The 144,179-nt window shown below is 39.5% G+C and overlaps 1 long non-coding RNA gene across 1 annotated transcript; it reads right to left on the bottom strand.

Annotated features, from left to right (window-relative positions):
- Window positions 1-95,914: 95,914 nt before the first annotated feature.
- Window positions 95,915-97,000, bottom strand: LOC114552845 (uncharacterized). The gene is made up of 2 exons (XR_003692233.1): window positions 96,401-97,000; window positions 95,915-96,009 (listed from the first exon to the last, which is right to left on the bottom strand). It is a non-coding gene; the product is annotated as an uncharacterized LOC114552845 (long non-coding RNA).
- Window positions 97,001-144,179: the final 47,179 nt, after the last annotated feature.

Genomic DNA, 144,179 nt, shown 5'->3' with positions numbered 1-144,179 from the left:
AATTTTCACCAGTGCCGTCTCTGTGCTATGAGCTAACTTCAGTTGCTCAACAGTCCGGGGTCTCCGTTGTCATATTTTGTGCTTCATAATGCGCCACACATTTTCAAAGGGAGACAGGTCTGGACTGCAGGCAGGCCAGTCTAGTACCTGCATTCTTCTACTACGAAGCCACGCTGTTGTAACACGTGCAGAATGTGGCTCGGCATTGTCATGCTGAAATAAGCAGGGACGTCCCTGAAAAAGACGTTGCTTGGATGGCAGCATATGTTGCTCCAAAACCTGTATGTACCTTTCAGCATTAATGGTGCCTTCACAGATGTGCACGTTACCCATGCCATGGGCACTAACACACCCCCATACTATCACATATGCTGGCTTTTGAACTTTGCGCTGATAACAATCTGGATGGTCCTTTCCCTTTTTGACCCGGAGGACATGACATCCATGATTTTCAAAAAAATTTGAAATGTGGACTTGTCAGACCACACCTTCGCCTCAGTCCATCTTAGATGTGCTCGGGCCCAGAGAAGCCGGCAGCGTTTCTGGGTGATGGTAGAGTTTTAACTTGCACTTAGATGTAGCGACAAACTGTGTAAACTGACAATGGTTTTCCAAAGTGTTCTTGAGCCCACATGGTAATATCCTTTACATAATGATGTCGGTTTTTAATGCAGTGCCGCCTGAGAAATCGAAGGTCACGGGCATTCAATGTTGGTTTTCGGCCTTGCCGCTTACGTGCAGAGATTTCTCCAGATTCTCTGGATCTGGAGACGTTGCTCCTCAACTCTTGGATTATTTGCTCATGCAGTTGTTTACAAAGTGCTGAACATTGCCCCATCCTTGCTTGTGAACGACTGAGCCTTTGGGGGATGCTCCTTTTATACCCAATAATGACCAATTAACGTGTTCACCTGTGGAATGTTCCAAACAGGTGTTTTTGAGCATTCCTCAACTTTCCCACACTTTTGTTGCCCCGGTCCCAGCTTTTTTAGAATGTGTTACAGGGATTTAATTCAAAATGAGTGAATATTTGCAAAAAAAAACAATGCAGTTTATCAATTTGAACATTAAATATCTTGTCTTTGTAGTGTATTCATTTGAATATAGGTTAAAAAGGATTTGCAAATCATTGTATTCTGTTTTTATTTACGTTTTACACAAAGTCCCAACTTCATTGGAATTGGAGTTTGTAAAACACTCTCAACTTTAAGTAAATACATTGTTAGCTCCAGCAGTTTATGAAAAACTATGATAGTTGTTGACCTCACTATAAACCTAAAGGTTCTAAAGAAGTATATGATGCAATACTTGGTTAACCAGAACTGCTTATTGCATTGTGTAGATGTTCTTACCAGGTAAAAATGTCACCGGCAACAAGAAAATGATGTGTTTTAATATAATAAATTATAACAGTTGTGTTCAAAATAATAGCAGTGTGATTTAAAAAAAGTGAATAATGCTCAAAATCCTTAGAATAGTTTTTAATTCCATAATATCAATGCATTGGGAACACTGCACATTCAATTCTAAATCAAAACATGACCAAAATTTATCAAGTTTCGGGGTGGCTGTGGCTCAGTGGTAGAGCGGTTGCCTGCCAATCAGAAGGTTGGTGGTTCGTTCCTTTGCCCTGCAGTCCCATGTCAAAGTGTCCCTGGGCAAGACACTGAACCCCGAGTTTCCCCCGATGCTGTGCATCGGAGTGTAAATGTGTGTGAATGATTATCTGGTGAGCAGGTGGCACCTTGCACGGCAGCCTCAGCCACAGTGTATGAATGTGTGTGTGAATGGTTCCTGTACCATTTAAAAGCGCTTTGAGTAGTCGTTCAGACTAGAAAAAGTGCTATATAAGAACAGTCCATTTACATTTATACCTTTACAGAAAGTGAAGAAAAAGGAATATTAGGCTGTTCAAAAAAATAGCAGCATTTGGATTTTTCAAACATTTACTGTATAAACTGAACATTTCCCAAGGTTTGCTTTACTTTGAATCACTGCACTAATATTTAGTTGCATAACCATTATTTCTGAAAACTGCTTCACATCTTTGTTGCATGGAGTCGACCAACTTCTGGCACCTGTGAACAGGTATTCCAGCCCTGGACAATTGAACTATATTCCACAATTCCTCTGCATTACTGGGTTTTGCCTCAGAAACAAAATTCTTGCACCACCATGCTTTACTGTCTTCACAGTACTGTGGCTTGAATTTAGTGCATGTGGGTCGTCGGACAAACTGTCTGCAGCCCCTAGACCCAAAAAGAACAGTTTTGCTCTCATCAGTCCAAAGTATTCTCCTTTGACCAGTCAATGTGTCCTTTGGCAAATTTCAACCTATTCAGTACATGTCTTTTTTTCAGCAATGGGACTTTGCGGGGGCTTCTAGCTGATAGCTTTGCTTCACATAGCCTTCTTCTGATCATAACAGTACTCACAGGTAACTTTAAGTCTTCTTTGTTTTTCCTGGAGCTGATCATTGGTTGAGCCTTTGCCATTTTGGCTATTCTTCAATCCATTCCAATTTTTTCCACGTCGTTCAGGCTTTGGATGCTATTTCAAGGCATTTGAAATCATTTTGGCTGAGCAGCCTCTAATTTTCTGCACTTCTTTATATGCTTTCCCCTCTCCAATCAACTTTTTAATCAAAGTCCGCTGTTCCTCATAGAAATGTCTGGAATGACCCATTTTGCTGAGTATTTCAGTGTGAAATGCACTATAACCAGCATGCACAACATTAGCTTCCTTCCTTCCTTAAATATGGGCCATAATTGATGCCTGTGTCTTCACAGAATCAATCACCTCACTAAGTGAACACAACACTGCTGTTATTTTGAACATGCCCCTTTCAATTACAGATTCAATTACACAGAATGAGCAGCATGCATGTTATGACTGTTGAGTCTGTTGGTTTTCTATGACTCTAAAACACTTACTAGTAAATTATTTGTCATGTAGAAATATCACTTCTACCAAAGATTTGGATTTATGAGGTTAGTGATGTTGGACTGCTATTATTTTGAACACAACTGTACATAGAGACTTACATGTTTTTTGATTAGAAGCAGAGATTTGCGCCGTTTCAATGAGGCCGAAGCTTTTAATCCATCATGGAATTACAGTGTCTTTATAAAATAAATAAATAATCCTGAATAAAAAAATCTGTTCACATAATCTCCGCTTTGCTCCGGGACCTTTTACCCAGGCTCTCCCCGTATTTTCTTGATTTGTAGCTAACAGTTGGAGCTTTACAACAAGTGCTTATATGTCTTTGTAGCCCTTCCAGAAACTTTGTAATCCGACCTGAAGCCGGTGCCATTTTGGATTGTGAGGCCTTTAGTTTTTTCTTTTGTCTTCATAGTCATATAACAATTTATACATTCATGTGACATCCCTGCAGCATATCTTGATAGCACAGGTTCTCCTGAAATAAATGATGTCTATAACCTGATATAACAGGATAAAGGGTTGAGGTTATACAATCATTACTATACAAAGGGACCAGGTGAACCAAAGGTTAGAAAAAATCTAGATACGTATTGGATCATTTTATAAGGGAGAGCTGCACACCCATAATAAAAACACAATAATAATGAAAAATCCCAAATACCAACTCTGCAGAGAATCATTACTATATCCTCCTTAAATCAGTGCTCTGGGTTTATTTTGGTTTATACAGATACAATTACAGAATGCTACAGTATATAAACACATTACTTTCTAGACTCTACTTATTATTATAGACGGAGTATCGCTGTTTATTACCATACAACATAATGATTATTTGTTTGGTAGTCCAGATTTGTGCACGTCTAAATCAAATTACATAGAAACTATAATAGAGAAGTGACTCAGTTAGCTCTATAGTCAATTAATTAAGTACCCATTTGATGAAACCATGTCATCTTTAGCTCTAATGATATTAGCTTTACTTTCTGTGTTTATATTTCTCAACCAAAACGGGACTATAAAATTCTACAGATAGTGGTAGGGGGAAAAAAAGGCGGAGGGATGTATTTTTATTTTTGCTAAGTGAAAGGTAACATGAATATTTCAACATTATCATAGCGAGATAGAGCTGAAGTTGGCATTTGTCTGATCTTGCTGTCCTCACATTTCCATGAAGATATATTCAAGCACTTGCTATTTTTTTCATGTTCAGTATCTATTGTATTAAATGCATTACATTAAAGCAGGTATTGTATTAAAAATAAATGAAATGTTGTATTAAAAACGTTTTGAGTATCAACTTTTCTCATTATGTTAATAAAAAAGCTCTTGAAACATATTGGCTATCGCAAAGTAGTATGTAAAGACACAGGGTTGAACAATGAAAATGAGGTTAAATGCTGACCTTCAACTTTAATTTGAGGGTGTGGATCATCATTAACATTCAAACGTAAATCACCATTTGAACCACTATTTTTCAAAAGAAAGGGTTAAACAGTAAAACTGCTAAAAAAAGCTGTGTTCTCCTCATTTCCTTTAGTTTTTGTGGTGAGTTGAAATGATGCCTGAGCCACAGGTACCTCATATTCCATCCCTGCTTACAGACAAGCCAGGATAAGAGGATATTGACAAATAAAAGTAAAAAAGAAGTGCGGGGAGGAGAGGGTGGAGAAGGTGAGATATATGAGCGAGGTGTGCTAAACCACTTTTCTCGCCTCAAATCAAAAGCGGAGTGGTTTCCTATCTGGCTGTTAGAGGTAAGATATGAGCCAGGCTTCGCACTCTAACAGGGTAATGTACCTGGCTGCCAACAAAAACACATACAGCAGCACAGACATGCACAAGCACACAGGTGTGTATTTAGGGACACAGAAGAAACACACACAAAGACACTCACACACACATAAAACTATAAGTGGTAGTTTTAAGTTTTGACCGAATAATACACATAGGAAAGTCAGAGTCAAGATTAATAATGTCCACACCATTGTGTGTGTGTGTGTGTGTGTGTGTGTGTGTGTGTGTGTGTGTGTGTGTGTGTGTGTGTGTGTGTGTGCGTTTGCGTGTGCGTGTGTGCGTTTCAGGGAGTGTGAACATCAAAGTGACTCAGCAATTGTGTATGTGCAATGTGTTTGGGTTCGTGCGTTCGTGTGTGTGTGTGTGTGTGTGTGTGTGTGTGTGTGTGTGTCATGGGTGTAAATCTGACCTAACAGTAGGGGGGGACAATAAACATAAAAGTTCTGAAGAGCAATTTTTGAAGGGGACACAAATAATACAGCCACAATTATACTCGCAGAGGACATGTGTACACAGAGGAAAGCCTTAATACTATCATTAGTGTAGCATGGAGACTGTACCATTGACCTTCTTTTCAGTGTTTCTCTTGATTCAATGAAAAAAAAAGAGACTAAATTGACCAAAACATTCTTCTTTAAAACCATGTATTTATTTTTAAGTTGTTTACAATCAAGCCACATAAATACTTTGAAATATAATGATTTATTTTGAAAAAGTGTCCTCATACAAAAGAAATACAATACATTTGTACACTTGTTAAATTAGCTGATCATAATGTAAATTAGTGAGCCACTAGTAAAGCTCATCTGCTAACACTGACAGCCACACACCTCCAACACTATTAACTAAGCTCAACACACTTGCCAGAGACTCTCCACCTGAACGTCCCTGGTCTCCCTGTTCCTCAGTTCTTTCTGTCTCCTTTGCCTGTGACATAGTGACGTTAGTATTTCCATAAGCACCCATTCTTACAAAGATGTTATCAAGTTGTCTTAATATGAGGACTTATTGTACTTACTTGGCGTTTTGGTATAGGCCTACTGAAAAAGGATCTTTTTTTTTTTTCTTGTTGTTTTATCTGGGCAACAGCAACACAAATCTTTAACGTCAGATATCTAAATATGAGTTAGGTTCATAGGTTCACCACACGGTCATATTATAATTATAAAATGATCTTGCGTCCTCCACATAAATATTAGGTTTCGTCTGGGTCAGAGGATATATAATTAACTGATCATCCACTTAACTTCATATTGAGCAAAACACAACTGTAGATCTTCAATATTAACCCTAATATTAGTTCACACACATAACGTTAGGCTTATCGCCATGATAACGTTAGTTGTAGTGGGTGCATTTCTATCCAACAAGCTATTAAACAAGCTAGGTAACATTACATTATATTACACTAACATAGCAAACTTTTTTGTCATGACTAATTCATTAATTACTCAGCATCATTTCTACTTGAGAAAAGAAAAACTTCATCTGATGTTTAATTTGAATAAAATAGCCTTGAACTACTTACTTTATACATTCCTGTCACTACCCGATGTTACTCTTAGTCTAGTGCAGATCCTAATGTACAGCATGCAGTGGACCAAACCACTGTGAGGCAAGGGAGGGGGAACTCAAACTGTTGCTAAACTTAAAAAGCATTTTTGGGGGTTTGTATTGTTTTACTACTTACACAGATATTTTAAGTATACATCATTATGTTATTTACAATACACAGCATTATTTTAATGATATTTTTAGGGGGGGACAACCCTTAGATGGGCCCCCCGACCCCTCTAGGATTTACGCCCTTGGTGTGTGTGTGTGTATGTACGTATGTATGTATGTATGTATGTACGTATGTATGTGTGTATGTGTATGTGTGTGTGGGTGCGTGCGCGCGTGCGCGTGTGTGTATGACCCAGGCAGAAGGGCTGAGGCCCAGAAGTACTCGCTTATGTACCAGGTACAATATCTTGGGTAAGTTTTGATTCATCTCCCTTGAGTTGTAAAAGACAGGAAACTGCTGACTATGCGAGAAAAGATGAGAGGAGAGATGAAAAAAGAGGTGGAAGAGGTATGGTCATGTCATTCGCCTCTTACTTCATGCCTACTCCACATCTTTTAGATTTGGACCATATATCCCCACTCTCTCCTTCTGCACCACTTTTCCACTGAATCACACCCCAAACATTCAGTGTTATCTTATGGAAAATTGTGTGTGTGTTTTTTAAAGTTTATCTTATCATCTTAAAGGGTAACTTCTTTTTTTCAACTTGGACACTATTTTCCTGTGTGTTTGTGTCTAAGTGACTGATGGGAACAACAATCTTTGGTCCAGTATTAAGCAAGACTGCTGCAGTCGGCAGTGGCGAAACAAGCTACAATTAAAGTTATTGGGCAATTGGCACCTTCAATCTACTCTATACAAGCTAAAAGTATAGTTTATTTTAATAGGGTCTGGTGGGTTTGGCGATTTCTTTTATTTTTAAAGATTCTTTTTTGGGCATTTTAGGCCTGATTATATAGGACAGTTGAAGATGTGAAAGGGGAGAAAACAACATACAGCAAAGAATCAGAAGTTGAACCTGCGGCTGCTGCATTAAGGACTGAGCCTTTGTACATTGGGTGCACACTCTACCAGGTGAGCTATCCAGGCACCCCAGGTTTGACAATTTCTGAGCTGTTTCGGGTTAAACAAAAAGGATTTTAGTCTTTAACAATAAGGTCTATCTTTGTAGGGATCCTTTCCATAATGTTGTCAGTTAGAATTATAATCGTCAGTGGCAAAAACAGGTCTTTTAGAGGACAAAATTAACAATGCCCTATGATTACATTGCAGTCTACAGCTGCAGGTTACAGCAATTCTGTACCAATTTCAAAGATTTTTGTTAGTCACTTAGACACCAACGCATTGGAAAATAGGGTTACCCAGGTTGAAAAAGACAGAAATTACTGTAAAGCATTGCTAGCGTGTTGGGAAGTGCTAAATGCAATTGGCAATCCTTAAAGAACGATAGCATGGCATAGAAGCAGATTTGTGGCTTTATTGTTTATTATTAAACCTGTAAATGTCTGTGTCAAAGCAAAACTGCAGAGAAAAACTACAGCATTGGTCATTTGTTCAAGCAGCTAAAAATTATGTACACACATGGTGTGTGCAGTTCTTATGGCCCCAAAGATGTTGTAGAGAGGTGGTCAACAGTTTACAGTATTTACCTGCTATCTAACTGCGTCTGCAATCTTCTCTTAAAGGATAGGCTACATGCTTTTATTCTTTTTTTTAAAGAAGCACAATTTCTCTATAATCCATTTACACTCCTTCCGTATATAAATATTGTCAATGCTTGCACTTCAACTGCTTTTATGACTTTCACTTTAAAGTTACTATAATGTAACTTTTTAATGTTTCATTTTTCATCTGATGATCATAAATGACCTGTAACAGCAAACAAGACTGAAAAGAAGGCTATTTTTATATAGTTGTTATTAATGCCTTTTCCCGTTCCAGATTTTTCCAGTGAAGTCACAAAATGATTTACGGCAGGCATACCGGCTCTACAGTAACACATTCTGACCTGTCACAGATTTCGGTTTAACACCGAAAAAGACAGTGTTAGCGTATCGAGCCAGGTAAAAGGTAGCAGAAAATGTCTTTATATAGGCCTGATTGTATTTTTATTTTATTTTAGAAGTTATCTGCTGTAGTTATGGCTGATACTAGGGCAGAACCATCACAGAAAAGAAAGAAATTAAACGAAGAACAACTAAAATCTAAAAGGGAAAGTGACGATGGTCGGGCTTTCAATTGTAAATGATTCATTATTTTTTTGTACACACAATCAGATAGATTTGTGTTGGCATATGATGCAAGTGATTTTTCCAACAAAAACAATGCTTTTTCCAGCTACCTCACATCATTGTTGCCATGAAACACTGAACGGTAGTCAGTCAGTCTCCCCATGTCCCCTGACCCTCCCTATCGCACACTACATAACCACAAGGCCATGTGTCCTACAGTCGTACTCCCTCACTCCCTGCAGCTTTTTTAGAATTTACTGGGGGACAGGGTTCTAACAGAATTTGAGGTCCACCTTACATCATTATAAATTTGACTTTAAGGGGCTAATGGCATTATCACTTTTCAATAAATTATATCCACACACACACACACACACACACACACACACACACACACACACTACAAAAATGTGTTAGGGGTCTGTGCATATGACAGGCTATAAATGTCTGTATTTAATATTATCAGGGAAGCTCAGACACATTAGCCAGTTGATAAGAATAAATCTATAAACCCTTCACACTATGAGATACTACCAGCTATAGATCCTGACTGAGCCTTCAATTTAGATTTCCTGCCTGTCAAATTGGGTAAAAGTGGTGTATATCTGCCTTATTATCCTCTGTTAGGCTGTTCTCATGAGCCATACATACATATAGCACTGAAATTCGTAAGCATTCCACAATATTTTTCACAATGACTGATGCTGTATAAGAACGCTTTGGACTGCGTAGGGAGGCATTCGTGGTGGATGGGTGAGTGATAAAACACAGCTCGTTCAAGCCGGGGAGTGGAGTTTGCTTCCTTGGGAAAACAAGGGACTTTAACCCAGGAAATACGTGTTCCTTTGAAGTGTTTTAATCCAAACCATAATCTTTTTCCTAGACCTAACTAGTCGTTTGGTGCCTAAACTTGTCATTGCCGCATAACGGTCACTTTTTGTCGCCCAGAGTTAATCGTAATGTCCGCTGCAACGACCAGCAGCTCGCGGTGCCCTGTACCCGGCTTAAAGCCCCCTATTCTTGGGTAACTCAACTACCAACTACCTCTCAGCCTCGTTGCCTCTGTTGTGTTGCCAGCTCTTCTTCGTCAGTGCTCACTTAGCATCGAGTTGGGCATCCTGCCATGGTCAGCTTCATAAATAACATTGTGTGAAACAGTTTTTGTAACACCCTACTCGTGTGCAAAATTCTAAGTAATTTCATTTGTTTACCTATTTTCATTATCAGCCATCCTGGATGCAGACATGCAGTCATGAAGATATTATTGTAGACCTTTACATAGCCTATGACTTCTCTAATACATAAATGCGTGAACCATGTCACATGCAATGTCAGTGAAAATGTACAAGGTAGAACTTGCATGTGGTTCTCCTAGATTGTATTGTGAAATCGAGATGCTGCTTGTTTGTCTGTTTCTGTAGTGTTTGCCTGTGGCACATGTGACAGCCTGTGACTCTGTGTGTGCCTAAAACCTCTACTTGTCTACCCTCCACTCTATCGGCAGTATAAATATTCATCTAGTAGTGTACCTAAAAGATGTATGAGAGGTGCTGGCCACAGCTAGCCGTCTTCATTAGTGTTATCACGCCTGGCTTTAACCAGTCAACTCTCTCCTGTGCTCTCTTTCCCCATTCACTGTCCCTCACTTCCACCCCACCAGTGCAGACAAGGAGCTTGGTAACAAATTGCTGTAATAAAAGAGATTATTAAAGAGTGCTCCATGTTTTAGAATATAGCAGTGGGCTATTTTTCGAGGAAATAATATGTTTTTCTCCTCTCTCTTTTGGCTCATGCTCCCTCTTTCTTTCCCTCTTTTCTTTCCATTGGCCTGCCTCTCTCTATTTCTCTCTATTTCTCATTACCGTTGTAGGTTTTATGGGTCTGAATGTTGATGACAGTTGGGAATGTGGCGGAGGGCCAAGAGTAGGGAGGGATGAAGAGATGGATGAGAGGAGGAAGAGATCGAGGGAGGGGCGGTGGGTGGTGAGAGGGGCAGAGATTTGCAAACAAATTTAATAACTAGCCTGCAGAATGGAATCACTTTGCTAGCTTAGAATTGCTCACCTCCCTGAATGAGAGTGAGAGGAGTGAGCGGGATATTGAAAAGAGAGAGAGAGGTGGGGATGGGGATGGGGAGGGGAGATGCTGTATTAAAGGACTGGAGTAAATTTGAAAGTGTCACATCAATTTCAGCCACTGCAGTTATCAGGGTGTTTGGTTTACACCTGAATACTTGAGTGAAAGGGAGAGAAAAAAGCTGGAGAGGAGAGACAGAGATGAAAAGTGAGAATATGCCATGGAGGACACAGAATGCAGGAAGTTGAGGTAAAGACAGAGGGACAAGAATAGACAGATGGAAGCAGATTAAAATGTTCTCCTTTTTAGGAGAGTATGTAACTGAGGAAAAAGTCTAATGAAAATATGATGAGCTTAATTTCTACTATTGGATTCCGCTAATTTGGGAAGAACAACATTTTTGAACAAAATAAAAACCTAATCAGCCAACATCTTGTTCAAAGGGCTTCTAAATAAGCCTCATTATCAGTGATCAGTGAGTCCTCCAAATCATTATAATGGTAAGAGGACTGAGTTGAGATCAGATGAACACAATATGCTCGACGTTAGGCAAAAGCATGAGTCTTTGATACTACAAGCTTTTCTAATTTGCTTCTTTAAATTACACACCATTATTAACACACAACAGGTTTTTTTCTGCATCAATGCATGTGCTTGCATTTAACTTTCAGTCAGTCACTGTACATATAGTACATTGAACACTGACTGTTGCTCAAGGCAACCCTTCACCAAAGCTTTTACATGAGAGCGTTACTCATTTCCTCGGTTAATCCATATCACAACCTATAAACTTTTAAGCAAAAGCTCCCTCTTTTAAATCCTGTGCCTCAGGTTACCTTACACCATACAATGTATTTTTCCTCACTGGAGTTTAATCTTGGTTACAAAGGTATTATTGCTGTGTGACACATGTTCATGAAGGGCTGGACTGAATCTGAACTTTTATTAAAGGTCCTATGACATGCTGCTTTTTGGATGCTTTCATATAGGCCTTAGTGGTCCCCTAATACTGTATCTGAAGTCTTCAGCTTACAGCCACTAGAGCCAGTCACACAATGAGCTTTCCTTAGGACATGCCATTTCTGTGTCTGTAGCTTTAAATGCTATTGAGGAGAGAGGCTGGGCAAGGTGGAGGGTGGGGGTGTGGCCTTGACCAACTGCCATGCTTCGCTCGTTTGAAAGCCATGATGTCTCTCTCTCATGGGCGGGCCAAATTCTCTGCATGGGCAAAGCAGAGAAAGGGGAGGTAATCTTTCCCCTTATGACGTCATAAAGGGAAGATTCCAGATCTGCTTATCTGAGCTTTTATTTTCTCAAAGGCAGAGCAGGATACCCAGGGCTCGGTTTACACCTATTGCCATTTCTAGCCACTGTGGGACCATAGGCAGGCTGGGGGAACTCATATTAATGTTAAAGAAAACTCATAAAGTGAAATTTCCTTTAAAGAAAAAGAAAAGATTTTGTTTTTACATGCCTAATTTCAATTTTAAATGCACAACAAATGAGACATGGTGATGAATAATTCCATCTGTTTTTTAGTTGTTAATGTTGGACAAAAGGGGGTGTTAAAATGTTTTTTTCTTTAATTATAGTGTATGGGTAAAAGCTTTATAGTTGTGTGTTTTGATGACTTGATGCATACATTATGTTTGCTGAAAAGTGTTTTTCAAATAGTTGATTTACTACTGTAAATTGAGTTTGTGTCTATAATGATTTGGTCAATTCCTTGCTGTAGTGACATGCAAGTGTCAGTGTCAGGGTGTGTCAGTATTGTGTAGGCCTGGCAAACTCGATTCCTTTTAAGGATTCAGGTTATTCTGAGTCACTCACTAAACTGATCCGGGTTGTGCGAGTCACTTGAGTCAGTATAGCTAGCTTGCAATTTTCAGACTGTCTGCTCGACCTAATTGTATTTAAACATACTACATTTATACACCAAAACCTACAGTAGGCCTAGCTAGGCTACATGAAGATCATTGTATGTTATTTCAGAAGTGAAATAATGGCTTTTGTTGTGGATTTGCTTTACCCTGAGCTCGAGGAGAGACTTCACTCGCTCGTCTGCTACAGATCCACTCGTAGCCGGCTGATTTGCCAGTTTGACTGACTCACGCGAGAACTCATGAGTCATTGAGGACTAATGAGTTCTCGAGTTAGTCCCATGGTCTGTGAGCTTGCAATGTTTCCGGCTCTGAGTCTGCGGGTCGGGAAGTTCCTATAACCTGTCTTGGACTGTCTCTCTGCTCACTCAGTCATTGAGTTGACTTGTGGAGTTGTAGTTGCCTACGAAATTGTAAGTTATAAAGCTTTTGTCAGCTAAGATGGCTAGGACTAGTAGCTAATGTTGCAAGAGGTTTGTTTGTGGCGCTGTTATCATTTTAGATTGAATTGTAGTAGGACTCAACTGATCCGAGTTAATGATACTAGAGACTCGCGATTCATGAGTCAATTTAAAGACTCAGGTGAAAGATCCGAGTGAATCATGACTCAAACAAGTATTGTGGCATGACTGTCAGGTGTGGTTACAAGTGTAATAGAGCACACTTTTGACTAACTGAACAAGAGAATTAGTCAAAAATGAAACCTGCTGAGAAATTCAATTTTGTCAAGTACATTTTTATTTTAGAGCCAACATAATCACAAATTGTCTCCAAAGAATCTCCTTTTATACATTATTAAACTAGTTTTAAAGGTTACTATAGTCTTTTGCTAGGCTAAAGCTTTGTCCAATAATCTCACCAGAAGGGTTTTGCATAACCTTTGGCAAAGTTTACCCCACAGACAACTCAAGGTATTTCCTATTTCCTTTGCTGAATGTCAAAAGTGATTTACAAATAAATTAGATTTGATATGAGAGATGTGTAAATTGGGCAGGGGAGCTATCATGAACCATTCATTTACAGGCTGGTAAATGAGCATTTAACTGAGGGACATTTTCTCTTGTCTCTCAACAAATACATTAGGCAGAAATCACATTACTAGTAATAGTGTATTTGGTCTGAAAATATAATCAAAGTCAAGAATAACAAAACATTTATTCATTTCAGTTCTGCACAATGACTTCTCCGTGGCTGATGCATTTCATACATGTTTTATATTTTTCTTGTCTTCTTTTGACCTGAGTGTGTAAATACACTAATGCAGGGCTCTTCAACAGGGGATCCTCGTAGTCAATGCAGGGGGGCCTCCAAATCATTGTTCATTTTTGAAAGTTTTTTTCAAAAATCTGAAAAAGATGAATCCAACTTATTATTAGCAAATATATATCCCCACTGCTTACTGGCCTATAGTCAAGGTAGTCACTAAGGCCATTCACAGATGTGTGCCACATGTATGTTTAACATTAAAACATGATTTATAAAATCATGCCAACAATTATAAGGCTATTTGAATAGCTTAGTATTCTATGCAAAAAAGCTATGTATAAAAGGCTTCAGGCCACCCACACGTTTAATATGCAACTTCAAATCTCTTTCAGTTAAGGCGTTTCAGTTAGGCTTAAAAAACGTTGACGGTCATTTTTGCTATGTTGAAACTATTTGTGCAATAAATAATTTATGTAAATTGAAGGTGTGAATGTTACTGATTGGGCCTTTACAGTAAATTGACAGTTGATCTGGCAAGAACCCCAGAGGAGGAGCTTGTCCATTCTCCACTGCTCCTCTCTTTCAGTATGTTGGCATGTACCGTAAATAGACTTTTGGTAGGCTTGCTAACTCATGACTCTTGCATGTAATTATTGAGAATAATTAGAAATAGGGGACACTTTAATATCTCATTAATGGGGACTTGTCAATCTCTTTACTTTCCTCAGTTGGTGTGTGGAGAGTGAGTGAGAGAGAGAGAGAGAGAGAGAGAGAGAGAGAGAGAGAGAGAGAGTGAACCCAAGAGCATTTGTTATTATTAAAATTATTTCAGAGCAGCAATTAACTAGACTGGCGACACTATCACCATTCACAACCAATCAAACCACAATTCCGGGCCAATAAAAAGAGTCTTTATTTGTGGTTACACAAGGGGAAGGATTCTGGGTGATTATGGGCAGGATATGCTCCAAGTCTCTAGATTTATTAATGAACAGGTAATCTATGCATGATGTATACATTAAAGATTAGAATGGCACTTTCAGATACACACTTGTTTCTGTAAGTTATGGGCAATTGCAAGTTTGCAGGAGTGACTTTTTATAGTCCCATTGAGGTGGATATACATTATGTGTGAGTTCCATTCATGTTTGTCTCTTAGCATCTTGTACCAACAGCATGGTGGCACAGTGGTTAGCCCTTCTTCCTCACAGCAAGAAGGTTCTGGGTTTGAACCCAGGTCATCTCAGTTTTTTCTGTGTGGAGTTTGCATGTTTTGCATGGGTTTCCTCTGGGTGCTCCTGTTTCTTCCCACCATAAAGATATGCATGCTAGGCAACTAGGACTACAGTTCAAAATTAGCTGACTGGCTAACACTGGTGCCTTTATAGAAATGTGCATCAATCAAATAAATAAAGAAACATTAGCCAGAACCACTTGATAAATTAATAGGCTCTGTTACAGTGTAAGCATTTTGTATTTTTCTGTCCCCAGCAAGTTACCTCATTATTTTTGTTGAATAGGCCTACTTACTTCACTTATCACTTTAACTTTTTGTCTTGTCTTCTTGTCTTGACTTTTTATTTGGCCCTTCATACTGTGCTTTAATTCTTAGTGAAGTTTTATTTGAGTCAATAGAGTAGCAGTTCAGATTTGTTCTGCCCCATATCATCCCCTTTTCTTTCCTTTTTATTACAGTTCCCATCTGCGTGAAGCTCAATAGCACATGGACCTTCAGTGGCACCGCAACCATTGATAGTTTTGCCATGTAAGAAAGCAATAATTGCCTGCCTTCATTCGACAGACGGTGTTTGTGTGAGTTTGTGTGTCTTTGTCTGAACTCTCTGCTGCTGAGTTTATTGATGGTGTCTGATAACACTGCTGTCTCTCCTTTGTAGCAGGAGATGAGCAAAGACGAAGAGTGAATAGGAGAGAAGGAAATGCAAGTAATTGATAGATTGAGAGAGAGTGAGAAAGAAAGAAAGAAAGCTTTTAAGGTGCACTATGTGCTTTGCAAATCAAAATGATTTATTTGTATCCATTAATATTTTTGCATTTACCTTCAACTCTGACAACACAGGTTTTATTCCATTTACTTTCCAAGTTGTGCAATGGCCACATGATCTAATTTGTGGGTTGGGAATGCAAACTTCTATACAACTGCCTGACACCTGATTACAAAAAGTTTACTGCACATACAGTACAGTGTCTTACTAAGTTACTTATATGCAGCTGGACTCTGACCTTTTGGATGTACTACATGCTCTGAGCTGCATGCTGTACAGACTTGAGTATTCACTGAATTATTGACTGGATCTTTATTCTGCAAGCTTTACCTCACCAGTTACTGTAAGATGTTTCACCTCCCGCCACCATGTTAATAAAGCTGGACCAAACCAGACGTAACCCAAGTAACAACCTTTCCTTTCTATCAACATTTCTGGAAAGTGTTGCATGACAATTTAAACCTGAGCTAATTTCAAGTTCAAATCAATCTCAATTCCATTCACTTTATAAAGAAACAGCTTCTAAAAGACCTACAGTAATATCTCCACCACTGCTGCACTTTCACTCCTGCACCCAGCAAACAACTGACAGTAAAAAAATAAATAAAAAAATTCTGTGTCTGAGGGTAATGGTGGATTGTTATAAAACAAGGGTCCATGGCCAATCCACCATGCATATTTAGTCCATAACTTTATGCCGTCTTGAGATCTCGGTGAGATTACACTCAGGAGGACTGATTAGTCATGTTGCCTTGGTCTCAACAAGGCTTTGTTCAGTCAGTCAGTTCAGTTTATTTTCACAGGCACACCAAAATACACAAGCATATAAACACACACAAACACGCAGCTGACAATTTTGTATACATATTCAATGCAGATATTGGGTTATGTTTTATGTCACATTTGTGTCTTTTGCCTACACACCTGTGTGAAATACATTGAGGTGACAAAATGCGTTTGCAGTGTGCCTCAACAACAACCTTACTAGCTCATTCTAAAGATCATATTACACCCATGGGACAACAGAAAAACATGCCTTGTTTATTCCAGAAAACGGAAAGCTTTGTGTTTGTCATCATGAACATCCTGGCATTTCAGTGAGAATGAAAAATTGTCTCTTTTTCTTCTCTTAATTTTCCACCATGGTTAATCTTAATCAACACTATGCAAGGCTTAAATCATGAGGTGAATCTGGCTCTAAATAATGATCACATTGGTGAGCAGTATAATTAATGACACACATAAGTAGTCAAGTGATATATGCCTGGTGATCTCACTCAGTTTTGAGGGCCTTGTTTATTTATCACTACTAGATAATAAGCACTGTATGTAAATTATACCCAACCCAGTCTCACATCAGTTCGTGGTGGCATTACGAAATTAAATCTATTAGAACGTGATACCATTACGTTATTGTGAAGATTTACATGTTGGGGTCACGTTTTTTAAACTAATGTATTTCAATGAAAAAGCATCTTACGTAATCACATCACGAAACTTTCTGCCACTCGGCTGCAGCAGAGAAGCTGGATACATGTATAGCAGAGCGTTGCCATGGACGCAGTTCTGTTCCCTCCGGAGGAGAGCTATCAATAAATCCGCTAGAAGAAGATTGGCGTTGGGGTCCTGATCACCCCGTCGTTGTTGTATTCGCTATAACAACGCTCTACATTATCCCTTACGTACATTGAAGCGATACTGCCGTTATAGACCCGCTGATCGCCATCTGATTCTGTGAATGAATGCCCGCATTGCATCATGGGACATCGGCTTTGAATGCACCCAGCTCGGCTCATATCGTAGCTTACTGTTCTGTCTTATTTACTGTAATATTTCACCGGTAATAAGACCGAAATAATATTATTAAAATAAAGAAATGCATACCATGATAACAGCTAAATACATGTTGAAAGATGTAGCGTTATAGTTTAAAAAATATCAATAAACAACAAAGCAATCCAGCTTCCCTGGCCGAAATAGACCGAAATAATAACATTAAAAGAAATACATATAAACCGTGATAAGATCTGGTGAATAAATGTTGATTAAAACAGTGGTTATTGGGCTAAAAATGCCAATAATATCAAAGCTGTATCCAGCTTCTCTGCTGCAGCCGAGTGGCAGAAAGTTTCGTGATGTGATTACGTAAGATGCTTCTCATTGAAATACATTAGTTTAAAAAACGTGACCCCAACACGTAAATCTTCACAATAACGTAATTGTATCACGTTCTAATAGATTTAATTTCATAATGCCACCACGAATTAACGTGAGACTGGGTTGATTATACCATTCATCACATTGATGTTGATATTGTGTGTTTTCATGTATTCCTGCTCTACTGGAGTCTTGGGCTTATTGGATTTGTCTAAGTGATACTTTAAAAGACCGTGCCATAACAGCTTCCTGGTTCTACTGTAAGGGTCTGCCACTGGCTGTTACATTGTCAAAATTAACCATCCCATCCATAGCAAGCCTGAAGTGTATCACATGGCCTTCTTTTGTTGTTGTGTGTTTTAAAGGGAAACTTCACCAATTAGCATTAAGCTTTGTATCAGTAGAACCCCAGTAGTATTTTTGAATGACCATGCTTTCGCAAAATGACGAATTTTATGTCATCTCAGGCTTTTTTGGAAAAAACGAGTGTCAGCCATCTTGAATCCTCGCTTAGCTTCTCAGCAGGAGCAGAAACTGTTCATCCTGACAGAAATTTTGGGACGCAGGCTTTTATTTTGAAAAGTAGACGGGACGGCATGATATGTGACGCTCCAGGCTGCAGCCATACAGTCTTGGGAATTTTAGAACAACAATTATGTGCATTCAAACTACCACACACGTGTACCACCGGGATACATTGGAACACATCGGAGAATATGCAGGACACTTTATTACGGACGCAATACTCAACACACTACGCAAGCTTTGCCTGCACGGAGACCAGCGGTGGTGCTCGATTCCTGTGGCCGGTAAAGGGACCTCATCAGTGGGGAGCGTTGAACGAGTGTGCCGGTGGAAAGCTGACGCTAGCCAGCCATCTGTTCACCAATCGTGCTTGCAAGTGTCCGCTCATTAAACAAACTGGACTACATCCAACTTCAACGAAACTCCCAACGCAAGTTCAGAGACTGCTGTGTTTTTGTTGTTGTGGAAATATTGCTGTGGACAATCCAGCCTGCTGTCACCGGGTAAGACTACTAGTGGAGGTGGGCTGTGTTACCCCGGACTGCCTGTTGCAGAAATGGGGTGATTTGTATCCAACTAACTGCTAACTGCTGGTGGAGTTTGTGACTGTAAAATGCCGACAATTCTAGCTACATCCCACGCAAATGTACGGCTGTGTTTATACTCGATATTTATACCACAGCCCACCAAGAGCTAATGCTAGTAGCTATGAGTTAGCCTTCTTTTATTACATGGCTTGCTTGAATTCTAATGTAGAATGCGGTCTGTTATTTCTTGATAACAGACGGCTGCTAAGGATAACACACCGTTGCCATGCAAAAGCAGAGCGTTGCCATGGACGCAGTTCTGTTCACTCTGGAGGACAGCTATCAATCAATCCGCTGAAAGAAGTCCGGATAATTTAGCCTATCAGCTGTGGCAAAAAGTGGGGAAACGTGGAGCAACTTCTGTCCTCCAAGCAATGACAGCAGATCTGATGAGCGTCTATTGCTAGTATATCTCTATACCGTCTATGATCGCTAGCTACGCAGTAACAGCCGTAGGGACAACAACGCTAATTAGTTAGCTGCCATTGCAACTTGTTTAACGTTAACTTACAGGTGTGTCAACATGCAGCGGCTCTGCAAAAAGGAAACGAGATGAATGAGGACATAAACGTCCACATAAATATTCCCAAAGAAGCCATTCACCATGTCTCACTTCACCGTCAACAGAAATGTTCAGTTTAATGTAAATTAGAGCAGCCGATAGCCCGCTAGCTCACTACAACGCGTCAGCTAATGTTGTGTCAATTCCTGCAGTGATTAAAACAGCAGCTGGGTCATTTGTCCACCACGGCAGCACCCCATAAAATATACGGTTACTACCACAGCCCGTAAGGTGGTGTTGAGTAGCTAATAGACGGATTGCATTACAGAGTTTTTACGTTGCTATGGACGCAGGATTCCAACCGTAGAGACGGAACGGACTATTTTCTCTAGTGGAAGCAATACAATCGTATTTAAATCAATAAACTCCGATTTAAATCAATATTTTGTCAAGTTATTAGTCAAATTATTGATTTATTTAGTAAGTAGCCATGTAATAAGCGGGATAATGTAGAGCGAGGCGGCTGTTATAGCGAATACAACTCTGATCACCCTGTCGGGGTTGTATTCGCTATAACAACCGCCTCACAACATTATCCCTTACTTATTAAATGGCTTGGTTGAATTCTAATGTAGAATTTGGTCTGTTATTTCTTGATAACAGACCGCTACTAAGGATAACACACCGTTGCCATGCATAGCAGAGCGTTGCCATGGACACAGTTCTGTTTACTCTGGAGCTATCAATCAATCCGCTAAAAGAAGTGTGGATAATGTATCAGCTGTGGCAAAAAAAAGCATGTTTTAAATGTGTAACACCACTTGAGCCATGGTGAAACGTTTTTTCGTGTATATGGTTGAAATGACAATAAAACACACTTGTTGAGTTGATTGTCTCACTGTCTGTCTGTAAAGGGCAGGCGTGGCTTGGGAGTGGCCTCATACAGCAGCAAAGCAAGTGCATTCTGGGATTTGGTGTCTTTCATCCATATGAGCCAAAAACACATTTTCTGTCCTATCTTGGCCTAGAAGGCACCAATTTCAATTTTTTTTTTTCACATTTCTACTACATAAATGACCCAATTTAAAGATCTATTCAGCTTTCCAGCTGTGAAATTTCCCTTTAAGCATCCATTTGGGCCCAGGCTAGATGCTATGGATAAGCATTCCAGTTGAGTCTCTGCGGGAACCAGCCTCTGTCCCGTCACACTTCCCAGCTTTCTGGAAATTGATCGGTATCAGTCACCCACCTGACAGCTCCAGTATTAAATCTCATTTAGCAAACCTGACAATGTGAGACTGAATGAAAAACAAGTAAGACAGAGAGAAGGAAGGAGAAAGAGAGAAGCAGGAAAGATGGGGTGGTAGAGAATGAGGAAGACAAAAAGCTAAACAGAAAAGAGAAATAGTAGATTAGTCTTGAAAAATCAGCATGACCCTGCCGAGGACTTCAAGCTTTGCTTAAGGCATTTAAGAATGGTTTATGTAGATCCTGATTCCACTTTGTCTTAAAATGAATTAAAACAAGACAAATTGGACATAAGTATGTAATGACCACATGGATGTATTCACTGTCAGGTCAAAGTTACCATAATCAATATTTTTATAATAACAATGTATAAAATGACAATGGAAAACAATATGACAAGGGGTCATTCGGGATAAACCTACAGAGAATTATGACCTGAATCTGCAGCTCCTCTCAGCTATACAGAGCTTTGTTTTGGCTGCATCAAGCAGCTGTTTTCAGTGAAAAAGCTCTAAAAAAACGACTTTATACTTCTTGCTCAGCGCCAAACAGCAGAAAGAAGTTTGTGGCTAGCCAGTGAACATAGTTGAGCATTTAGCAGCTAAAGAGACAGATTTGTCCCTCTGGAGTTGGTAGAGACCAAATCAGAGCTAAAACTTTTATTCATCATGTAGCCAGAACTATGATTTGAATTGAATGACTATGTTGCTCCTTAACTCCTGAATGTGTAAATTACAACTGTTTGCCATATCACACTGTTCACTATATCAACCTAAAAGGTAATGATATGTCAATGTTGTGTTCATAGCATTAGCATCGCTAGCGTTAGCCTTAGCCAACTCCTTCACCACTAACAGAGCAAGCTGGAAAATCAAACTTTTCCCAAACCCTGTGGGGAGGAGGGCCACAACATCGTGGCCACCAACAAAACTCAGCAAAGATTGTTCTTGCTCGGGCTTTAACTTCTGGATATTCGGTGGCGTTGCCACAACGGACCGAATGGCTTGCTTGCATCTTTCCCCGCCGCAACTCTAGCGCACAGCCTCAACGTCGTCATTCTCAGCCACTCCCTCTGTTCGCTGATTGGACCGCCATTTTGAAGGAGAAAACCCAAGACTATACCGCGAACCCAGATGTAGTGCTGAAGGGAAATGAAAATTGAGCGTAAGTACGTAGAAGGGCTGAGCCAGGCTAAGACTGTTGTAGGTCAGGGTAATACTTTAAAATTTTCTCTGGCATGTATGGGCAACCAGTGTGGGAAGATGAGGATGAGGATTAATAAACTGTCTGTACACTTACAATGTTCTCAACGCTTCGGCCATTTTAGTGGTATACTGTAAATAGCGATTTGTTTTTACTTTCCCTGTGACCTGAATACTAGTGTTGTAAGCTAATCAGTGGTCCGCGCTAGCTTGTTTCAAGCTACAAACACATTCGATTAGCATGAAAACATGTTCCAGAGAGCGATCAAGTGGGTACACATCTGTTATTAACCCCTAGGTTAGTTTTGCGCCAGAATTGTCCTTTAAGACAACAACAGACAGCTGATAATTTTGAAGTTTGAAAAAATCATTTAGAATAGCTTGATACATAAAATAAACCAGACAAAAAATGTCTTGTTTTATTGGACCTTCTATCCAAGACCCCCCAAAAATCAATTAACTGTTAAAAATAGGAAAACCAGCAATTTTTTACATTTGATTGGGAATATTTGGCATCATTGGAAAAAAGAAATACTTTAAATTAATTGATTATCAAAGTAGCTGCTGATAATTTTTCTGTCAATCAATTGACTAATTAGGATTATTTTTGGTCACTCTATTTTTGCTTCTGTGAGGTTATGTTAAAATGTTGCCTAACATTCACTATTCAATCATACCAAAGACCTTGCCTCAATTCATTGGAACAACTGGTTAACATTAACATAATGGTATAGCTTTGGGCTATTTTTGAAAGTCCTGTATGCACTGCTGACTAAAAGGTTATTTGGGTCAGTTTGACCTTAAGCATAAAACATCAGGATGTGTTCTACACTCCTGGCTGAGTCTCTACCTGTTGCTCCTCTGTCTCATCTTTCCGGCCCCATAAACATAAACATGGCATCAATAGTTTGGTATTACTCTGTGTTCAGACAGGCCTCTAAAGTACTAGCCAATAGAACCTTAGTGGCTTTTTTCTGTGGAAACTGACTTTGCTGTTTAACTAATTCATGTATTGCTGCAAAACAACATCCTTGCAAAAAGACCCCTTTCTGAGAATTCATTTAACAACCCTTCCAAGCTAGTCCCAAGCTGGAGTCTGTGTGTGTGTGTTTATGTGTGTGTCTGAATATATGTGTGACATTTCCCTTCATCAGCGCAGGTCCCTTTAAATTCTTCATTGCTTTGTCTGTGTGCTTTAATTTTGTCCTGGCTCTCGTGACTCACCAAACACATAAACACTGTCACACAAGCACAAATAGTCAGACAGTTTGAGTTTAGTTTATTTATGAAAGGGGACAGCGCAAATTAATAAAACACATGATTTCCCATGGGTTAAAAAAGCCAGAATTAGCCAAAAGGCTATTTTTCATCTGTAGTCCCCTGCCTTCGATGTTAAAAAGGCTTTTTTTTTTAAATACAAAAAAAACAAAAACCCAACACAAGCAAAACAAGACTTAGCACAAAGCATCACAAAAACAGAAAACAACAAAACAAAGCACACAACACACAACGTAGCATAAGACAAGACATAACACAAAAGCAGAAAGATATACAACAAAGCAAAACAACAGGGTATAAAGTAAATAAATATATAAATTAGAACAGACATAACCATTAAGAACAATAAAAGCAGTATTAAATTAGGAGGAAACAATAAGTAAAATTCATGTATGTTGACTCAAACCAGGCACGGCGTTATGGGTGGGCCTGACGGGCCTAGGCCCACCCACTTTTCAACAAGCCCACCCAAAACATTTCCTCAAAAAACATTAATGAATTAATATATTATAATTTGGTGAAGAATTATAAAAAATCGGCAAATAATCTCATAATTTGTGCTAAAATTGTCTAAATGTTTAGTTTTCAAAAACAATTTAAAAAAACTGGTCATGTCTATTTTTATGTTTCTGCGCAAGTTCAGCAGACAGTGCGGTTCGGATCGGATGTAGCTTGTAGGTATGCTAGGCTAGCTCCCAGTGATCTGAGAGTGTGAAAATCATTTCCAGTAAAGGACAAGGTTGCAACAGCCGTTGTACCTTAAACGTGCACGAGCGGTCTCAGAGTCATCGCTGCAACCAGGAGATGAAGGAGAGCTGAGATCCACAACGCCTAGCACATCTTTGTCTCGGACACCGCAGGATGCTAACGCGGCTAGCGCGGCTAGCGCGGCTAGCGCGGCTAGTGCTAACGGCTTTGCATCTGCCTCGTGAGTGGATGATATAGCCCCTATGGATATAGCCCTGTAGATCTGTCTTCCGTGGATGAGGCCGCAAATCAACCAGTGCTAAAGTATGCGGTCACTTCTTCTGCTGAGTTTAATTGTGTAGGACCGCCAGAGGATAACAGTAAGGCATGTGGCTACTCTGCCTGTATTGTATTATGTTGTTATATGAGATATATGGATTAAAATAATCTATTCATAACCCGCTACAGAAGCTGCAGGCGCAGTTCTATTTCTATAACAGCTTGTTACTGTTGTCAAGTTGTTTTTTCCCTCATGGTTTTCTCTTGTTATGGCCAATAATGCTTTAGGGCTATTAATGCAATTTATTTATTTTTGTGAAACATGTTTATAACATGCATCATCACACTAATGTAAGGAAATAACGTGAGTCTTGTTTTACATTACAGATGACGTTGTCAATGAACACGTTCTGTGGTCGAGTATTGATTGAAACTGTCGGGCAGTGTTGTTGATCTGTGTTGTTGAAAACTTAAAACAGTTGAAAAGAATTGTGAAATATTTGGCCTCATGTTATAAGAGCAGAACTAAACTATGTTTTGGGGAAATATTAGATTCCTGACCACTTTTACAGTCGATAGGCCTTAGGTTAGGAGAGATGCGCTATAGCACAGCCAGTTATGGTGCGTAATGGAGATTCCAAAGCGCTCTTCTTTGGGGCAGAACCAAGGAGAGCGATCGCGGATAAGTCCGTCCTTTGCACCGAAACTTTTTACAATGCAACAACATATTTAAAGAGCATCAAGCTATTACAATCTTTATTATGTAAGCACATATAATATATATAACAGTATATTAGCCAGTCATTTGTATTAGGTTAAACAGGGATTTGATAACGTTTTTAATATAAGGCCCACCCACAATTGGTCTGGCCCATCCAAAACTGGAATCCTGGTGCCGTGCCTGACTCAAACTAACAGAATAATATGTATCATAAATAGTGTTAGTGCTGACATGTATATGTATTGACCATCCAGTGTTTTAGCTGCTCAGCAAAAGACATATATGTGTTTAACTGTCTGATGTGGCTTGGGATTGAGTTCCCCTCTCTTGACCCTCTGATGGACCAGGCTGACTGACTAAAAGAACTTTTCCGCATCGGAATAACACAGTCTCCTCTTGAGGATCCTCTTGTGACTCGAACAGTATCTGATCTTCTGTTGATATAGACAACAAGTGGCGGTGGAGCTAGGTTATGAGTGACTTTATATACCAAACATATGTTAACATATTTCATTAGGTCTTCCCAGCTTAAAAGCTGGTACTTCTTCAAAATTAAGCAGTGATGGAAACGCTTAGTTTTTTTTTTAAATCTAAAGTTCTTGTAAATTCTTGTAGTTTCAAAGTTGCTGGGCAACAGGCAGCTCGCTGGCCACCTCTCTCAGCAAAGTTGAGGACCCCCACTGGGCCACTAGAACATGCTAGGAGATGAAGATACAGTTTACACGTACATGGTTATTTTGAAAAATTTAGACATTTCCCTTCATTTGTGCCCTTTGTTTACACGCAAACAGAGAATTTGCCTCTGAAAACAATTCTTTCTAAAAACTCTGGCCAGAGTGGATATTTTGGAAAACTTTGCACGTTTGCATGTAAACTGAGATAAACCGAGGTTTAGGCAGCCGAGGAAGTGAGGAAGAGAAGAGTTAGGAAGTGATTTGTTGCTGTTGTAGCTATTTTCGGGATTCTGATTGGGTAACGTGGGCTTGAGCTTCTCGTTACACTGCCACCTACAGGTTTGGCATGCTCTTGACGGCATTGACGGCATATATACACGGTTATGTGTAAACAAACACTTTTCTGAAAACTGACAACTGTGCACGATGTTTAAGCAGGCTCTCCAGAGAAGTAAAAACTGGCCACCACCCACTCAATGCTATAAGAGGGGAACATTCACAAACAGCACTAACACCAACGATATGCTAGAATTAGTGAACCTAATCACATTACATTCTGATCAACACATTCTCACTCCCATTGCATCAAAAAGAGACGCTTGGTCTGGGGTCCGTTCCAGGTAGGAGGTTTAACTAACCCTGATGTCTGGGTTGATTTACCCCGAGATGGGAAACTCTGAGTTTTCGGTTCCAGAACAAAAAACGTAATGCGATACAAAGAATCTGCTGGGATGTTAAAGCCTGTCCACGATGGTTGATTTTAGTGATATGAGGACAGATAAGGTATGCATATCTAATGGACCTGTCCACGATGGCTGATGTTAGTGATATGAGGACGGATAAGATATCTACATATCTAATGGACTGTGATAAGAAAATACCTCCCAAATCGGTTATGTGGAAATGAAAATACATCTATAGTCGGGACTCAATACCGACGTAAACTCTCTGTGAATTAATACAGCTTTTTCATCAATGGGATCGTCGACAAAAGGACATGTCATGTTTGAGAAAAAAACGTTTTTATAATCTGCCTAATATAAACCAATACGTTTTTTTATTCATGCAGATAAAACCGCATTAAAATGCGCCTGATACAGACTGAATGAATGAATAAGGAAATGAGTTTCTCCTCCCTCTCAGAAGGAGGAGACTGAGAGAAACACAAGTTTTTTTCCCCCGTTTCTCTCAGTCTCCTCCCTCTCAGAGAGAAACTCGAGGTTTCTTGAAGAAAACCTGCTCCCAACCAGGTTAGGTTCACAGACTCAGTTACCAAAGTAACTGACTCCGAGGTTAAGTTACCTCTCTTTCTGGAACGGAAAACCCAGAGTTTCCCTCATCTCAGGGTTAACCAACTCAGAGTTTTCACTAAACCTGCTTTCTGGAACGGGCCTCAGGTGCCTTTGGCGTTTGTTATTGAGGCAAAAGTCTCCTTTAGCATTATATTTAGACGTGCTTGGTCGGGACTCTTGGCGTCACTTTTTAATGCTCTTGGTCTGGACCTTCGTTTAACTGACATGCGGCACAAGAATGGGACAGTTAGGTTTAGGAAAAGATCGTAGGTGGGGTTACAGAATGTACATTTCAGTGACACGCGGGACAAAAGTGGACACGAACCCTGGCCTCTTTGGTGAAAGTCTTGTGTTGTTTGACCCATCCACCACGCTCAAACTAACCTCCTTGCGCAGATGTTTGGTCTTTCATACTACTTGTTACCGTTGTCGCTCTTAATACTATGTCAGCTTACAGTGCTGCGGTCAAGCTGCTGCTATGCCCGGAGCGTTCCATACAGACACTAAAGGGGGATGTTTGTGTCGGTATCCGACGCTGAGAGCCACTGACCAAGCGTCAGTATTTTACAAGTTGGAAGTGAGAACGGGTTGTTCTGATGCACTGAGTCTGTTGAAAATATTTCAATTAAAGGCTTTGTTACAGTATGTGTTTGTGTGTATGCGTTGTTGAACTGCTTTCCTGTGGGGACTGCAATCATTAATGCAGTGAGGTCTTATGGTCTTTTTCACACAATTCCATTGAGTGTCTTACTTCTAAATTATAGTTTTGATTAAAGGAAGGCAAACAAACAAAAAACTAAAATGTGTTTATGTGTACATGCTTCACACATAAATAAGATACAGTCTTAATGACAACTGGCCATAATGCATTTGAACATTTAAGATTGTTATTTGGGCTTCTCCACCTTTAATTTGACAGGACAGCAAGGTGAGAAAGACATGCAGGAAATTGTCACAGTTAGGGTTTGAACCCTGGACCTCTGTGTCAAAGAATCAACCTCTCAGTATATGTGCATGTGCTCTACCACTGAGCCAACCCAGCCACACATTTGAACTTTTGAGTACAGGAAAAATATCAGTGAACAAAACCAGTTGTACAATGATTGTGTTAAAGTGTAAACTATAAAAAAAAAAAATGAAGTAAACCAGGTCAGTTTTACACCTTGACTGCTGGCTGCATAGCAAGATTCCCCCCAGAGATAATATATGTACTTTTTTACTGCATTTGATGGATGAGAAATTTGAGGGTGTTTTAGTTCTTTTAAATTAACAAAACCAAATTGGTGAAGTAAATAACAGCTGTTTCAATAACTCACAGTATGACAGGAACCTACAACAACATACAGTAGGCTCACAGTTTTTTCACACAAAAACATGTATCCTTGTGTTCCTGTCTCTATTCATGATGATAAATGGTCTGGTTGAGGCCTTGACTCGTCTGGAATGATTTACTTGCGTGAAGCAAAGGAGTTCATTGGTTCATTTTCCAGCCCACAAAGCAGGTGTGGCAGAGCAGCAAGCACATCTGCTCTCTTTACGGGTACAGTGTGTTACTATGTGACACTACATTTTATGGCCTCAATAACATAAAAGATTATGGGCATTACATTGGCCCAACATCTTATAAAGTCAACTGAGAAGGCCGGAATGCATGTTGCAGGAGGTTTTGTAAACACGAAAACATGACATGCACTTTTACCAGCATGGGGTCAAAAGCATAGGCTGGGTTTTGTGTAGCTCTTGTGTATTCAACCACTTCTTTTTTTTGTTTTTGCTCTAACAACTCAAACCTCAGTTTTACTTCCTATGGCTCACCTCTTTCCCCTACTCTAACCACCTCCCCTCCAACCCTTGCGGTATAGGGACTATAGCTAATGACAGATAGAGGTAATCAATGCACTGCACCACTCCTGCTAAGCCGCACCATCCTATTCTCATGCATTACTGGCCTGTCTCCTTCATTACCTATTCAACCTCTCCGGTTCGACGCATGGCTAATCCTTTCTTTAGCTTTCCATCCCTTCCTCCCTCTGTCCACCCATTACTTTATCTCACTATCCATTCCCCAACTACACTTCACTCTGCCTCTATTTTACTTTAATACCCCACTTTGGTTGCTGCTCTTTGCAATGCATCACCCACAGTGCCCTTTTCCTGTACAGCTGTACCTGTATTTTCTTTTTAAATGACTGAGATTACCAATAGGACACATTAAGGGTACTTTTAAAGAGGACCTATTATATACAATTTTCAGGTTCATACTTGTATTTTGTCTTTTCTACTAAAACATGTTTACATGCTTTAATGTTCAAAAAACACTTTATTTTTCTCATACTGCCCATGGCTGCTGTACCTGTATTCACCCCCTGTATGAGATGCTCTGTTGGAGCACCTGCCTCTTTACTCCCAAAAAAGCCCAGTCTGCTCTGTTTGGTCAGATTTCCATATCTGCGTTCCTGTTGTTGCTACCTGTCTGAACGACATTGGCAGCCAAGTTTCCCTGCCATTAGCATGCAGCTACTACAGTATAGTTATAAGTGGACGGTAATAGATTATAGCAGCACTTTCAGATAGCAGATAAAGGCTTTTAAACGAAATACTAAATAATCTGACCGAAAATTGGGGAAAATTAACGACATTGGTAGCAAAGATTACAGTTTCTCTGGTATTAGCATGCAGTTACTGTATTTGTGGCAAGAAACACTGCAGTAACAATAGCCTAAAATAAATGCTTCAGTAGCCTGCCTGGAGCAGATGAGCAATCATAGCAACCGAGCTCAGAGTGACATGACACGAAGCTGAGAGTAGAAAAAACATTTGGTAAACATTGGGAAATCTGAGATTTTTGCTCCCAGGGATTTCTCTGAAATATGTTTGAATTATTATTTTAAGCTTTGGCCACGTTTACCATGAAATCTGACATTGTAACATTATAGATATGCCAAATACGGAAAAGCATAATAGGTTCCCTTTAATCATTAAACAACCCGGTCTCACGGCAGTTCGTGTAAATGTCCACGTTATTCTTAATCTATCAATATGTGTTCACGGAGAAGTTTTTCTCGTTTTGTACGTGTAAATGTCACATTATTTTCTTGGGGAAAGGACGCCGGGAGACGCGCCACAGTAACACGCGGGACAAAACGCCACCCCATCTCTTTACTGTGTGTGCATACATGCATAGCAAAGCATGTCTAAATGTGTTAGGCGTTTTTATGAGGAAGTTATACAATCTATCCTCTCTAATGATAGTAATATGATATTATCACTAAAAAGGGTGTGCTACTGTTTTCTTATACATTAAAAATAATTACAACAATTGATATTGTTACTGGATTGCATTTATTTTTTAATTTGCAGTTTGTATTATTTATGATTTTATTACGTAGCAAACTTAAAGCCCAAAATAAAGGTTGGTCATCATCATCATCATCATCATCATCATCATCATCATCATCATCATCATCATCATCAGTTTCTGCAGGGGCAAATCAGCACTGTTGAGCCATTCATTGTTTAGCAGTGATCATGTGTTTATTTCTTATATCAAGGGCACCTTATGTTTATCATCTCTTAATTTCTCTGTCTTTCTTATTGACACACAAAGGTTAGCAGATACAGCAGATACAGAGTTAAGCCTAAAAAATTACAGTTTTCCCTTCTGCTGTACCACCATCTGGTACCTCTTGAGAGGGAACTATGACACCCACACACACTCACACACTAGTCTCTGCAGGTTCAAGGCAAGCATGCCGTTCACATGCATCAAACCACAATGTTGGCACAGCTGCTGGGCCTGATAACATCCCTGGCTGTGTACTAAGAGCATGTGCCAACCAGCTAGTTTATGTCATCATTGACATTTCTTTTAACATCTTCAGCTTCAAGACAGCCCTCCTCATACCTAAAAGTCTGCAGTGTCTAGTCTAAACAACTACTGTCCCATGGTACTCACCCCTATTCTGATTAAGTGCTTTTAGAAACTTGTTCTCCACCACATCAAAAACAAAATCCCATCCAGCCTGGACCCTGACCAGTTTGCAAACAGAGCCAACAGATCCACAGAGGATGCCATCTCTACTGCCCTCCACTCAGCCCTCACACATCTTGAAAATAACACCTAAGGCCTACATCAGAATGCTGTGATTTCAACTCAGAATCCAATACACTCTCCCCCATGAAACTGATGGCAAACATAGCACCCTTGTCTTGAGAACCACACTCTGCAACTTGGACTTCCTCACAAACAGACCCCAGGCAGTTCAGATTGGTGGTCACACCTCCTCCACTCTAGTGTTGAATATCGGAGCCCCCCAGGGCTGTGATCTCAGCCCCTTATTGTTCATGCTGTAAACCCACGACTGCAGTCCAGACATAGAGAGAACTCTGTTATGAAGTTTGTGGATGACACCACCATCACTGGCCTGATTACAAACAATGATGCGACTTCATATTTAGAGGAAATCAACAATCTTGCACACCTGTGTACATCAATGGAGCTGAGGTGGAGCAAGTGAACAGTTTAAAGTTCCTGGGAATCAGCATCACAAACAATCTGACATGGTCAACAAACATCTCAAACCTGGTAAAAAAAGCTAGAAACTGGCAGTATTTTTTAAGGAAACTTAACAAGGCAACGATTCCCAGCCAAGTTCTTGTTAACTTTTAAAGAGAAGCAATAGAAAGCATCCAGACTGGAAACATTACAAACTGGCATAGAATGTGCATGGCCCAGGACAGGAGGGCTCTGCAGTGGGTGATTAAAACTGCCCACCGATCCACATCATTGGAAACCATCTACCAAGCATCATTGAAATCAGTGAGACAAGGTGCCTGCTCAGAGCCCAGAATATACTAAAAGACAACACTCACCCCAGCAACAGCCTGTTCGATCTGCTGCTGTCTGGCAAGCATTACAGGAATATCCGCTGCCGTACCACCAGACAACAGAGCAGCTTTTTTCCTCAGGCTGTGAGACTCCTTAACTCCACCTCATCCTTCAAACTCCACCAAAAACAACAGTTTTCTTTTTGCTTTTTCTTATGAAGCATAAGGGGACTACAACTGCATTTTCTTGTGCAACCTTATGATTTGAGTCAAGCCGGCAGACTCACTAACCATTACATGATAAATAACACATTCTTAATGTTGGAATAAACAACTTAACAATGTATGTATATATATATATATATATATATATATATATATATATATATATATATATATATATATATATATATATATATATATATATGTACAATATTTAAAATCTCCCTCACCTTTTAGTAGTCACCACTCCACCTGCCGCTTATCTTGTATTAGCCCTACATCTTTCACACACACAGATGATGGATATACTGAAGCCTGAAAGTGGCACAATTTCTAAATGACAAATATGTATAGACACATTTGTTATCAGGTAACCTTTATACATTAAAAACAATCTCTTAAACTTGCTTAATGAAAATATATTGTCAGGTCTTCATTAAGCAGGCAGAACTGCTAAAAAAAAGACAAACCTGTCTTCCAGTCAAAACTCTGTATCTGCATCTTTCAGCTGCTAAGCCCACTACCTTCTGGACTGGGCTAATTGTGTAAGTCTGCATTCTAAAAAAAGATAGGGACAAATGCAGGGGATGAGGTGTAGAGGAAAAGGGGGCAGAGAACTGTCAAATTGAAGTGGTTTTAATTATTCTGTCTGGGTACGGATTGCCTAAGACAATGTTGTTAAATTTGAATATCTAATTTTTACAGATGTATTTTATTTGCCTCATGCGGGCTGAATTAAGAGCAGACAGAGTTTTATTGAGAAAGCCATGTGTCCCAGGATCAGGAGTCAATTTAATGCATGAGCAGATTAAATCCTGTTTGTAATAAATTGTGCAAATGGCTTCCATTCTTGTCAGAGAGATTTGTGTTGATTTAAACCTCCGCCATTAAATGAGAGCTTTTCAAATCGGTGGTTGGATTCACATCTTGCCATGATGCTCATATGCTTTCATTTAGATGCAGTGGCTTGCAATGCACAACAAAATTAAGTTAATAATAACTCATGGTCCACTTACTAGCACTTTATAGTATGTGAACCTTGAGTAAATATTGAGAATAACAGCTTTCAGACAAAGACCAAAAGACATCTGAGAAAACTGAACAGTTCTACAGTTACGGCCAGAACAGACATGTTGGCCCTTAGCAGAAACTCTGTGTATGTTAGTATGTCTCTGGGTGTGTTGAGGTGTTGCTGTTCCAGAAATGATTTAACAGAGAGATTTTAACTTTATAACTGTTGGTTGTAATGGTTTTACTGACATTACATTCTGTAAGTGAACTTGCATCCTGTATTTGCCTCATATTTTAACCTTTCAGTTACTTTGATTCAGTGGGTGTATCTAACCATGGGAGAGAATGGTTTCCTGTGGTTTGTCCAGATCTATGAGCAGCGTGAAGCCCTAGCCTTTACTGACTTTCTTCTCTCTGCAAACTTTGCCACAGAGCACAGATCATACTTTAATGGAAGGAAGTCACAGAATGAGCAGAAAAATAAATGATGTTGTGGGAATGTGGACCATAAAGTCACGTATACTTTTTTGGGATGTTTTCTACTGAAACTGTGGTATAACACTGTTAGCTGGTGCCACCGATTCATCTGCACACACAGTGCCATGACCACAGACCTGGTTTAAAATTGACAAAGTATCCACAATTGTACGCTATAACAACTACTTAAAATAACAGAAACCATCTTTGGGAAAAATGTATTTCACGTGCACATAGATTTTTTTGTTTGGCCCATGTCACATCTGCTAACATGGAGCGGGCAGCCTTAAAGGGGCTTTACTCAATATTCAGAACATTAATATGGCAGTAAACAACTATAACAATAGTTATGTATTTTAACTCCAGATTCTATGAGTATAGGCGCAGCCCTCTAAGAGCTATCGCTATTGGGTTTATCCCTTCGCGCATGCGCAGTCTCTCTTACTCTCTTATGTCTGCAGATACTGTATATTACAGTGGCGCGACCAGAGATCTGCTCCAAACATCAGCATTTTTCTTCAGCCAATGTTGGTGAAGCAAGGTGGCCCAAATCTTAGAGGGCTGCGCCTATACTCATAGAATCTGGAGTTACAATACGTAACTATCATTCTATTTCATATAGGCTTCGCCCTCTAAGAGCTATCGCTCTTAACCCATCGCTTGGGTTAAGGCCGAAGCTGACCCTGTCATCATCATGAGTAGGCCTACTGATCGTGAGGCCATGTCATGTGGATTGTGAAAATGTTTTATGGTGACAAAAATTAACATCACAATTAATAGCTGCAAAAAATCCTGCATTCCTCCAAGCCACTCCAGTGCAGGAAGATGGAGAGAGAAGCAAAACCAAACCTCACAGCGGATGAAGTGCGGATAAAACGGCGTGAGTCATGGGGGACTCAGATGCACCGTGCAGATAGAAAAAGATGAACAGGCACGGGGATGCCCAGGAGGCCGCTGCACAAACGTCGGCCACCATCATGCCGCTGAGGGGGCCGCGGACACTGGTAGCGCTCTCGTGGCCCGAATGTTCTGAGTGGGGGGTTCCACTCCCTCCGCACTACAGGCATGGGTGATAGCTTCACACAGTCAACGAGACAGACGCTGCTCCGAAAGAGTCGCACCTTGTGTGCGTTCTCTGTAGTTAACGAGCAGCCGCTGTGTTCGTCTGATGTCTGTCGTGCGTAAAACGTACTAGAATAGCGTGCGCACCGCATTCTGACACAGTGTGGCTGGCTCCAACTGCATTCTGCCCGTGGGCGTGGCATTGAGCCTGTCTGCGAGTGGGTGAGGTGAAACGTGGGGTCCAGCGGCTGCAAGATGCCCAGGGAGGGACAAGGCAGACTGACTGAGGGGGAAAAACCTGCTCTTAAGGGAACTGTGTGCCCCTTAAAAAACGGCATTATATTTCCAACTCCAGCTGGAGTGAGACACGTGGGATAGAGGCCAGGCTCTTCTGCTGTGACGGGGCCGCCGTCCATTTCCCTGGTTAGGGGAATGCTACTCGGCATTCGCACATGTCAAGAACATGAACCTAGTGGTGGGCAATGAGCCCGCCCGCAGCGGAGGAGAGAAAGAGGAGAAAGCCGCCTGTGTGGTGCTCCTCTCCTGGGACGGAGACAGTCGCCGTAACGGGACTCGTAGTCCTCCACCGTTACGAGCTTCAGTCCTCCCAAAGGGGAGGAGGGAGAGCCTGCGAGGGAACCCTCTTCAGGGGATCGAGTCAGCGAACTCGTGCCTGCCAAAGGGGTCCACTTCCCGGCCGTCTGGGTGCCGCCGCAGGCGGTAACCTTACCTTACTCAACTGTCCGCTTGGCTGCCATCGTCTGCTGCTTCAGTTCCTCCGGCAGTAAGCCACCGCAGAACTGCCGGTGGCCGGTGGGGTGCCAGCGGGCCGGTGGCAGGATGTAGCCGGTCGGTGGTCGGTACATGGCGGACACCACTGTTCTTCGAAGTCTTCAAAACTGCTTGTCACTGAAGAAAAAATGGGAACAGATCTCTATTCGCGCCACTGTAATATACAGTATCTGCGGACGTAAGAGAGGCCCGTGCGTAAAAGAAAATCTTCACGACTGCGCATGCGCGAAGGGATAAACCCAATAGCGATAGCTCTTAGGGCGAGGCCTATACGAAATAGAACTATTTGCTATGTAAAGATAGTGCAGTATTGGCACCCTGGGCAGACAATCAATTCACACTCTCTCTCTGTGTTGTAATCAGAGCTTTTCTGTTTTGCTTTTTCTTTTGAAAGCTGGTCAGACGCTGAGGGCCGTGACAAAGCGCTGTTATTTGACAAGTTGGGAAATGGTCTGTGAGAGCCGTGTGAAGGCAAGCCCAGAGAAATTTTTTTTTGTTAATATTGAGTACAGTATAAAAAATATTTTCACCGCTTTACCTTGCTGTCAGACAGCCCTTCCGACTAGGAACTGAAGCCGTTATCTATGCTGCCACCAAAGTACATTGAGAAAAACAGTAATTTTACCTCAGAGAACATGGGAGTTGCTGTTCCGGCCAAACAATGACCCTTAACTAATCACAACATACAATGGTCATGAGCAATGCATCATCTATCTAGTTTTTGTATAATGTCCCTCGTGAAGTGCTCCTCAACATTTGGCTACACAACAGTGAATTTTCAGGCAAAATTTTGTTTTAGTTATCATAACATTATTTTTTGGGCACTTTGGCCTTTAATAGAGAGGGGCAAGACATGCAGCAAAGGGATCGAACCCTGGGCCGCTGTGGTAAGGACTAAGCCTTGGTATATGGGGCACACACTATATATTTTGTTGAAAATGTATGAGGTTTGCTTGAGAAACCACTGCCTATTGTCAGCATAAAAGAAGACACTGAATTCACAACATGCTTTTCACAATGTCATTTTTTGTATTTTTCATTTTTTGTTACAACTATTGGCCTCTAACGCTCATGTTTGGCTCTCAGAGCAAACTACCCACACATTGGATTCACTATTGGACAATAACTGCCAGCCACAAAGACACAGAGGAATGTACTTTTCAGATGACTGGGGCTTCACATAGGCCTACTTGTAAAACTATTCCAAAATGATAATCTGTAAATCAGAATGTTTAAAAATAATAGCAAGACCGTCACACAGATCTTAAGTCAAGGTATAAATCTGCCTCTAAATAAGGACATTAATCACACAACTGAAAGATAGATGACAGGATAAAGACTATAATATATACACTTTATCTTCCTGTTGATGCATGCTCCATGTTCTGAACAGCAATAAAGACTGCTATGTTTATCACTATTAAATATAAAGCAGTGCATTGTAGACATATTACCCATAATGAAGACTCACTGAGATAAATGTGCTGCTGCTCTATCTCTCTGAATATCTATTTGAATGCCTTTATGTGTGTATGTGTGTGTGTGAGAGAGGGGGGGGGTCTCTTTTAAGCCATCATCACATAAAGAATGGGTCATGGATGTATTATTATTATTATAAGACACGTAAGACCCACTCCCGCTACACCATCTCGTCTCTGCTGCAGGCAGACGTTTTTCTTGTGAGTGCTGTGTGGACTAGCCAGATCTTCCTCCGCTGCTCTGTGGAGGAAGGTCTGGCAATCCGAGACTAATATAATAGTGACGCAGTGAACTGATAACTGTATTGAGGCTGTGTGTGTGTGTGTGTGTGTGTGTGTGTGTGTGTGTGTGTGTGTGAATGTTAAGGGATGATATGTGTGTGCATTGCTTGAGAATGTTATTAAGATGATAAACTGAAGCTGACATAAGGCGTGGTGTCACATCTCGTCTTTATTAGTGTGGAGAATTATGAGGCTTCAGACCTGTTCTAATCGTGTAACACACAGTTTAGAACCCTCAGATGACTGCTCACATATTTCAAACAAGAAAGTCGAAAATGCTGAAGGCAAGAATTCAGTCACTTAGTAGCTTTTTAACCTGCGTGCATTTTTGAAAACTGAAAAAAGAAGCTCCTGTACCCATGACCTGGATGAGGAAATAAGCAGGCACATGAATAAATGAAAACATTATTTGGTTGACTTGGTTGGTGGCATTATTTAGCAAGACATTCAAAATAATAATAGTTGCTTGAAGCTTTTCTTTTTTTCTGTTATGACTGATTTCTTGATGGTATTTTGCCTCAAGCCTCACAATGATGCAATATTAGAATAGAGTATTGCAGTATTGTCTTGAGCGCATATATCACAAGACACATAAATGCACAGATACAACACACACAAACACATCTCTTAAGGCCCAAGTTGTTTTTTTACATGCATTTTATATTGCTCTTTGTTATTTGGGCTTATTGGAACCTAATTAGAATAAAAACTAAGTATCATCTTTTGATATGATGTACTTTTAGAGAAAAATGATGTCCACATTATGTGGATTCATGGTCCGAATTTCCATAAAACACAATAAAGTCACCTTTGTGTAATAGAATGAAAAACTCTTCATTTCTGCCTTGAACACAGCAGTTTTTTTCCTGACTGTTTTTTAATGTATTAATACACATACACATATTTTTTGAACATGTTTTGACTATCGGAGAGTAAAAATAATATGGAAACATTGCATTTTTGCCCATTTTGGACAGTTAAAAATAGTGGTTGGAACATTTGATATGCTGCAAAACAGTTGCAGGATGACATTGTATGTCTGGAACAAAATATAAAACATTCAAAGCATTTTAAATAGTCACTCTTGCATTAGGCTACTAATGTGTTTTGAACATCATAGTGAAAAAATAGTAGGTGAGTAGCTCATGTGACATTTTTTTATTGGTAATGTAAAAAAGGGAACATGTTAAAGGCTGCGATAACTGAGCACTGAAGGACCAGGACTGCTTTCAGAGGCCCAGAGGTCACCTCATTGATTGACCTTCACGGAGTCGGAGAACATGGAGGAACCAAGGAACATGTACACACCTTGAGAATCACTGCCATCACTTATGTGTGAAAGGCTGAGTAACAGTTGCGCTCGGTTTGCAAGCACAAGAACACTTTGCAGGTCATACAACGCACTCGGGTTCTTCCAGTGCAGCCTAGTTGTCTGCAGCGCATTGCATTGTTCAGGCCGATCACCTCTGGGAGGTGGGCATTAGCCCTCCTGCGGACCGAGACATGGGGCAACTCTGTCACGTGACGTTTCACTCCCTGGTTTGAATCTTCTTCTTCCTCTGACTGTGTCGAAAGGTCTGCATCTGCACCGTGATGCTGGGCCAAGAGGATCTTAGCCACTTCCATGCAGAACTGAAGGAACTGGATGGGTCTTGTCTTTGGTCCAGCACATATTGCATGGTCTTTTCGGTAGAGTAGCCAGCTGTTGGCTAAAGCCAGATCCGTGAAGTGCATTACCATCCGCATTGTCCACTTCTTAGTACGGGGGCTCATGCGATAGTAACTTATCATTCTATCCATCAAATCAACTCCACCCATCTTGATGTTGTACTCACGGACAATGCTTGGTTGCGAGACAGTGACATATTGTTTCACTTTCTTGTCCCAGCGCTGGCAGGTGTCTTCAGGCTGTGTATCATGAACAGACATCAGCAATACTGGTTTGTTGTCGTACCACTTCACTACACACAACTTTCCATCTTCAGCGGAAACTTCTGATGAGGTACCTCTTCCTGCGTTTTTCATGGCTTTGTCACTGGGTAACTTATGCTTCGCTTCAGCGAGTCGGTTCTTCATTATTGTACCAGTCATGTACAGCTCTTTCTCCATCATTCGTTGCGCACCTTTGATGGTGGTGAAGAACTGGTCACAATACACCTTTGTGCCACGATACAGAGTTTGGCACAGACGCTCAATGACTAAGCTTCCCAAACTCAGGCCCTCTGGTTCTTCGACCTTCTCAATCAGTGAACCTGTGCCTTGATACAGCTCAAAGTCAAGCACAATGCCATCTGCTGTAGCACAAACAAAGTTCTTTATGCCAATTGGGTTTGGCTTCATTGGCAGATATTGTCTGCACGGACAGGCTCCTGTGAAAGGAATCATCTGCTCATCAATAGATGCGCAATCAGGTCGATTCAGAGACAAGCAGCCTCGCAGAATCTGATCCAGAAAAGGCCTCACCTTCCAGAATTTGTCCAACATTCTCAGGTCTTCTGGCACATCATGATCAATAACCACTTTTATTGCTCCCCTCAGTTTGAAGAATCTGGCACGTGTGAATTTGTCAGTGATGGCAGTGATTTTCAAGGCTTTGGACCAGTACATCCTAATGGTTGGGTATCGGATGCAGGACATCAAAATACAGGCACCAAAAAAGTGGTAAACCTCATCTACTGTCATGTTAAGTGGCTCCCCACTCTTAGACAGTGACATAATATTAGAGCATTCTGCAATCGTCATCATCAAATCTCTATCTATGTACTGTTCAAAATAGTCTAGTGGGGTCCAGCCATGTCTGTCTAGATCAGTTTTGTCCTGATGCTGATACTCTGCCAGGTTTGGCGTCAATGGAGTAGCCTTCCAGCGTAGTCCACGTCCTGCACAACCAGAATCAGAATAAAAATAGTATTTATTGTAGGAAGTTACATTTTTCCCCATGTAAGCAATTGAGGTATATTGGTGCATAAAATACTTGAATCTGTGTGGAAGTTTATATGAAATTTGAAGATTTACCCTCAAGTTGTGAAGGCCAAAAATAATAACAATTACCTTGTTCAGAGTCTCCCTTTTTCTTTTTTTTTGTTTGGCTTGGTCTTGGTGTTGGCTCTTCCAAGTCATCTTCTGAGCTATCAGCCTCAATGTCTTGACTTTGACGGCGACGTCTGAGAGTGCGGGATGAACCTGTACCTGTGCCTGTGCCTGTACCTGTCTCTGTCCCAGTCCATGAACCTGTCAACAAGTTTTTTTTTGGCTAACCATTATCTGCACTGTGGTCAGTGGGCTCAGGAATGGGGTCCTCATCATCACTACTGTGCTGACTGCTGCTTTCCTCCTGTGGTGACGGTTGGTAATTGCCATCCAGGATAGGATCATCGTTGTCAGACACGTCCAAATCTGAGTTGTTTCCATCAATTAACCCAAGTAGCTCCAATGCTCCAAGAGAAAAACGCTCTGGAAATAAAAACATGATAAAATCAAATACAAATTAATTTCATTTATGTATGTAGGTTTGCATTATTTATTTGTTATTTATTCCAATGGGATAATATGCAAGCTACTTTACATGTGCACATTTTTACTAGCATATTACATTTTTACTAACATTTTCAACCTATCTAATTTAAGTATGTATGTATGTATTTAGTGATTTAATTGTTATTTATTTCATTGGGACCATGTACAGCTTTTTAGCTGCATCAGAGCTAGCTTTTTTCCCATTTTACGTGTTTGCATGTTTACAAGCATATTAGCTGTTTTGAGGAGCCTCAGTCCATAAGTACACTTACGTGTACTTCATGTTTAGCGACCTACAAAGTTGCTAGTTTTACACTTTTTTTTCAAATTTGCATGTCATGACAAATATACAAGGCTTTTATAAATATCTAAATCAGAATAAGCCATGAAACATGACAGAACTTCTTACCTGGTCGACGTTTGTGTATGGAGCTACCACTTGAATCTTCCCTTGTGTTCGCCGCCATTTTGAATTTTGACCGTAGTGTGTTATAAACTTCTGACACCACCAGATGGCAGTGTAAGTACCCCCATACGTGTCCGTAACACCACCAATTCAGCAGTGAACACAATTGTGGACATAAGAGCTAAAAAGTGCTGTCCACGTATGTGACCACTAAGCCCTTGGAGGTTAACTATATATAATAAATTAATACATGTTTACAGCTTCTTCTTCCTTTACAGACATACTTTTAACTAAACCATCATCCTCCTAAGCCAGTACATGGTCATGGAAAATCTGTATGTCAGCATGAGCCATATGTGCAATATGTGCCCAATGTGTCAATATATAATATGTGTGTGCATTTTAACATTTGTGTACAACAGTTTGTGTCCTTTTATAGCCATATGTGTACGCATCACAGTCATACAGAAATTTCCCACTTCCATTCATTTGCCCTTTGACCTCAATATAAAACCACCACAATGTCCAACAGAAAAATCAATAAAGATGAAATATTGATCATCACATATTTTCCCTTTGCTGACCATATTATTATGATCTATTCTCCTTATTTCTTTTCCCTTTCAATTTTCTTATTTACTCCCTCTTTGTCCTGCACATTCCTATTTCCTCCCTCATTCAACCTCCCACCACCTTCTTCCTTCAATCGCTTTGCCGTTCTTTGTCTTATTCATCCCATTATTGTCTTTCACTTCTCACTGACACACAATCATGGAAGTAATTGTGCCTAAGGCTGTTGGGATGCTGTAAACATCTTCAGTCTTTGCTCTACGTTTCTTCGTCATCCTCCTCCAACTTACTCTGACAGAAAGGACTTCCAACAGACGCAGTGGCATATTGCAAAATGGATAAATAGTCAGCAGTTTTGATTGGCTGAGTCAAACTGAAGCTGCACCTCTGTAAACTATGACATTTTATGGCCTAATGTTTGCTATTGCAGCAAATATTCATGCTGCATCCCACTACTACCTGCTGAGAACAAGGAGATGGGGCTACAATAGGTTTATGATCTCAGGCCTGTTATTAATTAACGGCAGGGTCAGAAAATAGCAAAAAAGCATTAATCCTGGTGTCAATTGTACAGGCCAATGATGATTAAACCATGCGGGGTCTGCTTTTTGCTACACATTAAGCCTCTTTGCACCAATGGAGCATCATTAGTGTTCATCCTCATACAGGGTATTTGTCGAATGGGCGAGTATAGGAATGTAACTTTAGTTTAGATGGCCTTATTCCCATGGTGGGGTGTCTTCACCTATTCTGTCAGTTACCCTCTGGGAGGCGCTACAGAGCACTCAAAGCTTGCACCTCCAGACTGAAGGACAGTTGAAGAGCCATCACTGCACTGAACAAATTCAAATATTGCCCCACCATGGCGTCATGAAATGCATGTTCAGTAATACAACCTGTGCAATACTGCTTCCATGCTTTTAAAATGCTTGTTCATATATTTATTGACTGGGATGACTGTACACAAGTGTATGTTAGAGTGTATGTAGAGTATTTATTTGTGTATTTATTACTTTTATATTTAGGTACGGCACAGCAAATTTCATTGTACAATTGCTTGTGCAATGAAAATAAAGTCTATTATAATTCTATTGTGTGAGACACCACTCTTTAAAGTGCATATAACAAAGGAACTCAAACATATTACATATGGTTGTGTCTCAAGGGCTCCAGAAATGCATTGCATTGGCATAATCATCCTTTTTAGTCTCCTTTTTCCCTCCTTTATGAATAACATGGGTATGTGGTTTTAGACCTCTCCTTCCTCTTCAATCCACATATTATATATATATTGCAAGATCTCCCTCCCTGTTTCCGTCCACCTCATGAAGCTCAACAGAGGTTAAGTATTTGGTCTCATGGAAATCCCTATAGGGTTGCAATAATACAGTACATTCATCCACTCCATCAGCCTAATGTCATATTGTTATTGACCTTCTGAGAGATGATTGCTGCTGGATAGTTATCTGCATGTATAACAAGCATGACTATTGCACAAGCCAAGGGACATCTCATAAAACTATCCCACATAATGAACAACCAAATGATGTGCCAACAAAGGCATTTAATGAAACCACAAATGTTAAGCCAATTCTGAGGCACAATTCAATACTATCACCACAGAAGGAATACAAAGGGAGATGATGGTGGTTCAAACAGCAGATGCATAGATCATGTGAATTAGTCACATTGGGGAGGGAACTGAATATTTCATCCATTATTAGGGTGGGTAGTCGATGGCAAAGGCAAGAGAATTACATTGTACTTATTTAGCTTCTGACAGACATAAAAACTGAGGTACAAAATAACACGGGGACAAGCTGAAAGACAAACTGACTTCCAATAAGATGGATAGTTAGGCAGACAGATGCAACAATTCTCAAGCAACAACTAAACACGTCAGAAAGACAGGAGTGGGGGGGAGAATCATCATAGAGCTGGAGCAAGGTGGACAAACCGAGCGCATCATGGGCAGTAAAACAGCGTTTGTTGTCATGTCCATAACTCAGACTCCCCTGAGTTTTTACTCTGAAATGAAAATCGGACGTTGTGGTTCCTCCACTGGTGTGTCTGAGGAGAAGAAATCCATCCCTCTTCCCGCCTCTCCTCAGATCCCTCTCTAAATCTCATCTGGTTTCATCATAAAAAACGACAGGCTGTCTTGGTAAAGCACAGGGCTTATATCAGCATGGGGTCTGGATGGGCCAATTACAAAGGCAGACCAAACAGGGCCAGCATGGAGCTTTCCACTCTTGCATTTTGTGACTGCAGTAAATGTTAATCCCTCACAAAGTCAAAACTGAAGAAAACTGTGTTTGGATTTGAATGAAGAGCCAGGTTAGTGAGGTTTGCAACATGAAAGTATAGTGCATATTATAAATGCCTTGTGATAGATAGTGTACACAAAAGGGGTGTTGACAGTGGACATATATAGCTAATCAGAGGCAAATCCCCTGGCACTGCATTTTTATGCAATTGACCCAAAGATTGTTTTATGCTTGCTTGGACTTTTCATGTCCTGCTAGAAAACATGTTTGTTCTCCTGTCCAGGAGAGACAGTTGTTTATTTACTGGTGTTTGAGACCAATCGTATACATAACAGTAAATGTGGTGTCATGTTCATACTGAGTTGTACATATCAAGTCTTGGAAGAATTCTGTCATGCTCCTTTTATTTGAATGAGCCAGGAGGAAGATTCTGACTTCCCTTTAATTCAGGTATTTCCTCTTGTTTGTTGACACGTTCACCTCCAATGACCTCACTTTCAGTACATGAATGTACTGTATGTTGTTATAGGTGATGTCAGATGTATGTCACCTTATTGGGGCCGACACTTTTCTACTACTCTACATCAATGACGTGGTTCTTATTGCCGGGCCCTCACAAATCCACCTCTATGCAGACGACACCATCCCGTACGCATCCGGCCCCTCATTAGATAATGTGCTATCAAACCTCTAGGAGAGCTTCTACACTATTCAGCACTCCTTCTGAAACCTCCAATTACTTCTAAACTCTTTTCAACCGATCACTGCCTACCCCTGCCCATCCGATCAGCATCACCACGTTCGATGGGCTGGAATTAGGAGATTTGACAGTGTACAAATACTTAGGTGTCTGGCTAGACAGCTCCCTCACCTTCCAGCAACACATAATCCACCTTCAATCTAAAGTTAAGTCCAGGATCGGTTTTCTAATCCTCAACAGGGCCTCCTCCATTCACACTGCCAAACTCACTTTGGTGAAAATGACAATTTTACCAATTTTTGATTTCAGTAATGTTATTTACAGAACCGCCTTAAACTCTCTCCTGAAAACACTAGATGTTCTCTATCACAGTGCCATACGTTTTGTGACCAGAACCCCTCTTAACACCCACCACTGCAGCCTCTATGCATTAATTGGCTGGCCCTCGCTACACATTGACGCCTAACTCATTGGTACCAACTCATTTACAAGTCCGTGCTTGGCAAAGTCACGCTGTTTCTAAGCTCACTGGTCACAATAGCCCTAACCACCCGCAACCTCTGCTCAAGTAGTTACATCTCCTTGGTCACCCCAAAAGCGCACACCTCCTTTGGCCACCACTCCTTCCAGTTCTCTGCAAATGACTGGAATGAGCTATAAAAAACCCTGAAGCTCAAAACCCTTATCCCACTAACTACCTTTAAAGCACGTCTGACCAAGCTCCTGTCCGATCACTGCATGTGCTAATTGTTCATCTTTCATGTGTTATTTTTACACACCCTATCCCACTGTCACTGACAAGCCTCTTTGCACATATACAATATATCTGTTTACGCGTTTTTGCACCTCGTACCTCGCACTTGCCCCAGCATGCAAAACTGTATTTCTCCCCACCACTGTTGTAACATCTTGTTGTCACACAATCTTTTTCTTTTTTGCATCATCTACTACTCATTTCTACACCTACTTCGCTATTCAGACCACAACCTGCACTAACTATATATTGACTCTTTACTACATTTCAGCATTTAAATATTTCTGTTGATTCATATATATTGTGCTACGCTTGTTCAACATCACTATCTAGTCCACACTTTGCACATACTGTATATTGACTCTCTACTTCATCTCTGCATTTAACATTCATATAGACTGTCTTTTCATGTATACTCTGTTATTCATGTTTGTACCTCACCAACCTAGACAAATATTTGCACTAACCGTATATTGCCTCTTTACTATATTCAGCATTTTTGTCTGTTCATGTTTACCATGTTATTACTGATCCACATCACTAACTTGATTACATCTTGCACTAACTGTATATTGACTGTACTACTTCTCAGCATTCATATAGACTATCTATTTATATATACTGCATTATAACTGATCATTGGATCCACATCACTTACCCACAATTTAATTTTGCACTAACTGTATTCTGACTCTTTACTTCATCTCAGCAATGTGGTAGATTGTCTATTTCGTGTATATTATGTTATCACCATAACACTTTCGCATTCCCATCGACTTTTTTACACCTCACTTTGTGCCGGCTTCAACTGCCTACTTAATCTGTACCTTTGTAGCCTATTGTATTTTGTTTTCTTGTACTATGTTGAATGTGAATCTATATGTTGTCTTGTACGCTTACGCTTTTCTTGGCCAGTTTGCCATTGTAAATGAGAACCTGTTCTCAACGGCCTACCACCCCCATGTTTATTCTGCTTTTGTGGCAGCTATGGAAGAACTTGAGCAACCGTTATCTTTATGGCTCAAAAACAGTATCTGCCTAGTGGGCTGGCTAGCCTGGAGTAGGTGGTGTTTTGTCTGCATCTGGTATATTAATGGACACCTTACACTGACATTTGAACAACTGAACCGTCAATTACTCGAAACAAATGTGGTTGCATTTTCACAAAACCACCCACATACCTAATAAGCTATGAAGCTAATTGTTGGCATGTAGCACACAGAGCAGCCATTTCTCTGCAATTCAAGGTTGGTCCAGAATCATACTGCAATCAACAAGTCTGTGATTACCATGTTACAAGGTAAGGTAAGCCAGATTTGCAAATATAACCTTCCCATTAGAGACTCCACTGAGAAATGCATTCCACTATAATGCCCTTTCATTTACCACCACACTGTCTTGCACTAATGACTTACCATGATAATCTGGTTTTCTACTTTTGGGAGACAAATTTGAATATTAAAAAAACAATACCTATAACACACCAGGCCATACATGCACATGTAACATTATGTTACACACACAAAGCCAAAAGGGTGAAACAGTATACTGCTGTACCTACCTTTGACACCACATCACCATCAAGAGTTATGTTTCCTAGCAGCACATAAAAAAGCAAATGCTATTATAGAGTTAACCACAGCTCATATGTAGTTTTTACAAGTACAGCAGTGGACATATTTTACGGCATTGCAGCAGTTTCTTTGAGACTACACTTAACAAAAAAATGTGGTTGTTTCTTCCACTTCTTAAAGCTACCTGTGTTTTACTGACAAGTGCTTCTAGTGGCTGTGTAGAACACTGTTTCTTTCCAATGTCTAAACTGACAGTCAACATTGGTTTATTTTAACGCTGACCATGATCTCTCCCTAACCTTTATTAATAAGTGTTTGTGCCAAATCAATCACCACCCTAATGGTGAAAACAATGTTGTTAGAGGCACTAGAGCAGAAAAGACAAATATGTGTCATTTTGTGTAGGACTTTTTTATTTTTTTTTAACATGATAGCCACCCACCTTTTCTGCTACAATGTTATAATTTCCATTTTTGTACTGTAATCTGCTACTTAGTCTATATCCTCGAAGTTCCACTTCCGCTATTGCTCCGGTGCCGCAGGAAATTCTGCCGGATGCCTATACTTAATTTACTCTATTGGACCCAATTCAGTACATAGATCCAAGAGCTCAGCTTTAGAAAATCTAAATCGGCATATTAGCCAGTCATTATCATGGTCCCTGAAGTCTCTTTTTCTCCTGACTCTTCCATTAGTGTAGTCCTCCTGCAGTGCCATCATGCAGCATGACGCACGGGGGTTACCGCAGTATTTATATGTTTACAACATATTGTGATTGTTAACACCTTGCCAACACAGCATCAACTAGTGGTATCCCCCACTCTGAGATACAATTTGAAGACTAAATAAAGTGTAATAGGCAAACACACTTTTCTTCATGCAGGTTTTGTCACAAACAGTATTAAAGTTCGGACTGATAATGAGGACATTAAGGGCAGGGGCGTCGGACTGGGGGTAAAACCAATACTGATTACCAGGGCCCAAGGGGGGAGAGGGCCCTTGAAAAGTCTGGAACATAATTTATTTTACCTGGATATTTTAATTTCCTAATTATATTTCATAATGTATGTCAGATGAAATGTAAAGTTAGTGTATTGGCTGAATAACTTTGTTGATTGACTGACTACATTTTGTATACAAAAAAAGACTAAGGTCTCACCCACCCCTTGCTAATGCACCAAATGGTTAGTCCATCTGCAGACATTGGCTCTCATTTATGAAACGTGCGTACGACCTAAAACAGGCGTAGGACGGGCGTACGCCGATTCCTACGCAAAGCTCGGCATTTATCAATTTGAACGTGAGCGTAGGCTGCGATAAAATCTCACGTCTGGTCTGAACTCGTGTACGCAAGTTTCAGAGTCAGTGTGGCCTTGGAGGACACACACTCTCCATCAGCTGTTGCCTTGTTCAGACTCATGAAAAAAAACACGAGTCAAATAAAAGACACTGCATAAACTCCGCTACCGTCTGTTTATTTAAATATAGGTACACCATGTAGGCCTAAGAGATTGCAATAAAAGCCTGTATATTACTATTAGGACTATAGAAAATGTGTCAAGGATGTATAAATTAAATAGGCTAAACTTCAGCTGGAGTCCGATTTACTACGGCAACACTGTTGACCGCATCAGTGCTCTCTTTTCATCCCGCATTCTTTCTACAGCCTTTAATAACAGTTTTCAGGCTGCCAAATAGTACACACGTTAGTGCAAATGAACCTGCGATATCAGGGTTTCAATCTCCACCTCTGAAAAGTGCGGCTTCTCAGCCGGATTACGTCCCACCATGTCGTAAATTGTAGGGGCGAGGCCTCAAAACCGAGAATATATTGGGGCGTAATATTTAAATTAAGATCGTTTCCAGCCGCTGCATTTATCAATGTACGACCATTCTTACGCTCTGATTGGTGTGATACGAACGTTTCATGAATCACACGTGAAGCCTGTCGTAAGACGATTTTTGCACTCATATCTGCGCTGGTTTCTACGTTAGGTTGATAAATGAGGGCCATTTTGTTTACATTAGTTCAGTTGAGCATCTGGTGGAGCGCAGACTTCTGCTGTAGGAATGTCTTTCTCAAAGAAAGCCAAATCATGCTACCAAAGAAGAAAGTAAAGACAGGAGAAGGAGAGAAAACAAAATGAGGGGAAATAATTGGTAACTGACTTCTTTTCAAAGAAAGGTGAGCACAAATGAAATCCATGGTGCTAAACTGCTTGAATATCTCTGCGACCGTTAGTGCTAAAAACGGACTAAGACAACTCATTGAAAGAGCAGAACATACACTTTCAAATGATAATTTGGTTATACATGTAATCTGAGGTAAAGGCTAAATAAATAAACCACACTAACAATGCTGTTTGCATACAACACACCATTTTAATAGCCTAATTTGAAACATGTTTAATTTAAAATTAATAGGCTATAATGTCTATAATTAGCAATAATAGGCTAATCGGTGTCATAGGTAGCTCATCGGTAGATACATATCATGTCAACATTACACATGGCCCTCAGTTTCAGAAACTGTCACACCAGGGAGTGGAGTAGCAACAGACCCCTCATCCTCCTCTTTGGATTTGAGACAAGGTATTATATCAAAATTAAAGCAAACCCTGTTTAGACATTTTGACTGAAAGGTGTTAAGTAACTCTAACATCTTAGTGTGTTTTATTATATTATGTTACAAATAGGATAAGAGGTTAATATCAAATGTATCCTTCATAGAGAAAGATGATAAGATCTGATTGATTTTCTTTTTTGGGAGAGGAACATGGGGGCCCATCAGGACTGCCTATGCATAGGTCCCAGGATCTTGTGCTATGCCCCTGATTAAGGGTAACGATTGCGCGAGAGCTTAACGGCTGTATTTTCAGACTTTGACATTTGATGATATATGCACAGTTTTAAAGATAGATATTTAGTTATTTACACTGTATTCTGCAGCTATCTAATGTTAGGGTATTTGATGCTATCCTGTATTCCATGCAGTCGGGCCATCCCCTCCTCTTGCGCTCCGTAGTGGACAATGTGACGGTGAGATAGTGCTGATTAAATATTAAGAATACATTTTTATTTAAGATTTGAGTTGGAGGTGTTTATGGAACAGTTATCACTCAGTACAAGCGCAAATAACACTGCTGGATTTCATCTTCATGGTAATGCGGATGATATGGAGTGAAAGAATGTGCGTGAGGCATCAATACTAGAAAATATTACGAGTAATCTTATTCCCATTTACTCTCTGCAGTCTGACTTCAGTTCACCACCTCACCATCTGCGTCGCCAATTCCTATTTTGTCTCCAAAATGTGCGTAGACATGGGTCAGAGTTTGCGTGGAGGACTGCACATTCTCCCGTCAGGTTTGTTTTTTATAAATCACAACCTTTGCGTGGGAAGTGGCGTACGCACATTTTCAGCATCGTTTTGTGTGTACGCCACATTTATAAATGAAACCCCTGGTCCTAAATTTAGAGCAGGCTACAATTCAAAAACAGTTCTTGTCACCCAACTCAGCTTTTCCAGTCCCATTTATCTCCCCAGCGATAGGAAGTTGGTAGGAGGGGAGATGGAGAAAGATGGACAGAGATAGACCATAAGTGGTTTCTAGTTTGTTGAAGTTGTTGCACATTGACCTCTCTACTTTTACTATTGCTGTCCTAGTCCCTGCCTATTTCACTCTCTCTTTCTTTCCACCTTCTCTCATGTCTGCCTAATGCCTTATCTCCCCAGGAACCTTATTGACTTCAGACCTGGTCTGAAGTGACGACAGCAGTCTGAGACTGACAGCTTGGACTGTGGCTTTTAATCTCCCGCTGCTTTGCATTTTCAACCAAGAGCATAGGGGCAAGTGACAGAAAAAATGCTGTGTGTGTGTGTGTGTGTGTGTGTGTGTGTGTGTGTGTGTGTGTGTGTGTGTGTGTGTGTGTGTGCGTGCGTGCGTGCGTGCGTGCGTGCGTGCGTGCGTGTGTGCTTGTGTGTAAGCAGACAGAAGAGAGAATGACAGACAGCTATCCTTGACCTCTAAAACCAGACATGGAGTACTTACTAATCCCCTTTACCAGTTGCCAAGGGAACATAGACAATCCAAATAAAATCTGAACAAATGACAGCTTCCTTCAGTGGTTATTTACTCTCAGTGGTTGCCACTGGGCCAATAGGCAAGAATACAATCACGTGAAACAAAACCACAGGCTAAATAACAGAACTTTCAAATACATTCTGGGGTGGTTGATCAAGGTTGCCTGTTGGTTTCTAGGGTCCCAATTTTACCATATAGTTACAGGAATCAGGAGATGTCAGTTACTGTACATCTACAGAACAAGACAAAGTATCCTGTCCTTGACCCACTGTCTCATTCCATTCTTAAAGTGTTCAATCAGCTTTTTCCTGTAGTCATGTTGGTTTTGGTGAAAGGCTATTGTTGAATTACCCTCCCTTACTAATTTCTGTAGTTAGTGAGGCATATGATACTAGTCTACTAATCTGTCTCACAGTGGGAGTCTTCTGTGGCTCTTGTGGGTACTTTACTGTGAACAATAGGAACCCATTGATGTGCAAGTAGCCCCAGATGTAGATCCCACTGCAGTTAGCTGTAACAGACTCAGAGACAAGCTTTTGAAATGATTTATGTCAAATGTTTTTTTGGAAAGCTACAGAAGGTTCTCACAGCTTTCCACAATTTACGTTGTTTTGAAAATGTCCTTGTTTCCACATAATCTCTGCAACAGAAATGGTGAGTGCAAAGTTAGCATGACACATATAGCCATAGCCACATTTATGGGAAGTTACTGTCTTTGAGTATAGCCTCAATAATGACTACTGTGAAGTGAGTGGGTGACTTTTATCAGTCCTATGAATTTCGGACTGATCTCTAACTTCAAGGCCAAAATCATGTTTTGTTGTATTTAACTAAGTCCATCCTGTTTTTATCAAAACAATTACAAACTAAATTACCATGTGCTTTAAACATTAAATGTATGGTGTAGTTACAATAAAGAAGTATAGGAAGTATATAGTATAAGACGTTCGGAGAGTAAAGCCTTGAGGAACTTCTCATGTCAGACAAGCACAATAAGAAGAAAAAAACACTGTAACAATTTCTATGAAGCCTGTCTCTATAATGCATTAAAAACAGTTATTATGTGTTATAATCTGCTTATTACATGGCTTGCTTGAATTCTAATGTAGAATGCGGTCTGTTATTTCTTGATAACAGACCGCAGCTAAGGATAACACACCGTTGCCATGCAAAAGCAGAGCGTTGCCATGGATGCAGTTCTGTTCACTCTGGAGGACAGCTATCAATCAATCCGCTGAAAGAAGTCCGGATAATTTAGCCTATCAGCTGTGGCAAAAAGTGGGGAAACGTGGAGCAACTTCTGTCCTCCAAGCAATGACAGCAGATCTGATGAGCATCTATCGCTAGTATCTTTCTATACCGTCTATGGTCGCTAGCTACGCAGTAACAGCCGTAGGAACGTTTAATGTTAAAGGTGCAATATGTAATATTGTATGTATTACTGGCAGCTAGCGGTTAAAATTGTTACTGCACTACCAATTCAAAATACTGGAGTCCCCCCCTCCTGCCCAGACTCGAAGTTCACGGGGGTTGCCAGACTGAGACCGCAGCATTCACAACAATGTTGCTAGACGCTTTTCTCACATAGCCAGACATTACTCCACAGCACAGCGGAGTAGCTAACATTAGATGCTGGCTATATTGACAGTCATAAAAGCCCGTGCTCACGCTGAGCTCTGTAACCAACTGACAGACACACTTTTTCGGCTTAAAATGACAGTATGAACCGCTAAAAACACAACAACCTCACTGTCCTCTCCACACGCCAGTCAGGCACATTTCCTCGGCTTAGAATTACAATACGAAACGTTAAACATACCACTACCTTGCCGACGGAACACACTTCATTGGCTTAGAATTACGTCAACAATCGCTAAACACACTGCAAACTCACAGTCTTTCCGATTTACAGCCCCCCTCTCGTGGCTTAAAATAACTCACCGTTGTCGGCTCCAGCCGCTAAACTACACGTTGTAAACAGCCATGGGCTGCATGCATGGTCCTCCCGGTAACGTTAACAGTTAGCAGGGTTAGCAGGGTTAGCATGGCAGCGTTAGCCAGGACCAGTCGGGATCACTTTACTGGCTGTCTCAATTGTTTTTGCGAGTAACCAACTCGGGTACTCTAGCTATATAATTCAATGTGAGTACACAAATGTTGAAATGACAAAAAATGCCCATCCGTAGTAGCTGTGATAAATTAGCCTGAAGCTAATGCTTACCTGTTCAGGAGAAAATATGCCAACTCTGCATCCTTTTGGGCTCTAAGCTGTCTCCATCTTTCAAATACATCTCCAATATTTACCAGGGGGTTGTTACGTCTCTGGTCACGCAACTGTTAGAAACATGCTGTTTTCTTTTTTTATGTCATGTAGAAATATATCTCCGTTGATCCAGTTCGTTTGTTTGCTGCTTTCATGGCTGTACTACCGTTACAGCTGTAGCGTGCTGGGTTTAAGTTTTTACAGGTATATCTGGCAACCCGGCCTGGCTGTCAAACTGGGCCGTTGATAACAACACACAGATCAAAACATAAACATAAATTCCGTCAAGGAATGTAAATTTCAAAAAGAAAAATACTTTTAGCATTGTTGTCAGAAAAGATAGTATTTCAGTTTAACATGTTTCCTTAATATCTGATGAGGCATTGGTGTCATTTTTGGATTTATTACAGTACAAATATTACATATTGGACCTTTAACTTACAGGTGTGTCAACATGCAGCGGCTCTGCAAAAAGGAAACGAGATGAATGAGGACATAAACGTCCACATAAATATTCCCAAAGAAGCTATTCACCGTGTCTCACTTCACCGTCAACAGAAATGTTCAGTTTAATGTAAATTAAAGCAGCCGATAGCCCGCTAGCTCACTACAACGCGTCAGCTAATGTTGTGTCAATACCTGCAGTGATTAAAACAGCAGCTGGGTCATTTGTCCACCACGGCAGCACCCCATAAAATATACGGTTACTACCACAGCCCGTAAGGTGGTGTTGAGTAGCTAATAGACGGATTGCATTACAGAGATTTTACGTTGCTATGGACGCAGGATTCCAACCGTAGAGACGGAACGGACTATTTTCTCTAGTGGAAGCAATACAATCGTATTTAAATCAATAAACTCCCATTTAAATAAATATTTTGTCAAGTTATTAGTCAAATTATTGATTTATTTGTTAAGTAGCCATGTAGTAAGCGGGATAATGTAGAGCGAGGTGGTTGTTATAACGAATACAACCCCTTCAGGCTGATTCAAGACCACTCCTGATCACCCTGTCGGGGTGTATTTGCTAGAACAACCGCCTCGCTCTACATTATCCCTTACTTATAACACTCTATAAGTATAGTTATAAGCACTCATGAATAACCATAATGTATTCTACTATAATAAACTATAATCATAAGACATTATAAAGAATTTTTATAATGACTTATAAGGTCAAGTGTCATAATACTCTATAATTGGTGGTCACTTTGTGTCTGTAATGCATTATAAACACATTTATAATGAGTTTACAATCTGCTTATAGCAATGTATAGGTATAGTTATAAGCACTCATAAATAATCATAATGCTTTATAACAATAATCATAACACATTTTAAACAATCTTATAATGACTTATAAGGTCAAGTACCATAATACTCTACTATAATTGCTTTAATTCTTACCAGGATCATAGTATATTATAATTCTCATACTTATATACTAAATTATAATGATTTTATAATGCATAATAATCACTGCTGTAAGGTATTATAATGTGATTATAAGTTACTCTAAGTGGTCAATAGGTGCCCATTGACCAGACTCTAAATGGTCAATGAGCACTTTAAGTAACGTGAAAAACATTTATTTAAATCTATGCAAGAAGAACACAGAAAACTTTGTAAAACATAATTATATTTAGTGTGATGCGGGAAACAGAACAGACTCAAACGCTAGGCTCAAAGTCAAAGGTTTATTTGGAAAAGAAGGTAAAAGGGAGTGGGGATGTGGACGCCAGGGACAGGGGAAGAGGCAGGTAGGATTGTGAGGGCATATAGGATAGTGAGGGTTCGGGAGCGGGGAGTAGGATGGCAAAGGCAGGTAGGATGTTGAGGGTTTGGGAGCGAGGAGTAGGATGGCGAAGGCACTTGAAGAGCGAGAGCACTCAGGGGGGCCACGGGGAGACCGGGGCCGAGAAGCCGAGGGGGAGGCACTGGGGCTGGGGAGCAGAGGAGCTGAGGAGTGGTTGGTCAGGAGTGGAGATGGAGGCAGGTTGAAGCAGGGTGCCGTGGGAGGGGGACCAAATGGAGATGCCAGCTGACTGGAGACGACAGACAGGTGTGGGATGGTAACTGCGGAAAACAAACACACGGGAGAAGGTGATTGTGGAATGAAAACGAGGTGCGCTCAATCAGCTGGCAGCAGTAGTGGGACGAGAGAGGGGAAAAAAACAGAGACACGAGGCAGGGCCAACAGAGAACTGACAGTGGGAAAAGACCAAATGGAAAAATAGTAAATAAAACAAAAAACTCTCAGCCAGCCAGCCCCAACCATCACAATTTAATATGGTATATATATATAGAGTAATTATAATCACATTATAATGCCTTACAGCAGTGATTATTATGCATTATAAAATTATTATAATGTATTAAAATTATGAGAATTATAATATACTATGATCCTGGAGAGAAAATGGTAGTCAGTGAGTGACGAGCAATTATAGTCTTAAGTCATTATAAAATGGTTGAAACTGTTCAGGTTCAGGTTATTTTATTGGTACCCGTAGGTAAACTAGGTTTACAGTCTAAGAGTCAGGACATCCTTAAAACTTTGTAGACCACCACATAACTTACAACACACAAAACATGAAAACATTTAAAACAGACAGTAAAACGTGTTATGATTATTGTTATAAAACGTTATTGTTATTCAGTGCTTATAACTATACTTATAGAGCACCATAAGCAGATTGTAACACATTATAACTGTGTTTATAATACATTATACAGACTGGCTTCATAAAAAGTGTTACCAAAAACACTGATTCGTAATAAAAAGCAGTGAACTTCAGTGGTAATATATTACTCAATAATACACATAACTCAACTGTATATAATATGTATAGGGGTTACCTGTTCTGTCTCTCTTTCAACTAAGGGGTCCTTGGCCTTAAATACATGGAAGACACTTAATCTTAAGTATACGATTTTTATTTTGAAAATAGTCATTAAATAAAAACAACAGCAGTGTTGTCTATGTAAATGCAAAAGTTTATGCCACAGAAAATTGTCATCCAGGGCCAAGGATAGATAGTGAATGCCGTAGTTAGTTGTCTGCCCCTTGTGAAATGGCAAATTGACATGAAAGTACAGTGCTTTGGACAAGTGAGCTACTTTGGCTGGCCTGGGAGACTCACTTAGCAGCAGAACACACACAGGTGTGTGTGTGTGTGTGTGTGTGTGTGTGTGTGTGTGAATGACACACACACACACACACACACACATAATCACAAAACTCCCACACATACTGTACACATGTAATGCACAAAAGCATTTCTTGATTATTAAATATGATTCCAAGGCTTGGACTGTAGAGCAATTTCTATACACACACACACACACACACACACACACACACACACACACACACACACACACACACACACACACACACACACAGCAGGCATCTGATCATCATGGCAGCCTCATCTATCTTCTCAGTATTTCTTATTATTTGGTCTGTGGGTCACAGACCCTGCAGATTTCACGGGTCTCTGCTCCTTATCAAGATCAATTCCATTCAACTTCATAGGAGCTGAGACCTCCTATTACATAATTGAATTTGGGTTGATAATGAGAGCAGAGCAGAGTTCCAGCACCTGTGATCTGTTGAGACGAAGGGTGGACCACCTGCTGCAGGCAGCTGCTAACATATGACAAACCAGCAGAAAGAGTTACTCTCGCAAAAACTTCAGTCACACTAAGGCCTGAAAACTAAGTCTCTGGAACACCCTCTGTTTAGTGAAGAATGTTATCCTCAGGAGCACAGCTTGCCAACGTCTCCACTGAAAACTAGTGTTGACAATTTAACTTTGAAGCTCCTCATGTTTACAGGTGGCCTCTAGAGATTTTCCTCAGTGTATTATTTTGGCATTACACATAACTCTATTGTACTATATTACTAAGATAATGACGTTAAGATAATATGTGCTGCATGAGTGTTTCCCCCTACTGGGAAATGCCTTTGAGTTGCCGTCTTCAAAAGATACTCTCTGTGTGAGAGTGCACTATGCATGTGCATGAGGAGTAAATGTATTGACATTGTTATGATATTGTGAACATGATCTGCTCCTGTGGCTGTAATCAGAAGTAGTAAGAATGGTTTATGTGAGATTTTAAATGCTTAATATGTAGAAGTAAAGAGTCATCAACAGGGGTTAAGAATGGAAGTTTCATTATGCCGATTGATGTTCTGTCTTCTGTTGAAAAGAAACGTATAAAAGCGAGGAGACTCATAAATTATGTCTCCACCATGTTGTGGCCCCAGATGACACAGCAGTCATGCTGCTAATACAAATGAGCTGTCCTCTTATAACTCTGTGCAGAAAAACTCAATGGCCCCACTTATGAACTAACCTGGTTCAGACAAATTAAATGAGAGGAAAATATAACTTACATATAACTTGTGCAACTTGGAGCATTTGTGAATAAATGAAAGTGGACTTATATATAATACAGATGCATATGTGCATTTTAAAGAATTTTTTTTTGTGAATCACAAGTCACTGTCACAACTGAGGAAGCAATGTTTCCACACTACTCAATGACACAACCAATGGATAGTAGTGAAATCATTCCAGATATTAAATAGAAACTTAAATAGAACTTGATTTATCTTAAAACATCTGTATGCAGTATGAGACTGCTCAAGTCAAAGGTTAGTTGAACCAAACACCTTACAATAAATCCTTAGAATTTCTTTTAATTAATTATAATTTTTTAAAGTGCCCATATTATGCTCATTTCAGGTTCATAATTGTATTTTGAGGTTGTACCAGAATAGGTTTACATGGTTTAATTTTAAAAAAACACCATATTTTTGTTGTACTGCACATTGCTGCGTGTTCAGGTCTCTGTTTTAGCTACAGAGTGAGGCATCGCACTTCTATCCCATCTTTGTTGGGAGGCGCACATGCGCAGTAGCTAGCTAAGGATCGCATCAGCTAGCTGTTTGTTTCTACAACTTCAGTTAGTACAAGGCAGGATTAGCCGGGAGACTTCTTCTAAACGAGGGCACACTTCCAACTTTGCATGGAATACCTGTAGAACAGGGACATGTAAGTAGTTATTTTGTAGATTATGGTGAACTAGTCTGTGTTGTAGTAGTGTTTTGCCATTGAGAACGAGCTAGCATGCTAGTGCTAGCATGCTACGGTTAGCCACCTAGTCTCGGCAAACTGACGTTGAAAGCCCTGCAGATTTTAACCAGCTCACCCGGAGACTGAAGGCAGGTTACATTCAGCAACCCGTACCTCACTCAAAACAGCATGGATGTTTGTTTTTTTCAAAGAGGGTGGGAAAGCACCAGAGACACAAAATAACACCCCATCATTTTAAGACCTACTCTTCATTATGTTGTTCGCTAACACACTCCCCTAATAGCCTTTGAATCATTTCATCTTGTCATTTCTCACTTTGACCCCCTTAGGCCGGTTACACACTGCCTGCGTGGCATGAGCGTGGCGTTTCTGTTGCGTGTCAGCTGCGTGGCGGCTGTGTGGATTTTTCTATGTCTTTACACACCAGAAACGTGTCTGACGCGGTGCTTCTGCTGCTAGCCTTGTCTGGACACATTTATGTTTCCCATTGATAAAATGAAATACCATGTTAAACATTAATATATACTGATTTGATTACAGCAAAGACAATGTCGGCAGTATTGACGGCAAAATAGGCTACAGAATATTTCGTTCTATATTGACAGGTGCAATATTGGAAAATCTATTTTTTTTATTACATTTATATGTGCATTTATATCAAAACCTAGAGACTTTCAAACATCAACCTGTCATTTATTAATATGTATTTGTGTCAAAATGACATATAAACATCTTTTCCTATTCTATTTTGCCTGGAAACGCTTCCAACACACTTGCGTGTCGCGTGAAAAATAGGCGTTGGTTCTATTTCTAGCAAGCATGCGTTTTCGGTGCGGCTCGAGCCGCGTCTGATACTCGTGTGTCACGCGGGCAGTGTGTAAGCTCTAACCTGTTGACATGGGAGCCGAAATATAAACGGACACGCCACGCAGCTGACACGCTCGCACGACGCATCCAGTGTGTAACCGGCCTTAGAGCATTTACTAAATCTTGACTGTGAACTTCTTGTTTGACATTTTGGTGCTTTTACTGCAGGTGACCTGGCTTTTGTGTGCATTCAAGAGGACTGTAATCACATCGCAGGTGAGAAAAAGTTCATCCTGTCAATGACTCCCATGTGGGTGCAGCAAGAATATTTTACACATGAAGATGCGTTTCTCACTTGTACTCACTCCTTGTCTGTCTCTACATCTATTTCATGTTATCTCTCCCCCTTCCCTCCCTCTCTCGCTCGCTCTCTGTCTCTCTCTCTCTCACACACACACACACACACACACACACACACACACACACACACACACACACACACACACCAACTGCAAGAAAAACAAACATACATGCACAGAGCTACACGCACACACATCATCATCAACTTTTCCCTTGTGAGTGAGTTACACTCAGGTATTCTATTATTCAGACACTGAACATTATGAGCCATTCTCTATGCATGAGAATAAAACCTTGAGGATCTGAGCATTGAATTTGACTCTAATCCGTGTACTGTATGTGAGGAAAATAAGCTATGCATAGCTGAGGACAAAAGCACACGTGCCTGCATTTAGCTACGTTAAGTGGAGAAGAATACACTAAGTGCCTACACAGTAGAATGACTGATTCGTTATTATCAGGAGAAGAGAACTAGCAAGAAGAGTTCAGTTGTAAAGTGGACATTACCAAACACACAGCCAGTCAAATGACTACCTTATGATAACCATGGCCCTTTTATTTCAGATTTTTGATGAGATTTTGAGTGAGTGCTCTGGCTATACAAATGACATATCCTCGCTGATGCTGGAAAAGAAACTATTCAATTTGTGAATTTTCTCTTTCTCCCGACAACATTTTAACTTGGCCTTCCTTTGCAAAAAGCCAATGAAATCATACTTAATAACTTTAACACAGCCATTAAACAAAATTTCTCAATATTAATGTGATACTTTTGGTTGGATGGAAAATGAAGAAAGACTTAAGGACAATGCAATGCAATGCAATTTAATGTATTTTATTTATACAGGGACAGTGTCCAATAAAACCTTAAAAACAAGGAGAGATGCATTCCACCAGGTTGTAGCACAATTACTATTTTCCACCTGTAGTCCCTTGGCAGGTAAGTGAAACAATGAATGTATTAAATGCAAGTGGAATACAAAACATTAGATCATGCAATTTTACAGATATTAGCATTCCATTCACACCTAATGAAAAAAATTCACAAACATGTGCAAAGTTGCAGCAATACAATTATCATCATTATCATTTCCAGATTCTAAAACCAGTCCCCCCACCCCTATCCATTCACAAATGTGTGCAAAGTATGAATGTTGTGTACAAAAATTTGATAGTTCAATCAAAATCCTAACCCCTTCACCCCTTCCGCCCCTTCCATTACACACACACACACACACACAAGCACGCACGCATGTACACGTGCACACACACACACACAAATACACTTTCTGACAATATCCCGCGTTTTGCATGAAAAGGTTTGAAGATTTGTACATGTAATTAGCTGTGTTGGGAGGGTATTCCACTGACTTATGGCCACAAAAGAAAAGCATGATTTTCCAAACAAAGTCTTGCGTTTGGGAATACTGCACTCTCCTCTAGTAGCCGACCGAGTGGCTCATGTTTTTTTCTGAGTTGAGTGTAGTAAATCTTTTTAAAGGACGAGCTTAAACAAAGAGAGAAAGAGATGAAAAAAAGTGTAAAGACGTACTGCGTGTCTAAGTAATATCTATGGCCTTGTAAAGAAACCGAGACATGCTGCATGGAAAAAGCAAGGATACATAATGCAAACTCTACATTTTCAATGGTACAACACTGTGTAAATGCCTGTATGTGTGTATGTGTGCACAAAAGTGTGTGCAAGAGTGTCTCAAGCAGCAGCTCTCAATGTCCTGGCGTACATGAAGCAGTGGAAATCACAGCTTAAGTATGTATGGTTCCTCCTGTGGGAGCCCCTGTTTAATTTTGCATGCCTGCAGAGAGTGTCATAATACATTCACATCACACAGCTCAACAAGCTCATAGGGTCAGGCTAGAGAAGAGAACTGCTTCTGTGTGTCGGGCTGTGCATTTGGGGCTTCATACACAGTTAATCCATTCAATACATGTTTGCTTACTTGCTCATATGTACAGCTGTTTATGTTTATTCATATACAAACACTATGCATCTCCTCTTAAAGCCTGCTGTTATGTTGTTCTCACATAATTGGTACTATAGCAGACCACTTAACCATAATTAGCAGCTCATCTATACATACTGTCTATGATAATAGAGTAACCAAACGAGACCCAAAACATTTAAAGGTCCAATCCATAGTCTAAAGGCCAACCAAAGGCCAAATCCACCAACAGGAGACAAAACATGGAACAGACAAGGCTTTTTTCCACTTTCAATTTTACAGACCCATTGATATGAAAACGTATTAGGCTCTTAAATGTGAAGGTTTATTGATTTATTGCGAAGCTGCTAAAAGTTTGAGTAAATTGTAGCATGTGTGTAATTATTGGAGCAAATCAGATCTTTAGTCCGACCTTTAGAGAATAAGAAGGTAGTGAGATTGCAACGTCTATTTACAATTAAAGGCATAAAAGTAATACAAAAAATAACTTCAGTTACATGAAACCTCTTGTTTTTGGCCCTGAAGGAATAACACATGCAGTAGGTTAGTATATTGCAGTGATCTACCATATATTATTTTGTTTTTATTGAGATACTACTTTTTTGTCATATTTGTCAATCTTAATTACAAAACTGTTTTAAAAGTAATTAGTTTTATAGGGATTGAGGTATGTTTTGTCCATGTTGGCTAATCATATGGCTTAATAATAATAATAATAATAATAATGTACAATTTATTAATTCCTCAAAGGGTAAATAAAAGATTTTTTCACTGTTGATATACACACACACAGTCACACAATATGTTCAGTAAAGATAAACATTAGATAGTCTTTTCTTGTGCAGGGGAGAACTGTGTGCGCACTCACACAAACACACACACACACACACAAACACAGACACACACAAACACACACACACAAACACACACACACACGGACACACACACACACACACACAGACTCCCTCTCACTCTGAGACAAAACACAAACCAGTAAAATGCATACTGTAAGCACTTAGGGCATCACTTAAACAATCCTTCAAAGAGTTTGTTTAATTCATTAGCTGTTCTGTGTGACATGACCATCTCTGCACGCACAGACACACACACACACACACACACAGTCACACATATATAGCACGTACATGCATTTACACTCATACATGCACAGGATAGAATGAGGCCACTGACTCTAAAGGCCTGCCAGGAGATGATTAACATGTTTTGTTCGCCACTCTTTACATCTCCCATTTTGCTCTTCCTATTTCTGACATCCCTTTGCTCTGAGTGTCATCTAGACACATTGATCATTTACAAAAACAATAAACTCTTCTCTTCCCTTCCCTTCTCCTCTCTTCCCCTGTCTACCCCTCTGATTGTCTCGTGTTGAGAGTGTGTGTGTTTGTGTCATATTTTGTCGTGCCGCAGGGCTGTTCTCTATAGCTGGCTGTAAAAAAGCCCACGGGGGCTTCTAGCAGGTCTTGTTCTGATTTTCTGTGTTTCCAGCTCCATTGCCTCCCGCTATTCCCTACTCCCACACAATGACAGGGTCAAGACCTGTGTTCGACTGGCCTGAGAGCCACAGCAATACGCACATATGCAGAAGCACGCTGGGACACACACAGACAAGTGCACACAGGATACACATTCGCAAACAGCATACACTTACTTGTAAACACTTTTTCACTCTGGAGTTTTACCCCAAAGGAAAGAACTAATTTACTCTTGCAAAGGGTTCAACTGTGTCACAGTGTGTTTGTCTGTGCTTGGATCTGTGTGTGTGTGTGTGTGTGTGTGTGTGTGTGTGTGTGTGTGTGTGTGTGTGTGAGAGAGAGAGAGTAGGTGACAGAACACAAATAGTTGAACAAAGAGTAAAAAGGTGGGGTGATTATTGATTGTGATGTGTCACAGGTTGTTTGAGTATTGGCAGTTTGACTTTAGGGCACTCAATCTTTTATTACCCACCCTCTCATCTCCCTTTTCTTCCTTTTTATCATCTCACTCATTATTTCCCCCATTCTTCCTCCTCTAATGCTTATTCTACACTTTGCCATGCTGACTGAGTGTCTGGTGTTTCAAAATACATCTGAATGTTTCAGTCAGCATAACAAAAACTGATTAGTTTGAGCGTTGTTCTGAGCCCAAACACACATACTGTATACACAGGGCAGAACCAAAAATAAATAAAATTATAATAAATACAAAATAAATTAAATAGACCTAGTCATGGACCTTTTGTTTCCAGCGAGGGGGATAGAGACAGGCTGAGGTGAGCATTAGCCAATAACACTCAGAGTAAGGGAAATCGGTCAGTTAAAAGCAGCCAATTGCAATGAGCATTACATTTAGGGGGTTAGTTAAGATTGTATTGAGTTCCTGTGTTGTAAAAGATGTCTGTAAAACTGCCAAATTCATTCTAAAGTATTGCACAAAGACACAGACAAAATATTTATAAGGGATTTTCATCTTGACACAAGGTTGATCCTGTCACCTGTCAACAGACCATTTGGATTAGCGGCTAAAATGATTATTCACATCAAATATTTTTCTTCATCTGCAAATCATCTACCCTATTCAAACAAAATATGTTCAGAATAGGGTACTTGAGACATGTGATGAATTTCATCTGCCCCTCCCATTCCCCAAAGGACCACTGACCCTGAGATGGAGGGGATGGAGTGGAGTTATTTTAATCACAGCTATCATGTTGTATCAGGTCAGAGACAACTTCATGGACGACAAGAAAGCTCTTAGATGAAGACTTTGTGCAGAGGAAGGAATTGAATGTGACACCAGCTATGGTTGTGGCAGACATGGGCCATCGTTGTGATTTTCTCAGGAGATCCATTATCGAGAAGTTACATATACACTTATTCACATCATATATAAATAGATACACATTATCGGCCATGCTGTAAAAATGACAGTGTCAGTGAGATATTACTGGGATGTTTAGGGTGGGAGAGTCAATAAATCTCACACAAGTGCAGAGAGTTAGAGAGAGGGTTCATGTCATGCTTATTTTTGTGCCTGAACTGTAAATGAACAAAAATTAACAATGGCACTTCAAATCCAATCAAACCATATAAAGATGTGCCACACTGTTGCAGATTGTGGTTATTGTTTTTACAGCCACTGTTATCACAAAAAACACACTTGCATATAGCGACACAGAGATACACGCACAAACATTTTTTGTCTTCAAAGGTTTCCCGCCATTTCACAGGTCAGAGTGGATTATTTAGAATCACTTTGTCTTTCAACATGGTGTAAGACTAACATATTTGCGCGTAAGTGTGAAGTTTGCACTTCAAATACACACACAGTCAGACACGACCAAAACATTTATATATGAATCTCAGAGGTACAAAGGCGCGTTATTAAATTAGATGGGGAAACAAGACAAGAGCCTTTCTCTTTTCACCTAATCCCAACAAAGGGATGCTTACTTCTTTGTTCTACACTCCCTCTTGTCTCCGTTTGGACAAGAAACAAGGAATCCAGGGATGGGAGGAGTGCTTGCCAAGTCCAGGCGGAGAAGAAAAATCTCTTCCTTTCTTTGTTTGTTTGGTTTTCTGTGGAGTTAATCTCAGCACTGCTGATTAGCGGGTGGTACAGTCCTCGGTCCTCTTCGAGAGAGGAAAGGAGGGAGAGTAGAGGGAAAAAATGGGTAGAGGATAATAACAAACAACTACTTCCATCTCCAGCCATCTCAGGAGAGATAGGCCTTCGCCACACACATAAACCAACTTTTGTACAACACACACATTCTGCACCAGAGAGAATAGATAAAAGAAAGAACATTAACAAGAAAATGAACAAACAAAATATGCCACCTTGGGGCTGTCCATCATCTCAAACAACAAAAGATTAATATTTCTAATCTGTTTACAAGTTTTTAATCACCTTGATTAAGGCTTAGTCAGCAAAAACAACAGTTAAGTTAGAACACTGTCCCAAAAAATGACAGCTGCAAACTTTTGAATTTACCACTGGACTACGATAGAAGTAGAAAGACTGGATGAGATGTTTATTCTCTATTGTGACGATAACAAAATGACAAAGAGCAGCACATGTATGCAGCAATAAATAGGTAGAGGAGAAGAAGAGATGAATTGGGGATTTTGAAGAACTGATGAAGGTTGGTTATAAACATTGTTAAGGACATGGGGGAAAACCAAATGCCTTTTTGCCACAAAATAATATAAATATTTGATTTAAACTCAAACCTGACAAATACCTGCCTTAATGTAGAAGTGATTATGAACACAAACACATAAATGCTGCAAATCTGCCGTAACCTATGCATATTATGTGTTGATTTTTCAAAACACAGATTAGCCAGTGACTGGAAACCTGGGGAAAAAGCTAACATGGCTCTTTCCAAAGGTAACAGAATCTCCTAAATGTGCAGTAGGTTGTGTGCTGGACTATATCTTGACAAGTCACTTCCTGGAGTCTCCACCAATTGACTGGCAACCTCAAAGTGACGATAACAGTTTGTAACATGGAAATAAAATAAATAAAAAGGCCATTGCGATTCAAATCAACATAGCAGAATGGTCAGAGCGGCAGCCATTTTTATGTGTACCATTGCCATGTCAACATATACACTTCCATATAAACCGACTTGCGGAAAGTTGAGGTTTTGCAGTAACAGTTAAACAAGCAGTGGAGTATTAACGTTACGAGGCAGAGAGCCAGCTGCTAAATGAGTAAAAGTTTACAACTAAATGCTTCATCCACATTGCTATCGCTAGATGAGCTTTGTTCGGCGTGGGGGCAAAGTGGAGTTAGCAAGCTAACATAAGCCAACTAACAAGTCGTCTGCTGGCTAGCTGGCTGGTTCTTCCGTACTTTCATGCTGCATTGGTTACAGAGAATGAGCCAAACAGCAGGCTGAGTCTCACAACGGTTCACTGACCTGCTGGCACTGGGTCTAACTGTCCTCCTCACTCCCAACTGCTCCGAAGAATGTCTCCTGAGTTGCGCTAGCCGGCGCTCTTCCCAGCGAGCTGCGACACACTTTACATCCCCACTAACGCGTGTTGTCAACGGGACAACTAACAACAATCTGCTTTTTTTTTTTTTTTTTTTTTTACTAATCAAATGATCATCTTAAACAGTTCAATGGCCCTTTGTATCCATCTTATTTCTATGGTTTGTAAGGCTTGAACAAGCGGGATATGCTTATTAGTCAGCTTTAAAGTTGCTGGTATGCAAATTGTGATACCTTTGGACAGTCATTGTGCTAAGAAAATCCAACCAACTGTATCTTAAAATTTACCTTACAGACATGAGCGGTATCAATATCTCATCTCAACTCTTGTGAAGCCAATAAGCATATATCCCAAACTGTTGAATTACTCATTTAATTAATCCAGTAATTGCACAGGCCTTTGTCTCCTAAAACATTGAGGTAAATATAATTAAATGTAAAAGGTTAATATATACATAGAATTGCTACTTTAACACGTACATATATTTTTCTTTTTGTTATCATTGCTGACATGTGGACACAGATGAGTTCTGCAGCTCTGCTCATTGTCTTGTTTCGCTATGGGGATTCATGTTGATTACCAGACCTCTTTCATAGCTGACAAATGCTACTTATTTTCATTCAACTAAAAATGACCCCTGCCCTTTTGTATCTGTAACTGTGACTAACTCACTTTTTACTAAAGCGTTTACACTACATTTTGTCTTTCCCATTTGTATCAACACAGCAACATGTGCAGGATCTTTCCAGTCCTGAGTGCTGCAGCTTTAAACAAGAGAAGATAAAGTCACTCATGTGGGGAAATACCATCATTCTCTGTTACCTATCCCCTTGTAAAGGGCAACCTGTGTGTGTGTTGCTGTGTGCGCCTGTATGTGGCCAATCACAGTACACTCCAGATTCTGCTAGGGTAACTGCTCCATGGTTCTCTTTACTAACTGATAGGATCAAAGCTCTAGGGCAGCAGACATGCTTTCTTTTGATTGGTTACTGGTTCTCAAGGGTTCTGCTCAGGAGGAAACCACTTCAGCCCTTCAGTCTCACACATCCCGCACCTGGCGAGTGGTATCTGGAGGATCAAGAGTGTGAAGACAGTGCACACTTGTCCCTTATTTATCTATTGAGCAGACATCTGGCCTGGGAGCTGACGTCACTGTAATAAATTAAAAATCTCTAAAGCTACAAATCCTCAGGGTATTTCTAAACAGTGCAGCTCCAGGGCAGTATACAGCTTCAATGTAATCTCTCTGTCTGCTTTGTGTATTTTTTTGAAAAGGTGTGCTTTTTTGTTGCTAGTTAAAAAAGTCAAACATAAAGCAATGTGAAGAGGATTCAAATCATTGGTCATTGTATATTTTCAAAGTGGTGTCTGCTTGTGGAACACGAGTATTGCCAGTTTTAAGTGGAATATAAATATGTCAGCAGTGCCATATCCCTGTAAGAATTACTATAAATATGCCAGTGAAATAACAGTGGCATACCAATAGCCCCTTTTGGAAATCAGTGCAGCTGTTATTCTAAGAGTGCTCTTCTAATACGTCATGGTAGAAAAAAAAAAACATTAGAAACATTTTTCAATATATTACCATCCAAAACAAGAACAGTACAAACAAGAGCCTCTGAAATTACCATATTGGTACTATACTACAAACTATGGGGGTGATGTTTAAGCAGAACACAGGTGCAAACCTGGTTTTGTATAGATGTAATCACGGACACATTTATCATGGGGAGCTTAGCTGCTCTGTCAGGGAGAACAGACTCAGTCACCTTCTTCTGATCCCTTTGTCATGGGAAACAGATCAGTTCGACAACTGTTATCCTTTCCTTAATGTTGCTTGCTCAAGGGGGGAATCACACCGACACACACACACACACACACACACACACACTCACACACACATGAGTAGCATTTTTAGATGTGGATACAATTATTTACTGGTTCAGACACAAAATATAAAACACACAAACACACACACACACACACACACACACACACATACACACACACACACACACACACACACACACACACACACACACACACACACACACACACACACACACACACACACACACACACAGAGAGAGCAGAGTGTGAAGGCCTGCAGTCAGTTACACTTCAAAGGCCCAGTGCCTGATTGGGCCACCTGAGGTTTGGGGTAAAAACAGGACAAGGCTGCTCCACAGAGAGAAGATCTTCTCACTCTACTGCCTCATTTTTCATACTGTATTAGGCAAAGTTTGAGGCTTTAAAAAATAAAATAAATATAATAATAAAAATAATACCTTAATTTCAAAACTTTATCAGTGTAAACATAATTATTAATTCCAAAATTCAGTACGTGACCCTTAATTGTCAAGCTATAATCAGCAACTTTCTATATAATTAGAAAAAAAGATTATGAAATATTTATTTACTTATTTTATAATGCAAAAAAAAAAAAAAAAAAAAAAACAGAAAAGACACTCCAGGGGTCTCATTTATAAACGGGGCTGAAAATGTGCGTACGCCACTTTCCACGCAAAGGTTGTGATTTATAAAAAACAAACTTGACGGGAGAATGTGCAGTCCTCCACGCAAACACTGACCCATGCGAACGCACATTTTGGAGACAAAATAGGAATTAGCGACACAGATGGTGATGTGGTGAACTGAAGTCAAACTGCAGAGAGTAAATGGGAATAAGATTACTCATAATATTTTTTAGTATTGATGCCTCATGCACATTCTTTCACTCCATATCATCCACATTACCATGAAGATGAAATCCAGCAGTGTTATTTGCGCTTGTACTGAGTGATACGTCTTCCATAAACACCTCCAACTCAAATCTTAAATAAAAATTTGTTCTTAATATTTAATTGGCGCTGTCTCGCCGTCACATTGTCCGCTACAGAAGAGGAGGGATGGCCCAACTACATGGAATACAGGATAGCATCAAATATCCTAACATTAGATAGCTGCAGAACACAGTGTAAATAACTAAATATCTGTCTTTAAAACATATGTGCATATATCATTAAATGTCAAAGTCTGAAAATACAGCCATTAAGCTCTCGCGCAATCATTACACTTAATGTCCTCGTTATCAGTCCGAACTTTAATACTGTTTGACGGATACTACTAGTTAATGCTGAAATTTTGGCAAGGTGTTAACAATCACAAATTGTTGTAAACATATAAATACTGCTGCTCCCCCCGCGACCCGATATCGGATAAGCGGACGAAGATGGATGGATGGATAGATATAAATAGAAAAAGAGACTTCAGGGACCATGAAGATGACTGGCTAATATGCCGATTTAGATTTTCTAAAGCTGAGCTCTTGGATCTATGTACTGAATTGGGTCCAGTAGAGAGGGCAACGTGCCGGAACCGTGCCATCCCGGTCTAAATACAGGTCCTCGCCACTCTGGGGGAAACCGGCTGCTTCCAGAGGGAAAATATGATATATAATCTTCAACTTTATCACTAAGGCCTGTTTGGATTTAATATATAGTTTTGTTAAATCTTATTATATCGTCTGCTATATCGAAGCTGTCCCCGAGTGCCGTAATGCCTGCCGTTTTGGACGTATTATTAATATATGTAGTGTATAAATCAGAGTTCCATACACTGTGCAAGAACAGGCCGAAATTATAATTCAATTTGCAGCAATTCCTGAACGTCTGAGAAGTTTTTTGCTTTTTCTCCGCCAGTCATCATGATTTGGTGTAACAACTGCCAGTGTCATTCATAGACTGATCAGCATTCACGAGGTGCTTTGCATTGACTATTTATGGTTAAAAATGGCCGTGTACAGGGAGAGGCTGATCCACGTACGCACGCTTGTAGGTAATCTCTGATTTATAAAAGGAACATTGCTTACAGGTGTGCGTACACACGGTTTAATAAATCGGACTTTTTTTTAGCGTACGCCCTTTTGGGCTTTTGGGCGTACGTACACTTTTAGTAAGGATCCTACGCACAGTTTTATAAATGAACCTCTCTTTTTGGTAATATTGAGTTGGCAGATATTGAGGTGAAAATGTGGTCCAATAAATGTGAGTGAGCTAAACATAACTTTTTGATCTTGGACTTCATTTAAACTGTGATTAATCTGTCACAGTCTCCTAGCCCCTCATTGTCGTCAGGACTTTATTCCAGCCTCTTCAAATGTCAGATAAGTTTAATGAAAGATCTGTTTCTATGTGCTTTTCTGTATGCACATGCATGCCTGTTTGCTGGAGTGTGCTTGTGTCTGCTGCTAAATTACTGTACAGTACATGCTTACGTCTGTTAGTGAGTGACAGAAAAGGCGGATAATTCAGCAAATGATTTTATCACAGACGCTTGCAGTCGACAAAGGTTTCCATTTCTTTAATAATTATTTTGCACACTGCATGCAAATAGTCAGTGTACTATAAGCTCTATGATGTGTACCACATCTTTTACTCATTTTACTGCTGTTTCATTTTTTTATTATTAAATGTCAACAAATATATATTTATAAATTGAATATTTGATTTTAGGTTTGAGAGTTACAAAAGGTCAATTATTGAAAACTAAGTTGTACTTACTATATACCAATATAATAAGTAAATAAAAATATAATAACCAGTTTTCAGTGACAAATGTTGATACTGAAGAAGAAAACGATTAAAAACATTGGCAGTAAACATTTTTAAGGGAACATACGATATTGATGTTCCATCAGAAACACTGCAGGAAAAATGTAATCCTGGTGACAAAATGTTTTTTCAAAAACATACCTTTTACAGTTCAAAATAGTTGCATACCGTATGAAAGTAAAACAGTTACAGTCACATTGAACACTTGATGACTGGTGGTTTGGAACTGGCATTGTGTGAGTTGGTCCACAGGTTTAGTGGAAGGAAACTTTCTCTATTTGGGGAAGGGATGAAGTTCAAACCATGGTGGGAAAAAAAAGGCCAGTGCTGGATTACACTGATGATACAGTTCGGTCAGCAAGAAAGATGTACCAATTAGAACCAGAGTCTCCTGAGGATGAGCATTTTCTTGACTAGAGAACACACACACACACACACACACACACACACACACACACACACACACACACACACACACACACACACACACACACACACTTTGACTGACTGGTCTAACTGATTAGAGGAAACTAAAACACTTAGGGTTATGAATGTTCTACACACCCGCCACTCTCAGTACATGAAAGCCATGCAAATTCTTGCACTATTACAGAACGTTGGAATTGAATGTTAATTGTGCACTGCAAAATAATTCAATATAAAAGCCATTGCAAGAGTTATTGGTTCCTTCTATGGAATGATAGAATATGGACAAAAGTATAAAACATTTATGTATGTTGTATATTTATTACTGATTGTCACAAACTTCTTATTAACAATTAACCTTTGTAGACATTAATGACAAGCATGGGTGTCTTTTTTTTACCAAGCAAAAGTGAGCCTTGAATTTAATATTTACTCAAATGACTGTATCGTCTATTTAGCTATTTTTTCTACTTAAACTTACCTTGTAACAGAAATGAACACATTAAAAAACACATTTCAAAAATAATAACATCAAGAATGACAGAATGAAGAAAAAACTAAATAAAATGGTAATCCCATGCCCCACCCACTGGATTCCAAGGCTGTTAAGGAGTGACTTTGGTTGTTGTATTTGGTGTTGCCAGTTGCATTTGATGGAACTTAAAGGGTAACATTTTTTTCCACCTGGACCCATTTCCCTATGTTTTTGTGTGTAACTGACTTATGGGAACAACAATCTTTGAAATTGGTCCAGTATTAAGTGAGAACTCTGTCAGTGGCAAAACAAGCACTTTTGTGGACATAAATTGAAGGTGCGCAATTGCCCATTAACTTACATTGTAGCAGCACTTAATTAAAAGAAGGCAATATAATTAAGACACAAATATAGGTGATTGTGTGAGTGGCCCATTCTGAGCAACAGGGAACTCCAAAGGCATTAAGTTGTAAATAAAGAAAATAAAGATGTACCAGGAGAATTAAACTTGTCTTGTTTGACAGAAAGCATCAGCAAGGGTAGGATGAGACAGGCTGTTCTGATAACATAAAGGAAAGAATATGCATAAGAGAAAAACAAGTTGCAGAGTTTTTTATTGTCATCATCACAGCAGGGAAAGAAATCAGTGATATAAATTAAACATGGAAAAACATATCTTGGTTATCAAACTATTCTGTATTTAGCTGACATGATTTCCATTAAAATCAGGGGATGTTTTGGATTTTCTCCTTTTTCCTTTTTTGTGTGTGTCCATGGCACTGGCAGGAGATAGTTAACAGTGTTGTCAGAAATCCATTGTCAAAAACTAATAAAAGTAAAAACAATTACCTTTACAGTAAAGATAGTTTGGCTGCATTTTTTAGGGGGACATTTCAATGGTCTTTGCACAGATTTCCCGATTCTAGAAGGAAACTTGACAAAGTCAAATAAACTGCTATATGGTTTTATTGCAGAGCTGTATTGACTGTTATGGGTCATAGGTCACTACATGGCTCACCAGATGATGATGATCCCTGCAGCTGCACAGGGGATTAAATATAGATTAAAGCACTTTGTCTTTTTAATGATAAACTTTCATTTATCTGGCCCATCTGTTTACTGCTCCTCCTCTCACTCCGTCCTCTTCACATCCTCATTCATCTTTTTCTGACAGACAAATCATTTGTATCAGATGTCTCAGCAGAAAAATATAATTAACTGTATTCTGCACTGTATGTGTGTGTATACATAATGTGTGTATATATATATATATATATATATATATATATATATATATATATATATATTAGGGCTGCCAATGGGATTAAATATTAAATCGTGATTAATTGCATGACTGTCCATAGTTAACTCATGATTTATCGCAAATTAATCACATTTTTTATGTGTTCTAAATGTAGTTTAAAGGGATATTTTTCAACTTTTCATTTATTTTTTAACAGTATCAACATGGGACAGGATAAATATGCTTGCTTTATGCAAATGTTTATTGTGTGAATGCTGATTCAGCAGCATTTACAGTATTGTTATGCGATTCTTTCGTAATATTTTCGGTCAACTACTACCAGGGCTGTAGTCAAGACCACCTTTGTCGAGTCCAAGACAAGTCCAAGACCAGGACTAGTCAAGACCAAATCAAGACCGAGTCCAAAGAGGTTCAATTCCAAGACAAGACCAAGTCCAAAAAGGTTTGAGTCCGAGGTAAGTCCGAGTCCAGGAGAGAAAAAAAAGTCTTATGCATGACAGTATCAAGAGAATCATTTTGGGTTATTATTTGTTGATCTAAAAGCAAAAACAGTGTCACAACACCCATGATTTGTAAGTATAGCCATTCCCCACTCCTCATATAATATAATCTAAAGAAAACAGAATTACATATGGTGATATCTCATAATAGCAGTGTTAGAACTGATACAACTTCTAAATGCACTTCTAAATGCTAATGCTTTTGATGTTTTTTATAGTTTTTGTGTTATTACTGTTGAAGTTTAGTGCTTGGTTACTCATTTAAGCAAAATGACTTATACATTTGGCTCAGTGAGCCTCCAACTGACAAGAGCCACAAGCATTCTTTCATTGACAGCCCTCCTTAAACAACCTCACTGATATGCCCACTTTTTTTTTTCATCCGCACAAATAATATATCAGTATGTTCGCAAATGCTTTCTGGTGCCCACGGTGAGGTCATTATATTGATACCAAATATTGTTAAGGCTATGACTTTTTTCGATACCATACTATGATTTTTTTAAACATTCTATACTATGACTTTTTCGACATACTATACTATGACTTTTTTATCATTTCTTTTAACATACTATACTATGACTTTTTTATCATACTATACTATGACTTTTTATCACTTATTTTCAACATACTATACTATGACTTTTTATCACTTTTTTCGACATACAATACTTTGACTTTTTTCAACATACCGTAATATGACTTTTTAATGGCTTTTTTTCAACATACTATGCTATTACTGTTTTCAACATGAATTATTCAGTGGCACACTGGCTTAGTGGTTAACACAGCTGCAAACAGGCAACAAGCCCTACTCACTACACACTCTGATCCATGTTTGATTCCCAGTCCAGTCTTGCCCTTTTCATTATATTTTTTTCCGAATACAATGCTATGACTTTGTAATCACTTTTTTTTGACATACTATCATATGACCTTTTTCACTATACTGTTTTACTATACTATGACTTTTTATAACTTTTTTCGAAATACTATACAATGACTTTTTTTTATCACTTTCTTCACTATACTATACTATGACTTTTTATGACTTTTTTGGGATACTATATAATTACTTTTTCATCACTTTTTTCGACATACAATACTATGACTTTTTAATGGCTTTTTTAAAACATTCTATGTTATTACTGTATTTAAAACAAGTGGTTTGGTGGCACACTGGCTTAGTGGTTTGCACAGCTGCCACCAAACAGTAATAACTGCATTCTCTTAGCTGTGTTCAATACCCAGTCCAGGTTACTGCTTTGCGTGATGTTTCTTTGAACATACTATACAATTACTTTTTTGTGACTTTTTTCGACTTACTATACTTTGACTTTGTTATTACTTTTTTGGCATACTATCCATCCATCCATCCATCCATCCATCTTCGTCCGCTTATCCGGTGTCGGGTCGCGGGGGGAGCAGCTCCAGCAGGGGACCCCAAACTTCCCTTTCCCGAGCAACATTAACCAGCTCCGACTGGGGGATCCCGAGGCGTTCCCAGGCCAGGTTGGAGATATAATCCCTCCACCTAGTCCTGGGTCTTCCCCGAGGCCTCCTCCCAGCTGGACGTGCCTGGAATACCTCCCTAGGGAGGCGCCCAGTGGGCATCCTTACCAGATGCCCGAACCACCTCAACTGGCTCCTTTCGACGCAAAGGAGCAGCGGCTCTACTCCGAGCTCCTCACGGATGACTGAGCTTCTCACCCTATCTCTAAGGGAGACGCCAGCCACCCTCCTGAGGAAACCCATTTCGGCCGCTGGCATACTATACTATGACTTTTTAATGGCTTTTTTCAACATACAAAACTATGCCTTTTTTATCACTTTTTTCAAAATATTATACAATGACTTTTTTTTATCAATTTCTTCACTATACTATACCTTTTATATTACTGTTTTGGGATACAATAATGCCTTTTTCATCACTTTTTTCAAAATACTATACTATGACTTTTTATAACTTTTTTTGAAATACTATACAATGACTTTTTTTATCACTTTCTTTACTATACTATACTATGACTTTTTATGACTTTTTTGGGATACTATATAATTACTTTTTCATCATTTTTTTCGACATACAATACTATGACTTTTTAATGGCTTTTTTAAAACATTCTATGTTATTACTGTATTTAAAGCAAATGGTTTGGTGGCACACTGGCTTAGTGGTTTGCACAGCTGCCACCAAGCAGTAATAACTGCATTCTCTTAGCTGTGTTCAATACCCAGTCCAGGTTACTGCTTTGCGTGATGTTTCTTTGAACATACTATACAATTACTTTTTTATGACTTTTTTCAACTTACTATACTTTGACTTTGTTATTACTTTTTTGGCATACTATACTATGACTTTTTAATGGCTTTTTTCAACATACAAAACTATGCCTTTTTTATCACTTTTTTCGAAATATTATACAATGACTTTTATCAATTTCTTCACTATACTATACTATGCCTTTTATATTACTGTTTTGGGATACAATAAGACCTTTTTCATCACTTTTTTCAAAATACTATACTATGACTTTTTTCATTATACTATACTATGACTTTTTCAACATACTATAATTTGACTTTTTAATCACTTTTTTGACATACAATACTATGACTTTTTAATGGCATTTTTAAACATACTATGTTATATGTAATGTAACTTGTTGGCACGCTGGCTTAGCGGTTTGCACAACTGCCCCCCAGCAATAATCTCCTCAAGTCTCTTAGCTGAGTTCAATACCCAGTACAGGATTTCCCTTTGCATGAATTTCTTTTTTTTAACATACAATAATATGACTTTTTTTTTATCACTTTTTTCGCTATGCTATACTATGACTTTTTAATGGCTTTTTTTGGCTTTTTTTTTAGACTTTTTTCGACATACTATGACATTTTAAACATATTATACTTTGACTTTTTTTATCAACTTCTTCAATATACTATACAATGACTTTTTATTCGACATACAATACCATGAGTTTTTTATCACTTTTTTTTGACATACTTTAACTATGACTTTTTTTTATCACTTTTATTGTCATACTATACTATGACTTATTAATGGCTTTTTTAAACTTTTATTGTCATACTACAGTATACTTTGACTTCTTTATGACTTTTTCATCACTTTTTCTATGACTTTTTTATGACTTTTTCAACATACTATACTATGACTTTTAAATTTTTTTTTAACCATGCTTTGCTATTACTGTTTTTAACATTCATGACTTGGTGGCACACTGATTTAGTGGTTTGCACAGCTACCACAAGGCAGTACTCACTGCAATCTCTTACCTGGGTTTATATATCCAGTCCAGGCCGGCCTTTTTCATGACGTTTTGTTCAACCTACAATACTATGACTTTTTTTGTATCACTTTTTTCGACATACTATACTATGTCCTTTTTATAATTTTTTTTCGCTATGCTATACTTTGAGTTTTTTTAGACTTTTTTCGACATACTATGCTATGACTTTTTTCGCTATACTATACTGACTTTTTCAACATATTATACGTTTTCTTTTTTATCAATTTCTTCAATATACTATACTATGACTTTTTTCTCACTTTTTTGACATACTATACTATAACTTTTTCATGACTTTTTTCAACATACAATACTATGACTTTTCTATCACTTTTTAGACATACTATACTATGACTTTTTTATCACTTTTATCATCATACTATACTTTGACTTTTTTTGCTATACTATACTATGACTTATTTATCACTTTTTTCGACATACAATGTCTTTTTAATGTCTTTTTTAAACATGCTATGCTATTACTGTTTTTAATACATAACTTGGTGGCACGCTGACTTAGTGGTATGCACAGCTGCCACCAGGCAGTAATCACTGCAATCTCTTACCTGGGTTCAAAACCCCATCCAGACTGACCCATTATGTTTTTTTTCAACATACAATACTATGACTTTCTTATCACTTTTTTGACATACTATACTTTGACTTTTTTCAGACTTTTTTCGCTATACTATACTATGACTTTTTTTGCAACACTATCCAACGATTTTTTTCAACATACTATACTAAGACTTTTTATAACATTTTTTGACATGCTATACTATGACCTTTTTATCACGTCTATTTCCTTTTCCCAAGGGAAAAGCTTATAACAGAAGAACTGCAAAGCCAAAATGCATGTATGAAGCATCATTTGAAACCTAAATTCTTCTGGTTTCTGAAAATGTGCTGAGCATGTGATTAAAACACAACATACGCTACAGCAGCACAACATCGTTCAAAATAGTTATTTTGGTCCCGTCTAAAAAAAAACTTAATATTTGAAAAAAACGTACTAAAACATACTTTGTGCCACACTATGCAGAACACATACAGTACCTTCTACAACTTGTCAACAAAACCTCTATAAAGTTTCAGAAATCTAGTCCTAACATAATGGGAGCTAGGGAGTTTTCAGTATTTGGTATTACAGGTGTCCATGGTGTGCAAAAACCTCTCCAAAACCTCTCCAAGTGAACACATTTTGCTAAATGCTTTTACTCACTTCTATGCTATTAGGAAAAGAAACATACTAAAGACTTAACATTACTTACAAAACCTTTTTACATTCATTCAAGCACTGTTGAATATGACTTTTTATCACTTTTTCAACATACTATAATATGACTTTTTTATAACTTTTTTTGGACATACAATACTATGACTTTTCTATAACTTTTTTCAACATGCTAAACTGTCTTTTTCATGACTTTTTTCAACAAACTATACTATGAATAATTTTTTTCAATAAACTATGACTTTTATGTCTTTTTTCAACATACTATGCTATGAATCTTTTCGACATACTATACTATGACTTTTTTATCCCTTTTTTAATAAACTATACTATGACTTTTTGGACTATGCCACATGGGTGGCAGTGAAGGTCAGGGGCCTCGACGGACCAGACCCGGGCGGCAGACGCTGGCTCTGGGGACGTGGAACGTCACCTCTCTGTGGGGGAAGGAGCCGGAACTGGTGCGGGAGGTGGAGCGCTACCGGTTAGATCTGGTGGGGCTTACCTCTACGCACAGTCTTGGTTCTGGAACCATACTCCTGGATAGGGGGTGGACTCTTTTCTTCTCCGGAGTTGCCCAGGGTGTGAGGCGCCGGGCGGGTGTGGGGATACTCACAAGCCCCGGCTGAGCGCCGCTGTGTTGGAGTTTACCCCGGGACGAGAGGGTCGCCTCCCCACGCCTGCGGGTTGTGGGGGAAAACTCTGACTGTTGTTTGTGCATATGCACCAAACAGGAGTTCGGAGTATTCAGCCTTCTTGAGACCTTGACTGAGTCCTGCATGGGGCTCCAGTGGGGGACTCCATTGTTCTGCTGGGGACTTCAACGCACACGTGGGCAATGATGGAGACACCTGGAGGCGTGATTGGGAGGAACGGCCTCCTGATCTAAACCAGAGTGGGTGTTTGTTGTTGGACTTCTGTGCTAGTCATGGATTGTCTATAACGAACACCATGTTCGAACATAGGGATGCTCATAAGTGTACCTGGTACCAGAGCACCCTAGGCCGAAGGTCAATGATCGATTTTATAATCGTTTCATCTGATCTGAGGCCGTATGTTTTGGACACTCGGGTGAAGAGAGGGGCAGAGCTGTCAACCGATCACCATCTGGTGATGAGTTGGGTCAGAGGGTGGGGAAGACTCTGGACAGACCTGGTAAGCCCAAACGTGTAGTGCGGGTAAATTGGGAACGTCTGGAGGAGGCCCCTGTCCAACAGACTTTCAACTCACACCTCCGGGCGGAGCTTTTCGTGCATCCCTGTGGAGGCTGGGGGCATTGAACCCGAGTGGACAATGTTCAAAGTTTCCATTGCTGAAGCTGCGGCGAGGAGCTGTGGTCTTAGGGTCTTAGGTGCCTCAAGGGGCGGTAACCCACGAACACCGTGGTGGACACCGGTGGTCAGGGAAGCCGTCCGACTGAAGAAGGAGTCTTTCCGGGATATGTTATCCCGGAGGACTCGGAGGCAGTTGCAGGGTACCGGCGGCCGAAGGGCTGCAGCCTCTGCCGTGAAAGAGGCAAAGCAGCGGGTGTGGGAGAAGTTTGGAGAAGACATGGAGAAGGACTTTCGGTCGGCACCAAAGTGCTTCTGGAAAACTGTTCGCCACCTCAGGAGGGGGCGGGGGAACCATCCAAGCTGTGTACAGTAAGGATGGGACACTGTTGACCTCAACTGAGGAGGTAATAGGGCGGTGGAAGGAGCACTTTGAGGAACTCCTGAATCCGACTAATACGCCCTCTATGTTAGAGGCAGAGCTGGAGGATAATGGGGATTGTCGTCGATTTCCCAGGCGGAAGTCACTGATGTAGTCAAACAACTACACAGTGGCAAAGCCCCGGGATTGATGAGATCCGTCCAGAAATGCTCAAGGCTCTGGGTGTGGAGGGGCTGTCCTGGTTGACACGCCTTTTCAACATTGCGTGGAAGTTTGGGACGGTGCCAAAGGAGTGGCAGACTGGGGTGGTGGTTCCCCTTTTTAAAAAGGGGACCAGAGGGTGTGTGCCAATTATAGGGGTATCACACTTCTCAGCCTCCCTGGTAAAGTCTACTCCAAGGTGCTGGAAAGGAGGGTTCGGCCGATAGTCGAACCTCGGGTTGAGGAGGAACAATGCGGATTCCGTCCTGGTCGTGGAACAACGGACCAGCTCTTCACTCGCAAGGATCCTGGAGGGAGCCTGGGAGTATGCCCAACCGGGTCTACATGTGTTTTGTGGATTTGGAGAAGGCGTATGACCGGGTCCCCGGGAGATACTGTGGGAGGTGCTGCGGGAGTATGGGGTGAGGGGGGTCTCTTCTCAGGGCCATCCAATCTCTGTACAACCAAAGCGAGAGCTGTGTCCGGGTTCTCGAGTGTAAGTCGGACTCGTTTCAGGTGAGGGTTGGCCTCCGCCAGGGCTGCGCTTTGTCACCAATCCTGTTTGTAGTATTTATGGACAGGATATCGAGGCGTAGTCGGGGTGGGGAGGGTTTGCAGTTTGGTGGGCTGGGGATCTCATCGCTGCTCTTTGCAGATGATGTGGTCCTGATGGCATCATCGGCCTGCGACCTTCAGCACTCACTGGATCGGTTCGCAACCGAGTGTGAAGCGGTTGGGATGAGGATCAGCACCTCTAAATCTGAGGCCATGGTTCTCAGCAGGAAACCGATGGAATGCCTTCTCCAGGTAGGGAATGAGTCCTTACCCCAAGTGAAGGAGTTCAAGTACCTTGGGGTTGTGTTCGCGAGTGAGGGGACAATGGAGCGGGAGATTGGTCGGAGAATCGGGCGCAGCGGGTGCGGTATTGCATTCAATCTATCGCACCGTTGTGACGAAAAGAGAGCTTAGCCAGAAGGCAAAGCTCTCGATCTACCGGTCAGTTTTCGTTCCTACCCTCACCTATGGTCATGAAGGCTGGGTCATGACCGAAAGAACGAGATCCAGGGTACAAGCGGCTGAAATGGGTTTCCTCAGGAGGGTGGCTGGCGTCTCCCTTAGAGATAGGGTGAGAAGCTCAGTCATCCGTGAGGAGCTCGGAGAGAGCCGCTGCTCCTTGCGTCGAAAGGGAGCCAGTTGAGGTGGTTCGGGCATCTGGTAAGGATGCCCCTGGGCGCCTCCCTAGGGAGGTGTTCCAGGCACGTCCAGCTGGGAGGAGGCCTCGGCGGAAGACCCAGGACTAGGTGGAGGGATTATATCTCCAACCTGGCCTGGGAACGCCGATCCCCAGTCGGAGCTGGTTAATGTTGCTCGGGAAAGGGAAGTTTGGGGTCCCCTGCTGGAACTGCTCCCCCCGCGACCCGACACCGGATAAGCGGACGAAGATGGATGGATGGATGGATGGATGGACTATGACTTTTTCATCACTTTTTTCAACATGCTTTATTATGACTTTTTATCACTTTTTTGACATACCTATACAATGACTTTTCGACATGCTATACTATTTTTTTTTACTTAAAATATTCCACTTTTGTTTGTACTAACATTATTATACATTGTTGGACATACAGTAGTTATAGTTTTATGTGTTTTGCTCAATTCCTTGAAGAAAATGTGAAGCACAACCACATTCCTGCATTAAGGGAGCAAACGGTCGAATGGGAAATTACAGAAAATTACAGGGAGTGTTCAAAAATCAATTTGTGTTTGAGGCCAAAGGAGAAGAAACTTACACAGAAACAACACAATCTAAGCAATAGCTGAGATACAATGGGAAGCTGCTGGAGAAAACATATATTAGACAGACAACACAATTAGAGCAGCAAGACTATAATAGCTGGTGGAATTTTCTGCAGCAAACATCCTGCACTAGAAGAGCTCCGCTGTTCTGTGCTTACACCAAAGTCATCCAAGCTTACTCATTCTTTGCCATCACGCAAAAAAACAGTCAATGTTTTGTTCTTACCTTGTGTGTAGGATGGGATTATTTATTGATTAGTTGATTTCTTTATTTAATTCCATATAAAAAAATAAATAGGCACAGGTTAACAATTAATGTAGAATCTCTTTTATTAAATGTCATAAAGTCGCAGGGCATAAGTGTGTGTTTTGTTTGTGTGTATGTTTATTTCTATTTTTATTATCCTTCCCCCTCTGCCTTTGTGGTTCATATACAGTGCACTCTTAAAAGGAACCACTTCCTTTCAACATTTATGATTAAGTATCCACTTTACCGCCCAACACTGCTTGTTATCTCCTTCCCCTTTGTCTAACTTACAGTATACAGTTTTCTATATACTGTGTGTCCCCTCCAGGGAGAGGTCTATGCTCTGAGATGTATGACTTATACGACCATATTATCATTATAGTCATAAGTCAGCCATTGCATGTTCATTTCTGTGGTGTTATTTGTCAATGTAATTAATTCCACCGGAATTTTTCCAAACTATTTCAAGAGCTGATGTGTGTGTGTGTGTGTGTGTGTGTGTGTGTGTGTGTGTGTGTGTGTGTGTGTGTGTGTGTGTGTGTGTGTGTGTGTGTGTGTGCGTGTGTTACTGCCTTGCTGCCTACTTGGACTGTGAAGTTTTTAATGGGTCCAATATCTCCCTGCATGTTAATTGGCTAATTATGAAAAATGGTGAATATATTTCACCCAAAGCCACCCCTACACTGTCACAGTTTGGCCAAGTTATGTTTGCATACAAATACCCCAGTTTTATTTTCTCGTTTAAAAGTTAAGTTAAAAAAAAATTAAGCTGAGACTATTGCAAACAATTTAAATTCAGCCCAAACAAGACCCAAAACTATTTCTTGCTTTTCTTTTTTTTCATTTTATAGTTGCCTTCTCTTCCTTTCTTTCTCTCTCTTACAATCAGTTCGTTCAATTTACACTGCGACAGTCTGCAGGGTTGAAGCAGCCGAGCTGTCACAATGAATTTGTGTGGCCTAAACAAGATTAACTACTGCTATTTGTATCCCCATATCTCTGAAAGGGTAATCAACGCAGGCGGTTTGGCTTGCTAATTTTCACCATGGTAACCATTTACAAAAGCCCATCACAGCAAATAGCTTGGTTTCAACTGAGTTTGTACTGTGTGTGTCTCATATGTGTTTGTTTGCCTTTTGTCAGGCTCAGATTATGAATCATTCAGGATGATTTACCCCCACAAGAGAATCATGGGGAGAATCCTCAGTCAGATCTCACGTTTGGAACACCATATCTGGTAATATGCGCACTTTCAGAATATGTCCACATCCTAAACTCCAGATGTGATTATGGCTAGTAGCTGGTGGTTGATGGTGCAATAATTTGGACCAAATATCACTGCTGTCTTTCTGGATCCAGTGTGGACCCATAGTACTCTAGAAGATAGCAAAAAATGTCAACTACGAGAAGGAAAAGAAAAAACTTTTTACAAAACAACTATGAAACTAATGCAGTGGAAGGCCTCAATGAATTGTCTTCAGCTGCACAGAAAACCCTGGAAACACTTTTCATTAGTGGTTCAACATGCCCTCCTTCACTTTCCCTCAGCCCTTGGTACGACGTAATAGCCTACGTCGCACAGCAGCCACTTGGAGAGCAGAGTGATAGTGGGCGGGGCAGGAGCGGAGGATTGAAATAGAACGCACCTGCCCTTTCAGCTCACACTATCTTATTTCCATTAATTATGGCATTCTATCCCAGTTTTTATGTTTGTTGTATGTCTGCTTATGTCCTTCTTGTAAAGTATTTATTGTATGAAAGGCGCTATACAAATATTATTTATAAAAAATATTATTACTGCTTTTTACACTTCATATATACCTGTAAAATTATTTCATTGAGGCTTGAGCTGAATGAGTTTATGATCTGTATCATGGTTAATCATATTATCATATACTGTGTATGATATTGCTTATATCTTACAAAACAGATTTTCTTCCATGCATTTACAGATAATGTTGGGATTAAAGAAATCACAACAGTACAACTATCTAGTAAGTAAATATCAACTGAATATAAGTAAATATCAACTGACTGACTAGTTATATTTTTCAGTAAAATATCAAGCAATGAGGAAACTTAAAAGTGTAAATGTATTAATTCAATTTTTTCTCCTTCTTTGGTGGTCAGCAATGGGAGTTTTACCTGTTGTACATCACTGCCAACTAACCATTGATGTGTTTTCTTTAACCAAATGCATAACTGTAATGCACTGTGGGTAATGTCTCTGAGTGACCATCGCTGTTCACTCGCTCCTTCAGCATCTCACCAAGTTCACTTCAGTTTTTCAGACAAATGGAAAGACACTTAATATGGCAGCAGGGATTCCCCGGGGGCAAGTGCTTAGGGAAAGTGAACGAGGGCATGTTGAACCACTATTAAAACGCAGCTTATGTGTGAGTGCATGTGTGAAAAAAAACTAGATGGTGGGTAGCTCCTGCTGCAAAGATTAGTTTAATATTATGTAGTGTGTCTGATCCTGTACTTTGTGTTCATGAGCAGACAATCTGTGAAATGTCTTCTTGTGTGTGTGATGCAACCGGATTTTAAATTGCTGAGGACTTTCAAACCCTTGTACGTGAGTCCAGTTTAATTAAAGGTACTTGTCTGAAAATATTCAGAGAGCCATTGCCACTAAAAAGAGCTCGACATGGTACTAGGTCTTTTGAAACTTGAAAAAGAAGCACTCAACTTGGGGTTTGAGGACTGCATTGATAACATACTGAAGCTTTCTGATGCACAAGCACATAACATGTTTTACCAGAATAAGTACATGTTAAAGGTGATTAATGTTTTCCCACCCTGTGTTTTCTAGGGGTGGGAATCACCAGAGGCCTTACGATACAATATCATCACGATACTTATGTCATGATATGATATTATTGCGATTTTAAATATATTGCAATATTCTGCGATACATTGCAATTTATCTTTTTTCCAACTTCAAATTATGTCCCCAAAAGGAAACTTTTATCTAAAAGGATACATTTCTCAGTTTCTTCATCTCACTTAAATTTTATTGCTGCAAAATGGGATAGTCAAGCAGAAAAACTGACCAACACATATAATAAAATATCAATACTTGGCATCTGTGTATCAATACATTATTGACGCGGAAAATATCGCAATACCTTGTTGTATCGATTTTTTGCCCCACCCCTAGTTTTTTCTACATTCTCATGAGAGTTGGCACCCTTGTTTGCATTTGCTGGATGGAAGTACTTTGATTAATTAGCCTAGCTTGTATTGGATAAGAAGCACAGTCGACATCATCTGCATCATCTGACACCAAGTTGCTCTCGTTAATGGCATTTACCTGATCAGTCGAGGAAATGTATTTTTCTTTACCAACTTCTAAAGATATAAGGATATTAAGACCAATGCTATTTTTAAAGATGAGTAATTAATTAATATAATGTTGTCTTCTTTAAAGCACCAAGCACCACAATATGTACAATCACAGCGAAAGAGCAGTTAAAGCATCTTTATCTTCCATAATATGATGTATATATAAAATGGAATATGTGGAGAGGGTATTGGTAGGAGATGGATTTTAATCAAATCCTTTCGATTTGATTGGATCACTCAAAGGTGTGCGTGGCCTCCACTCACACTTCCTCACCCACGTTTTTGGATCAGGAGGATGATGGAGAAATTAATTAGTGTGATATCAGCCACATTCTTTCCAATGTTAACAAAGTGTTTTGCCAACTGAGATAGAAACATGCCTCCGACTGTGATGTTGCTCTGCTAGCTACAAAGATCCACAAGCTAACAGTCAAAAGTGGTTCTTAAAAATATTTAAACATTTTACAGGAGGAGATAAGATATGTAATTTGATATAAAATGCTCTAAAAAGACTTTTTACAATACATTTTGCATACACGATTAACACAGGGACACTTGATTCAAACTTGGAAAATGTATTTGTTTATTTACTGTCTCTTTAAGAGTGTGTGCAGTTACTTTCAAAGAATGTTAATGTCTCAATAGTCACGTTTGTGCTATTCATTAAATCATCAACTTGTGCGTAGATCACTTTGCAATTTTATCTGTGCACTTTTGTGTAGTAGTGAGTGTATTTGTCCATTAACGGCAAATTCCTTGTATTCTCATTAGTGCGAATGGTTGGCTATTAAACTTAATCATTGTTTAGACTGGGGTGAATAGAATGGAGTGGAGAGGTCTTTGTACAACCTGCAGTTAACCGTAATTGGTGTAACGGGAGAGACGGATGGCTCTGAGCATGAGTCCTATTGTGATTTTGCCCTCTGAAAACTCATGAACACTCTTCAATTGACCAATGGGCCACCCACACTGTACACTAAAAGCCTATCTGAGAATATGAGTGTGATTTCCTGTGATGTGGCTCTAGTGCAAAATTTCTTGGAAGGCTGTAAGCAGTTCATCTGTCTTTGTCTCGGTCTCTTGATTGGTGAAGATAAATGCAGCAATTCCAATATAATTTCCAGGGAAAACATATAGTTTGCTAGTGGATGTATTAAACTATTCACAATTTGCTAAAAGTTAGTTTGTGTACCAAGGACCATTGAAATCGTGCTAAAATATGTGTAGAGCTTGAAAATCTGTGAGATTTGGCAGCTATGGTAAAATACACACTGCACGCCAAGACACTCACTTTACAAAGCCACAGTTTATCATTGCTCAGGTAACTGAAGAGTTTGTGAAATTCCATACAAGTGAATACAAATCAAAGATAACTCTGCAAGCTTTGAAAGTACTCTTTCAGTCTCAGATATCTCATCTGTGTGCTGAAGTAATGAGATAGCAGATGTGATTGGTGTTTCAGGAGGATTATTGCCTTATGTTTGTATAGTTGCTCTGCAGGTGAACTCTACAGCAGGTTTTTAACCGGTAATATACCACCTGATTCTTTCTGCACACAAACACATACACACACACACACACACACACACACACACACACACACACACACACACACACACACACACACACACACACACACACACATATTTACTCAAGTCACTGTCCTAACCTTAACCATTACCTAAATTAAACAGTGACCCAAAATCAGGTTTTTCCCAATTGCAAAACTGGTCTTTAGTATGAATTGTGTGCCCTAGAAAGTCAGGAACACAGACATACACACAGTCTCAAAAACACACAGACAAATAAAACTGAACAAAATATTCACCTATACACGCAAATCAACAGTGACAACTATTACTGCTTCCACCTTACACCACTGGGAAGATACTCTGGCAGAAGATACACACACTGAGAGTGAGAGTGAATGCAGGAGATGGATTGAAAGGGGGGAAATACCAGAAATACAGAAAAGGTATGAAACTTGTGTACAGAATGTGTCCTTGTGTCAACTTCATACTCAAACTTCCCATCATCTTTTCTTTACAGTCTCCATCATTTTCATCCATTTATAATTTCCAGCTCCCACAATAACCTCTTCCTCTTTCTGTCTCCCTTTTTTTCTCGCATCTCTACACTCGTGTTTTTTCCTTCTTCCTCTACTCATCTTTTCCAACTCTGTGCTCATTTAGCTATTACCCCTGGTGTCTTTCTTCTTAATGTTCCTCCTCTGTGCACACTTTACTCACATCTTGTCAGAGAGGTGAGACAATGGACGTTTTTAACATAACCAAGACAAGCCTACACATATTTACACCAGTAGGCCTACATACATCCAGTAGATAAGGGCACACATGCACATACAGGCAACAAAGCCACAATAATTAGGGCCCAAGTGCCGACAGCGGCAAAGGCCCTATAGAAACTGAAGGAATTATTTTCCCGGCAAATTAATTGCCTTTTTGAGGGGCTTAACATACTCAAAAACTAACCAAAATTGGCGGTCGCATCAAGTCTGGCGAAAATGTATGTACTTTAAGGGTTTCGGGCATAGGCGTTAAAGGATTTATCCTGATCAAAAACAACTCCTAGATTTCTGACACTAGTGCTGGAGGCCAGAACAACACCATCCAGAGTAGCTATATCTTTAGATAATGAAGTTCGGAGGTGTTTAGGGCCCAGCACAATAACTTCAGTTTTGTTACAGTTTAACATCAGAAAATTATAGGTCATCCAGGATTTTATATCTTTAATACATGCTTGAAGTTTAGCTAACTGACTTGTTTTGTCTGGTTTGATTGATAAGTATAATTGGGTGTCGTCCGCATAGCAGTGATAGTTAATTGAGTGTTTCCTAATGATATTACCAAGAGGAAGCATATATAAGGAGAATAAAATTGGTCCAAGCACTGAGCCTTGTGGAACGCCATGTTTAACTTTTGCGTACTTAGAGGATTTATCATCAACATTAACAAATTGAGATCGATCAGAGAAATAAGACTTAAACCAGCTTAGTGCAATTCCTTTAATTCCGACTAAGTGTTCTAATCTCTGTAACAGGATTGTATGGTCAATAGTGTCAAAAGCAGCACTAAGATCTAGTAAAACAAGTATGGAGACAAGTCCTTTGTCTGCAGCAGTTAGAACGTTGTTAGTAATTTTCACCAGTGCCGTCTCTGTGCTATGATTCTTTCTAAATCCTGATTGAAGGTCTTCAAATAAGCTGTTGCTATGGAGAAAATCACATAACTGATTAGCAACTACTTTCTTAAGGATCTTGGAGAGAAAGGGAAGGTTAGATATATGTCTATAGTTTGCTAAGACCTCAGGATTGAGGGTGGGTTTTTACAGAAGAGGTTTTATCACAGCTACTTTAAATGACTGCGGTACATGACCTGTTAATAGAGACATATTGATCATATCTAGTAGAGAGGTGTTAACCACGGGTAATGCTTCTTTGAGTAGCCTCGTTGGTATGGGGTCTAAGAGACAGGTAGATGGCTTTGCTGAAGATACCTTTACCATTAGTTGTTGAAGGTCTATAGGATAAAAACAGTCTAAGTATATGTCAGGTCTAGTCGTTCTTTCTAGCAGTCCTGCGTTGAATTAGAAGTTGAGGGCAAAAGGTGATGAATTTTATCTCTAATTGTTATAATTTTATCATTATCATGAAGTCATCACTACTCAGAGCTAGAGGAATAGATGCTGAAAAGAAACCTTGGGTTGTTCTTGTTTTCTTCTATTAATGATGAGTAATAGTCTGATCTGGCATGTCTGAGGGCCGTCCTATAGGTTTTCAGACTGTCTTGCCAGTCCAAACGAGACTCTTCCATTTTGGTGAAGCGCCATTTGCTTTCAAGTTTTCGCGAGTTTTGCTTTAATTTACGAGTTTGGGAGTTATACCAAGGTGCTAGTTTCCTTTGCTTCATCTTCTTCTTTTTGAGTGGAGCAACAGAGTCTAAAGTAGTCCGTAGGCAGGCCGTAATACCATCTACACAATTGTCGATTTGAGAGGGACTAAAGTTTACATAAAGGTCCTCTGTTGTATTAAAACAAGGTAATGAGTTTAGTGCTGTTGGAATGTCTTCCTTAAATTTAGCTATAGCACTGTCAGATAGGCATCTATTATAGAAGCTTTTATCTAATTTCGTATAATCGGGTATTAAGAATTCGAAAGTAATTAAGAAGTGGTCTGATAATAAAGGATTTTGCGGGAATACTAATACATCTTCAATTTTGATACCATATGCCAGCACGAGGTCGAGGGTGTGGTTAAAACGGCCTCAAAAAAAAAAAGTGGCCTCATGCACACTCTGACTGAAGCCAATAGAATCTAGTAGTGAGTTGAAAGCAGTAGTAATGCTATTGCTGTCATTGTCCACATGGATATTAAAATCACCAATAAAAAGTACTTTGTCTGATTTAAGGACTACACATGATAAAAAGTCTGAGAATTCAGATAAAAATTCAGAATACGGACCTGGAGCTCGGTAGACAACAACGAATATAATTGGCTGTACTGATTTCCGTGTTGGATGTTGAAGATTAAGAACAAAGCTTTCAAAAGAGTTATAATTTAGTTTAGGTTTAGGATTTGATTTAACTGATCTTAGTCGAGGAACAGACACCGTCTTATTTTCTTTTGGGACAGGCTGTGGCTGGCGTGACCTGGATGCTAAATTGACTATGTTTGCAGTCAACTTCTTATTACTTAGGGGCTTCACCACTTTGTATGGTCTGTTGTTGATTATAATTGGAATAGTACTAGTACTACATGTTACTGCAATAGTACTAGTACTACATGTTACTGGAATAATACTAGTACTACATGTTATCCTGCAGAAAACATTTTCAGATTCATCCACTTGTATAGTGCTATCAGGATCAATACCTGGGGGACATGAATCTGTGATATTTTCAACAGAATGTCAATACTTGCCTTTCAGTGTGGTCGTTATGTTGTCAGATAGCATCCTGGCTCTGTGTCGGTTTGGGTGGAGACCATCATGCTTCAGGAGGTTGGGCATTTCCCAGAACAAGTTGAAGTTGTCGACATAGGGAATGCTCAGGGAAGTGCAGAGTGGTTCCAGCCAGGTGTGGAGCCAGAACAGTCTGGACCATCTCTCCGCACCCTTCCTGTAGGTAGGTAGAGGCCCAGAGATGACAATCCGTTTACCTGTGCCCATCAGGGTGGAGAGGAGAGTGGTGAAGTCTCTCCGGAGTGCTGTCGACCGTCCCTCTCTGATGTCGTTTGTGCCCACATGCACGATGATGTTGTTGACCTTGGCGTAGCGGGCGAGGATGCCGGGAAGTTTGTGCTGGATGTCACGGACCTTGGCACCGGGGAAGCAGTAGACCTTGGAGGGACCGCTAGGTAAAGGGGGAATGTGGAGGTCCCTTACCATGGAGCTTCAGATGACCAGCGTGGAGGTTGATGAGTCCGAGGGGGGAGAGTCCACCCTCAATGGGCGCGTCGACTGTGTGGATGGACCAGGATGAGCTGCGTGGGGACGTGGCAGAGAAGGGAACTCCTCGTCGTTCATCAGAAGGCTGCAATTTTCTAGTTGTAGGAGTTGGGCTGGGGCTGAGCGTTGTCCTGACCGCCTGCTCTGGTGCTTGCTTACACGCCATGGCTCAGGCTGGTGTGGAGTGGAGCTGGTCAGCAGAGCTGGCTGGGAGGAAAGTTTTGCAAACAACGGAAAAACTGCGGCCAGTTTAGCCAGTCCGGTTAAAATACAGCTAAAGCGGTGTAAATAGTGACTGTATTTCGTTGTGGAGGACTTGAAATCGCAAGACGTTAAGCGTTAAGCATCTACCGTTGCAACAAGAAACAGGAAGAAACAGGAAGTCAGGCCAGATACATATGTATCATGTCAAGACTTCAAATTTGTTTTATGACATCTCAAGACCTTGATTTCTTCCAATGGTGTGGGCGTGGTGGGGTGGCCATTATGAGCATTTATCGATGAACAAACAAGTTGTTGTAACTTTAGTGTACATTGTCAAGCCTGCCCGAAATTTCTCACAATTGACAAGGGTCCAGGCCTGAGGACATCTATAGGCCAAAAATAGAGCCCCCCCCCGCTGGCAACCGGAAATCCACCTTATATGACATAACATCATCCAATTTACATGAAACTTATGTGTGGTCTACATGTGATACTGAGCCGGCCCCTATACTTTAACCACGCCCATGTACTAAGGACACGCCCCCTTTTATGGCTTTTGAACCATTTAAGGTAGAGTATTGTGTGAGGTATCATTGAACTCAGCAGAGTTCCTTTTTCATTGATGATGGTTTGCCCCGCCCCCTACACTTGGTACAACATTTGCAATACACCATCTCAAACGGCACACACTCCACCGTGTGCACTGTGTCCAACGGTTGCGCAAATACACGGCCGCATGGAGCAGCGTCTGCCAGTAACCCTGACGCGCAAGGAGGTGCGAGGGCCCATCCAACACTGCTTGCAACTTTAATTAAAAAAAAAACATTCTGTCTTTTGGACGTTTTGTCTTCTTTGTCTTCTACTGAGATATTCAGCTGTCTATTTAATTTCATAGTATGATGATGCAGTTTGAGAATGTTTGAGTTTCTTTAGTGTCTCTCTCACAGCACTAGTACGTAACAAACAGGTACATTTTTAAATATATATATATATATATATATAACACGTCACAAGCTACCTTCTTCCAGGTCTTTACAGCAGTAAATGAAAACATTTTTTGTATGAAGAATGGTGATCCTTGTGATAAAGGATAGCAAAACAGAATTTTATTAAGATATACAAAATCTTACAGACAATTACTTTAAGTTGTACTCTGCTAGTACCAGCTGCTTGTCTTTGGCTTTGCGTCAACTTGGATACTAGACTGCATGGTCTTTTGTCTAACAGCTGATGTGAAGTCTGTCCAAGCATAGCCACATCACTCTACTCTAATCACATAATTAGGAAATGTACAATAAGTCCTTTCTGGTCCATTCAAATTTACTTTAATGCAGACTGCCGCCCTAGTGTTTTGATAACACACTTAGATGTCAAAGATGACATGTACAATGATATTTTCCTTACAGCTGCCAAATCTGGGCTCAAGAAAGGCCACTTTAAAAGAGTCAGAGAGCTGTGATTCATCATAAGTCTTTGTGCATCATTTTTAGTGACAAGAAGAGTAGAAGAAGTTTCTTTGACTTGGACACACCAAACATTTTCATATTTTTAGCTCTTTATCTCCAACTGTGATTCTCCATCTGCTCCTCTTCCTCAATAGTTGGTTTTATTTTCATTCAGCAGTTTGTTGGATATGTGACAATGCAGAAAATAGAGCAAATCAAAACAGGAGTAGAGAAAATAGATGGGAGTGCACAGCAGTGAAGGAAGAAAACAGACATCCTTTCCTTTCTCTTCCTCTTTGGTAATCTCACTCTGTTGAACTGCTCACTATCACAGCTTTGATAAGAGTGAGAGCTACAGAGGAGAAAAAAAGAGGAGATGAGGCAAAGTGAGGCTCCCTTAAGCTTAACTGTTTAAGGCTTGTTACAGAAATCCATGCATTGACTTCCAGCAGTTTTTTTGGGACTGTAGACTGATTACCTGATGAGAGACAGAGAAGGAGAAAAGAGCAATCCAATTAGGAAGACTGAAGTGCCTCTAAAAACTCAACTCAGTGCCACAGCCAGTCAACTTTCAGAAGTCGAATGACTTTCATGCCGGTGGCTTGTTGCTAATCAAACGTTCAGAGTAAAATAAGACTGCCGATTTTCTGTGTGATAAAAATATCCTTTGCAGGTTTAAGTTCATCTTATTATACAAGAGGCAAAACACCTGTCCACTGCTAAAAGAAAGTAACGATGCATAGTCTCACTCTTCTATATACAGAAAAATACCACAGATCTCAGTCTTGGCTATCTTCTTTTTGGCTTAGAGAGAAAGTATAATGACTCTATACTGGACCGTTTATATTCTACTGTCCCCTTATTTAACCAGGTAACATATTCTACCTCCATAAAAAAGTACTATTTTGACAGACAGATAGAACACACATTTTAGATAGAACACGGCCAGACGGGACCAAACACAGCCTCCGAGACTGACAGGGAGGCCAGTTTACAACAGGGAATACAGTACTGAGATTTTCTTTCCAGGTTTGGCTTCCTGCACCTCTGGGCTGAGTCAGCTGTACAACTAACCAAGCTAACTGGTTAACGGCAGCTAACTGCAGTTAGCAGTCACTTTAGCAACAAGTAGCCTAAAGCTAACGTTATCTGTCCAAAACTCCGTGCATTCACTGTCGTCAAACTGGTCTTAAAACTTGTATGACAATTAAGTCTAAATCGTTACCTATTTGAGGTCAAGGAAAATATTTATGACACAATTATAATGGTTTCATGACAGCCAATGTAAAAACCAACCACTTATGACAGTGTATTGTAATGTTAACACATAGAGCTAAATAGTTTCTTTATGTTTGATAATTAGGCCTGCTATGAACTTCCATGGTTATGTTGTCTATGTTAAAGGTCCCATGACATGGTGCTCTTTGGATGCTTTTATATAGACCTTAGTGGTCCCCTAATACTGTATATGAAGTCTTTTTCCCGAAATTCAGCCTTGGTGCTGAATTACAGCCACTAGAGCCAGTCCCACAATGAACTTTCCTTAGTATGTGCCATTTCTGTGTCTGTAGCTATTGAGGAGGAGGGGGGGGAGGCGGAGGGTGGGGGTGTGGCCTTGACCAACGGCCACTCTGCTCGTTTGAAAGCCATGATGTCTCTCTCTCATGGGTGGGCCAAATTCTCTGGGCGGGCACAGCAGAGAAAGGGGAGGTAACCTTGCTCCTTATGACCTTATAAGGAACAAGATTCCAGATCGGCCCATCTGAGCTTTCATTTTCTCAAAGGTAGAGCAGGATACCCTGGGCTCGGTTTACACCTATCGCCATTTCTAGCCACTGGGGGACCATAGGCAGGCTGGGGGAAGGCATATAAAACCTCATAAAGTGAAATTTTCATGCCATGACCTTTAATGCCAAGTTGTCATACCAAAGACATTGACAAGTTATACTGTCTTGCTTAATGTCAAGTTGTCATGACACATACATTGTTGTCTTGGTTAATGTCCAATTGTCATAACACAAACATCTGAAACAATGCCAACTTTGGATTAAAAGTGTCATAATTTACAGAATGACACTGTCATAAACATTCAAAAGGACTCCTTCATAGTTATGACAGTGTCATGTCAGTCTTATGCACACCTAGGGAGCTAGAGTTACAGGAAATGAGCTATCTCAGCAATGCTTTCACGTATCGAAACCAAACTTGGCATATGCACTTGGGACCGCATCCGGAGGACGCACAATCAACTTGGAGTCTTCTGTCCACTAGATGGGTGCTATAATCACAGGAAGTAGGCTCATATCTCAGCAACGCTTACACATATCGAAATCAAACTTGGTACAGGGACTTGGCACTTGATTGTGAGAATGCACAAGGACATTGGTGTAATTTGGCACTGTAACAAAGTAAATGAGCTGATATCTCAGCCATTCTTTATACAATTGCCATCAAAGTTGCTGTGAGTGCTTGCTCATGCCACGGTAACGCTATTCCTGCTAGTGTACTGCTTGGCCCCGTCATTGCTACTTGCCAGATCCGTATTAAGACAATGTGGTGCCCCTGGGCACTATACCTTAAAGTATAGTGACCTATATGCTGTTCTGGCAAAAATATCAGACATAATCAAGGGAATTTCTCAAATGTAATTTACTAACTTGTCCAACCACATACATGTAGGCATATGAGCAGTGAGCACTATATTCGCGTCTCAATTCAAAATGGCTATCAATTCAAAAAGCCAAAAACAATACTATATATTGCAGCATTGTGGGTCGGTCAAATATGCATTTTTCCGACTTTATTTCATGGGCTCTGAAAGCAACTTCTCTGATTGGTCAAAAGCATCATAGGAAAACTAAAACTGCTTTAGCATCACAGCTAACGACAATAAAAGGACCGAAAATGAATAAGATATAGACAAAAGACTATCAATATTAGATCTAAGAATATGGATTTATTGCAGAAAGTCCTCTGAAAGAAATACGAGTTCTAGGAAAATAAGCACAGACTGTGGATTGGTCTTTTATACTTCTCTGCATACTCAACAAACTCACGAAGCACACGCGTCGTGCTGAGTGCTTGGAAAACACGAAGGGTTGGGCACAACCACGTCTCACCCAGAGGTGGGGGGGTTTGATGATAACATTTTTTGGGGATTAAACTGGCCACTTTTAATTATTGTTAATCCCCCCCCACCTCCCATCCCCCAAATGATACATTTGCGCGTACTTGTGGACTAAGGCTGGGATACCTGAAAAGGATTTTGGGTGATGAGGGAAGTAGTTCTTAATTTCTGGCAGCAACCACTACAGGGTGTCCAGTCAGAACATAAACACCAGGCTTGCCAAGGTCGTTCAAAGATTTATTACACATTAAATCTTCACACCCACAACACAGAACAGAGATGATCAGGTGAATGGAAGCTTGGGAGCTTGGGTGTGGTTCTGGAATTAAAAAGAGAGAAGACAATTCAATGTCTTATGACAACATGCAGATAGCATAGGTAACATTACATCTTGACCTGCTAACCTAATACATTGCCTAAGGCTAAGCAGCATGGCTAACAATAGCTATCAATGAAACAACTAAAGCTAGCATATTAGCAATTAGCATATCATAGCATTAACATAGCAACATGGCTTACAAAGACACAATGAGAAAGCTAACATAGTAGCAACCAGCATGTCCTAGCATTAGCATTAGCATAGCAATATCAGCACAAACAATTTAGCACGCTTCTCTCGATGAGCCACATAGACTTTAAGTGGTGCCTCTAACAAACAAGTGGAAACATTGTAGCTAGAAACATACATTGAGTAACTGGTATCAACTCACCATTAGATGCACGCACACCAAATCATACTACAATCTGAGGATTCAACTTGATGCACAATCTTGCCCTGCACATGTGTGAATGACTCTGAAAAGGAGGGTCCTCCTTCTTCTTCTTCTTGTGATTTTGAATGGTGGTTGGCAACCAGCTTTTGGAGCATTACCGCCACCATCTGGGCTGGAGTGTGGTTCAAGAGGTCAACCTACACTTTCTTAAATCCTTATAAATAACCCAGTTATCTTCAAAAAAGAAAACAAAAAATTAAAACAAATTTCACCAGACCTTTTTTGCAGTATATCAGGTAAATGTAATGTCATCTGGTTTTCAACAAGTTGTGAAATCAATCTTTGTCTGGCTTGATGATATTTAGGACAATACATTATTACATGCTCTATGGTCTCTTGACTTTTGCAATATTCACACATTCCATCAACATGCTTTTTCATTATAAATAATGTTCCATTTAATCCTGTATGTCCTAGCCTCATTCTGGACACAATGTCTTCTTCTTGCTTACATCTGTATGCATTCCTGTTCTTCCCCACTTTTCCTTGAATTCTATACAGGTGCCTCCCAGACTGTTCCTTATCCCACAAAAACTGCCATTTGGCATTTGTTTTAGCTTTAATTATACTTTTGACTTCAGCTTTACTGTATTTAATATTCACCTCTATATCAGGCAGCTCTGCTGCTTTCTTTGCACACTTATCTGCTAATTCATTACCTCCTACACCTATATGAGCTGGTACCCATATAAATGTAGTACTAATACCGGACTTAATCAGATTGTTAACTAGCTGCAGCATGTCATACACTATGTCCTGTCTAGACTCAGAATGAAGAAATTTAAGGCTTGTCAAAGCTGAGCTGGAGTCTGATGCAATCACAACTTGCTTAGGTCTATTGCTCTCTACCCACAGCAAGGCCATCCATATTGCTAACAGTTCTGCTGTGTATACAGCTAAATCATCATTAATTCTTTTAGCAGATTCAATGTTTAATTGAGGGATAACATATGCGATTCCCATTTTTGTATTGGTCTTCTTTGATGCATCCGTATATATAATGATTCCTTCTTTATATTTCCTTGAAATGTATCTCTGTACCCTGTAATGATCCACTTCAGTGACTTCCTTTTCCTCCAATAAGCCTAAGTCAACTGGAACTTCTAACAACAAAGCCAAGGAGGAACAACTGGACAGACCACTGAAGGGCTTATGTCCAGTGCACTAATTCCCATCATGATTACTTTCTGCCTTATTGTCCATCCAAAACTTTTAATTAGATCATTCTCTCTTTCTTGACATTGCCATAAAACTGACTGACTCAAATGTTTGTCACCATGACCCCTCAAATTCGCCCAGTACACACGAGCCAGCTGATCTCTTCTAAGATGGAGAGGCATCTCCCCCATTTCTATCTGAACAGCTGCCACTGGAGTGGTCTTAATTGCCCCACAGCATAGCCTCAAACCTTGATTTTGAATTACATCTAACTTCTTTAATGATGTTTTAGCAGCAGACCCATACACTATACACCCATAATCAAAAACCGATCTCATAAGTCCTGTATAAATGGATTTCAGCGCAGGCCGACTTGCACCCCATTCTACTCCATGCAAACATCTCATCACATTCAACACTTTCTTACATTTATCTATAATTTTTTGAATATGTATTGTCCAAGTCAGTTTTTTGTCAAACCAAATACCTAAATATTTGAAGAATTCCACTCGTTCTAATTCTATTCCAGATAATTAGATTTTCACATTCATACTTATTTTCTTCCTAGAGAAGAATTAAGTCTTTATTTTGTCTATAGAGATCCTAAATCCCCATTGAACGGCCCATTCTTGGATTTTGTTAACTGCCTGTTGCATCTTATCCACTACAAAATCTATATTTCTTCCCTTTTTCCACATTGCTCCATCATCTGCAAACAATGCTACCCCAACTGAATTTTGTATATCCTTAAAAACATCATCAATCATTATTGAAAATAATAGTGGACTGATAATGCTCCCTTGTGATACACCATTTTCCACACTGTAGCTCTTACTTAGTTCCCCATTTATTTTTACTTGAATTGTTCTGTCTGACAAAAACCCTTTTATCCACTGGAACATTCTTCCCTTTATTCCCAATAGTCTTAACTTAATCAGCATACCATCTTTCCACAACATATCATATGCCTTTTCAATATCAAAAAACACTGCCACTACAGATTCTTTATTCACCTGAGCCTTCCTTATTGTATCTTCTAGGTATACAATGGGATCCATGGTACCTCTACCTTTCCTGAATCCACTTTGATAATGTTGCATTAATCCTTTATGTTCCATCCAATATGTAAGCCTGTCATTTATCATCCTCTCCATAGTTTTCCCCATCTGAGACGTTAACGCAATAGGCCTATAGTTATTCGCTACATGAGGATCTTTCCCAGGTTTCCTAATAGGAATGATTATAGATTCCTTCCAGGTTCTAGGAATACACATTCATCCATATTTTATTATACATATTCAACAACACATCCTTCCCCTTATCACTTAAGTTCTCCAACATGGAATAACAGATTTTAGAGAGGACTTGCCTAATTTCTTCAATGCCTTATTAAGTTCAGTCTTTGTAAATAATACATCCAATACCCCTCCTTCACTAACCTCATTGTCAAACACATAATGATATTTTTTAACTGTTTCTTCTCTACCTATCTTTTCTTCATGCTGTAAATTTCCTGTGCTATGCCCTTTGGCTAATATTTTTGCCATAACCTCTGCTTTTTCCTTACTACTAGTGATAGTTCTTTGCCCCTCAATCAGCATTGGATAACCATTCCCTTCCATTCCCTTTCATTCTTTTAATCATGTTCCAAATTCTCTCCAATGGAGTAGATCGACCAATAGAATCACAGAACTCTTTCCAGTAATCTTTATTTCCTTGCCTTATTTTTTTCCTGACTACTGCCTGAGATTTTTTATATCGAACTAAATTGTGAAAATTATGTGTTTTCTTTTACACTTTAGATGCTCTATTTCTATCTTTTATGACTTCCTTACATTCTTTCGACCACCATGGTTCTATTCTATTTAATGTCTTAGGCTTAGTCTTTGGAATAGACACTCCTGCTGCAACAATTATCCCACTGCTAACTTCACAAAATAATTTCTTGATATCGTAATTATTATCAATAGATATCAATAATTCATCACTAGCTTCTCTATACTTATCCCAATCTGCTTTATTCAAAATCCATCTCTCTTCTCTTACTTCATGTTCCTTTCTTAATTCCACTCCTATCTTAATTCTAATAGGATAGTGATCACTCCCTACTGTATTGTCCCTCAATACCTCCCAAATACATTTAACTGCAACTGTTTTTGTGACAATAGTAAGATCTATTACTGTCTCTGTACCCCTTGCCACATCTATCGTGGTACCAAAACCATCATTCAGACATACCAACTCTTTCTCTTCTATAAAGTCTTCAATTACATTTCCATTAACCCCATCCCTCTCTCCCCATAATGTACTATGTGCATTGAAATCCCCACACCAAACAATTTTCCCTGTCATATCCTTCCAAATGTCCTCCAGATGCCTCATCTCTATTTGCCTGCATGGATTATAAAAGTTTATAATAGTCACCTTATCCTTACTCGACCTTATTTCTGTAACTATGTACTCCATGTCATTTCCTGTCTTTATCTCTCTATACTGAAACCCGCTTTGTATAAAAATTACAACTCCTCCTTCTTTACCTATTTCCCTATCCCTTCTTATAGAATTATACCCCTTTATTACAAAATCCAGCCTTGGCACTAGCCATGTTTCCTGTACACAAATAATATTAGGTTTTTCTTTGAAATTGTCAACATATTTCTTAAATTCTTGACCGTTAGCAATTAAACTCCTAGCATTCCACTGGAGTATAATTAAAACCATTATGTATCCCCACCCCATGGCTGAGACTGTTGTACTTCATCATTAAGAATATCTCTTACTCTTTCCCAAGGCATTCCCTTTGCATCCAAGTATTTTTCGGCAGCCTTAACAATTATTTTAATTCTTTCAGTTCTACTACTGGTTTGTGCCGAACAATTGATTATCTCAGCCATGAAGAGCACAAAATCACCTTTACTCACAATCAATGTCTCTTCTTTCAATTTATCACACTTTGCACATTCCCCTACAACTTTAGTCCTAGTCTTTATTGTCTCTACCGGCACACTTTTTGGGACTTTCTTAGTTGCCTCCGCAAAGGAAATACCTTGAACTACTTTAACTCGCTGTACCTTCTGCATTCTTTTGTTAGTCTCACAACCACCATATGCTGCACTATGTTCTCCTCCACAATTACAACATTTTGGTTTGGCCCACTCTTCACATTTTCCATATTCGTGTTCACCACTGCATTTGCTACATCTTTGTTTACCCTTGCATATCGCAGCTACATGCCCATATCTTTGGCATTTAAAACACCTCAGCGGTGGGGGTATGTACACCCTGACATCGTAACTCATGTAGCCAATGAAGACTCTTTCTGGAAGTTTCTCTTCCTCAAAAGTTAGCAAGACTGAAAGACTGTCACATATATTTCCTTGCCATCTTGTTTTTAGTCGTTTTGCTTCCCTGACTTTAACGTTGTTTATTCCTTCTTTCACTGAATCCACTGACTCACTTAGAGGAATCCCTGAGATTACACCCCTCACAAACTTCTTATCAAATGCCATTGAACACTTCACTCTCTGTCCATTTAGTGTATTTATCTTTATTGCTTTCTGTTGTTGTTCCACATTTTGACATATCACCAGTAAAGAACCATTTCTCAATTTTTTAGCACTCCTTACCTCCCCAATATCTTTGTGTAGCACTTTGGTTAGTAGGATTGGACTCTCTCTCCCTCTTGCAACAGTTTGATAAATACCTTAAACTCATCTTCATTCCTTTTCACCGTATTTGTTCCCTTATCGCTATCACTATCAGTCGTCTTATCCCTGTCATTATTTTTCCGTTTTTATTTTACTACTTTCCACCCTTCCACACTCCCACGTCCAACATCCATCTCCCCAACTTCACTTCCTGATCCGTCATTACCTAACTCCTGACCATTCACAGCCCAGTTGTTGCCAACCGCCTGAAGCTCACTGCCAACAGACACACATCTTTGCTCCTTTCCTCCAGAAGCACTCATCGTCTTGCCTGCTCTGCTCTCTTCCGACGCCCTGCTCTGGACTCTGCTCTGTTGCTGGACATTCAAAGGAGGGTCCTGACTGTTACTTCAGGCTTTGTACCGCTAGGTGGCTGACTGAGTGCCTGATCAAAATACTAGGACCCATTCACAGGAATGGAATAACATTGCCTGACTAGAATACAAGAACGAGGAATGAAATAAACAAAACTGGCTAAACACACGACGGGCCGGGCCGGGTTCAGACGAATATTTAGAAATGATGGCCGGGTTCGGGCCGGGTTCAGGCTGGGTTCAGGCCGGGTTCGGGCCGGGCTCGGACGGTCACATCAGCGCGGTAGCCTAAGGCATTGGACATTTAAAATTTTAAACAGCTTATTTATGGGCCTGTTTCACTTGATGCAAATGTTCGTTTTTGTGATTAAAATAAATTTAAAATATTAACCTAACAGAAACACGTGCATATCAGGCAGACTGCATGCCGCAGCGCATTGAGCTGGAAGATGTTAAAAAGAATTTGGCCTCAGGAGATTTTAAAACCACCAAAAATGAAGGAAAGTCTATTGTGTGGAAGTATTTCCACATAGTTGTCTAGGCATATGTTAATTTTATTTCAATTATATGATTGGGCCTCTTGTGTGTTCCTGTGTTAACGTGCGCTTGTTGCTCCGTGTGCGCGCTCACTGTGCTGATGCGCTCATCTGTTGACATTTCTGAGTGCCTTCCTACAGTTGCTTAATAAAAGCTTTCCACACAAACACACGTAGCCTACATGTGTCATTAGTATGAGAAAAAATTAGATTTTAACTGTGTCGGGCCGGGTCGGGCTCGGACAAAAATCTCTTGATGCCTGTCGGGCTCGGGCCGGGTTCGGTCACGGTTCTGTCGGATGCGGGCTCGGACAGAAAAATTCGGCCCGATCCCACCCCTATTGTGGACCAACTCAACTCTGACAGATTGGGGCAGGGAGTGATAGTGGTCATGTAATATTGATTTATTTATCATTTATTATTATTATTATTATTATTATTATTATTATTATTATTATTATTGTGAAATTAGTGTTCATAAACGAGTAATTTATGGTCTTTCAACAATTTCAAGTGAATAATATAACAATTTACGGAAAATATTGTTAAAGCTTGTGTCATGTGGTGCCCCCCCACTGGTTGTGAATGGTTGGTGCCCCTGGGCACTGGCACAAGTGCCCTTATGGATAATCCGGGCAAGCTGCTTGCAGCTATATTTAGTATTGATCTTTTCACAGAATGTGTTGGCAATAACAAAAAAATATAACAACCTGTATCCTTTCAGTTTCAGGTGCGCATACAGGCAGTTGAGTTTTAAAAATGTCAAAATAAACATTTAACATGATTTAAGCAAAACATGATTTAACCAAAACTAAAATGTAAAATCCTTGATATTGTGAGAGGCACTCTTTACCACTCTGTCCTAACTTGGGGAACAACACATCATAAAAGTTAAAGCCATACAGGTTTTGGCTTCTAAACAAACACACACAGTTATGTATGTTGACTCTGGAGAATTCTTTGATCAGAGAATGAGATGAACTGAAAGGAGTTTTTTTTTATCCCATTAAACCTCTGACCTTGACTAAATTCTTGCACCCACTATTTCTGTATTCTGGATGATTTAGCTTGTGATTTCCCAGTCTGATAAAAGCTTGTCAGGAGTGGCCATCACAAATTAACATGCACTCCTTCATTTATTCCTTCTTTAATCAGTTGCAGGGAGAGAGGAAGCAAAGGGCCTCAGGGAGGGTGGACGGGGTGAGTGAAAGAGGCAAGTAAGAGCAGAGTTGGGAGAGAGGGAAGCAAACAGAGTAACGCAGAGAGCTGCACATGGCCTTAAGGGAAATGGAGGGATGGGGCTGGGGTTGGAGGAGGGGAGGAGGTGTGAAAAGAAGATGCTGGCATGAAGAACAGCGAAAAGATGATAAGAGCCCCAGGGGTAAAGAGAATTGAGGCATACAATTGCTTAGGGGGGTGGGGGGGGACTTTTGTTTGAAGCAAACTTCATATCCACTTGATCCGCTTCTGAATTTTGATCAGACCTTGTTTGATGTCTGCAACTGCCTGCCTTCCCTTTCTCCTTGTTTGGTTGCACTCTCTTTTTCTCTTTGTCATTCCCTATCCCATGCTCCTTTGTTTCTTTTGTGAGACAATGGGACTGTGTTGCGAGACAGACAAAAGCAATAGAATGGGACAAAGAGAGCGGTCGAAAGAGAAGAGGCTTAAACTTAAAACTGGGCTCAAAATTTAAGAAATGTCATTTATCTCTCTCTTAATGATATAACATAAAAAACACAGTGAATATTGTCATTAACTGCATGCATTTTAAAGTATAAACATGGCTGCAATGGAAACTATCTAATTATGTGTTAACTAACAGAAACAGTAGTAGTTGATTAATGTTTCATTTTATATTTACAATAACTTTTAAATCCAATAATTTCCGGAATTGTTGACACTTAAATTAACATTAACTTTAGGACCTGGAGCTTTCAACTGCATCTTACCGTCTTCATCAGTAGATGACGTTTTCTTGATTTTAATTCATTTAATTTACTATTTGAGTTTTAAGGTTAACAATGAGATTGTTTTCTTTCTCACTTTCTCACTCATGTTCTTATGATCCAAGGACATCCTGAAGTCAAGAAGCAAGTGGTAAATAAAGCTCAGATAGATACGTGATTAGTCTTCTATGCCAGAGAGAGTTTAAGTTTGACTAAAGACACTCATATTTCCTTTCTGTTCTGGCTCTTTCACTCCTGCTCTCCATCTTCTCTCTCCCTATCTTTCCCAACAAATTGGCTGTCCCCTGGCTGAACCACTTCTGTTGTGATATGAGTTCATATGTATGTATGTGTGTGTGTGTGTGTGTGTGTGTGTGTGTGTGTGTGTGTGTGTGTGTGTGTGTGTGTGTGTGTGTGTGATTGAGAGTGAGAGTGTGCATGTGCATGTGTGTGAGCAGTTTGTGTACATGCTAAGCCATCAATCGATTCTCAGAGTGTAGCTGAGGCTACTGCTTTAACTCAGCAGCCTTACAAAGTTGCAACACTTCAAACATCAGTCAGTGTGCTGACTGGGAAATACCAGTATCTATATTTGCTTTATTTTTTGGGGATTGGAGAGAAAGAAAAATACCATGCTGTCAGTGTAAAATGCCAGAAAAGCAAGTACTGTAGTAGTATACATATTTCATATTTTTGCCGAAGCCTCAATTGATACATATTTACATATACATTCGTGGCAAAAATGTACATACATATATTAACTGTCAGTTAACTATAAACATGCTAAGTCTTGACAGTTATCATATATATATATATATATATATATATATATATATATATATATATATATATATATATATGTGTGTGTGTGTGTGTGTGTGTGTGTAAGGGCATTCCTACAGATACTTATTATAACACTGGCAAGAACATTTTGTCTGCAGATTATATTGATGTCAAAAGAGTTCACAATAAGAAGTGACATATTTTCCTTTGGATGTAATAAAGTTTCAATTAAAATCTTCACAACCTGGGTCTGCATTGGCCCAAGGCACTCTGTTGTAAATAGTAGCTGTGTTACTGTGACCACTTAGCTGTAAACAAAACCCTGTTTTTAATAAGAATTTCCCTTCAAGTAAGCCATAATTAAGTTTAATTAGAAGTGCTAATAACTCATGTGAGCTTTATAATTAATGGTTATCTCAGGCATCATCAATCTCAGAATAAATAACTATTTAAACAAAAACTAAAACTTAATACTAGTGATCTTATTTTAACCCTCATGCCCTCCTCAAATTTACAAACATTGGACACCTTTGTGGCAAAAATGTACACGCACTCAAAAACTGCTATTAAATCATCATATATCAATATTGTTTTCTGCTTTTCTGCTTTTTTTTCATAAATCTCTTAAACAACTTCTAACTTGCTTGTATTTTCCCTACACCACCTATTACACACAGTTTTTCTCTCTTTCTCTGTAGCTATCCCCACTTGTCCTGGATCAACTGTTATGTAACAACTGTGATCTGAGGACAAATTAAATGTTGCTTTTTCCTAACGAACACTCTAATGTCATGTCTTTGTGGTCTAGTAAAACTTTTAACGGCCAGCAAACACGGCTGGCCTTATGTGGCCCTTGTTCTTACACATCTTTAAACTCTTACAGCCATATTCTCTTCCAACAAACATTTATACAACACAAAGAAATTGCTATAGGAAATCACAGATAGAGTGGAACATAAACACAGTGGTATTTGCAGTGTAATGTGATCTCTGTGTGTGTGTGTGTGTGTGTGTGTGTGTGTGTGTGTGTGTGTGTGTGTGTGTGTGTGTGTGTGTGAAAACCCTTGAGCATAAGGTAGATTGCAAGGTAACTTCATGTCAATATGCATTTATGTGTTGTTCGATTCCCTTGGATATCATTTACTACATTATTAGAAACATTAAATATTGATAACTCCTTGCTTATAACCCAGGGGGCTTCCAAAAGTTTAGTGGCCCACTTTGTCATTATGTGAGACTAAATTTCTTTTTACTGCAGTCGTGTATATGCTTTTATAGATTCAATATATTTTAATATTTCAGTAAATGATGCTTTACTTTTTATACCCCTCAGGATTTGGTTAGTAAAAGCTGTTTTTACTTTGTGGTTCTCACAATTTTCACCCACTAACAGATAAATTAATGCACCTTATTTGTGTTTCCGTATGACAAAAAACAAGCTATTCGATGTCCATGACAGTGTCAGATGCGTGCCACTAATGAAACATGTTTCCATGTCCTGAATAATTCCTATTCCACAAAATTAATTTTGTATGCCACACTGGAGGTTTATTGACCTGCTACGTGTCTGTCATTATTATTTTAACTGCACATGCATGTACACGGAAATGTACGTGAGCTTGCATGCTAAGAGAGAAAATAGGCAGAGAAGGGTGTCAGGGTTTATTGTCACCTCACAGCAAGTAAGCAGCTGCTGAGCACCGCGTTCAATCCCTGGTTCGATCCCCGGTCTGAGCACGGACTCTGTGGAGTTTGCATGTTCTCTGGATGTCCTCCAGGTGCTTCTGTTTCCACCCACCACCAAAAAGTTTATTAGTGCTACTGACAGTGCCCCCTTCACTGGCAAAAGAACTGGAGTTGGTCCCCGGGCACCTGCTAATCTTGTGTCTTTGTGTATTCTTAGACATTAAAATAAAGGCACCTTTCACCATAGATTTGCACACATAGCCAATACTATAAATTAAGGAATGTATAAACAATGAATTACAGTGAATTGTTTTTTCTTCTTTTGTTATAGTACATAAGTGAGGCTTCAAACATTTTCTTTACCCTGATAAGACAAAGCAGCATCTCCAGTCTGAGATGCTCCATCATTTCTTTAAGTTCAGAGCATAGAGGTATTGTCTCATGAACTTACACTGTATGTGTTTTTTGACTGAATCTTGTGTGTGTAAGTGTGATGGCAGCCATAGAGGCTTTGTGGCTGCATAAAAGGTGGAATTTCAAAGTGCAGTTCCCACAGTCATTCATGAATAACAATTGGCTTGTTTGAAACTCTTCAGGGAAGAATTACAACAGCTACTCTGAGATAAAAATCTTGACTAAACTGTTGTTGTCTTTGGAGAAACTCCCAACATCCAAGTTGTTGTAAATTACAATTTCTATGGGAGGATAAGTCCCAACTTTTAACTCAAATTGTCAGGAGTTCCACTTTTAAATGCATATAACATTTGGCCTTTTCACAATTGATTAAAAATGAAAAGCCCCTTTTTATTACAGTAGCTTTAGCTAACCCACAATTACTGAAAGGACTCAAATGTAGGTATTGTTTTGTTCTTGGACCTTTACATCTAAAATACCTAGACAGTTTTATCATAGCAGAAAGGTTGACAGCATTATGTCATCTTATTTAAAGTTATGCCTGTCTACTTTATGGTCTAACATTAACATATAATGTGATAAGAAACTATTTTTGCATTCAACTTGACTCTCTCTGGGTATATCAAACATCTCCCGTGACAGTGATGGATTGTGTTTGTTTTAGGATCTCACTTCCAGATTTACAAAGATAGCATCTTTTGGGTTTGTTTACAACGATCTGTCTTGAAAAAGCTGATGAAGGTCCATCGGCCTCCCCCCTTCCTTAGAACCCAGTGGATTTAAATAAATAAAACCTATTCTGGGGTTTTTCTAGGTTCTAACACTTGAACTTTTATTTTAAGTTTGAAATTATGCCTTGTAATTCCAACTCAACGTAAATTGATATTGAATGTAGTTGATAAGTTGACCTTGTAAAATATTTTAAATAAAGCTACAGCAAATCCATTGTTGCCATGTTACATTAACACTGAATAAGCATTTCTTCTTATAAGATAATCATATAATGTTGTTTTATAATTTTTCTATAAATGTTCTTTTGTAATTGCAATGCTTAGAAGTGATTTATTTGAGTCTAAATTTTTTTTACATGCCTAATTTGATACTTTCTTTTAAAGGTTTACCAACTTGACTGTTGCCATAGTGTGTTGTGTTCCCATTTGTCATTGTACATTACAAAACATAAATAAAAATGTCATTTGGAAATAGCTTCCCAGGTAAAGTAGAATGTCATGGCATTTACCCATTGAAACTAAGTATTAAGAACAATGGTCTAATCTTGAGGAATTTCAATTGGAATGAAAAAAGATCACATCTGCAGGAATACAGCATTGTGCATTGTGAATGAAGCCTTTTAAAGGAAGCACACAGGAATGCATCAGACTGTAAAAGATTAGATTATGTATCTACCTGCATGCAAATGGACCAGGAAATGTATGTGTGCACGCACACACACACACACACACACACACACACACACACACACACACACACACATAAACACCCACAGAAACACACATGCTCATACACACTGCACACACACGCAAATAGACAGGAAATGTTTCCTCTAAAATTAGCTCTGCTTAAATGCCTTTTACACACATACGTATACACAAAGCCAGATGGGTTTTTAGGTCATTACTGTGCCTGCAGTAAAGCAGAGGGAATGATGTCATCTCAACCTGTTGCAATGTTGTCTCCCGGCATTTCTAAAAAACCTGTTGCCTGACCTTTACTGTGAATGTCCACTGAACAGTGAAGTTGCAGGCAGGATGACTCTGCCTGTTCATTTGAAAGATAGCTGATGATTACCATTAAAACAAATTCCAAAACAAGAACATGTGTTGCCAATTAATTTCAAAATTACTCAAAACACATTAAACAAATCCTAAATTTAGGTTTGCACTTTCTGTATATGTTTATAAAAGGTTATAAACTGACCAGAGTTGTTATGTTCCAATTATCTTTCTTAGAGCATTGCTAGGTAAGAATACAACGCCATGAATACTATGACATATACCATGAAAACAGACACAGGGAACCCCCCAAGTCAAGGCTATATAATTTGACAAGGTTGAGTCAGACTTTCCTAAGAAGCCATTACAAATTACATACTGTAAGCTGTAGGCTATGGAACTGCCTAGGCTATGTATTTTGTACACCATCACTAACAGTATAATCGACATTGCTATAAGGAATCTCTTTGTGGCCATTATGGACAGCATTGTTTCAATGTAGATATGTCAATATGAGTTGGATTGTTTTTAAAACCTATCCTTTAACTAATACTTGTATATTTGGTTTCAATTAGACATTGTCATAGTGGCTAATGCTCAGTAACTCTTTGTCTTTTGTTTTTTCTACATCAGTGCATTGGTGCAATTCCATTATTCAGTTATCAATCAGTCAACCATTACAGTAATCAGTAATTAAACAAATAAATGTGATTTATTATACATCATTAGTCTCCCTTTTTAACTTTTTCCATAAAGCACCACATACATAACATCATAGTACAACCTTTCATTCTATTATTATTTATTCATTGATTGGCTCCACTGTCAAGGAAATATATTGAGACAAAGCATTCACCACACTTTAACAATTTGTTTTGCCCCATGGCAACAGTCAGGAAGCAATGCAAAAGTTAATTTTTTGACATACATATATTGCATGTGATTAAGTTCAAAGTTGTGTAAAAAGCATCACATGTCACAGTCACTATAATATATAATATTAAGTAGGGATTGTATTCACAAAAAGATACACTTATTAAAATGATAATAATAACAAAGGAAGGATAACATTTCATTTATGGATTTTTATTCAGTGTGCCGATGTGCTGCAATAGCAGCAATCGGCACAATGACTATTGTTTCTCATACTATCTGTTAATCAATTGTATTCTCTCTGTCTCTCAGTGACAGTGTGACCTATGTATGTCACTACAGCTACTTCTGTGTTAATCGGATGTGCACCAAGTAGGAGGCACACTGTCAAAATTTCTCCCGGAATTTTCTAGTTATTATTATTCTTATTATTAATATTATTCCGCCTTATTACATTATTATTATTATTTATGTAAAATTATGTTTAAAACAATAGATGTAGTGGTTTCTTTTCTTATTGCAGCCATTTGTGTCTTTGAAGCAAAAACGGCACCACTGGAGTCCAAAGGAAATGCAGCTCCAGCATTATCTTCCCTGAGGATGTGAACCTTTTAAAGCATATTTACTTGTTTTGTTCTTACCTGTTAACCTACTATGTCATGATGGCACGGTAACATAACTGAGCCTCTTTAGTGAGGCATAACAGACATGTTTTTTTCAGTGATCAATCTTTAATTAGGTTTAAAAAATAGTAATTAGAGAGAATGCAGTACGGTGTAATTGAAATAGATTTAGAACACATCAAATATTAATACAGCAGTGTTGATCAAATGACACCAAAAATATAAGTAATTGTGTTGAGAAATGAGCCTGATTTTCACTAAAGAATATCGAAAAGGGATTTAAGAAATGCTTATGTTCATTCTTTTGTGCATTTGTGCTCTACACCTCTATTATCTTTTTTATGATTTTAATGTCGTACATAAATTAAGGTTATTATCATCCGTCATTGAGATGATGAGGGACTCTTACTTTAGTGCTGAGTTTTCACAGGCTAATCCAGAAGTAAACTGACCTGATTTGCTGCAACTGCTGACCCCAAGTCAGATACAGTGACCTTTGACCTTTCATTGATTCCATCACATGTCACTTGGAACACAGAATTGATTGCACCCAAATTGCATTTCCGCTGCCAACAGGCTGGGTAGGGATCAAAATGCACTGTAAAAAAAAAAAAAAAAAAAGGCAACGAGGCTGCGTGACAAAAGAGCTTACAAGATACAGGATGACTTTGTAGCTTGACATAGTTGGCAGTAGACACTGAGAAATAACAGAGAAATTACACACCGTTAACAGAGTTCTACACCAGAAATCAAGGACAAGTGTTTGGCAAACACAGTGTGGCAGGAGCAGAAAAGATACGAAAACCAAATAAAGGCATGAAATACACCCTTCAAGTAGGGAAAGCATTTTAAAAACGTACTCACTGATTACTTGACATGTTACAACCATCAATCACAAGCAACCAACTATCAATAATTGCCAAAATTTCAAACATGATTGTTTTCAAACTAAATTCCGTAATTGTTAAATTTCTTTTACTTTTCAGCACATAACAATTCATTCTCTAGCACAAAGCCTGACTGTATAATGTGCGTGCTCACTAGAAATCCAAGGAGGCGCACACTATAAATCTTGTGCAGAAATAGAAACATGAACGACCCCCAAACACCTACACACACACACACACACACACACACACACACACACACACACACACACACACACACACTCACATACATCAAACACACAGACCTCCCTCACAAGTGTCCCCTGGGTGTAATTTTGGTGGGAGGTTTTTTGTGGGCATTTGTGGAGGAATCTGTGTTGTAGGTGGCACAGAGGCAGGAGGGTTGCGGAGATGAATAAACAGAAAAGTGAAAAGAGAGAGATGGATTTTGTTGGAACGATACAAATAAAGGAGGTTGTTCAAAGAAAGAGGAGAAGGGGAGAGAAATGGAAACAGAGGGTGAATAGGATGGATGGAACGAGATGATAAAGGGTGCTAAATGCAGAGCAGGGCAGCAGCGCAGGAGCGAGAGATGTATAAGGAGAGATGGAGCAAGAGGGGGAGTGAGGGAGAGATGTGGGGGTGGAAAAGAGGTTGAGGATATTTTTGCAGCCTCTGCATTGCAGGGCCAAGGTCAGAAATAAATAATGAAGTAACTGAACAAAAGAAGGGAAGAAATGAATGAACGGATAAATAGAGGTATACAGGAAGTTGAATCTCAACCCTTAGAATCTGTATAACTTCTCTTCCACCAAAAATCCCAATCATTGTCCAAATGCAAATGAACAGTGCTGCTGACTTTTTCTTTTTTATCTACTAAATACAATACATTTTTTATTGCAGCTGACTTGTCAATTTTAAGCAATCCAATTTTCATTGGATTGGATTTTCATTTTTGCTGGACCATCAGACTTACAAAGATGACAACAAAAGCAAACACTTATATATTTTACACCTGTAGCTGAGCAATATATTGTTTTTCTACAGTGGGGGATGGTATGGAGCTAAATTTGCATCTTTATTACATGCAAGAAAATAAATGATCTGAGAGGGGAAAAAATGTTTGAGAGCAAAAGTTATCACACTGATAGCAAAAAAGCATTTTATGAGAGAAAAAAAAATATTTGAGAGAAAAAGTTTTCATACCAACAGCAAAAAGTAATAATATTTGAGACTAAAAAAAGTTTTGAGAGAAAGTATTTTCTCATAGAACATAAAAAAATGTAAATTTGAAATCTCTCTCAAAATACTTTTTTAAACTCTCAAATACATATTTTTTGCTATCAGTGTGAAAACATTTTCTCTCAAAAAAAAATGTGTTTCTCTCAAAACCTAAGTCTTTGCTCTCGATGCAATTTCTTGCTCTCGTGTCAGGATTTTGCTCTCGCTGTGAAAATAATGTCATGGGTGGGGCCACGTTCCTATTGGCCAGTCGGGTGAGCATCGTCTTGTCTTGGGAGTCGAACTGAATCATTACACTGGCTGAGCAAGTTCAGCATCACTGAAGATTAAACATTACATAAGCTATCTTAAATGTAAGATAGTTTGCCATTACTGATGTGTTTGTCAGATTGACATGGACAAAGAATAGCACTCATATTCATGAATGTGTATTATATAATCGCTAATTAGCCATCATGCTAGGTAAACTTGCAAGCTCACCTGGTTTATACTATTTTTAAATCAAATGCCAAATGAATGTTGATTTAGATAGTTTCACTCCTTATTTAGTGAGTAGTGAACTAGTTTTTGTCTTTGTCTTTGCTCTCGATGCAATTTCTTGCTCTCGTGTCAGGATGTTATGCCACCTTGGAATAACAGGGACCGCCCCCGTGGTTATGTTGTTTTTCCGACTGGCAGCGTTCACATGGTCGGGATGCGTGTTCTTGTTCTTCTGTTATATTGGTGTTTGGCATAACAACTTTTTGCATGACTTCCACCAACGTTTGGGCGTAGAACTAGAGCATCAGGTGTGAAAAAATAGAGGCCACAATAACAAACGATTTTCTGCTGTTTTCTTATGCAAGCATCCAAACAGCACATTGCCAGGTGTTTGTTTGTGTTATCTGCAGGACAATGAACGGGAAAAGACACGGATAATGTGTTGTTTTTTTATACATGGGCCTATTTATGAATCATTTTAGATGTTTCATTCATGTCTGTGCATTTTTCTTGGCAGAGGCATTTGTCCACAATAAACAGTTTATTGTCATTGAAATCCAGAGGAAGTGACGTAAATGGTGACGTTTTCACTCGGTCTGGAATTTCAGAATAGCAGTAGTTTTTTGTTTGTTTGTGGTCTTGTGTGTCTTTTTTAGTTTTATACATTTGAGTGTCTTTTTTATGTGTGTGACATGTAAGTTATGGTTCTAATAGTTGATAATGGTTCTGTAATATATATTTGTATATAATGTTTTTGCATGTTATGTTTATTTTTTGGGGAAATAAAGAGATTTTTGTTAACAAAGAAAGTGTAACCTGTTTTCTTTTGCAGCCCTTTCTCTAAAGTTGCAGCAAATAACCTCTATTCAGCATTTACTAATGCATACTAATGGTTAGTACAGTAGTAACATAACCGTTTCCATGATAATGATGAGAAAAGGCAGTTAAATTATAGTTTACTTAGACCATGACCAGCGGCACCAATCAGTGTAAAAAAAAAACTTGAATCAGGGCTCTATTACCCAATAACAGTCAATGTTAGAGGTTTTGGAGAGGATTGCCATTGCAGGTCCTCAGCTGTCCCTGTCCATGGTGCTGAAGAGGATGACAAGTTAAGGTGGACTACCCAATCATTATCCAACATTGAATGAAAGTGTCCTTTCTCTAATAAATGAGTGTAATGCACACCTTTTGTTTGGTGAAGCTATTCATAGTGTAGATTTTAGGGCAACACAAAGCAGCTATCTAATCATACCTACGCACCACAAGCACTGTAGAGTAAATCAAATCTATGGATTTACAGATACATTTTTTAATGTAACAATATGTTATACGATAACCATATATTTATGCATTTTTTACTTGTAATGCATTACGTAAAACTGTATATGGTGTCTTGCACAACTTCAGTGTACTGCTTCTAAACACTATTTACTAAGAACTAGATCTACTTGATTATAGTTTTACTTGGGTGACATTTGACCTTTTTGACGCACATGAACATGAACACCCCCTCAGAAAAAAAACTTTAAACATAAATAATGAATGGAGAATAGTTACATTTGAATGTAATTTGTGCACAACAGTAACGATACCTAGACATGGACTACTGTCAGCCATTTTGTGCAGTCAAGACTAGGGCAAGGCTGATGAATGGGAGAGGGTAACCAAAAGCAGGAACCACTTTAGAAGGCACACAACAGACACCCCACATCAGAAAACATGTATGAATGCAGTAAATCAGGCTCTTGGCAAAGCTTTAAGAATTTACTACATTCTCAAAAACGAAGAACCCTGTTCAGCCTTTCCTCAATTACAGCATCTGCAGATCTAAAACCGCTCTGAAGTAGGAATTCATTCAGCATATTGTAATTTCACTACCGATGCATTACCTTTGTTACATCTGTTTGCCTATCACTCGTAATTAGTAATTAGCGAAGCTGAACCACTTGTTTGAACTGAAATCCATCTGTGTGTGTATACCTCATATTACATTATTGAAATATGGAGTACAATTACAACCCCAGTTACAAAAAAAAAAAAAAAATGTGCCAACCATTCCGTCAACTGTAGCAACCAATCGCCGACAGCTGGTAAACCTGGTTACAAGTTTTAAAAGTGTTGAACCCTACTGTAAGGTTATAAGCTAAGCTCCAAGTTTTAGAAAGTGGTTGCTCAGGAGACCTCACTAACAGACGAAAATGTAACCTTAAAAGTATTAAAATTGGGAGTTGGCCGCCATTAAAGCTTTTAATGTACTCCAGCTTTGCTGTTATTTTGGCAGTTAAATATAAATTGCAGGGAGTTAAGCAGGCAGACCATCCTGACTCTGCCACATGCTTTACTTCACCTTTCTATTAGCATAGCACCAGTGCCACCTTCTGTTTGCCTCTTACTTTCCATTTTTGGCATTAGTTTCAATCATCTTCATCTCTCACAAAGTAAAGAAGCATCACTTCATGCACAAACATGCAGATACACATTTCTCACCATCCTTTAATTTCCATCATCTCCTATCTTCTTTCTGTCTATCAGTCTCATTCTGTCCCAAACTCCAAGCCTTCCCATGGCATCCATTTCTCCATATGTGAGTGTCATGAGTTTATACATGTCATCAGTAGAAATGTGTTCTTTTAATGACCCTTATTAAGAGTGACGTGGACACTATGGTTTTATATTATGTATAGATCATCATTTTTGCCTCTTTTTTTTTTTACTCCTACAGCTGAAAATGTGGAAACATTAATAAATCAAATGAGACCTTTACAAAAGGTGATACACTGACAGAAAGGAAAACATACCCACGGTGTGTACTGTAATCCCAAAACCCTGTGCTAAATTGCATACACATATTTCATCATATTGAGTTGTAAATAAAGGTAAAACTAGCTTAAAAAACTAAGAATAGGTTGACGCAACTGAAGCAAATCCAAGTAATGGCTTTGAACAGAGAGACTGGATTAAAGGAAAAAGAGCAAACATAAATAGGCACGAGGTATAGTATGGAGATGTCAAAAGGTTAAACAGTGACAGTATTTTTAATGAATGGAGTAACTGATAAAAAGACAAGTTGAGCTGTGGGGGTTATTTTCTTCCATAATTGATATGTCCATGTAAGAGCAAACACACACACACACACACACACACACACCAGTGGCGGGGATAGAGAACTCTATTAAAAGGCTTTATTAAACCATCAAAAGTCAGATCCTTCTTACAATCTTCTGCCACTTAATGGAGTAAATTAATTTATCATATTTAAAGCAAGAGAGAGACAGCGGTGGTCAGTGACGTGGTTTTATCTGTCTTTGGATAGGTGAGGGAATGAAGGTGTAGCAAAATGGAAGAAAATGGATAGGGTAGGGAGGGAGGGAGAGAAAGAAAGAGAGAAAGAGAGGAAGAGAAGAAGAGAGGAAGAGAAGGAATTGGATTTTTAGAAAGATGGCAGCTAAATGAAGCCATAGTGTGTGCTACAGATGGAGAATGGCTTCAGACACAAGGTAATTATTTCCTGGCTGGTGGAATGGAAGGAGCAAGGGTGCCTTCATTAACTGGCTGTTCATTACTGATGAATAGAGGGATGGACACACATACACATAGGCACATGCAAGCATGCACATTCGCAAGTGCACGCACACACACACAGACACATGCTCACCAACATAAAGTTTACTTGATCTTGAATGTGCACACACTCATATGCAGATGCATATGGATTTACCACTGTGATCACTCTCACAAAATGTTGATGAATGAAATGAATGCTGATTACGTGTTGTTGATATTAAAAATATGAAGAATGTGTCATTCTCTTCCTTCACTGATGAAGATAAATATATAATAAGGTCAGAGGTAAAATTAAAGTTATATCATTAAAACAAAATAGATAAAGGTAGGGATTCATTTTAGGTTTTATTTAGACAGCTTGTTTTGTTGTTGTTTTTTTGCAATTTTGCTTTCTTGCCAAGAGTAAGGTGAGAAGAGCACAAAGACTGGAAACAGGGAGAAACTGCTAGCCTGGCTAATCTGCCTACTATTACCTCTAAAACTGACCATGTAAAACATATAAATAATCAGCTTAACAACTTTGTGCTAAGGTAAATTAGCCGACTGGTAGTATCATATTTAGTGTACAGACATGAGAGTGGTGTCAATCTTCTACTCTAATTCTCAGTAAAAAAAAAAATAAATATGTTGAACTTGTCCATGAAGATGAACATGAAGGTATCCAGTAGGTGATTTGTTAAAGGGGTGATATAATGATTATATAGGGTATTTTGCACTGTTCCTTAAAGGTCCCATAGCATGAAAATTTCACTTTATGAGGTTTTTTAACATTAATATGAGTTCCCCCAGCCTGCCTATGGTCCCTCAGTGGCTAGAAATGGTGATAGGTGTAAACCGAGCCCTGGGTATCCTGCTCTGCCTTTGAGAAAATGAAAGCTCAGATGAGCCGTTTTGGAATGTGCTTGTTATGAGGTCATAACAAGCAAGGTTACCTCCCCTTTCTCTGCTTTGCCTGCCCAGAGAATTTGGCCAACCCATGAGAGAGAGACATCATGGCTTTCAAACGAGAAAAGTGGCAGTTGGTCAAGGCCACACCCCCACCCTCCACCTTGCCCCTCCCACTCTCCTCCTCAATAGCTTCAGACACAGAAATGGCACATCCTAAGGAAAGCTCATTGTGGGACTGGCTCTAGTGGCTGTAGTTCTGCACCAAAGCTGAATTTCGGCAAAGAGACTTCAGATACAGTATTAGGGGACCACTAAGGTCTATATAAAAGCATCCAAAGAGCACCAAGTCATGGGACCTTTAAGGTCTCCTAATAGGGTATGTAACATTCATTGGGCGGAAAATGTTCCGGTTGATATTTTATGGGTCCTTATGCATCCCTGTGTTTGGCCCTATTTGGAACGACAGCTTTTCTTCCAAATATGGTATGCTCATGAATATTTAGATGAGCTGCGCGCTGATTGGTTGAGCGAACCACATACATACACACACACACACACAGACCTGGAGTTACACGCACACACACACACACACACACACACACACACACACACACACACACACACACACACACACACATACAGAGCTACACAAACACACAGACACACCCATACACACAGAGCTAAACAAACACACAGAGCTACACACACACACACACACACGGAGCTACACACATACACAAAGAGCTACACAGAGACACAAAGCTACACACACACACACACACACACACACACACACACACACACACACACACACACACACACTCACTCTGTGACATGCCCAGACATGCCTGGGCGCAGCTGTGGCTGCAGCGCGCCTAAAACAGCGGAGACAAAATGCAAAGTTTCGACACTTTCATTACAACTAGTGTTGTTGTAACGTTACCCTTGGAACATCCACCAAAGAATCACAACTCACCCTGTAGCTAGTCAACGTGGGGAAATTTAGCGGAGAGTGAATCCACGTCCTCTGCGCCGCTGCGTTAGATCCAAACTTCCGCTCCATTGTCCAATATACTCGTTCTAAACACTTTTCTCTGGGCCAGTATTCCATTGTACAGCCTGGAACACTGCATTTATGATGTGGTTCATTTCCAATATCCTTGAAAAACTTAAAAACTGTCTTTCTTCTTTCTAAAGTACACAGTGCAGCTTGTGTGGGAAATCCTGACAGAGCTCCAGCTCAGCGGGTCTGTGAAGGGGGAGAGGCCGACAGGGAAGGCATCAAACCCGGCCAGCAGCCGCCTGCTGTCACAGCAGATTGTGGAGTTCTTGAAGTCCGACACTGTCTTACCAAATTTGCAATGAGCCATAAGTTTTCGTAAAACAGCCCATATTTTAGCTCTACATAGTTTAGTGAATTTAGTGATGTAATATCAGAGAGCTGCGTGCCCTAGATTCAGAAGACTAAGCTGACCTCAGGTCAGTAGTGAAGCCTATGCAAATGTTGGGGCGTGACAAAAACTAGGAGTTGAGGAGTTGACATCAACTTTTAGCTTTGTTGAGATTCGCCCGTTTTCAGCAGCAGTTTCAAATTGTGAGATTTGCAGAGGAAAGCGGTGTCAATGGGATTTTGAGGTTCTTTGCATGTCCTATTTACCCACCAAACTATCGTTTTTTCAACTATGAGAAAGTAAAATCGGTTTTGCATTCTATCACCCCTTTAATGTTTAACATGGTTTGTTTTTGTTCACACACGATGAGCACATTTTTGACATTGACATTGACTTTAGGCTTTAGAATGATAACACCCACAAACAAGGTGATGGTGTAAACTGAATGATTTGAAGTACGAGCCTCACAGATAAGTGGGCACACAGAAAAGAGTAGGTTCATCAGTTTAAAAGGAGATTTGAAGCTTTAAGTTGAAAGGATTGAAAGAGAATTGGGAGGGGACAAAGCAGCCTTGTTTATGACTCTCATAAAGGCCTTGTCAACTCTGTCAGCCCAGAGGAGAGAAACAAATTTGCAAGCTGACAACTTGTGACGTGTGTATGTGTGTGTGTGTGTGTGTGTGTGTGTGTGTGTGTGAGTGATTGTAAATGCACAACCATGCCCAAAACATCCCCTGTTAGCATGATCTACAGCTATACATATGCTCACACAAATTTGTATCCACATACACAGAGCCAAAGGAACGCATGGATGTCATTCATTTATATGTAGAGAGGATAGAATACGGACAAGGTCTGCAGAAACGTAGACTACACACGTTCACACAAGCACACTTAGACAAACAAGTTATGAATTTGAATGCATATGAGCATCTGGATGAAGGTTGCTGCAGGCTGTCCATTTAGGAGTCATCACCCCTTTTGCATCTATGACACCTGGAGACACCACAGTAACTTCTCATCTATCTCAGACACCTGAAGGCAGAGGAAGAGACAGGGAGAGAGGGAGAGACAGACGTTCAGTGAAAATGAGAGAGAGAGAAGGGAAAGACAAATAAGTGAAAAAAGGTTCTTAAAGTTGTATGTACATAAGCATACATGCACATATTTGCATGCATGTTTCAGTCTTTCTTTGTGTGTGTTTGTGCGTCCGCTTTAACACTGTTCTGTCAGTTTTATCGTATATAAATGCCAAGGGTGAAAGATCATCTCATTATCATACCTACTGGCATCAGGTTATTTTATGCTGCTACTGGAAACTGTGTGTTGTGTTGGAGAGAGAAGGATCACATTGTGCATCTGTTAAATATCCAGTTTGACATAAACATTGTCATATTTTCTTTACAATTGTACAATGATTAGTGTCTCTGATGTTTTTGAACTTACACAATATACTTACGCTAAATATAAATGGACTATGAATTATTCTAGCGTTTTCAATGTCAAGCAGAAATAATTTAGGTGAAATGGCCATAGACACCCAACAGCTACAAGCCTGCAAAGACTTTGCTACACCCTGTGTACTTCTTCATATTTTCAATTGTCTGATATTGATATAATCCACCCTACAATAAGATGCGGCCCTACTTCACATTTACATAACTGAAATAACTGATGAAGTGGCTAATAACACATGTTTGGAATTATGTTTTTGGAGCATAAAGCTAGATAAAATCCCCACACACACCAAAACCAACCTTCAAATTAATCAAAGTAATATTCAGTGCTTAATTTTGCTAACTGATTATGCCTCGCAACTAGCCTAGAAATCTAGACGTACCCTAGCGGCAGCAAATATAATTTGCAGCCAGGGTCAGTCTAGCAACTCTCTATTGGCTTGCGAGCTGGAAAAACCAAATTCTGGTCAGGCCAATCACATCGTGTATAGAGTCGGTGGGCAGGATTAACATAAGGACGTCAGAGTTGCGACGGTTCTGCGTTAATTTCCTGCTACTTGAAAACAAAGAAGATGGCTGCTGCTACTGGTGAACAGCAGTCTTGCGAATCAGCTTTGGCCCTGACTCTGGAAGACTTAGAGTTTAAGCACTAAAGTAATTCTTTAAAAAGTAAGATGTGTTCGGAGTTTTGCCGCCCGGATACGGCAAAAGTTTAATCTATCAACTAGCATTGCTCTGGTTGGCTATGAGTGCAGAGGGAATTTGAAAGACAACCATTTATCCCACCCCTCGGATTGAGCCCTGCCAATGCTGAGTTCCCAGACCCAACATCTTGATGTGGGTCTGGCTTTTCAGGCTACCTCGCAACCTCATGTCTCTAATAAAAACCGTTACTGCATTTACATCTCTTTATACCCTTGAGGAATGATCACATCTAGGTATTAAACCAATACATCCACAGTGACCCACATACTTGTAAAGTATGCAAACATTCTGCATCTAAGTAATAAGTCAACAGCTAATACAAGTGTTTTAAGTGCCAATTCTTTCAATGAGAAAAGTTGAATTAGATAAGGTAAAGGATTAGGGTTTCATGTCAGGGGTTGGAGGAAACAAAAGAGATATGTTTTCATTCAGTGTTATGAAATGTGAAAGAAAGAAAATGACAAAAAGAATTTGACAGCTGTAAGCCGTAAGATGAGGACTGAGTGTAGGTTGAGAGTCATGGTTTGAAGATGCATTGGTGCTGTACCGCTTATCACTTAGTGCAGTAGGTTTTTTATAAATGTTGAACTGGATGACAGCAGCCTCTGGGACGCAGATGAGTGCAGACAGAAAAGGAGATTGTGTCTAAGAATCTAGAGGGGTTCAAGATAAACTGTCTGTCTTAATGAGGTGTAAGGTTCTGGGAGCAAAGCCAGCCAGCAGGAAGTTGTAGTAGTCAAGTCAAAAAGTGAGATCCTTGAGCAGGAACTTTGCAGACTCTTTGGTGAGCCAGAGACTGGTTTGATGGATGTTAAAAGCAATGCAGCACAGTCAGTCAGTGACTGATGTGAGAGCATCAAAGGATGATGTGGTTGGAAAGGTTTACAACTATAGGCTTTTGGCAGATTGTGTTTATATTGTTTTGCTCAGTGGTGATGCAGATAAATAAAACTGTCCAGGGGCAGCTGTGTCTTGTCCAGACTGAAGCTCAGGTAGGAAAGATGTCCATGTGGAGATGTCATCCAGGTATGCTGAGATCCATTTTTGTTGAACATGTGTGGGTCAAAGGAGAGGACGGTGATGTACAGCAGAGTTGGTGAAACCATTTGTGAGACATGATGAGTGGGGCCCAGACACACAGAGAACATTGGACAGAACTGCAGGCTTTTTTCACACCATATCCCTCATTCAGATAGATAGAGATAAGGTTAAATATCGCAAAATTGTCCCTTCAACTCCACTCATCCATGTGTGTCATCTTATGAAGCAGTCAGGAGGTCACAGAGCCAAAATATAATACTCTAACCTCTGTTATGCACTGGCGAGAATTGCAGCTGACTGCCACCTGCTGAAAAATCTGCGACCATAGTTCTCAATCTTTTATTCATAGGTGATAAGCAGCACTGTGGGACTGAACACAGGTTAGCAGTCATATTATTCCTGCAGTAATGCTGGATTAGTATCGGACTGAGATAGTGAAGAGAAAGCGGAGCTATTACAGTAAGCAGAGCTCTTAATTTCCTATATCATTTTAATTCAAACACATATGGTCACAAGCTTTTAATAAAAATAAAGAGTGAAACTGCAGGTAAAATGGACCAATATGTAGTGGGTAGCTGGTGAGGTATGTTACCACTGAACCATTCTTCACAATAACAAGAACATGTTTAGGTTTGGACCATAGAAATAGAATGACATTCCCATTCAAATCAACAGAGTGGCGGCCATTTTTATGTGTACCATTGCCATTGCAAAGAACTGTGACCACATTCTATTTCAATGGTCAATGCACAGTGCTGAGCACCATTTTTTTTGTAGTTGTCAAATGGCCATGGCAAGCAGTTCAATGCATGTTCTACTCTCTTCCTATTTCTATGGTTTGGACACCTGAGGTCTCATTTATAAATGTGGCGTACGTACAAAATGGGGCTGAAAATGTGCATACTCCACTTCCCACGCAAAGGTTTTGAATTATAAAAACCAAACTTGATGCGAGAATGTGCGGTCCTCCACGCAAACACTGACCCATGCGTATGCACATTTTGGAGACGATGGGAATTGGCGACGCAGATGGTGAGGTGGTGAACTGAAGTCAGAAGTAAATGTGGGAATAACGATTACTCTTAATACTTTCAAGTATTGATGCCTCACGCAAATTTTTTCACTCCATATCATCCACATTATCATGAAGATTAAATCCAGCAGTGTTGTTTGTGCTTGTGCTGAGTGATAATTGTTCCATAAACACCTTGCAAAATCGAACTGAAATCTTAAATAAAAGTATGTTCTTAATAATTAATCGGTACTGTCTCACCGTCAAATGGCCCGCATCAAATACCATAGCATTAAATAACTGCAGAATACATTGTAAATAACTAAATATCTGTCTTTAATACTGTGCATATATCATCAAATGTCAAAGTCTAGAAATACAGCTGTTAAACTCTCGCGCAATCGTTACACTCTATGTCCTTGTTATCAGTCCGAATTTTCATACTGTTCGTGACAAAACCTGCACGAAGAAACGTGTGTTTGGCTATGTGACATTCATCCTCAAATTGTATCTCAGGGTGGGGGATACCACTAGTTGATACTGTGATTTTGGCAAGGTGTTAACAATCACAAATTATTAACCTTGTGCGTAATACTGCATGGTGGCACTGCTGGCACTGCAGGAGGACGACGCCAATGGAAGAATCGGGAGAGAAAGAGACTTCAGGGTCCATGACGATAACTGGCTAATATGCAGATTAAAATTTCCCAAAGCTGTGCTCTTGGATCTTTGTATTGAATTGGGGCCAGTAGAGAGGGCAACACACTGGAACCGTCCAAATATAGGTCCTCACCACTCTGGGGGCCACTGGCTGTTTTCAGAGGGAAATGGCAGACAGCTAAGTGTTTTTATATAAATATTATTTAGGCTATAATCTTCAACTTCATCACTGAGGCTTGTTTGGATATAATATATAGTTCTGTTAAATCTTATCATATAGGTCTGGTATATTGAAGCTGTCCCCGAGTGGCGTAATGCCTACAATTTTGGAAGGTATTATTAATATAGGTAGTCTATAGATCAGGTTTTGCCTACACTGTGTGAGAATAGGCTGAAATTATAATTCAATTTGCAGCAATTCCCGAGCATCGGAGAATTTCTTAGCTTTTTCCCCGCCAGTCAACGTGATTCAGCACAAGAACAACTGCCAGGGTCATTAACATACTGATCAGCATTCATGAGGTGCTTTGCATTGACTATTTATGGTTAAAAACGGGCGTGTACATGGCGGGATAAGAGGGTGATTCACGTACACACACTTGTGGGTAATCTGTGATTAATAAAGGGAACATTGCTTACAGATGTGCGTACGCACGGTTTTATAAATCTGAATTCTTTTTGGCGTACACCATTTTTGGCTTTTGGGAGTACGTACACTTTTAGTAAAGATCCTACGCACAGTTTCATAAATGAGACCCCTAGTGAGTATGCAATCTGGCAGCTTCTTCTTCAAAGGGGTTCTGGACAAGACTGCCTTGGAGGAACCCCTGAAGAAGATGGAGGGATTTTATTTCAGAAAAGGACTATGACAATTGATAAAAAAACCTAATATATAATATTCCCACTTATCTTCCATTTGGTAGTTACCATATGTGCTAATGGCAGTTCTGTGCTAATGGCAGTGGCTCATCCTTATTGCCTCAACATATTGTGCGATATTGTCCTTTGTCAAGTCTCGATATAGCCAAAACACTGTATATGAAAAGGGTACTTTGGAAAACGGATGCCCACAGTCATAGAAAGGGCACATTTAGATCAAAGTCCTCTATGAACTTATTTTTATTATTGTCTCCGTGGATCAAGTAGATTGACAGATAATGCATATCTACAAACAGCCCTCAAGGCATAGACACGGACTTATCATTCTCTTCCTTTCTGCCTCTGTTTCTCTGTATCTCTCAAAGACAAATATACACACACTTGCATTTGATTTCCCCTTCTAGCTTCAAAGAGGGACCTGGAGTGACGATGAGGACAGGGATTAATCAGAAGAAGCATCAGAAAGCTGCATTATCCACCCAGATTACCTCTTGCTGCTCCAGGGGCAAAAGGATGTATCTGTGTGTGTGTTTATGTGTAGGTTACCTGAGTCTACGTTCAGGTATATATGTGCATGTGTGGATGGGCCATTTTTTTTCATTCCTTTTAGTTTTGAAAACTAGGAAGTAAACACAATTTAATGTTCTAGGAGAAAGCTGGGAGAGAAGGTGAAGATACACAAGGCAGTATAGACAGTAAAACATCATAATAAACTTTTTAAAAAGTACTTTTTGCCAAGGAAAGTTTGTTGGAGTCAGGCTCATTTTCAAAAGCTCATACAACAAACTTTTGAATCAAGGTGGAGGAAGTAGGGAGTTTCAATAGCAGTGACGGAGCGGCTGTTTCCAGTTTGAGAGATAGAGAGAGGAGTGTTCTTTAAAAATGATAAACAAATGGCACAAATAACATCAAGTAGCTTAAAGTGACTATATGTAACTTTCAGTTAGTGTTGATTCTAGCGGCTGCTTTGGACAAAAGCAATAGTGTTTTTACCACACCTGTTGAAAAGGTCTTTTCTTTTTGGTGCTTTATTGCCTACTGTATTACTGAGTTAGCATGACCGGGAGGTCATATAGTCTTGATGAATATTTAGCTTGGACAGAAAATCATTCATTTACAATAAGAGAATACGTTACAGATGCATTGTTGCATTTAAAGTATTGCATACAGTAACTTAGCCTGCTTTGGATGTATCGTGAGCTGAACCGGGTATCCCTGTCACTGTGTCACGAGCCAAAACATTAAGAGATTGTTGTAGCAACCAACGTAATAATGACTTAGATTAATATAGCACATTTCATGAAACCCATGGACGCTTTACACAAGTACAGGGGGATAAGGGAAAAGAAAATAGTAGGCCAACACAAACACGGACTAAAAGGAATAAAACGTCTGCACTAAATGGAAGGGGGACGTGATTTAATGTTGACTACTGACGTACAACCGCACTGCGTATTGTAAAGTTATTTTATGAATAAAATAGACATATTACATACCTGAGAGCCAATTTCGGGATTGTCTCCATCTGTTGAAAGCCTGACCGAGAATGACTCGGTTTCGCCTGTCGTCTTTCCCTTTCCCTTTTAGCTTTTAGTTGTTCTTTGTTTAATTTTCTTATTTTTCTGTGATGGCCCTGCCCCAGTATCAGCCAACTACAGCAAATAACTTCTAAAATAAAATTAAAATACAATTAGGCTTATATAAAGACATCTCCTGCTACCTTTTACCTGGCTGGATTTGCTAACACTGGCTTTTCCGGTGATACACCAAAATGTGTGACCTGTCAGATGTGTTACTGTAGAGCTGGTCTGCCTGCCACAAATTATTATGTGACTTTGCGGGAAAAATCTGACCAAGGCAAAGGCATTAATAAAAACTATATAAAAATTGCTTCACTGTTAGTCTCGTTTGCTGTTACAGATAATTTAAGATCGTCAGATGGAACATTACACAGTTTCAGAAACATGTAAAAGTTACATATAGTCACTTTATCACATTCCTATTTAGTAGCTCAATATTCAGAAGGAATGCAAGTAAATTGTGTAACAAAAAGATTAATGAAGAGTTTTAGGTTATTTATTTTAGGTTACAGGCATATATATATATATATATATATATATATATATATATATATATATATATATATATATATAATGTCTTTAAAAAGACAAGAAAAAGTATTTATATATATAATACTAGTATGTAGTATACATATATATATATATATATATATATATATATATATATATATATATATATATATATATATATATATACTGTATATATAGATACTTTGTCATTTCGATTTAAAGATGTTACGATACACTATGCACTCTCTCATAATGATCAAATCATTTATACACAAATCCTGTCTTACAATGGTGTTGGTTCTGTCCACACAGGACTGTGTAATGAGCAGTAAATGTACTGCACATGTATTAATTTAATACTATTAATGGATGGAGACAATTAAACATCCTTGACTGAAACAGAGAGAGATCAATGATAGACATGTGAATAATGATGAGAACAATGACACAGAACCCAATTAATATGATGGATAATAGGGCGGATGATTTTGACAAATAATGCTAGATAAAGAATGAGGTAAGGAGGAAAGGAGGGGAAAAACAGGGTTATGAAAGCATAGGTGCTGGTAGGATGGATGGATGAAAGAATATTGAGGTCAAAGATGGATAAAGCGATGGCTGAGTTGACGGCTTCAGGAATGTTAAACTGAAAGCTGGGTGGAGATAAAGATGGACCAATATCATATACATACCCAATTTAAAAAGCTTGAACCTTATTTTCAAAGCTCAATATCAAATATTTGTCAATATTAACATTTACTCATGATCCCATGGTCATAACAATGTTGTGAACTTGAAAACAACAAAATTATTTAAAAAAGTGTATGCTAATGGTTTTTGAGCAAGAGTACATATTCCTTTTTCTTTCACTGTTACTTTTAATAATAGTGTGGACGTCATACTCACACAGACTAACATTTGACGAGCAGCAGCGACAGTGGCCTCTGCTGCCACAAATGGTAATTACAGGACGCTGGCGGAATAAATTGTGTTAATATCTGAGCGACAAACGACAACACAGTATTCTAACATGAGGAAAACCTTTCAAGGAAAATAAACTTCAACACGAGACCAAGCCAGAGAGGAAAGGAAAATGAAAACATTATCTGCAACCACAACAGTTGTGTGCTAAAATGCAGTTGCTAACAGCTAGTATTTTTTTGCATTTTATGGTGGCTGGAAAACAATGAAGTGACACACTACTATCACCCTCTGCTATATGCCAGTACTGTCAGTTGGAACATCTGGAAATCGATCATACCAGACCCCTTTAGAAAAGTCGTCTGTAGTGACCAAAACGTAAGTTAGGGTGCTTAGGAATCTAACTTGTGTTTATAATGAGAAATAATACTTTTGAGCATTTTAAAAGTATAAAGTTTTGCTTTAATTATCTCAAAACTAACTTTTGTTTTAGTTCCCTTTAGTATGATATAGGGCCGACCCGAATTCTTCAAAGCTTCACTTGTTGCCATGGTAATCAACGTCCAAATCAGTTTTCGAAGGCTTCATTTTATTGTTATTTTTTGTATTTTTATTATTAATATATACATATGCATTACTTCAAAAATCCTGAATAGCTCATGAAATAAGCAATAGTAATCCCACATTATCCAATAATAAGTTATATTTGTGTGTGTGTGTGTGTGTGTGTGTGTGTGTGTGTGTGTGTGTGTGTGTGTGTTTAGGAGCGGGTCAAAAAGTCAGTAGTTGTGTTTTTGTTGCAAACTGCAAGGACTCCACAAAAAGCGGTGATATTGAACCAATGTGTTCTTCCTTTAAGCACTCAGCCTTTACAGAGGAGAGTCAAGTGGTTCTTGGTGCGTCATCCATTTTATAGGCAGTTCACTCATTCTTTGTTAATGTGTAATGCTTTATTGATCCATATGAGGCTTGCTTCTCACATCATACACACTCAACTTGCTCAACTCATGGCACATGTTATGACAGTATTTCATTCCCAATATGGCCAGTATGTTAAGAGCACTTCTGTGGTTGACTGAACTTCAAGTTGTCTCTGTAACCACCAGGCCATTCTGCCACTTCAAATGATAAAACCTTCCTTTTACGCTGCTTTGTTTATAATGACTCACTGCAAGAATCCAGCACCACTGCAGTGAAAACAGAAGCTGGGAGTTAAAGCAAGGCCAGCAATAAGTTGTCTCATATCTCAGCTTTCTGTCCCAAGATGCCCTCTTGTCTGCTTCACTCCCTTATGTTATTTCAGAGGCAGTCATCTTTCTCTGCCTTCTCTGCGTTCTTTTCTGTTTAACTGCGATGAGCACCAGAGTCCTTCAGTGTGACAAACAATGAGTGTCTGCATGCCTGTACTGTATGTAGCTGCATTCTAAGCACTTAGAATGCACGCTTGCTCACCGGGGCATGAACAATTCTTTATATTATTGTGCCGTGCACCAAAGCTCTTGCATCCGTGAGCAATCGCGGGTGCGAAGCAATCAGTCAGAATAAAGCAGACTCAGTGACTGCTCCACTCAACAACTTGTCATCTTTATTTTATCCGCTTCTTCCTTTAATATTCACAACAGAAACATTACATCCACGTCTCCTTGTCGGGTGAATAAGATTTGTCTGTGTCTAGTGAGTGCATGGCTCAGTGATCCATTCATTCATCATGCGCCATAATGGCATGGATCTTTGTGTTCTTTATCTCCTTCTGCCCTGCCTGTTTTCACCAAGTTCACACAAGGCAAAATGAAGTGAAAAATAGTGTGTAGTATCTAGGGAAATGTAATGTAATGATAAGCAGAGAGGATGTTTTGACACCAAAGAATAACATAAATGGATTAATGGAAAGTGTCATGTGAACGATGGCTCTTACTCTTGAGGTTCATCCTGGTGTGACTCAGCATATGTAAACACTGAAGCCTTTTTCCTTCCTCTGCTGATCCTTTCCTCTGCTCTCTTCTCTCACTATCACCCTCCTTGGCCCAAAATTGTGTCTCTTCCCCTCTGGATAGTGTTCATTATTAATATGATAAATCTCTCGGGCTTTCCAAAATATTCCACTCAGTTTCTAATAAGGCACAAACACACTCACTCACTCACACACACTTACACACACACACACACACACACACACACACACACACACACACACACACACACACACACACACACACACACACACACACACACACACACACACACACACACACACACACACACACACACACACACACACACACACCAAAACAAATCTTGGGGCAGTGGTGTAAGGTTTAAACCTAGTTTGGAAATGGGTAGATAATGCATCTTTTCAAAGTTACCATAAGGCAAGGCCCCACACATTTTGTACACAAAACCATATCAGCTTACAGTCTGTAAATGGACAGGAACCATGTCAAAACTGTACAAAAACAGCAGAAATTGCCTTCAATGCAACAGGCTATAGTTACTGTAACATCTCCCCTGTGTGTCCCATTAACAGATTAGCCGATGTAAGGCCATATGTCTCCACATAAAATTATCCCACAGCACCCACATTGCTAAAAGCTCAAGCTGGGTAATCATGTAGGTTTTGATAACCTCTCATAACCGACTCCTCTTTGTGCTGTACAATACCTAATAGCTAATATCCAACACTCATACAAACTGTGTTGCAGCATAAGACCAGAGTCGTGGTAGCATAAACTGTTAAAGGAATCCCTGGGTAGAAGGTATGCAAATCACTAACCTGCCTAACTAACTATTCTTTTATGTGTCCATAGGAACCACTGTCCTCAAAAACAAACTGTCAAACTGTTAGAGATGAATAAACTTCAAGTGAGATTTTTAAAAATGACAGGTTTTAGTTTCCGAAGGGCACCTCTCATGTGGGGTGATATGTGTGTGTGTGTGAGTGAGTGTGTGTGTGTGTGTGTGTGTGTGTGTGTGTGTGTGTGTGTGTGTGTGTGTGTGTGTATTTCCTCTTCAGTGCCTCCTACATTCTGTGGAGAGGCGTTTCTTCAGGGTCACCTCCTAATAAATGACTGAGGCAGAATATCTGTTTCTGTCTCCCCTCCCTTGCTCCTTCGCTCTTGCCATTCACCAATACTGGGACTGCACAAGGAGGATGACCCTTACCTGCCACACACATTCACACAACATTTTCTAGGTACTCACTCCATCGCACACGCACACACACACACACACACACACACACACACGCTGTGTCGTTTCTCCTGACTTTCCCAGAGCTGTCCAGGGACAGATTAACTGTGACACAGTGTTGCCCTGCCACCTCTGACCTTTCAGAAAGTTCTAAGAGAGCAGACCCCTGGCTTACCACTGAAATCCAATTACCCAACCAAGCAGGGAGGCAAGAGAGGAGAGAAGGAGAGGATTGCAGCGAGAGAGGGTGGGCAGGGAGGAAAAAAATAGCTCTCCATTTTGATCCATCTTCACCGTGTCCTTTACTCCCATTTGTTGTGCTGCTTTGTTTCTTTTGCCATCATTTGCATCCCCTACCACATCATTATAGTATGCTATTTCTTTTGTGACGATGTGACAGCATGACTGGGTGCAGTAAGCGCAGCAGAGCAAGCTAATCAGATTTACAATATTAGATACAAGCCACTGAAAGTGTTAAGGTAAGCTAGGATTGGTAAAAGTTTGCACCAAACAAGAAAGGGTGGTGGGGGGGGGCACCGTCCAAGTTTGCATAAGCTTCACAAACTTTCTTTTGGCATTGCATATTCATGAGTACTGGATTGCTTCTGCAAAATCTTAAAAGTCTTCTAAAGGTTAGTAACATATTTTATTTATCTTATCTGTGCTCATCTGTATCGATCAATGAATCAGAGTCCAGGTAGCTTTTAAAAAGGTATGCAGCAAGACTTGGATATAAGCATTTATACCAAGGCCGATATATTCCTCCCAAAGGCTCCAGAGAAACCTGATAATCAGTATTATCAGCAGTAAGAGAACTTTGCATGGGATACAATATCACCTCTAATCCTGTTAATGCTCAGACTTATCTCAAGAAGTGGCGTATGTATGTATGTTTTTACCTTTCCTTTATTGTGTTATATATCTTTTTTGTGCATGTAATAGGTTTACAAAGTGAAAAAGCCAAAAGTCCACCCCAAAAGGACTTACCATCTCTAACAGAAAACATTGTTCACAAACTGCTCCAAACAGCTCTATTGTAGTCCAGCCTTTACTTCCGTTACAAACGTGCGTCACTTTGTAACACACGTTATAATGCTCACCTAGCTGCTAGCGTGGCACGCCCTCATACTCTGCAACTGACTAGCTAGCAGTGCTTACCTAGCTGCTGCGCATGTGCAACTCCCAACAAAGATGGAACAGAAGTGTGATGCCTCACTCGGTAGCTAAAATGGAGAGCTCAACACACAGCGTGAAAAGAGCAGCTGCAGCAATGTGCAGTACAACAAAAATATAGTGTTTTTTGAAAATTAAACCACATTAACCTGTTCTGGTACAACATCTGAATACAATAATGAACCTGAAAATGAGCATAATATGAGCACTTTAATATGCATGATTGTGATCAAGATGTTGACACAGATAGGAATGTCTTCTAAGAATGTGAATATCAACTGCTGTTACTATACAGAAGACCAGTTCAATAATCATATCAAAATAGATCATTGTATATCAATTATGCACTTTTTTAGCAATATTTAACAACATTCACACACTCTTTCAGTAAAACCATATAACAGGGATTAGATTAACACATAAAACAAAGCTCTCCAGCCTTTCTCACATTAACTTAGTCCTCTATAGAGGAATGTCATTCCCTGCTTCATATCATAAATGTGTGGTGAAAAACATTTTTCTTAGTTCGAGGGGACTCCAATTCTGTCCCACAATTAAGCAAAGCTAAATTGCAGTAATTTCAGTCAAACTCTTTCTTTTATTTGAAATGTTTCACCTGGACCGTTTTCTTTTTGAGCAAATTCTTCTTGTCAACTAAATTCTTTCTGCTACCTGCCTGGCAAGGCTGTTCGTATCTGTATGCACGCGCTTGCACGTAAGCAGATACAGGTCAGTGAACCTGGACAGGTTTTGTATCCTGAGGACATAATCTGACTTTAATTCCAATCACTTGCATGACTAGACACATTGACGTGATTCCCTTCAGGACACACACACACACACACACACACACACACACACACACACACACACTTTTTTTCATTTACTTTTGTGTTTAATTTGCTCAAACTTCACATTTACCCTTTTATTCAATTTCGTTGTTACGTATTTTTCTTTTTTTTCTGTTTTTTTTTCTTATTATTTTTTTGTCCTCAGCTTTGTGCCAATCGATGTGAACATTGAAACTTACAGCAAATGTGTCCTAACTGCTTTTGAGGGCTAGCAGAGACGTGATGAACAGATAAAGTGGGAATTAAATCAGAGGATTTAAAGATTGGTAATGTTGAAAAGCTAGCAACATCTGAAAGAACCATCTCCTCTGGGCTCGTCTAACCCCTCCTCCCGCCCTCGGGGCTCCGACCCACACGCTGACGTGAGCACCGCTGCCTCGCTTCTTCAGAGCAGAGCCAAGGACAGCAATTTTACATTAAAGTCTCATTCACAGGTAAGCAAACATCGAATATTATCATACCAAATGTTTAAAACAAACATGGCTACTGTTAGCAATGCAGCGACGACGCACATTGAGCTCAGGCTCATACACGGCAGGAGTGAAGTACACGCAGCTGGGCAAGGAGGCATTTCATTGGTTCTTTCCAAGCGGACCGCGAGGCAGTGATTGGTGGGCTTGGGATTACAGCAACTACAGATGACAGATCTTTTTTGCTCCTTTTTCAGAGCCCATAAGTTATTTATTGCTGTCAGGGTGTAAAGACCATTTCAAACAATATATAAAAAGTTGTATATTGAAAATAGTTACCAACCCTGCCTTTAAGAACAATGTTTTATTGTTTTATTTAACAAAAGATGGTGTAGGCTATCCCAAGCACCATAGTCAAGCTATATATCCTTTTTTAAAGGTCCAATATGTAATATTTGTACTGTAATAAATCCAAAAATGACACCAATGCCTCATCAGATATTAAGGAAACATGTTAAACTGAAATACTATCTTTTCTGACAACAATGCTAATTTCAGTATTTTTTCTTTTTGAAATTTACATTCCGTGATGGAATTTATGTTTATGTTTTGGTCTGTGTGTTGTTATCAACGGCCCAGTTTGACAGCCAGGCCGGGTTGCCAGATATACCTGTAAAAACGTAAACCCAGCACGCTACAGCTGTAACGGTAGTACAGCCATGAAAGCAGCAAACAAACGAACAGGATCAACGGAGATAGATTCTACATGACATACAAAAAAGAAAACAGCATGTTTCTAACAGTTGTGTGACCAGAGACGTAACAACCCCCTGGTAAATATTGGAGTTGTATTTGAAAGATGGAGACAGCTTAGAGAACAAAAGGACGCAGAGTTGGCTTATTTTCTCCTGAACAGGTAAGCATTAGCTTCAGGCTAATTATCACAGCTACTAGGGATGGGCATATTTTGTCATTTCAACATTTGTGTACTCACATTGAATTATATAGCTAGAGTACCCGAGTTGGTTACTCGCAAAAACAATTGAGACAGCCAGTAAAGTGATGCCGACTGGTCCTGGCTAACGGCGCCCTGCTAACCCTGCTAACTGTTAACGTTACCGGGAGGACCAGGCAAGCAGCCCATGACTGTTTACAGCGTGTAGCCTCTTCAGCGGCTGGAGCCGAAGAGGGGGGGCTGTAAATCGGAAAGAGAGGACTGTGAGTTTGCAGTGTGTTTAGCGATTGTTGCCATAATTCTAAGCCAATGAAGTTAGTTCCGTCGGCAAGGTAGTGGTATTTTTAGCGTTTCGTATTGTAATTCTAAGCCGAGAAAGTGTGCCTGATTGGCGTGTGGAGAGGACAGTGAGGTTGTTGTGTTTTTAGCGATTCATACTGTCATTTTAAGCCGAAAAAGTGTCTGTCAGTTGGTTACAGAGCTTCGCGTGAGCACGGGCTTTTATGACTGTCAATATAGCCAGCATCTACCGTTAGCTACTCCGCTGTGCTGTGGAGTAATGTCTGGCTATGTGAGACTAGCATCTAACGTTAGCTACTCTGCTGTGCTGTGGAGTAACGTCTGGCTATGTGAGACTAGCATCTACTGTTAGCTTCTCCGCTGTGCTGTGGAGTAACGTCTGGCTATGTGATACTAGCATCTACCGTTAGCTACTCCGCTGTGCTGTGGAGTAACGTCTGGCTATGTGAGAAAAGCATCTAGCAACATTGTTGTGAATGCTGCGGTCTCAGCCTGGCAACCCCCGTGAACTTCGAGTCTGGGCAAGAGGGGGCGGGGGAAACGACTCTCCAGTATTTTGAATTGGTAGTGCAGTAACTATTTTAACCGCTAGCTGCCAGTATTACACACAATATTACATATTGCATCTTTAACATAATTCATTTTGGCTTTTCTTAGAGACAATTGCTTGGATGAAAGGAGATCAAAAGCAAAAAAGAAGAAAGTGCCAACTTGATAATTAAATCCTGGGAATAAACTCAATATGGACCAATACTACAAAGAAGATCAAACGTGTACATGAAGCAGTATCCTGTTTGGCTGTGAAGCTGACTGCCACCTGCCATTTGTCATTCTCAAAATCACTAAATTAAATTGTAAGAATATCAACACGTCATAAATAAAACATCATGACATGTTGTGTTTTATATTTTATATAATAAGATAAAACTCTTGTGATAATGTAAATTATATAGTAAAAGAGGAACAAAGCCAGTCTCATGATCTCATGTGTATAATTAGGACATAAGAGACTTGGGACAGGCCATTCCCTCTCTTTCTCTGTAGAGGTTGAGTGATGAGATTGAGATGTGAGGTATGTGATTGCTTGTGACACCTCCTCGAAACAACACCTGCTACCTCGATAACACGTTTAGCATAAAGTAATCAAACTTTTCTCATTATCTCAGCAATACAAGCCAATTAGACATGATACATCAACAACTCTGCAATTATCTACAATTACAACTCATTAAGCTCTGATTTACTTATGTTTTAATTAGCTTGCGCCGCACTTTGCGTTGCAGACAATGTCCTCGCGCTGGTGTTGGTGGTTGTTGTCGTCGCTAATGCGGCTGATGTTGTTTGTTGGATTGTTGCACTTGGCTGAGCATGGTGTACTCAAGAGGCCATCAATCTCCTCTTCATTGCCTCGCTGTTGACTCTCAAACCTCCAATATGCTCACTCATACCCAAGCCTGACTTTTGAATGGCTGGGCAAGTCAAGTACGTGTTGGTAAGCCTTTATTGATGATACTTTGTTAAGAGCGGAGTCTAGATATTGAATTGCATAGAAAGTGGTGCAGACAGAGGTGACTGATATGTAAGTAAATAAATAAATGTGTTTTGGAAGAACCCATTTTATCACTTTTATCCCACTCAGATTTACTGACATATTTTTCTGAACATTTTAAATAAATCCACAAAGGGAAATATATCTTATTTTATTGTATGTGGTGTGTCTAATGCAGTAAATAGAGCATAGTATATCCCTACATCAGTGGTCAACGTGTCTTGGAAGCAAACCCATTATGTGGTGGCTTTCCCTTTTCTGGGCCTTTAGCATCTTTGCATGAATAAGGAAGTGACAGAAAGAGTCAAAAGCAGAGAGAAGGGGAGAGAAGGGGAGAGAGATGGATTTAGAAAAGCTCTGTGATTGCTGGAGGGAGGGAATGGACTGGAGAAAGAGGCGAGAAAAGAGAATGGGATTGACGCCACAGATTACCCATTCGCCATTACTCCATCGTCGTCTGTGAACGAGTAATTTAGTTATTTTACTTTAAGCTCCTTTCATTTTTCCTCGGCAACATTTTAAGCATTTTTAGTATCAATTGTCTCTTGCCTTCATGACAGAAAAAAACCAAACCAATTTTCTTTCTCTTGTTTATGAAGAGGCAATCAGCAAAGTGTCCTTGGTTTGATTAGATTCCAAGCTGCTGTCTTCGTTCCCTCCATTTGCACACTTCCTTTCTTCTCTTCGTCTTTTTTTCTTCCTAAAGGAAAGTGCAATAAGGCATCTTCTTAAACCCTGTGGTGATTACATGAAGTTGAGAATCCTCCATAAATGCTTCACCCAAATAGTCTACTCTAATCTTTCATCACACATGCCCTTCTTCATTCAACTTATGCCTGCCCTCCAACCTGTGTCTCTTTGAATTAATGAAATCTTTATTGCCCCGAGGGGAATTTGTTTTGCACTCAAGGGAGCCACATTAAACATTAAGCACATACAACAGTAAATAACCATAAAAAATTAAAACCACACCAAACATCCAACCACAATGAAGACGTAGAGGATACAGAAAACAGAACATAAACAACAACAATGCAACAATGGTGGTGGAATCAAATAACCATCAATTGAGCATCTATGCTTATGTGTCAATTTGCAAGTGACTGCAGTGAAATAAAAGCTGCATCCTGGCATCACGCAGTGTGACTCCCACATGACCACACAAAACGTTGGCAAAAATATTTCTCCTCCTTCAACCATGATGCATTTCAAAAACCCTTTTTTCACGCTAATTTTTCTGCTGCACTTTCAGTTTAAATCACATTTTAGGCTATCCAGTACAAACACCAAATACAGAGAGAAAATGGTAGTAGAAACTCATTTGAGGTTCTTTAGCCAAGTACACATTTCTTTGATATCTTTCTTTCTAATTGCAGTCTTAAAAACAATATTCCCTTTAAGTATAGAACATGTTTGATTATTGCGTGTATTTGCAAAAATACACATTTTCACAAATTCAGGTATTTGATATTGCATTTACTGATACAAAGCACACAGGTATTGTGGAACACATGGGTACAAAATCTGTTGTAGGCAGTGATATGGTGTGAGAAATCCATGCAGGACATCAGACCCTTATACCCCAATCTCAGTGGGGGTGATGATGTAACAATAACATACAGTATCCATGCACATGCACATGCATGGTGAAGCCACTGTCTATAGGCAGTTTAAACCCTTTGCTATTGACTGGAAAAAACACCCACTGGAAGGCTTTAGAGAGAGAGAGAGAGAGAGAGAAAGAAAGAAAGAAAGAGAGAGGGGAAATAAAGAGAGAGAAAGATAGAGAGAAAGAGAAAGAAAAAGAAAAAGAAAAAGAAAAAGAAAAAGAAAAAGAGAGAAAGAGAAAGAGAAAGAAGGAGAGTTTTGTGTAGTCTGCTCCATCTCTGTGCGTCTCAAGGTTAATCTCATTAACTGTCATGGGATCAGAGCATAGATTGCATAGAATCATTAAGCAAAATTATTAAGAGAGTCTGATTTGAGAGAGAACATGTACTGCTTAATTACCGCATCCTCATTATTGTCTTATTGTCCTACTCTTATCTGCCTCACCTTGGTCCTTTTTTCTTCCCTTCTTCTCCTCCTTTTTATTGCCTCTCCAATCCTTTCCTCCTACAAATGAGACAGAGCAGTCATATGAGGAGAGGGACAGAGAGAAAGGGATGAACCAAGGATAAATGTAAACTACAAAGCAAGAGTTGACAGGGAGACGCACAACATTTTCCAGTGAAGGAGACAAACACATTGAGAATAGAAAAGCCTGCGATAGGTAATGAGACACTAAATAGAGTAACTTGGTGGAAGAAGAGAGTTGATGATCTAAATTAATTGGCAGCAGTACCCCTGCAGATATTTTAAAATTGCAAAAGAATAAGATTATCCTCAAATTATAATCACAAAGGCTGAAAAAAAATGTCAAACATCTCATCAGTGTGCTCAGTGGGAGAGTGGTGAATGGCACCATGGAAAAATTACATCTTATTAGGAATTAATATAACAGAGGAGGGCTGAAGATGGCAGTGAGTGACCCTGGACACTCCTGGTTTAAATAATGAGTCAAATACTCTACTCACACTAGAGGGGTATGCTTAAATATTCACTTTGCGTGAGCTCTTGAGTAAGTGTGTGTTGTAGTTTGAGTTTAATCTATGTGTTACGTGGATGAGGCAGAAAGAGGTTGTTTGGGTCTGTCAATAGGGTATATGTGCAATTCTGATTTATCCATGTGTTTAAAGCACATGCTCAGTCTGTTTTCATTTTGTGACTAACACAAATTTGAAATTGGCAGCAGAATATGCTTTACGAATTAATTAGGCGTGGAGGCGCTAGCATCCTAAAGTGAATAATCAGTGGATAGGATGAATGGAAGGAGACAAACAGGCCTGACGAGTGGTTACAGCCACCGAACCACATCAGAGAGAGCAAAGACGACATACATTTGATGGATTTAATTCCTACTGATGTACTCTACAGCATATCACTCAATTCAAAAATCAGCATAATGAAGTCAAACTGTCTTTGCTATTTTTTTTTTTTTTTTAGTCAGTAGAAGACTTACTGTGTCTGTTTGTGTTTAAAAGTAAATTATTTTCTGCAGGAAGACTTTTGCTCCAATGTCAAATTTCTTTAGCTCCATATGAATAAGTCATTGTTTCTCTTTTTCCTTCTTCAGATGGAGTGTTTGCACCATAAAACATATACATATATATATATATATATATATATATATATATATATATATATATATATATATATATATATATACACAGTGGGGCAAAAAAGTATTTAGTCAGCCACCAATTGTGCAAGTTCTCCCACTTAAAAAGATGAAAGAGGCCTGTAATTTTCATCATAGGTACACTTCAACTATGAGAGACAAAATGAGAAAAAAATCCAGAAAATCACATTGTAGGATTTTTAATTAATTAATTGGTAAATTCCTCGGTAAAATAAGTGTTTGGTCACCTACAAACAAGCAAGATTTCTGGCTCTCACAGACCTGCAACTTCTTCTTTAAGAGGTTCCTCTGTCCTCCACTTGTTACCTGTATTAATGGCACCTGTTTGTTATCAGTATAAAAGACACCTGTCCACAACCTCAAACAGTTACACTCCAAACTCCACTATGACCAAGACCAAAGAGCTGTCAAAAGACACCAGAAACAAAATTGTAGACCTGAACCAGGCTGGGAAGCAATAACTACAAAATGAAAGACATACAAGACCACTGATAATCTCCCTCGATCTGGAGCTCCACGCAAGATCTCACCCCGTGGGGTCAAAATGATCACAAGAACGGTGAGCAAAAATCTCAGAACCACACGGGGGGACCTACTGAATGACCTACAGAGAGCTGGGACCAAAGTAACAAGGGCTACCATCAGTAACACACGTGTGTTTTTGATGGTGGTTTAGAGCCATAGACAGCAACACAATCTGCCTTAAAGACTGCCCAGTGTGAGAGTGAGAGGGTGGGGGAGAGAAGAAGAGGAAGGGAGAGAAGAGGATGATTTAAAAAAGATTAAAAAAGATATTATGGGAGATGAAAAAAAATGAAATTAATCAGCAAGCAAAAGTTACAGATCATTTAGCCAATTATCTCTACATCACTGTGAATAAACTAAAACTATCTCATCTTAAAATACAAAATAATTGATTATCCTAAAATTAAAGAGACACAGGGAGATACAGACATAGTAATCATCAGTGCTTTCTGGACCACATTAATGAGATGAACGTTTTAATACCTACCACCCAAAATGTGCAGCTATGTGAAAATATTACTTGAATAGTTTAACAAACAAAGAAATAAGTTGCGTTTATTACCCATTTTGGTAATACTTAAACTACTACCAATGTTGGGGAGTAACTAGTTAGAAGTAACAGTGTTATGTAATTTATTTACAAAATAAAGTGTTACTGTTACAGTTACTGGGAAAACATTAGTAATTAAATTACAGTTACCTACGCTCATGATTACATTGGGGTTACATCTGAATATTTCTTGTAAAAAGCTAGGCTATATGTTGAATAATATAAATTTTTCTTGCTTTGCATGTTTTTCATGTGCACAATATCTTCTTTTGCCATTTCCAGCCACAGCCGTTTAGTTTGATGCTATTCTGATGCTTTTGATTGGTTCTCCTGTTTGAATTTGCAGCACCACCTATCTGTTAAATTGCCTCTCAAGCTGTCTGAGAGTTGCCACTATGGCTATGGACAGAAACGCGTTCCAGTGCTGGAAATACAAAAACATTTCATACAAAAATCGGAGAAGCATTCAAACTTAACTGTACAATGAAAAGATGTTTGCCACCGGTCAAAATGCTATTAAAGGTCCCATGACATGATGCTCTTTGGATGTTTTTATATAGACCTTAGTGGTCCCCTAATACTGTATCTGAAGTCTTTTTCCCTAAATTCAGCCTTGGTGCAGAATTACAGCCACTAGAGCCAGTCCCACAATGAGCTTTCCTTAGGATGTGCCATTTCTGTGTCTGTAGCTATTGAGGAGGAGAGATGGGGGGGCAAGGTGGAGGGTGGGGGTGTGGCCTTGACCAACTGCCCCTTACTCGTTTGAAAGCCATGATGTCTCTCTCTCTCATGGGTGGGCCAAATTCTCTGGGCGGCCAAAGCAGAGAAAGGGGAGGTAACCTTGCTCCTTATGACCTCATAAGGAGAAGATTCCAGATCGGCCCATCTGAGCTTTCATTTTCTCAAAGGCAGAGCAGGATACCCAGGGCTGGGTTTACACCTATTGCCATTTCTAGCCACTGGGGGACCATAGGCAGGCTGGGGGAACTCACATCAATGTTAAAAAACCTCATGAAGTGAAATTTTCATGCCATGGGACCTTTAACAAAAATGTCAATGTCCAACCTCAGGAAACATCTGCAGGTGTGTCAGTTAAGTTAACTTACAGTAACTGCAAGCAGTCATATTAAATAAAGCAGTGAAGACATGCCTACCTTCCGTCTGTCATGTGTATTGAAGATGTATTTTAGCACCATTTCACTTGGTCCATATCTAGTATTTTATATTTAATTATAATTGTTATAATATTTATAATTTAATTATCTCAGGACACTTTACAGATAGAGTAGGTCTAGACACTCTTTAATTTACAAAGACCCAACAATTCCCCCCAAGTGTGTGTGTGTGTGTGTGTGTGTGTGTGTGTGTGTGTGTGTGTGTGTGTGTGTGTGTGTATAGCTAGCAGTTTACAGCTAAGACTTGCTCATATAACCCTATTTGTTGTTGGGAAATCGCTGAGTTACAAAGGCTATAAATGCTCTTCCTTTAGTTTTTTTACAGTTATGTGTGGTAACAAAACACCAGAACAGATATATGACAGAAACAAGGCCCAGAGACAGCCTTTCATCAATAGGACATAAAACAAACAAAAAGGCCACATATTCCGTGTGTGTGTGTGTGTGTGTGTGTGTGTGTGTGTGTGTGTGTGTGTTCCAGAACTTAACAGATTGGGGTACCTGCGTTTACACATACTATTATATATTTGACAAACAGAATCACAGATTAACTAACTTCTGATGGGGTGTTGTCATATTGTTGTCATCAACTTTCATCTTACGTAACTTCAGTTTGATAGAGTATGTGCTTAATGCCATCGATACAGTATCTTAGGTAGGCTTTATGCTTCTACTTGATGTGTTGTTTTAAATTCATTGCCGAAGTGGGTGACGTTCGGTCAGGTTCGGCCTTCCTTTTTCAGAACAGGTGTTGTGTTGTTTGTCTGTTTCCTGGTCAAATAGTGTTTTCCTTCTGTTAAAATTATGTTTCTCTTAGCACCCCCGTCCGTGGTTAGGGTTTGGTTTAGATTTAGGTATGGGGAAACACATATGGACATGGAAACAGTTAACAACATAACACTGGCATGCTGGGCGCCGAAAAGGCCCTGACGCGCCATCACCTGAAAATGCTAAGTTTCATTTTGTTTGAAGTAAACTGCCAGCCTGTTATGTGATAGTCATGATTCCAGGCGTGTGGGGCTCTGTGGGGAAATGTGAAAATAACAGGCTACAGGAACCTGCAAGACCACAATAGCACTGAACATATTTTATTTTGCAATTTGAAGAAACAATGGACAGAAACGGCATGATCTCATGTGTATGCTGCATATACACACAGAGATGCTTGAATGCACACAGACGGGACCTAATGCACTTACTTCTTCAGCACTTCTTTCAAAAACTTGAAAAGCTTTTTTCATAAGCTCTGTTTGGCATTGACAAGCCTCCTGGATTTAGGGATCAAGATGTGGAAGATAGCTATAATGTTTAATGGTTTGTGCATGCATGCATGCGTGAGTGTGTGTGTGTATCTGTGTCTGATGAGCTCAGCAGTTGTTGATTCAGCTAAATGTTTGATCTGAAAAACTCTCTCCTTAGACTCAATCATTAATGAGGCACACACTCACACACACGCACACGTGATGTACAAGCTGCTGCTGCAGAGTCAGATGCCAAATTGCACTCTGCTTACCTGCCTGTCAATCATGCCATAGAAACGGTAACACCATCTTTCACAGCACTTTCTGACGAGATGCCTTCATGTTGTGCAAGCGCACACACAAGTGCACACGCACATCTCACAACACTCTAATGAAAGCCTCTTACAGTATAAAATAAAAGGTCAGGGCTATCAGAGTTCAACAGACAGCCCTGGTGTTTTTAACAGGACCTTGTTAGCCTCCTGCCACTTGACTCACCTCACAACCAGTCAGTTACTTCACTGTAAGCGGTCCACTGCCGCTCCCTTTCTACAGCCAAGTCAGCAGGATACATAACAGCAGAGAAAGTAGGCAGAGGGAAGTTGAAGTTGGCCTTGATAGAAAGTAACTTATCACAAATGAATCCTTTCTTGTAAGTAAAGCGCACCACTTTCAATAAATAAATAATAATAATAATAATAATAATAATAATAATAATAATAATAATAATAATAATAATAATAATAATAATAATAATAATAATAATTATAATTATAAAATAAATCTGTATGTCCCAGTCAACATTTTGGGCTAGCAGGACTATCTGAAAAACACCAAGCAAGTTAACTGGTATTTGAAATGGGAGAGGGTGAGCTTTAAGGCACACCCTTTTGTGTAATATTGCTTGAATAAGGCCCAGAATGTTTCATTATGGGACACCATAATCAAGGGAGGGCTGTGTCATCACACCAAGCAATAATCAACAACAAAATTAAGATTTCTTATCTTCTAAATTGCTTTATCTGTATCAACACTCTTTTTGCACACAGACACATGCAAAACTCCACTGGCACACACTAACTTACGTACATACAGAACTGTACTTTACCAACAAGAATATTAGTGGTTCCTTGAGCATACACCTGTGGACACACTTCTGCTTCCAGAAACCAATTCAAGTCACAATTTCCCTGTCACAACTGCAGCATTATTGGGGACACATTGAGGTTTTGTTCAAAATCTTGTAGATGTTAAGATGATAATACAAATCTTCCTAAGATTAGTCATTGTAAAACTGCAGCTAATTGTCAGAAAGCAATTTCCAAAGTTTCACACAGCTAGCAATAGGTGGAATCAATTACATTTTCAATTTAATTAGTTTAAAACAGCGATACATTAGGTAGTAATATATTCATGTGCATGACATTGTTCATTTGATTAAAAAACTATTTCTAACAATGGTGTAAAATGTCTTTAGAAAGTGAGAAAGAGAAAGAGAAGGCAATTTGTGAGTTAATAAGAAGACAGAAGGAACTGAAGCAATTAGAGTACAATAAAGTCTGTCAACTGA

Source organism: Perca flavescens, chromosome 3, assembly GCF_004354835.1.
Source record: "Perca flavescens isolate YP-PL-M2 chromosome 3, PFLA_1.0, whole genome shotgun sequence".
NCBI lineage: Eukaryota > Metazoa > Chordata > Actinopteri > Perciformes > Percidae > Perca > Perca flavescens.
The sequence above is the reverse complement of the archived record's forward strand: the minus strand, read 5'-3'. Positions and strand labels throughout refer to the sequence as shown.